The sequence below is a fragment of the Ambystoma mexicanum genome, chromosome 7q (genome assembly GCF_040938575.1).
Source record: "Ambystoma mexicanum isolate Mex_15411 chromosome 7q, UKY_AmexF1_1, whole genome shotgun sequence".
In the NCBI taxonomy this organism is placed as follows: Eukaryota; Metazoa; Chordata; class Amphibia; order Caudata; family Ambystomatidae; genus Ambystoma; species Ambystoma mexicanum.
In genome coordinates, this window is record NC_090941.1 from 838,852,622 (window position 1) to 838,996,800 (window position 144,179).

Consider the following 144,179-nt stretch of genomic DNA (forward strand, 5'->3'; position numbering starts at 1 on the left):
TGACCCAGGTATCAAAGGAGCACACCCATTAAAAGGGAGTATCCTCACAACAGGTTGCTTTCTTTATGAAGGTCTTTTCATCCTAGTGAGAAAAAAGAGGGTGGGCTTAGAGTAGACAGGAGGGCTGTGTACAGTGGAGAATGATTACCACCATCTTCTTTTTATCTCCCCCTCTCTCTCTCCCCCTCCTGTCCCCTCCTCTTCTTCTAGAGCAAAGCATTTTGGGTTTGATGTCAGAAGGGCATAGTCAACTGATTTCACAAACAGTGATTGGACCACTAAGGCAGGCTAGCGTTAGTGTAAACACCTGCAGATATTTACCTTTAAAAGAAGGGGTTTCCCACCACTTCTTTGATTCTCTCTTGAACATAAACCAGAGGAAGAATTAATTTGACCTCTTTTGGGAGAGTTGATCTTTCCAAAGTCCTCTGCCAGTGAGGTGAAGATTGAGCATCCAATGCTGCGGGTGATTGCTGTGTTCGAACTATACCAAAAGGAACCATTAGGGATGACATGCTGCTGCGACAAGACCTGCCTCTCTTCCAGCCACGACAGTACCCATGACCTCACCGCATTGTAGGACTCCTGAAGATTTTGACCAGTATCCCTAGTGCTTGGGAGAATAAAAAACAAGGTCCAAATTCTCTCCTTGAGACCATAGACTCACAGCAACCAGAGGAACAAAACAGCCAGGAAACCTGCGTTCATAACGAGGAGCCAATTAGAGCTGTGATTCGAGACCGTTCTATGCCCTAAAACCCACATGACCCTTCAAGCTGCTGTTGGCACTCTACGTCAATGAAACACTGTCCTTCATGTTTGAATCTGTTCATCGCCACACCGCGTTAGTCAAGTGTGTTGTTGCCTCTGCATGAACTACACGCTCATAATTGCATCTGCTGCCTTTGAACCGCCGATCAAACCACAAGCATCTTCGCTGCCAATTGCCAACGCCATGGACCCGACCCTGATGGCTCATCGAGTCCTGACCATAGTACGCTGCATAGAGTCGCTCAAACAGCACTGTGTATCCAGGTGCTAGCATCTTTGCAGTGAAATCAACCATTAAACTGACCCTGATGGCCCTTACCATCCACAGCTCCTCAAGTGCTTGATCAAACTGATCCAGCAGAAATGCGCATCCAGTCCCCAGCATCTTCACAGTAGAACAACTGTTGAACCTACGCTGGTGGCACTTCTGATACGCTCTTCTCAAGTATTGTATTTGAAATGCAGAGAGCCCCTGATCAAACCCAGCTGAACAACGCTCCTTGTTATAGGACAACGCGACTGCTGCTCCCGAACCTCTGAACTGCATCCTCAAACCAGTTCACCATTGCACTGCACCAGCTGAGCGTGTCACAGCCTGGCTTGGCTAGAACATGACGTTCCTTGTTGCACCCACTGTCTTAAAACCTCCTTGTTCAACTGTGAGCATCTTCACTGCAAATCTTCATAAGCAGATGACGCCGACTGCCGGACTGGAACAAAACCGCTGCCTCAGTTGAACACAGTTTTAACTGCTGGAACAGCACACAAAACCAGGTTTGATGCTATCAAACCAACACGAAACCTTAGAAAGTACAAGTGACTCTTATTTGCACCCTTGGTTCAGTTTGGGCCCTAGAGAATGGTTAGGTCACTAAATCCTTATACAAGTTGATTGTGGTTTTCACTTACCTTACGCCCCTGATTCATTAGTTGAAGTAGAAGTAGTAGTTTATGTAGCGCCTTTTCGCATTATTATAGTTGCAATGCGCTGGTGGTGGAAACGCCCTCAGGAGCCGAAGTGCAGAGTGTTGAAGTTCATGGAGTAGGATTAGAATGCGTGTGGAAGTTGGACAAATAAGGCTTAGCAAGGCTGGCCATGCTCCGCTAGATAGCAACCCATGAGATCAGGCATGTGGATGGGTGCTGAGAGGAGTCAGGAGATGGTGTATGTGCTAGAGGCTCACTATGGGCCTCATTACACGGTAGGAGGTAACCATGCCGCTATTAGCGGCATGGCTACTCCCTTACCGCATACCGGGTCCGGGTAGGCGGTATGGGGACTTTGCGGGTCATTCCGACCCTGGAGGACCCGGTAAGTCCCCATGCCAAATACCATTCCCCATTCCCAGTTGAGCCCCCATAGGGCTCAATGGGAATGGGGAAGGAGCTAATAACGGTACCGCAACTTGCGGTACCGTTATTAGCTCTGAAGTCCCTAGCAGGTCCCGTCCTTAACACCTAGTCAGACCAGGCGTTAAGGACGGGATCCGCTGTGGGACCTCGTAGTAGGGCACTAAAGGATTACCGGCACTGGTGACCTTACCGGTACCGGTAATCCCTTAGCGCCTACCATGTAATGAGGCCCTATGTGTCCAGCATGCCTGAATTTGTCATAGGTCTTCGCTGCATACTGATGTCTGGTGTTGAGGTATAGTCTGGTATAAGTAGGCGTGACAACTATGTGACCAGCGAGACCAAATTTGTCGTAGTCTTTGCTATATTCTGATGTGTAAGGTTGGCCATGCCTGCGTCCAGTGTCCACCAGAGTGGTGCATTATACGTACCTAGCAGTTCAGGTGGAGAATTGTTGTATGTGCCCCCAGTCAGGTAGTAGCTTCCTCTGTCGATTTCTCCAGCTGTGACAAAACGGTTAGCGACAGTCTACGGCTCAGAAATTGCACTGGAGGAGCACGGCCTATACTAACAGGCTCTTCCAGTTGGCGCATATGGCGAATCTTCCAGATATAGCATGCATACTAAACCTTCACAATTCTTACCTTTGTCATGGATGCCCAGCCTTATAATTCATCCAGGCGCAATACCCACCCCTCCCTCAAGTCCTTGCAGTGCTATTCCGGACTAGTTCTCGATTGTCTTCCCGGAGTAGTGCACAAAAAACCCTCACTTGGCCTTCTAGTGCGAGACGTGGCCATGACACACAAACGTCTTCACATAATGGTTGTTGTGTGAACTAGGTCATGCATGGCGTTTGGTATTGTGTGAGGTTGGGGTGCCAGATTGCTGCATTGTGCTATGTTTGCTTATTCTCTGTTCTTTCATCAGGTGTGGGTTTTGTGTAGTGTTTGTCTATTTTGTTGATGTGTGTTTTATTAAAATATATCTATTTTGCATATAACCTTGATTGGACATTCACTTTATATTGGACTGTTATTGTTTGCTGTTTGAGTCGCTACTGAAACACATTCACACCCCTCTTGAGAGTACAGCCTTCCCTTTACCAGAAAAGGAGAAGGAGGTATATCTCTTAACTAAACGATAGCTGCTGCTATTTGTGGAGGCCCAGGCTAGAGCTTGGCTGACCCACTATCAAGAAAATAGGCCATTCCAGTTGCTGGCAGCAATCAGGACACAGTAGGGGGTTCCATCCAAGTAGAAGACAAGAACTAAGAGTGTTTACTTGTCTATTAACACTTTGTTGTACATATTCACAAAAAAAAGATAAGTACAAAATATTTCTGATTTATTCATTACTTGCGAGATTAAAAGTCTGTTTCATTTAAGAAAGGGAAGTAGGTTTGTATGGTTAACTAGTCATCAATTCAATTCTTTATTGTGTGACTTAGCTTCAACAATTGAAAGTTTACACACATACAGCAAAAGAGTAAAAACACAATCAATGTATACATATGTAAAACAGAATAAAAGATGTAAAAAATGTACATATACAAATTCTTAACAATTTAATTACCTTAAAATAAGTTAATTGAATCAATCACTAAGCTTTTTTACTAAATTCATCAGAGTTATAACCAATTGATCCGTGGACTCTAAAAGAAAATTCCACCACAACATTTCCCATGTAAACAGTGGTCGGTTTTAAAGTATAGAGTAAGAGAAACATCCTACTGTGTGTGCTTATCTAGAATAGATATAACTAGCATAGTGCTTATATAAATTTCAATTTGATTTATTTTTTTTTATTTTCTTTATTGGCATTTGTCATAACATTTGGGCCTCCCACCACCGCCCTATCCATTTGCGCCCATATCTTGTCTTTGCAATCTGCAAACCATTTACGCACCACTCTTAGTTGGGCTGCTTCGTAATATCGGAGCAGGTTTGGGAGCCCAGAACCCCCTTTTTGTCTTGGGGTGATGAACAAATCCATAGCTACTCTTGGGCACTGTTTGTGTTTTTTTATTAAATCCAGGAAATTGGCTTTATATAGAGCAGAGACTCTGGGCATCATTACAGGTCTTGCGGTAACCCTGCCGGTGATACCAGCGGGTTGCCACCAGACCCGAAAACAATTACCGGAGCCTGACCACCCGGTAACACCAGGGTATTAGAAACCCGGCGGCCAGGAAGTCAGGCACCGGTTATTCTGTTAATCCCCATTTCCAAAGAATCCCATAGGACACTATGGGAGTGGGGACCACGGAAGCACTGGCACCATTATTAACGGTGCCAGTGCTTCCGTGACCTTCTGCCTACCGTGGATGCTGTGCCTGGCATGGTCAGATCTGCCGGGCACAGCAACTCTGACAGGCAGACCCATAGTGTGCCAGTCCAGTAAAAACAGTGCTGGTAGGCTTACAGCACTGTTGTTACCGGACCGGCACCCTTGTAATGAGTCCCTTTGTCTCTCAATTGTTTCCCAAGATATGTTAAGCTTCCCCCCGCTGGGCGAAAAGGGGAGCACCTCTGTATCTGTGTGGTCAGCTCCTTAGTAAGTTCTACTTCCATCATTTCCAATTTCCCCATATTTATTTTCAAGCCTGATAGCCCCTCTTATTCTTTTAGTATTTCTACTAAGACTGGGATGGACGTCACAGGTTCCACTAGTGTTAGCAGCATATCATCTGTGTAAGCCACAGTTTTATGCCTCCCCCCCCAAGGGGACCCCCTTAACGTCCTTGTTCTGACTGAATGCTGCCAGCAGGGGATCTAAATAAATTGCATATAGATGCTGCGACAAAGGGCACCCCTGCCTGGTCCCTCGTTATATGCTAACCGCTTCTGAGATGTGAACATTCACTGCTAGCCTCATGGAGGGGTTTCTATAAATTGCCCCCACCATTTTGATATATTTTGGCCCCAATACCATTAATTCCATCGTTTGGAACAGATACGGCCACTCTAATCTGTCAAACGCTTTTTCAGCATCCAAAGAAATCAGAGTGGCCGGTATCTGTTTTATTTCCAATTTTTCAAACAGATGAATCACCCTTCTGGGGTTATCTCATGTTTGCCTTGTGGTTATGAAGCCCGATTGATGCTGCCTTATGATCCTTGGGAGTATCCCCTTTACTCTTTCCACTAGGATCCCATTATATATGTTGACATCTATATTCACAATTTTAATTTTTTTATGAATGTTCGAATATTCTAATTGAATATTCTAGTTCGCCTTCGCCAACACGTGTTTCGACCCTAGGTCATTTTCAAGGCGTGGCACAGCTATATATGTAAGGTCAGTCTTTTCTGTGGTGAATCAAATGGCACGGTTGCAATTGATAATCCCTATGTTCATTCTGTCTCAGTGACAATGCGGTAAAATCTGTTCTTTGCTGTAGTTTTTCTATCAATGTATTATCAGCATCACAATAACTTGTTATTCACCCTCTCCGGAGTGTAGTCCTGGAAGGGCTGGCAGCGTTCCGCATGGCCTTAAAGTATGGTTCAAGCATTTCATTCCGCTGATTACCAAGTGCTGGGCATGCAATAATTATGTGCTTTACAGTTTCTTTACATTTTATACATTGGTGACACACCCGTTGTTCCTTTGGTAGTCTTTTCCTTGCACTTAAGATATCATTGGTTAGCAACAAGTTTAATTTTACATGTGACCAAAACTCCTTTAATTGTTTAGACGGATATCTTCCCATACATGTCTGTATGTGACTATATGGTTTGATGTCCAAGGAGAAATGGTCCAAAATGTATCAAAGCTCGAGGCTGTTTGCAATCCAAGCATTTTCAAATAATTTCTTCTTAACCCGTATGATCTATGCTCTAAATCCTTCAGCAATATACCATTTTCCTCCATAGTAGATTACACACCTTTCATCCAAGCCTTCAAAGAAGCGCAGTCGCCACGTTTAAAAAGAACATTACGCTGCCCAAGAAAAGAAAAGACTGGAGGAAACAAGATAATAACATTCTCCGCCAAGTAACAGTTATGTCCAGTGGAACAAGTCCCAAAATATGTCATAGGGCTGCAATAGGTGAAGCCATGGGATGTGCCAACACTTGCTTCCAGAAGAATGACTCAAGCCTAAACCAGGACAGACCCTCTTCTCGCACCTCAGCACCATAAGTCAATTTTGGTACCAGAATGTGGTTATACATTTTCACAACAGGTAGAAGGGAAAAGCCCCCATATTTCCTATCCAATACCCGTAATTGGGTCACTGCTGCAATTGCTTCAAGCTTAAGAGCCTGATTTGCCAGTACCAAGGACATGTTTGCTTTTATCAGAACACCAAGGTATCTAAATTCAGTAACGTCCTCCATTCTGGTTCTATTTATATACCACACAAAATTAGGCCTACCTGAAAGAATCCTACGTCGGTTCATAACGAGGATCTTTGACTTGGGCACATTAATGTCCAAGCCCAAGTCCCTGAAGTAATCAGCCACAGTATTTAATGACCTTTAAGGCCTATTGCAGTGCAATCAATAAGGACGAGATCGTCCGCTTATAGAAGGTAATACAGCTTCAGGGAGCCCAGTCTAGGAAGATTAACCACAATATGAACTAGAGCTGCCCCTATGTCGACGATATAAAGATTAAATAAAAATGGGGCACACATCCCTATCGTAAGCCCTGCTCGACAAGGATCCAGCCCGAGAACGATCCCCCTTGAACCAACCTGACTTTGAGTCTAATGTCGGAATGTAGGTGTTCCAGAATATTAACCAAGAGTTCTGGACAGCCCCACTCCCTCATCATCTACCACAGCCTAGAGCGATCTACACAGTCAAAAGCCTATCAAATGACCAAGAAAGCCAAGTACAGGCTATGTTTGGTTTGCACTGCCTCGTTTGACAAAAGCTTTATCAACAAGCAATTCAAAGAAGTGCCTGTGACCTTGCGGAAGCCTGACTGGTTTAGGTCATATCTGCCAGATTCCTCAGCCCAACGTTCAAGGGCCTGCAAAACAAAGTGTGAGAAGATTGTGTAGGAGGCATCAAGAAGGGAGATAGGTCTCCCTTCTTGAAGATCACAACAACTATCGCCTCCTTCCATTTCTGGGGAAACTGACGAGTAGACCGGGATTTTCTGAAATAGCATCAGTAAAATTGAGTAAAGTCATGAAAGCTTTTGTTCAAAATGTCATTTTTGAATATGTTAATTAGTGATGATATATATGGGCATTATTAGGGATGATCCAAATCCTATATTAATGAAGATGGGGTTTTAGAGAGCCTAATTGCAGATCAGGTTGATTTGGCCTTCTGTCTCCCTGCTGCCACCAGTTGTTTCCTATATAGGGTCTCTGGCCTCCTCAGCAGCTGGCGGAGCGTCCCCTGATTCTGTCAGCCCTGGCGAATACCCAGGCCGCAAACACTCTTTTTAACGATGTCTGGCCTTGGTCCAGAGCAGCGAAGGTGCTAACAAATCTGGGCATGTCTTTGACTAAAGCTTCTTCAAACAAAAGCCCTTTAGCTGCTGCAGCAGCCTCAGATGATGCTAACTCCCTGAGTTTCAGGTCGATCTTTACTAAAATGGATTGTCTGCACTCCGCTGTTATCGCACAGTTGGTGTTACCTATTAGACAAACCGCTCTTTGTGCCCAACCAGCCAGAATATGCACATCAATAGGCGTGCCCTCTTTGGCCTCTTCCACCATTTGTAAGATCTTTGCAAATGGACCTACGGAATCGAGGAGCGTGTCCTGGCACGCTATCCATGAGCGGTCAATGCCCTTTTTCGGATCCTTGGTGTACTTCGCCATGAATGTAAACACACAGGGGTTCACCTCCAGAGTGTCTGCTATTTTATCTGGCAGAGAAGGTCTGGGGCATTCTGCCTTCAATTTGTTCTTCGCCTTCTTATTTAGAGGCATGCGTAATCACTTGCTCAAGTACCTTGCGACTTTTGCTGGGGACTCCTACAACAAGTATCTCGGTTAGAGTAGCAGGTTTGAATCAAAGGGGTCGTCCGGGGAAATATCTCTGCATTTTTAATGCTCTTATTGCGCCTTTTGAGCGGTTCTCCTTCCCGAGGAGTGGCCCAGCTCACAGAAAGGCGAGAACTCTCAGTGCTGCTGGAATCCCATTCAGTGCCATCTTGGTCTTCCTCTGGGCTAGAGGGTATGTCACCTTGTCCCAATGTTCGGATGGGAGCGAATCAATGCCACCCCCTAGGCTCTTTCGGGTGAGGCAAGCCCCATTGGAAGAACTATAGTAGACCAGGGGATCTTTCTAATGGTACCCACAAGATCATAATTTGTACGCAATTTAGACGTTTAGACATAGTGCGTGTATATAAGCAGACACCATTTTGCAGATATTAAGTAGCCATAGTCGAAGCATAGGCCCTGCACGGCCACGCAAGTATTAAGTGTGTTAGACACAGGCCGTGAGACTGAAGGGGAAATCTGAATAGGCCCAAGTGCGGACGATAGAGGTCCACGCTGCTAACCTTTACAGAAACTCTTCTTTGTTCTAAAATGGTTACCAATATGTGTGTTCTACAAAGAATGTGCCCTGCAAGGCCACAAGGCAGCACTGGGCACCTTGGTGTGCGTGTTATCACACACAGGCCAAAGCAGGCCTCTGTACCCGACCCAGCCAACCACGAGTTATAGCCCCTACAACTGCCCTAGTCCCAAGACCACTGAATTTCGAGATACCAGGTGACCCCAGACCACAAACCAATCTACCATAAAAGATCTAAGAGCATGGTCGTCCCACCTTTATTTCATAGTAACATGATTTGTAAGGCGAGGTACAGGGAGGGATAAATTATAGATCAAAAGCGTGGGTGGAAGCCTTGAAAGGATGAGTGAAGGATGTGTGGGTTAGTGTGACCTCATGACTCCCCCTGTGCAAGTCTTTGAGCATGCCAGGTGCATTGTATAATGATAGAGTAGCACTGTTCGCAAATGTAAATAATTGCTTATTTGGCCTCTGTTTCCTGGAGACGATGAGCCCAGCGGATCCTACCTGAGGGAAGACGGACGGACTGGGATGCAACCAATGGCCTGGCATACTCTATCGAGTAGGCCGACAATGTACAGGGTCGCACCAACCAGATACGTGGGTTTCCACTGTATACAAATGACGTAATCTATGATGCTGTGTCCCCTTTTAAGCTTCTGCTTGCACCCTTTTTGGCCAAAACGTTCCATGGCAGCAGAGTTCTTTGCTGACACACCTATTTTTGTAGAAATAAAACTTGTTATGCTTGCAAGAGTTTCATGGGCCACCAGGAAACCACCGAAACACGCTGGCAACAACACATGTCCTACCTTCTCATGTTCCCACAGGTGTCCTGACGAAAACGGTACCTCACATGTGTTGGTGCACTTACCTGGACACAAAGAGAAAAAGCTAAACCACTGGCACCCCAACCTCACACAATACCAAAATGTAGGGGAAAAAACAAAATATTCAGACATTTGCCACAGGAAACCACTGAAACATGCCGGCAACAGCATATATCCTACCTTTGCACGTTCGCACGTTCCCACTGGTGTCCCTACGAAAACAGTACCTCACATGTGTGTGCGCTTACCTGGGTGGAAAAGAAAAAGGGTATACTGTCCCCAAGCCCAGCAGCGGTCCCAAGGAGCCCCGGCATGGTCGGCATCCCTCACTGAAGGGTAAAGCTGTAGCTGAGCCCAGCCACAGGTCCAGGATGGCTGGGGGTGCTGCCCCTGGCCGTGGGTGCCTGTCTCCCATGTAGGTTGACTGTGCCCAGGCCCAGCAACGGTCCCAGGGAGCCCTGGCAAGGTCCATATCCCTCCCCGGAGGGAATAGCTGTAGGACATTGGAGCCAGAGCTGCAGGACACTCTGGGGTGATGTTCCTGGCCATGTGTGCCTATCTACCATGTTTGTCAATCATCCCCAAGTACAGCGGCAGTCCTTGGGAGTGCCGGCAGGGTCCCATATCCCTATCCTGAGGGAACCCCTGTAACGCAGCCCAGCCAGAGGTCCAGGACCGTCGGGGGTGATGTCCCCGGCCTTGGGTGCCTGTCTCCCATTTGGGTGGACGGCCCCCAAGCTCAATGGCTGTCCTGGGGAGCCCTAACAGGGTCACTGTCCCTTCACGGTGGGAAAATCTGTAACAGGCCAGGGCCAAGGACAGGGACGCCGCAAGGGCTCCACAAAATGGATGTAAGGCGAATGCATTCTATTTGTTTTGTATTAAACATTTTGGTACTTTTATAATGCAAACAATGTATGCAGTATGGAAATATGTTTTAATAGAAGTCATTGTAATCTTATTAACATTCAAAATTATCAATTTAAACATAATGCACACATCTGTGCAATTACCATAATTTCTTTACCATACTTAGGAGTATTTTTCCACTTATTTGAGTTTTTGAAGGAATTATTTTTCAAAATGTATGTAAAAATATATATGAATGTACTGCTAATATTAGTTTCACAGCCATAACTTCATAACTACAATTTAATGTTGAAATCTGATTTATTGGGACTTATTTACAAAAGTGTTCTTCAATGGTAAAATCCCACTAAGAAATGCTTTACCTATATCAGGCTTTATATAAACACCAATATATAAAGATAGCTAGACAACGATCTTTATTTCTTAGTATGTGAACAATTTGTAGCTACTTTGTTGTTGATATTTGGCTCTGTTTTCAGCACCACATGATAGAAACATTTCATTATGTTTGGTGTTGGAAAGAATTATATGCTGGAAGACCACTAAAATGAAACATATGGTGGGTGAAATACCAAATATACAACGTGCAATGGATACGATAGCATGAAGGTATCCCGTTAGTACAAATAGTTAAATGTTGATAGTACTAATTAAACTGCATACATCATGTTCCTTAATTAGTTAAGTAAATTACTGTCACCATGTGTTTCTCTCCTTGACACCACCACCACCTGGGATGTGTCATTTAAGATCCTGTCTTATATACCATACTGGTGAGATTATGGCCCTTAAATAGGTAGCATATCGTGCAGTAGATGGGATGCAGAGTAACTCTCACACCAAATAATCAAACAAACTCAGGAAGAAGGCAAAGTCGATTGACTGTTTTATTATCAATTGTCTAAAACAGGGAGTTACAACAGACATCAATGGACGCCGCAAAGCATTATCTTTCTGTGTTCAAACTCGAAGCATTTCATAAAAAACACTTGTTTATAGCAAAAACTCGCCATACATGATGTCATACTACGTGCCAAACAAGAAAAACCTATGTGGGATCCAAGTATACTTTCTGTAGGAGATCGGATTGTGATTAGGTCTCTACAGTCACGTGGACAACTCATGCCCACCCCTAGTGCAAGTCATCTTCATCAGTTATTAAATACACGGTATATTATTGGCTCCCAAACTATACAGCCTTTCATTATATAGCCTTCTACAATTGGTTGGCACGCTCGTGCCCATCTGGAACATTCGGCTCACTAGCAGCACGTAAGCTAGTACCCCAGGTGTCAGTGGGTGGACTTGACCGTGTCTCCCTACCCAATTAGCCCAACATCTCTCATCACCCATGCCTTCTGCCATTCAGATTGCCTTTGAATTTGGCCTTGTAAAGTATCCTTGCTCCTGGGAATATATGGGAGTGTGAGCACACGCTATCTTAAGTCCAGAGCCACATGCCCACTTCTATTTCTATCCATAGCCCACGTGTCAAGAAACCGCAAAACGGCCCATTTTACAGCATTTAATGTCTTAAATGAAGAAACTTGGCACTCATGATGTTCTTTTCTTTGCACCTCATTCAGCTTCCCACAATAATGCTTTAAGAATAGATAACCAGTTCTTGGCTGCTCCAGCCTTTGACACCGGGGCAGACAGCCTGTCTCAATCCTTCCATGATTCCAGCAACTTTCTAAGCTGTGACACAGTTTTCAGCCATCTTCTCCATGGACTTTGAGCTTACTAAAATTGGGACACTGATGTCAAGAATCTATACAATGGCGACACCGCCTGCAGTCTATTCACTACGTATAGCTACCTTCTATGATGACTTAGTCTACTTACGTTGCTGCATCTGTACAGTTATTAAACAGCTTGCATTTTCTGCAGTGCTTTTCACACGTGAAATCTTCATTCCACATATGAAAGTTTACTCGATTCTTTACTTTGTCATCAGATTCTATAAGGTCCATACATCCTCTTCTTCAGCCACTCTTCTCAGTGCGTCACACTCATCTCTTGTGAGGTTACCAACTTCTCTTTCTCTCATTTTCATATTCCTTCGGGAATCTCCTTCAAGAGATTGTCATCTCTTAGGGGATACACCAGATAGGGTTTTCTTAGTGGATACCTTTTCTCGAAGACTTTGCGCGTAATGTACGCAGTCACTGGTGTCAAACATAGCACGTTTTTTGGCTTCCAGCATACAGACACTAAGGGGTCGGGACTTCCTGCAGGGACACTCGGTTGCTCCTCTACACTCCCACCATCTGGTTGATTCATCGACCACACCGTCATTATTCTCCACATCTTGATTTCTTCTCTGGAACAAATGCTTCTTCGGGGTCCATATCTTCACTAATCCCGTCAGGGATCCTGCTGATTTTACAGGTTCATCCACATTCCAGATCATGTAGCTGCACTGTCCATTCGGATTACAATAGACCCATCATCCTACATACTTCTTGTGGTTCTTTGGATACAGGAACTTTGTTCCCTCAGGTGCTACAATGCTGGCTTCTATATATTTTCTGATACCTTCATCTGTCCAAACCCTGATTCGACATAGATCATGTTCTTCATTCCTGCTGCCTTCTTTGCTGTCTTCTTACACTGTGTGATTGTTATCTTTATCACACAGAATCCAAACATTATCATCACCAATACAGCTCCAAGGAACTCGAAGATATTCGCCATCCAATGTGGAATCCATGAGAAGATAGATGCAAACAAACTGCCGTCTGCAATATCCTCTAATTCATTTTCTATTTTGTTATGCAGGTTCATCAGCAACGTTATGGCCTCTATCAAGGTCCCATTCTCATCATCATGAGAAGGTATGAATGTGCAACATGATGGCCCAATTTTGGCACAAACTCCTGCTTCCATTGCTATGATCATATCAAGGACGTAGCTGTTCGGGAGGGTCATCAGTCTTATGGCCCTCAACACTTCCCTGATAGCATTGAATGCCTCTATGGTGGTATTGATCATCTGTAGGAGCTCCCAGTGAGTGATTTGCAACCTCTTTGCATTGGCCATGGTCTGGATTCCAGGCATAAAGATAGTTGTGAATATTGCTGAAGTCTGGCTGAACAACGTGTGCTCATATGGAATAGCATTAAAGGCCTCTATCGATTTAGCTGAGAAGTAATTCTACCTCTTTGTTCCATTGAGAAATGTGAGCAATCTTCTCCTTCTCAACTGGGCATCTGCTTTTGGAAACTCTCCAATGTTCAGGCCAATCTGAGGAATTACTAATGCTGGAACATGGATAAGCACTAAGGAACATATCCCTCCCCAGTCCTGGGGCAGCTTCATGTAGGCTCTGAGCCCACAAGCCCAATATCGATCCATTAAGACGGCTGCCCCTGCTCCCATTTTAGTAACGATAACTATAGTCTTGCAGCCTATGTTATTTCCCGCACAAGTCCTTCCTTCTCTTCTAAAGCATAACGTTGAATTGGCCAATGGGATCACAAACATTGACTCTGATTCATCTTCGACCCACAATAGTAGTTTGGCATATTTGGCCCACGACTTCAAACATTCATCTTTCACTTTTTGTATTTCTCGTACATATTCATCCTTCAGTAAGTGAGCTGTACAGGACATCAGCCCTTCTCCCCATCCCTTCTTGGATTTCACTCGTCCATAGATTAGCAGCTGAGATTGTTCCCAGCATCCAGGCATCCAAGCTATTTCCACCTTATCTGGACAGTTTAGTCTTTCCATTTCCTTAGTGACTACCTCTTCCTGTCCTGTCGCCGGATACGTAAGCATTCTGCTTTTCCATGCAGGTTCCTTTTCCATCTGTGTAGTCTTGATATAATCATCCTGAAATGGAAACAACCATTTCACTCCCCATCGCAGAGCGGCCCAACTTCCTTGAAACTGTCCTCTGTTCGTACATGCTGCAAGATGAACGAGACATCTAGCATTGTGTTCTGGAACTTCTCTAGAAATTAAATTTTGTGCGACATTCATGGCATAGGGTATGAGAGCGCAGACGTAACAACTCTCCTTCTTCCTGACCAAATACAGATTTCTCTAAACACTCAAATAGTTCGATCACACTGATGGTTTTTGTCTCTCCAATATACTGTTGGTTATTTACACAGTTTATTCACTGAGCACGACAGTCATCCTCATTTAGCAATTGGGTTTGCCTGCCCTTCCTTTTCTTGTTACAAAAAGCCCACAGTGGTCCTCCTCCGATGAGCAGCCCGAGCCAGCTCGACGTTCATCACATGATGTTGTCCATGGACGTAGACAATCATCACAGCCAGTGCCGGGCCCCATGCTGCAGGCCATATGGGATTGCTCGAGGGAATGGAGCAGAGGCGGGCCGAGATGCACGGAGTAGCGCAGGAACAACTGGGCCATTCCCAGGCAATGCGGGATGTCATACAGGGGGCAGCAAGACGGGTGTCCTGATCTGTTGATCGACTGTGCAGGAGCACGGTCCACAGCAATGCCAGCCACAGTCTTCTGAGTCAGGGTGTGAGGGAGTTGGCAGAACAGTTATCAGCCTCCCATAAAACCATGGCCTAGGGCATAAACCTCACCATGGAACATTTCTGGGGAAGTATGCAGGGTAGTTAGGTGTCCACTATCCCTAATGAGGGGTCGCTGGAAAGCACCCCACCCAGGCGCACACAGCACCGTATGTCACATGCTTACAAGCCTGCGGACAAAGGAGACAAGGGGAATCGCTAGTGGGTGATTGTGTTGGGGCTGAGGGTGTGGGGTGGGTGATTGTGTTGGGGCTGGGGATATAGGGTGGGTTATTGTGTTGGGTCTCAGGGTGTGGGTGATTGTGTTGGGGGTTACGGTTGGTTGTTAGGTAAATAAATCACAGTTAAGTCATGATTTATCGTACAGTGTTTGTTCCATGGTGCTGGCACATATGAATGCAGTGCATGTGCATTGACATATGGGGTGCATTTCTGACTATTCTGCAGCTATTGGCCTTGAGTCCCAGGGGGACCTTTGTTCCTTCCCTCACTTATGATATGATGAGTCATTTATAGCGCACCTGTACACAAGTGTTTCTAGGTGAGACACAACAAGGTAGGGAAGACAGAGGGAGGACACAACAAACAATCTTACTAGGCCTTGTTTCATTCAGATTGTGCAAGTGCAGCGGGAGAGGGGGATGAGAAGTGCCAGGAGGAAGGTAGTGCAATCAGGGCAGCATAGCTCTAAATAAGTGCAGCCAGGGTAGCACGGCTCTGGGTAAGTGCAGGGAGGCAGAGGACTTTAGGGTTACATATACAGCCCCAAGTGTGTGGTAGGACCAGAGGCAGTGCAGGGGCTACTGGTCATGGAGGCGCCTAGTGCCCATTAAGATTCTGAGGGTAGCCAGGCAACTAGTCATCGCAGCATACAGGTCGGTCAGCAGGGGAGGGAGAGAGAGAAATCAGAAGCGAAAAAGGAGGGTCTTGAACTGCTTCCGGAACCTCAGGTGGTCCGGCTCAAGTTTGAGAGGGACGGGGAGGCCATTCCAGAGGGAGACACCTGCAGAAGATAGCGAACTACCACCCACTCTCTGCCTGGAGAAGTGTCCTCAGAGAGTTAGAGGTGGCTGAGCGAAGGGCTCCAGAAGGAAGGTGTTTAGGAAGAGAGTTGGATGTAGTGCGGGCCCTGACCCAGAACGCCTTGTGAACGATGCAGAGGGTCTTGAACTTGATCCTTGCAGCCACCGGGAGCCAGTGGAGAGATTTCAGGGCTGGAGAGATACGATCCCTGGGCTTAAAGCCAAGGACAAGTCTCACAGTCTGTTCTGGATTTGTTGCAGAGGGGCAGAGAGTAGAGGAAGGCAGATTGAGAAAGAGGCTGTTGCAGTAGTCCACCCTAGAGTGAACCATGGCTCTGGAGAGAGTGAGCTTCTGGGGAAAGTGAGAAAAGGAAGAATACCTCTGGGGAGGTGCAGATTATAGTGGGACTTCTTAGCGAGGTCCGTGGTGTGCGGAGAGAAGGCAAGAGTGGATTTGAAGATGACACCAAGGTTTTCTGCCTCATAGGAAGGCGCAGGAAGAGGGCCCAAGGAGGGCGGCCAGAGTGAAAGAGGGAAAGCGGGAGCAGGGGTCCCAATGAAAAGGATCTCAGTCTTACTTGCATTAAGGCAGAGATTGTTGGAGGCGCTCCACACCTGAATCATGGATAGACAGTCAGGAATGAGTGAGAGAGGAGAGGAGGCTGAGAGGAGCCTGAAGGAGAGCTGAGTGTCCTCCATATAACACTGAAAGTTATAGAAGGTGGAGATAAGGTGGGACAAAGGGGCCAAGTAGACGTTGAAAAGCCAGGGTGAGAGGTTAGGGCCCTGGGGAACAACGCATGTGGAGAGAGAGGTGGTGGAGAGAAATTACCCAAGTTGGACCTGGGAGGGTCAGTCCAGGAGGAAGGAGGTCAACCAAGCCAGGGCCTGATCTGTGATGTCCAGGTTCTCAAGGAGACGAATGATCAGGATGGCATGATTGTCTGCGTCGAAGGCAGAGGAAAGATCAAGGAGGATGATGTGAGCAGATCTTCACAGATGTTTTTCCAGGAGTTTTCCCAGGAAAGGAGTCATAGAGATCGGGCGTAGTTTGCCGGACAGGAAGGACCGGCAGAAGGTTTTTTCAGGTGGTGTGCACAAGGGAGTGCTTTATGGGGAGGGGAAAGTTCCAGTGGCAAAAGAGTGATTGTAAAAATCGGCTAAGGCTGGAGCGAAGGTGACGATGTGGTCCTTGATGGTTCTGGAGGAGCAGGGGTGCACCTGCTTGGACAATATTTTCATTGATCAGACTTGTCTAGAAACATTGTCAGGTGTGATCAAAGAGAAAGAGGTAAAAGAAGGAGGAGAGAGAGAGGCGGCCAGAGGGGGCCTGAGAGAGGTAGAGGGAGACAAAGAGGTAAGAGAGGACAAAATGTCCTGGATTTTTATGGTGAAGTGAGAAGCCAGAGTCGTGCAGGGGGCCTGGGAGGGAACAGGAGAGGTGGAGACTGCAGTAAGATTGGCCAGCTCCTTGCAGATTTTGAAGAGTTCCGCTGTGTTCTTAGAGGCAGCAGAGCCGCAGGCTTGGATGTGGGCTCTCTTCTTGGACAAGACTGAGAGTCTATATTGGCTTTGGAGCAGGCAGCAGGCCAGTTTGTCAGAGGATGCGCTCAATGCCCTCCACTTCCTCTAAGCCACCCTACACTTGTGTTTCATAGTGGCGAGTCATACCAAGAGTTGCACTTGGAGGTAGGCTTCAGGCGGCTTCTCATGACAAGGGTAAGGACATCCAGAGCGTTAGAGATAGAAATATGGAGGTTAGAAAGGGCTGTGTCAAGAGTGTGAGTCAGCAGCAGGAGTAGGAGCGAAGGTAGTGGAAAAGGCCTCCACCGACACACCCTACATGAGCTGGATGACCGAGAAGGTAGGTGCAGTGCTTGGGTCGGCTTCACCTGGGGGACAGAGAGCTTCAGGTGGGAGGAGAGCAGAAAGTGGTCAGTCCAAGAGAGAGAGAGGAGTGGTGAGAGGATTAGAGGGGGTTGTATAAGGAAATTAGGACATCCAAGATGTGCCTGGTAAGAGTGTATTGGGCCAGAGGGTAGAATAGTAAGAGAGAGAGTGTTGCAGAGAATGCAGAAGGGATTGATGATATTAGGGGAAGATTGAACATCCTCTACTGGCATTCTAGAAAAGGGCCAAGAGAAGAGGAAATCCAGTAAGATGCCACGTTGGTGCACCTTACTAGACCCTTCAACCAGTTGACAAGGATAGCATGGTCGACCAATTCGAAGGCTGCAGAAGGATCTTATAGCATCAACAATGCCGGGTGTCCTCTTTCAGCTATGCACGTCAAGGTGGTTTTGAGGTCCAATAGGGCCGTTTCTGTCCTGTGCCGTGCTCTAAATCCGTATTGATGTGTGGCTAGGATGTTATTTTTTTTCAAGAAAAGCCTGAAACTGAAGATAGGCCACTTTATCCATGATCGTGAGAAGGAATGGGACATTGGTTTTCGGGCGATAGTTCTTGGCCAGAGAGGGATCAAGGGAGCTTTTCTTCAAGGGAGCAGTAACCCAAACCTCTTTAAGGGAAGATGGAACCACACCCTCACTAAAAGATAAATTCACTGTTCTGGGGATCCACAGAATCACTAAATCAAGGGATTCTTCAAGAATACTAGCATGGCAGATGTCACCCCTACATAATGTAGGTTTTAAGTTGGTGACTATATTAAGAATCTCTGCTTCTGAACATTGTCTGAAATTAAACTCAGGCATCAAGAAGCAGTAGGTACGGCCCCTTCTTCCAAAAAGGCGTTTGAGGCAAGTAGCTGTCATATACAAAAGGCTCAATCTACATGAAACACCTTATCGCTGTCCGGATCTAAATGACCAAAATCATCATTAATGATATCAGAAAACCAGGTTTCTCTAATACAGAAACTGTATGTGCTGTTTGAACGAATCCCATTGAAAATGTGCCAATCATAAAAAATAGTGTAACTAATATTAAGCAGTTAAGATTTTACTGGATTATTTAATCTAGATCTGTACCATTGGCATGTATTTTCATGCTGGCGCAAATGATGGAGATCCCTATGGAGTCCGTTGGCTTTATGCACCTGGCTGACTGCATTGAGTTCTATTGTATACTCAGGCAGCATGTACAATTACAATTAAACGCCGCCTGTTGAGCAGTGTTTAATTGTAACTTTGAAAGCTGCTTACCATGCATGCATGGCAGGCAGCATTCATAAGTAAAATTAAACGCTGTCTGACAGGCAAGCATGTTGGGCAGTATGTAATGGTAGTTGTCAATGCTGCTTACCATGCCTGAAAAAAATTCACTGCATATTTACACTCTGCTGTGCAAATGACGAATATTTGGTGGCCAGGGATCTGACTATGCCCGAGTGCAAACAAGCCGAGCCGGAGCACAGGGCATGAGTGGGCTGGTAATGGAGAAATGTGTCCTGAAGAGAACTAGTACAGAGACCACAAAAGGCCTGATGCACTAGTCAAAGAGATTTTAATTCAATTCACTTAGCCACCGGCAGCAGGTGAAGGGAGCGAAGAACCAGTGTTATTTGATTCTCATAAGGGATATTCATGGCTACCCTAGCCGCCAGGTTCTGGAATAGCTGAAGCCGATGGATTAGGATCTTAGGCTGGGCAAGATAGAGTGCATTACAATAATCAATGCGACTTAATACCAGGGCAGCTACCACCGGTGACCAAACCTTCGGGGGGAGCAGAGGAAGGACCTTCCTAAGAATCCTCAGATGGTAATGTCCAGCTTTGCAGGCAGCTGTCACCTGGACACTCATAGAAAGTGTGGCAGAGAAAACAACACCCAGGTACCTGCCAATTGCCGCCGGTGCCAGAAAGGCACCCAGTGCTGGGGGCCAGAAGGCTGGGGTCCACAGTGAAGGAAAGGTGGGGGCACCAACCATAAGAACCTCTGGCTTGTCGCTTGTTTAAGCTTTAGCCAATTCTGATTCATCCAATTTCTGACAGCCGCCGGGCAGAGGCTAAGACGTGAGGACACTTCAGCCTGGCCGAGATCTAAATGCACCAGGATCTGGGTGTCGTCAGCCTAGGCATAGCATCGGAAGCCGAAGGAACGGATGAAAATCAGAAGGGGCTGCATATAAATGTTGAACAACATTGACGACAAGGTGGGGCCCTTGGGGACACCACAGACGATGTGAAACAAGGCAGAGAGGAAGGGGGAAGAGAGAGCGTCTGACTAGGCTCCACCAGAAAGGAAGTGAGATATTAGGGTAGGGTGGTCAACAGTGTCGAAGGCCACAGAGAGATCCAATAAAATCAGTGCTCCCATCCCGCCACTGTCAACCAGCCTGACCAGATCGTCCTGAACCGACACCAGCACACTCTCAGTCCCCCACCCAGGACAGAAGCCGGGCTGGAAAGGGTCAAGAACAAAAAGAGGATAGAAGAGTAGAGATCCAAAGCCTGCAACCATTTCATAAGAAAGGGAAGAGTGAAATGGGGCGAAAGTTAGCCGGAAGAGCAGGATCGAGGGAGGGCTTTTTCAACAAGGGGATAACATCTGCAAGTTTCAATTCAGCAGGTATGTGGCCTGTCTGGCAAGACACATTAACAGCTTGCGTAATCCAGGAGATAAGGGCCAGGGTAATATCCTTAATAATGGATAAGGGAATAGGATCAGAGGGAGCTGCAGATTTTAGCTGAGCAATGGCCTTGGCGACCACATCAGTGGTAAACACTGAGAAGGAAGACCACACCTGTGCGGGTTCCGTAGTAGCAGACTCCTGTGCAGGGCACAAAGAGTCGACAAAGCTGATCTTTAAATTAATAGTTTAAATTTTTGTGATAAAAAAGACTCAATAGTGAATCACAGAGCTCTTGAGTTGGTACTACTGATGCAGAGCACTCAGCAGCCAAAGATAGTGACTTCACAACAGAGAATAGCTCCCTAGAGTGATTGAGAGCCCGATCAACTTTTTGAGTGAAGAAACAACGTTTCGCCTCCTTAATCAAGGAATAATAAAGGTTTGCACAGTTCTTATAGGCAAGCCTTTCCTCAGTCCCATAAGAGCAACATCAGCCTTGTTTGGCCTGACGAAGCTGAAGACGGGCAGCCCTAAGGTCGTCATAAAACCAAGGTTCTGACTGTCAATTAAGCTGGGTGGTAGTAATGGAAGGAGCAACAAGGTTGGCAGCTGTCAAGAAGGATTTGGTAAGGAACTCAAGATCAACATGAGAAGCCTGTAGACAGTGTTCAGCCACTTTGGCCGTCAAAGAGGCAAGGTTCGCTCGGGGCCAATTCTGGCAAGGAATTTTAGGAAGACAGGACCTAAGACGAAGACAAGGAAGCTTAAGTGAGAAGGATACTAGGAACTGAGCAGACCAAAGCACAGACTCAACCAAAAGGTGCAGTACGCTAACTATGCTGACGACACCCAGGTGGTCCTGAAACTGTCACGTATTCACACACACGATACAGTGACCATTAATCTGGTCTATGGTGCCATCCAGGTCTGGATGGCAACTAATGCTCTAGTCTTGAACAAAGACAAAACGGAGCTTGTGATCATCGCCACAGGGACCAGCTAAAAAAACGTCCTGCTGACTACAAAATCTTTAGCATTGCTGGATTCATCATTCCAGTGGCCAATAGCGTCAAGACCCCAGGGGTCATATTTGACTCTGAATTATCCATGAAGCCCCAACTAGCCTGCCTACGAGCGTCCTGTGGATACATAAATCAACTCCTAGGTCACATTCGTCCTTACCTGTCATCTGAGAACATGGCCCTCCTTGCCTCAGCACTTGTCAATTCACGCCTGGACTATGGCAACAGTTTGCTTCTGGTTACCTCCCAGGCAAACCTAGCAGCACTCCAGGTGACCCAACATGGGGCAATCCGCGCCATCAAACATCTTCAGATGTGATCATATCACCCAAGCAAGGAGGGAGCTCCATTGGCTCGCTGTGAAACATCGGGTCATCCACAAGGCCTTGACACTGAGCTATAAATGCCTAGATCTCCAAGCCCTGGCATATCTCTGCAAGCGTATCAAGACATACCAACTCAACTCAGCGTATCAAGACATACCAACTTCGATTTGCGGATAAGGCCAGCTTTCAGAAACCCAAATTTAAATTAAAAGGGTTTGGTGGCACTTCCTTTGATGTTCAGGCCCCCCGAGACCTGGAAAGCACTCCCTTCTGACCTGAGAAAGATTGCTTCTTTGAATGATTTCAAGAAAGAAATTAAGACGCACCTCTTCAATATGGCTTAAGGTATCCCCCGCTTGTGTTCTCCAATTCCAGTCTTTCTGTATGACTTTTCTGTGTGTGCCCTGAGACCTATGGGTGAGTGGTGCGTTATAAAAATTAAAATAAATACAATAAATAAATAAGGTATAAAGGAAAAGAGTCTTTTGTAAATACTAGATCAAGTGTGTTGCCCAAGGTGTGCGTAGGCCCATTGACCAGCTGCTGAAAGCCTAGATCTGCAAGACTGTCAAAGATTAGAGCGGATGCCGGCACCGGAGGGTAGCAGAATTTGAGATTGAAATCACCAAGTATAATCAGAGAGGAGAAGCGAGAATGTAGGTCAGCGACCAAATCTAGAAAAGGTGTGAGAAAGGACGTATGTAGGCCTTATGGCCTATAGACAAGCAGGAAGTGCACAGAGCAGGAAGCAGAGATATGAACTCTCACCAATAGCGCCTCCATAGACACTTGGCTGTTGAGTGGCAGAATCGTAGCTTCGAATGATGCCTTATAGATGGCAGCTTTGCCCCCGCCACGATGCAAGAAGGTCCTGTCCAAGCGCAAGATTTTGTAATCGGAGGGAAGGGCTTGGATACATACCGACGCCGATGAGTCATTAATCCAGGTTTCTCTTAGAAAAAGCAGGTCGGGGGAACTCGGGAGATCGATAGAAGAGGTCCACACACCTCGCTAGGCTTGGGTGTGCTTGGTTGATCTTCGATCCAGCCTGCAGGGAAAATAGTCGACACATGTGCTATACTTTGTAAGGCAGAGCAGGATACAACTAGCCCCTTCTCGCCGTCCGGCCTGTCCTTGGCGCGGACCGGCACAGTCGGGCTTAACTTAGATGCAACTTCGGTGCGATGAGCCCTTTCTCGCTGCGCTCAACTGTTGCGCTGTCGAGGAAGCCGTTGTTAATATATAAACATGTTATGAATGTAGCCTGCCCCCTCAATCTGCGTGTAAGCAGAGAAGAAGAACTAGGCTCCTGCAGTGAGTAGCAGTGAGAGAGCAATAGAGGACCCACGGAGTCCGAGCCCTCGCCCTTGAGTCCCTCAGAGGCCAGGCACCCTCCTCCTCTGAAAACCGGCGTGCAAGGAAAGAAAAGTACTACACATTTTAAAACATATGCGCTGAAGGCAGCGTGAGTGTAAAGTATGAGGGCCCTGTTAAACGTCAGAACGGCAACCCGTTCTAAAAGGAAATAAAATATGCACAAGTATAAAAATAAAGCACGTATCAGAGGAGAAACTCCTTACCCGACACATCCGATGAGAACTGAGAGGCAAGCGCCCATCCCCTCAATCTGTGTGTAAGCAGAGATGAAGGACTATGCTCCTGCAGTGAGTGGCATTGAGAGAGCAAAAGAGGACTTGTCCCACTGAGTCCGAGCACGTATCAGAGGAGAAACTCCTTACCCGACACAACCATCAAGATGATCTGCGGCACCAGGCCACTCCCCTACCAAAACTGTCATTGCCACCCTAGTCCTCAGTAAACTTGACTACTGCACTAGCCTACTCCTGGGACCCCCGCTCTACTTTTCCACTTCCCTCAACTTTGCCACATGCCCCCTCCACCTACCTAGAGATTTTCCCAACTCGTTGTGCCCTCACCATGCCGGTTGAATCTTTATGCAAAAATGACTTCCTCTTCAAATGTCTACTCCTTGTCTTTAAATATATTAATGGCATAGCATCCTATTTACCGGATAATTGCATCACCTTTACTCATACTCAGGCTTTCTGATCACTAACCCACAACAAACAATCTCTCTGTCCCACAACCTCCTTGCACAATCCCTGTGTTACTTCTGGCTTCTGCAACTTTTCTCTGCTGACCCCTAAACCAATGAATGATGCAACCCTTGTCATCAAAGCCCTTCAATTGGTGAAAGTATCTAAGACCAGGCTCAAGCACCAACTGCTAGTGAGTTAGGGGGATTTTATCCATCCCCACATCATGTCATTCCCCTTGAACTCTCTGCCAGCACTAACCTGTTGCGAAACAACTGTAATTACATAAATATGAATTCACTTAACCACTGGCCCTAGGCCACATGTAGACTACGCCTCTACGTCTTAACGACCTACCCTCACATTACCCAGCTCGTTTCCACCCAAACTATGTAAAGGCTCCTCAAAAAGAACTGCCTCCTGTGTGTGTTTTTGTACGTCTGGTAGAATTGCCAACACAATAACCCAATAAAGTTAAATAAATACAGAACCATACAAAATAACATTGGGCTACTGCAACCAGCAGAAATGTCAGTAGGCAATCAGCTAAACTAGTCTTGGGCCATACAACAGTGCAAGCAGGTTTTTCTTGTTCTCCCGCTCACAGCAGTAGTTAATGTGAGACATTCAGGTATGATCCACCCAAGCCAAACGGTTCCTATTTTCAGAACTACTCTCATTGCCTCAATAACTTAACATGACATCACCAGCCCTCTATGAGCTCCCCTGGCTGATGCGCGATTCAAAGCCTCAATTCTAGACAGCTACAAGGGCCTGGGACCCGAACACTTGTGAAATCAGCATGTTGTACAAAGATATGTCGCTAATGCCATGTGTTGGTCTTGGTTAGCTGGCCCTTTTCTGCAAAGCTTGAATAGGCATTCTAAGTGTTACAAATGCCATATCATATCATATCATATATCAAGCGGTGACTGGCCAGTTCTTTCAAGTGTGGTTCCTAAGATCAATGCAAGACTTTATTTTTAGGTTTACGGTTCTCTGAATAATGCGTTTACTTTTTTGTGTTTAACACAGTAGTTGAATACATGCCTATCTTTTCTATCCTTGTAGAAGTTCTGTGATACTTCCTTTGGTGCGAGAATGGAGCTAATCAAAACTCCATAATAACAAAGGGATGACTCTGCAAGGATACAAGATCGTGGCTAACAATACCAGACATGGATTTTAACGTTTGGAATGTTTCGCCTTGAAAGCGGGGCCACTATCTACTGCACTGCACTGCTAATCCAGGTTTAATGTAAGAGCTGTGGCGCTGCATTACAGCTTCTACTCTAATGAAATGTTCTCGCAAGCCAAGCGCTTAGTACATAGAATCCTCCTAACATACTTATCCCGGATCTGTCGAAATGAAATAAAAGGTTCTGCAAATTCAGTATGGCATGGAAAGAAAGAAAGTGCATCAAGCTTTAAAATAAAGACAACCCACATCCGATCACTCTCGTTTATTATGTTTTTATTATTAATCTTAAATGAATAAATGACACGCACACACTGCTGCTTTTGACATCCCCGCCACCCCCGTTCTAAAGCTAGCTGCCTGCCGCAGAAATACAGGATTGCTCCGGCATCCCCACAGGCAGGAACACTTTCACATGAGGAAAGATGGCATTGGAACAAATCCACATTTATTTACATTACATGAAAGGAAATGAAGACAGACGTTTCAGTGCACCTTTCTGTAAAGCCACAGCTTTAGTATTTTGAGACAATGCTGTTTCTTTGTCTCCCAACTTCCCTTTTCTGTTTGATGTCCCTGCATCACAGATCCTACCCAGATCCCGCCAATGCAAAGGACATGTTAACTTATTTTTCCCTCCAAAAGACAAAATGGTGGAACACTAAGAAGCCTGCGTTGGGACTGGGTGTAAGGTACTGTGTCTCCTGGTTTATTTTGCTCTTTTGGTTAACAACCCCACATTAAATAAAACGCTCAGTTCAGTCTCAGTGCATGTTTTCAAACCGTTTACAAAATAACACTGTGTAAAACAACACGTACTTAATTATATTATATTTACATCCAGATTATATACTTGGTTCTCTATTTTGGATTAGAGTATATTTTTTAATGAAGTTATTTTTATTTTGTTTAACTCTGGCTGCTTACCTTTTTTCAAACGGAACATTTGGATGATGAAAAACACGTTTGTGTTAATTTTCAATGAACGAAACGTGTATTTTGTGAACACATCCATTCTTCACACTCATTTCTTTTGGTTGAGGTATTGCCCTTCACCTGGCCTTTTTAAAAAATTCAATGATAAGACGATAGTTACACATTTTAAAGCTCACTCTGCACCAAGTTCTTAAAGTAGCGAGATGTACTGGCAGACGTACTGTAGAAGGAATGTTCTGAAGGGGCCAGCACTAGTCCCACCAATCCTCACCATTATGTTTTCTCTTAAACAGAAGGCCCACTAGAGCTGAGTGTGTTTCCTATTTCTCTAAGAACTGGCTTGGAGAACATCGTGACCAGCTTCACCAGTAGATATGTTATTTAAATGTGCATGTTACCTTACCAAGCAAGGTAAAAAGGCCCCATGGAAGTCATGATTTCTCCACCCCTCCCTAAACACAAAACAGAAGGCCCCTTCTAGATACGTGAAATTATACCCCAATTTGTAGGCACAAAGTACCATTCAATTAAGCAGCCCAAGTGGAAGGGGTTTCTTGCAGCTTCAAATACCTCTCTTTTTCATCTGATAAACACTGTATAAGCAATAAAAGAATTCCAGTAACCAAAATCCCACGTTTGTATTCCATTTCTCCTATGCCTTTTTCTTACCTATCAGTGGTAGCTGTCTAGAATTATATTATCGCCAATAGAAGGCAGAATAGGACTTGCAATGAGACAGGGATAGAAATTGCCAGGAGCTTGGAGCTATTTAGCTCCTGATTATAGCCAAGGAGGGTCTGGTTAGCTGGATCCAAGAGCTCCCAGAAGATAATTGTGACAGACCAGGCAAGTGGTGCCATACAAACATAGCTATGTAATATTAACTGTGTAGGTTTGGGAATGTGTAGTAAAGAGAATAAAGGACACATCTAAGAGACATTTCAAGCATATTGGATAATATATAATGGACAAAAAAGTTATTTACATCTCACACACTATTCCCTAGCTCCTGGTTCCCTAAACATAGCTCCTGCCTAAAGAGTGATGCCTGATACGCAGGAGCTGTTTTTTGCTCCTGTTCAGCAAATCCTAATTTTGACCCCTGTGAGAATGGGTATGGTTTGAGGCAGCCTTCACCTAAGCAAACTGGCTACCTCTTGGGGAGTCAGGTGGCATAATAATGCCGCTAATGTTGGATCTATAAAGATTCGGATAGCTGGAAGCAGGTCAGTCCCACTTGTGATATCAGGATAGGTCCGACAGCCAGGGTTCCAGATGACAATCCATATCTAGGGATCCATCCTGATAAGGAGAGGAAACCCAGGACCAAAGGCAGCTTGCAGTGCACACAATCATTGTTCATGATTACATCACAGCTAACATAGACATAGATAGGAAACAACTGACATAGCATGAGTGCCCAGAGGATCACGCTCTACCCTATGATAGTTACCAGCAACCACAGGGCAACACCGGAGCCAAAAGCCAAGGCTTCTGTGAAGATTTACAGGAAGAGACTGCCCCAACAAATCTCCTGATTAACCACACAAATGGTGGACAGCTTTCCAGGTGTAATGAAATCTAAAGCTTACACTAATGTCAGTTAAAAACTCAATTTGACAGACTGAAACCATTGGCACCAATAATCACAGCTAAAAAGTAATATGACAGGCTGTTGATGGGTCAAATTTGCTGCGTGTTCGAGTAATCAGACACCAACATGCTGGTGGCCATATGGGCACCCACCTGGTATTCCCTTGCCTTATTTGTATGAATTCACTACTCGGGTCTGGGGCCTCTAAGTAAACTGGATAAGGAAAAGGATTTCAGTATTCAAAGTAAAATCGCCTTGCTTAGCCCTTTCACTACACGCAAAGCCATACTGCCTCACTGCTATTTTTTAGGCTGGGACAGTTCCCATTGCGCACCTCCAACTGGTTAGATTGATATATTTTTATGTGTACATTTAGATAATCAATTTTACTTAAGTTGTTTAAATGTCCCTGTTCTGCTATAATATAGCTCTCCTTTCAATGTTAGGGTCTACACGCTTTTTATTTGAAGCATTCACTGTCCTCTCACCAACACGTTTAAAGAAATGACTTACTAATGGAATCCCCATTTTGTCTTTATAAACAAAGAAACACAGTAGAATGCCTTGGGTGTTCGGTCTGCGCAAACGTTTCAAAATGTCTACAAATGTAAACATTTATTAGATTCCTGCTTCAAAGATAAAGCCATGCTCTTGAGAGCCAACACGTGTTTCGAGCTATTTGCGCTTTTCATTAAGGCTTTATTATAATCCTTGTATGCATGAACATCTTATAGCACTAAAGTTAGTATTAGAATCCTCCAGTTATTCATTGTTCCAATATACATTATTGTAGAAAGTGAACGTCTAATTCAGAATTTATTGAACACTTTGTTCTTTCTCCACTGTAGTTTATTCTCCATAATGGTATTTATTATTAATGGGTATCCCCTCCAGATTACTAGGATGAAGATCCCATATTAAGATGCTCCGGACTGCATGTTCGATTTCTACACAAATATATATTGGAACAATGAATAACTAGAGGAGGTTTCTAATATTAACTTTAGTGGAATAAGGTCATGCATACAAGGATGATTTGCAGATGTATAATGAAACCATGGTGTAGAGCACATAGACGAAACACGTGTCGTCACAAGAGCATGGCTTTCATAAGCTTTGGACGGGGATTCTAATAAATGTATGGCAAGGTTTACATTTGTGCAATTCTTGAAATGTTTGGCACAGACCCAACACCCAAGGTACTGTTTTTCTTTGTTTAGATGATGAGACAAACAGAGAAGTGGCTCAATCTTGCGTCGTTGGCAACACCTTAGATTTCAATTTGCCCAGCACAGGAGGCTCTGCACTTTCTTCTCTGGCATATATCTTCCTTACCAAAAGTTCAGAATTCAAACTGAATAATGTAATCTGAGGACAAGGGCTGAATCATAAGCAAGCTGGCCTTTTGTCTTTTGTCGGCAAGTGACAACCAGTTACACAATATGATTGGCTAAAAAGAAGACTCCATCTTCTAAATTTGCAATGCTACCTGATATCGATCTCTCCTTCTGTCCTTTGGGACTTGGAAGGATACTTCACTGATGCCCTATGGGTGTGAGAGATGTGGATTCAATGTAAGGCCCTGTACTGTGTATCTTTGCTATTTTAAAATGGAAAAGAATTACAAGTGGTTTTGAATGTTTTTGTTTTACATTCCAAACACTGCTGTCCGGATAAAAGCGTAACATAATGCCTCTGTAAAATGAAGGAGGAATCACAAGATTACAATATCCCCTAGGATTGTGTGTTGTCACATGAGTGGCATCATGACTGCAGACACCGTACAAACCTTTCAACACCACTCAACCTCCACATGGACGTTACCACCATCTGGTCGAACACGGAGACGGTGCAGTGGAACGAGCTATCTATGCACCCTGATCCTCTCCTTATCAGATGTTGGCTTCATCAGAAGCTGCCAGCATCGACAACTCATGGGGAGTGTGGTAATAGCTGATGGATCGATGCTCCGGGTAGATATACAGGCATTTTGCAATATCTTGTTGTGTGTCACTTTCTACCTCAGCAAATTGCAGGTATTTATACCCAGAAAGAACGTGAATCCCGCTGCAACATTCAGACTTTACAAAGTGCACAAAATGTCCTTGTTTCACCCTTGACCTAACCAAATAATAAGACCCAACTATACTGGTTGGGTCTTATTATTTGGTAAGGTCAAGGGCGAAACAAGGACATTTTGTGCAATTTGCAAAGTCTGAATGTTGCTATTGCTTTCAATGCTCCAGCAAACTCGGTATCTGTGGTCAGACATCTATGTTCAGCCTGCACGGCCGACTGAGCCCTTCATCCCTACCAGGTGATACACTAATTACCCTTAAATTGCCACCTATTTTTACAGCACTTACAAAGAGACAGACTCCAGCATGAAGCACTAGAAAACAACGGCAATATTATTGTCATTATATTATAGACCAAGTCCTTTTCAGATGCATGACTTTGTCAGCATCATGAAATGGACAAAACTGGTGTACCGGAAGCAGCTGAGAAAAGGGGTACCCAAGCTACCTTTTCTATTCCCTAGGATGCCATCAGGCACTTTGATAAGGCAGACTTGTTTGCTACCTTATTGCTCCATGGTAAGTAAATCTCATCATCAGGAACTCTGTACGCTAATGCAGAAATGAAGTCAGTGCATGCAAAAATCTGCAGCGCCGCATACGTGGTGCGACAATGAGCAATACATTACAGAGCCTGTTGGCAAGGGTTGACCGTTAACAAGATGTAGAAAGGAATGAACACTGATTTAGGACCAGGTTACTGCGGATTTACACAACACAAAAGTGTTAAGGATGGCCGCTTGAGGAATTCATGATGACTGGAGACAATAATTGTAAAGTGTTTCCTCCCAAAACCATGTTCACCAGTTGTGTAAGTCTATCACTCATCGGACCCCCCACTGAAGCCAGGAAGCCTCTGGAGGAACCTATTGCATGCAAAGGATGTGACGGAATAAGAGCTGCCAGTGAGGCTGAAGATGCTATCGATCAGCAAACCGAGAGACCCAAAGACTCCAACGGCGATCTCTTTCCCCACGGTTGGGATAGCGCAGAGAGTTAAGTAGGGGAAGTTGCCAAGGTCAAGAAGAAACCGGAGCGGTACCCGCAGAATCATGCCCACAACAGTCAAAACATTGTTGATGGTTCTCACGCAGCCCATGAGGATGTTCCCAATCACACGGATGATGTCGATGGGAATAGTCCCCAACACCCCACTGATGGCCAGAAGGTAGGAGACGGCCCCATCCCAAAGGCAGCAGATGCCTCCTGCTATGATGTTAAAGATCTGTTCGATAAAAAACCACACAATGTAAAACACAGTTTTCACAATCCCATACACAACTCGGGCAAGGAATCTGATGAAGCGGAAGAAAGGCCCTGTAGCTTCCTCTGCCTCTTCAGCCCTTCTTTGATTTATCGTCTCCAATACTTTGCTTTGCTGGGCATTTTCGGTGCCTTCTCCACAGGGGTTTGTAAAAATATTGACCTCTTCAGGAAGATGTTTTTTTAACTCTTCCATGCTTAGACTTTCAAGTTTTACATCGTTGTTCTTTTGAATAAATCCCATGGACCATGCCTCGGCAGTGTTGCAGCAGGCAGCCAACCAAAGGGATTCGGGTACTGCTATCTTGTTGTTGACCGTTTCATCACTTGGCACGGCCCCCGTAACAAAATAAAGATCCTCGCCATTTTCACATTGTTGTACCAAGGCTTCTTTGACAATGTGCCCAACCTCCAGGGACCAACTCTTGCGGAAGCTCTGAGGAACGGGCACAGCGTTGGTAAGTGTATATGTTGCTCGCTGGTAGTCGCCTTCATTGAGGAAACCAGGATTCAGTGTGAACGGTTGGTAGTTAGGATCTGTGTAATCTTCGTTCAGGCTCTGGTGCAACCCAAGCTCGCCAATGCTTTCTTTGGCCTCCGCTTCTTCCATCATTTCCTCAGCTGCATTTTCAGGGTCATCCAACTGCAAATGAAGAAAAAAGAAATCAGGAAAACAACCTCTAGCAGCACAATCCCTTATCCATTATTTGTTGGTACAGTGCGCTACCCCAGCAACAAGGCACTTGGTCTCTAGATGAGGCCATCGGTTGGTTTCCTAACCACTTCCAAAGGTTTCACTATTAAGACCCACTGCAGTCACAGTCAAGGAAGTGAGATGGAGCTTCATTCAGAAGACCCCTCATACACCCTGTACTCTAGTAGGGCTTCAATCAAACTGTCGCTTTCCACAAATTCTCCTACGTTCCACTCTGACACACTATACATTCCATAGTGACATCATTTCCACAGACATAGGTCCACAAAAAATAACGACATACACTACAGCCCCATCTCACATATAAAAATGTTGTAGCTAAAATTACTAACTTTGCAATATTGTATGAACATTTATAAAAAACACTAGGTCCGAATCATACTATGCAAAAGAAGGGATGCGGTAGATTTGCATCAAGGTTGCGTCTATTCATAAAGGACATCACAATTATGTTACGTTAAATAGCTTTTGTACTGTGCCCGTCACCGCCATAGTGGTCTTGCAGTACTCAGGCTTGTTTGAATAGTGGTGCATTGTGTCCCCACGAGGGGTGACCCAGACTGTGGTCTGTGGTGGAAAGGAAATAGGAAAAGATTGAGTGGATAAGAGAAGTGGGAATAGGTAGAAACAAACAAATAACACATGGAAAAGTACACAGAAGTTGAAAGGGAGGGTGTATGCTTGTGGCAGTGGTGTGACGTGTGTATTCCCTGGTAGTTAACTTTTAGGCCTGGGCTTGATCAGTGCATAAATCTGTATCTGCTAGTCTCCAAGTAGGTCTCCTTGCTGGAGCCCCTGTCTTCTTGGCCTTTATGGATCTTAGTTCGGCGTTGACCACGTGGACAGGGGACTTTTGTGAAGAACTCTGTGGGATATGGGAATTCCTGGTGCCTTCCTGTGTATATTAGAGACCCTACACTTTGACTCCACGGTCCATGTCAGGTGTGGTAACACAGGCAAAGTGAGTGGCTATATCAATGTGGAGCAAGGGGTTCGGCAGGGGTGCGTACGTGCACCCATCCTCTCCAACTTGTATGTTAATGAACTTGCGTCCTACCGATGTTTATGGTAGCGAACTTTGGGGCGTGGGCGATGTGGCGGGACTTCAAGTAGAGGAGAATTCTTTTATTTCTTGTCTCTTGGAAGAACCGCCGACACCAGCTTCTTTTAATACTCATCTCGAAACAGGTCTCACTTACATCGACGACACTCTAAAGCTGAAACCAGTTCTTTTTTTGGCTTTCCCTGTGGAAGAGTAAGGAAGAAAACGTAACTGAAGTTTTGATTAACCATCTGCTGTCTCTAAGTAACTCCCATAAATTCGACTGCTTATTTTATATTAAAAAAAACTATCGACTCTACAGGATTGAAACCTGGTTTCTCCAACCCAGCATGCATTGCTGATATGTTTATGAAGGAACTCAAACAGAAACTCCTGAATTAGTGGAATGGTGCGAGGGAGGATACGAATCTTGCAAAATCAACTGAAAGACAGTATCTTCGACTCTCAACATCAACAGGTAGGGCTGTGTATTTTGATTGTGTTAATAACTTTTAACACAGCCCTCTCCTGTCACAAACTAGATTAAACACATTGCAGCTAAAAGCCATATGCTGCCACTGAAAGTATGCAAATGATAATCATTGTCTCTATGGCCAGGCAGAATCTTTAGACCATTTTGTTTTGTTCTGTCCATTGTACAATGACCTGCAGAGACTTTACCTTTTCTCGTTACTTAGAAGTTTTGGTTTTAATCATATTTTTACTGTGCCCTCCAGATGGTATTAGTGCTTTTAAACTTGCAAGCTATCTGCAACATGCTTGGAGCAGAAGAACCCGATTGTACTCTTTATGATGCTATAGTATTGATTGTTTTTTGGATGATATATTTTATAATTTTGTTCTTATTACGATGTATCTGACCCAGATTTTAATGTATGCTATTTTTGTTTCACGCGTTATGGATTACTTCTGTTAATCCGAAAAAAACAAAATTATTACCACTGGTAGTGGATCAAAATGAATGTTGATCAGAAAGAAAGGTTGTATACCTCACACATGACGTCGAGCATTTTTCTGTGAGAGCAGTTTCTAGCAGAGTAATTTCTTGGTAATGGAATTAGTCAGTTCCTAGTTCTATGATGGACTAGAGATGTGCTCAAGTGTGCCCTTGAATTGTGGAGGCTTCGTCACAAAATTGTTTTTAGATGCCCCACCCAGCAAACCATGAAGGATAATCTGTGGGGTCCAAGCCACTTGACAGAAATGCCAGAACCAAGAGCTGGCCATGTCAATGTGAATGCAAGGGACACAAAAGGAGGAGGGGGAGAGGAAGAAAGGGTATTTTCAATCCTCCATGTGATTTTCATGCTTCCCAACTTGATGAGGGATAAGGGAGTAGTTTCTTACCTGTAACTCCATTTCTCCAGCATTGGTATCTTTCATGGATTCACATGCTTAGAATATTCCCCGTCGTCAGACTGGGAACCCTCGGTACACATATATATAGTCATTTCCAATAGGAAAAACTTCTGCCCTATCCCCGTCTGCGTCCTCTACGGGGCCGCCCACGTACGCCCCGTTGGACGTGATGGTATATAAGCCCCGCCCCCGCGGGTCCCTTCAGATTTCGACCCCTCCAAGATAACGGGGGGAAAACTTGCTTACATACCAATCTTCCACATTGCAGTCCGGGGAGGCCGGAGGGCGCATGTGAATCCATGAAAGATACCAATGCTGGAGAAATGGAGTTACAGGTAAGAAACTACTCCCTTCTCCAGCATTGGATCTTTCATGGATTCACATGCTTAGAATAGATTGTAAAGCAGTAACATCAAGAAGGAGGTGAGAGTGCAATGTAACTTACATTCGTAGAGACACCCCCAAACACTACCGTTTACACCATGTATGTAAGCAACAACTTATTATACTGATACGAAACGGATTTCCGCCATACAATGCTATGTCATATGACTCAGTATGCACCCCTTGCGCACATATCTACCCAACCACTTATGTTTAGGTCAATAAACTATGCACATTCATGTATACACTCTGAAAAACCAGCTGAGGCCAAATAATAATAGGCAGCATTCTTCTTGAAACTTTGGCTTACCTCATTGAAAAAGGTGGCGAAGCACTGCCCTTCCCATTTGTACCTCATCCGCGTGCTGCTTTTCCAGGCAGTAGTGGCGCGTAAACGTGTGCGGAACAGACCATGCCGCCGCCTGGCAGATGTCCGTCAGCGGAATTCCTGCCCATAGAGCCACGGAGGAAGATGTCGATCTCGTGGAATGGGCTCTGGGACGATGTAGTAGAGGTCTCCCGGCCTTGGAATGACACAGGGTAATCGCCGAGGAGACCCAGCGAGCCAGACCTTGTTTGGAGATAGCCTTACCCCTAGCCGAGGGGCCGTAGGCGACGAATAGCTGTCTGGTGGCTCTGATATCTTGCGTTTTTTGCACGTAAAATTTTAGCGCCCTTTTGACGTCCAGAGTGTGAAGAGCCTTCTCCGCCGTCGACGAAGGAGATGCAAAGAAAGTAGGGAGTACCAGGGTCGAGTGCTTATGATAGACCGACGGTACTTTTGGGATGAATGAAGGGTTAGTTGATAAAATAACTTTGTCCTTAAAGAACCTCAGATATGGAGGGTCTATGACCAGTGCCTGTAGTTCCGACATTCTTCTAGCTGAAGTGATGGCAACTAGGAACGCGAGTTTCCAAGATAGAAATTGTAGAGATGAAGAGGACATTGGCTCAAAGGGAGGCTTCATTAAGGCAGCTAGAACCGTGTTCAGACTCCACGACGGTGGGAACCGTTTTTCCGGAGGGAAGGTTCTAAACAGACCCTTCATGAAATGCTTCACTAGCCTGTCACTGAATAGTGGAGGGGACTGTCTTCTTCTGGTAAATCTCGAAACAGCCGCCAGGTGTACTTTGATTGACGATGATGACAGTCCGCTCTCCGCAAGATGAAGAAGATACGGGAGGATTTGCTCCGGAGTTACTTCCAAAGGTTGTATATTTTGTTGTGTTTGACACCATATACAGAACCTTTTCCATTTGCTTACATATGATTTGTTAGTGGACGGGGCTCTGGCCGCCTGCAGAATCCTTCGGCAATCAGTCGAGACTTTTAGGTTCCCGAACTCCGAGAAGTCAGGAGCCATGCAGTTAAGTTCAGGCTGTCCGGATTGTGGTGCCACACGGTCCCCTCGTCCCTGGACAGGAGGTTCGGTACTTTCCTGAATGGTATCGGCTGATCCAGCGACAGATGAAGGAGGTCTGAGAACCATGGTTGCCTCGGCCAGCGCGGGGCCACTAGGATGACCCGGCAATTGTACCTGTGGATCCCCTGGATCGTCCTCCGTATGAGGGGAAATGGAGGGAAGGCGTAGAGGAACTTGCCTGTCCACGGAAACGAGAACGCTTCCCCCAGGGAGCCTGTTTGGGGCCATCTGCTCGCGAACTGAGCACATTTTCGGTTTCTTTCCGTGGCGAAGAGATCGATCGACGGGGTCCCCCATCTTTCGAAGATTTCCCCGAGTTGAGTGGAGTCCAGCTCCCACTCGTGTATTTGTGACATAGTCCTGCTCAGGGAATCCGCCTGTAAGTTCTTCGCTCCCGGTAGGTGGTATGCCACTAGGGAGATGTGGTGTTTTAAAGCCCAATGCCAGATCTTTTGAGCTTCCTTCGAGAGGGTCCTGGATCTGGTGCCACCCTGTTTTATCAGGTAGAACATAGCTGTCGTATTGTCCATGAGCACTCTTACTTTTGACCCCTTGATGTGTGGGAGGAAAGATTTCAGGGCCCATCTCACCGCCCTTAGCTCCAGGACGTTGATATGTAGGCGAGATTCGGTCGACGACCACCTGCCTTGGGTTTGGTGACGTGACATGTGTGCTCCCCAGCCCGACAGAGAGGCGTCTGTAATGATGGTGTTCTGAAATTCCGGCTCCTGCAGGGGGACCCCTCTGTCCAGGTTGCGCGCCACTTTCCACCATCGGATGGCTTTGATAACTCGTTCGTCGTCGACTATTATCTTGTCCGACCAGCGGCCTGTGGCCTGCTTCCATCTGTCTGATAGGAACTCCTGTAGAGGTCTCATGAACAACCGGCAGTTCGCGACTAGGTGGATGCACGATGCCATGGAGCCGAGGAGAGCCGCATATTTTCTTACTGACAACCTTCTCTGTAAACGAAGTTGGCTTGTCAGGTGTTTGATCTTCAACAACCTTTCCAGGGATGGTTTCACTAGTCCCGTGTGGGTGTCGAATTGAGCACCTAGGAACTTCAAGCTCTTCGAGGGCTTTAGTGAAGACTTTTCGTAGTTCACTGCAAATCCCAGACGCTGTAGCAGTCGCAAGGTGGTCAATAGGCTGTCGTTGGTCGACGCTGGGGAGGATCCCCTCACGAGCCAGTCGTCGAGGTACGGGTAAACGTGATGCCCTTCCTTCCGCAGCCAGGCTGCTACGGGTGCTAGGCACTTTGTAAAGGTTCTTGGGGAGGACTTCAGGCCGAAAGGGAGCACAGTAAATTGGTAGTGTGTTTGGCCGACTAGGAACCTCAGGAACCTCCTGTGGTGAGTGCGCACCGGAATGTGAAAATACGCATCTTGGAGGTCCAGAGACGCCAGGAAATCGTTCTTTTGGACCGATCTGATTACCTCCTGTAGAGTAAGCATCTTGAACTTTTGACTCAGCAGGGTTTTGTTGAGGTCCCGTAGGTCGAGGATGGGGCGCCACTTCCCGTTTGGTTTCTTTACTACAAAGCAGCGTGAGTAAACCCCTAAGCCTCTCTGTGAAGCAGGGACTAACTCGATGGCGCCTTTTTTTAGCATGAGCGCAACCTCTCGACGCAAGACGCTTAGGTGTGGTTGAGACAGGCGTATCGGTGGACGTCTTGGAGGTCTGGATTTGAATCTTAGGGAATGTCCCAGTCTCACCGTGTCCAGAACCCACCGATCTGTCGTAATTGACTCCCATTCCTCGACGCAACTTGACACTCTCCCTCCTAGAACGTCATTGTTGATCTTTTTGTTTTCCCGTCGACGACGAGTAAGTGGGACGTCTCTTAGAGGCCTGGAAATTTCTGCGTCGGGTCGAGGACTGTGAGGCGCGTCTATAGCCTTGGGACGGATATGAAGACCTCCCGAATGCTCTATCCCTGGATCCCGCAAATCGTGCGTTTCCCGTAGCTCCTCTAAAGGGGCGAAAGGAACGAAAGGGCTTACCGCTTTGGAGAGAGCCCAGCGAGCGCGCCGTCTCAGAGTCCTCCTTCATTCCTTTCAAGGCCTCATCCACCTTTTCGCCAAACAGGTGGTCACCTTCGAAAGGCATGTCGACGACCTTATATTGCACCTCGGGTCTAAAGTTGGTGCACTTGAGCCAGGCCTGGCGTCGTAGAACCACTCCGTTGTTAATTTGTTTGAACCCCGAGTCTGCCAGGTCCACCGCTATATTGATAGCATGGTTCGAGGCTTCTTCTCCTTCACGAACCAGGGACATAGCTGATTTTCTGTGTTCTTCTGGGAGGTGGTCCAAAATGGGTGCCAGTCTGTGCCACATCTCCCTGTCATACCTGGCCATGATTGCCAGGGAGTTCGCTGCTTTCACTGTTGACGCTCCCACTGACAGGATCTTCTTACCGAAAGCGTCTTGGCGTCTAGCTTCGGAGTCCGGCGGGGTAGAGCACTTATGCTGGGCCTTTGCCTTTCTCGTCGCCGCCGCCGATACCACCGAGTCAGGCGTGGGTTGCGCAGAGAGGCATTTTGGCGTCGAATCTGGAACTTTAAATTTTTTCTCTACGCGGCCTTTGACCGCAGGTTCCGAGAATGGATGCCGCATGGTTTGGACGCCCTCTTTCCATACGTGGTCCAGTATCGGTATCGAAAAAACGGAACGCCTATTCTTGCCCATGTGGTCAAAGAGGAAGCAGTCCTTCTTTTCTTCTTGTTGGGTCAAACCGAACTCCTTGCAGGCCTTTTCCATCATGGAATGGAAGGCCCCTATGTCATCCGGTGGAGATGGGTGAATGGGACTTTTCGGAGGATCCACCTCCACATCCGAAACCCATGACGGGTCTCTCGACGGCGAGAGGGAGACATCAGAAGCTGACCCCTGTTCAGAGAGGGAGTCCGAGAGCTCACCTTCTTCCTGGACTGTTGGAGCAGTTGGGCCCACGACCGATCTAGTCGGGCGGTGTGAAGGTCCGGGCTCGTCGACGAGGGGAGTCGTCGGAACAGGTGGGAGCCTTTCGTCCAGGGACTTCAAGAGCGAGTGTAAGGAGGAAAGTACCTCCATGGAGAGAGTAGCCTGGGCGTTTGGAGGCTGGGTGAAAACTTGAGAGCAGGTTGCACCAGAAGGAAATCTGGGCCGTAGCCCCAGGTCTTCCGGGCTCACTATTCTGAAGCCGTCGTCTTCTTTGGAGGCGATCGAAACTGCCTGTTCTTGTAGCAGTGTGTCGGGTAGCCCCATGTCGAACGCTTCTGGCCTCCAGGCCTGGAACTCCGTCGACGAGGGAATCGTCGTCGACGATGAGCCCGTTTGAAAGGCGGGGGACTGTGACGGAGTGGGCACTTGGATCGTCGCCGTCGTCGTCGTCGACGGAGGGCCTGCAGGTGGCTTAGGCGGTCCCGCCTTCGCGGAGCTCTCCCTGCGTTTATCCGCCTCTCTACTCGTAGCTGATCTTTTCTGATCGCTCGAGGAGGATTTTGGCCTGTCCTTATCTTTCTTCGACGAAGAAGAAGAGGAAGATGATTTCTTCGTCGATTCTTTCGATGAGGCCTTAGAGGAATGACTTCGAGGCACGTCCTTCTCCGTAGGTCGTGATTTTTTGGCCGGAGGTTCCGACGGATGTGAGCGTCGGGAGGCTTCTGATGTTTTCGCTGAGGCGATACTGCGCACCGATCCTACCTCCGACTGAGGGTACGCTCCAGCGCCGTCGTTCAGCCACGAGACCAGTCGCCGATTCCGGTCCTTCAGGGTTTTTTGGGAAAACCCCTTGCAGATATCACATTGGTCCGCCGAGTGGTGGGGGTGAAGGCAGTAGATGCAGTCAAGATGGCCATCCCCTTCATAAACCTTCTTTAGACCGCACGTGGCACACGGGCGGAAAAGAGGCTTACCCGACATTATTGCCAGACCAACTAACAAAACTCGTAGGAGTTAGAAGCGGACCAAACAGACAAACTCGCAGGAGTTAGAAACAATCGATAAGTATTTGAAGAAAATACACGAGGAGATCCCACTATCTTTGGAGACGGTTGAAATCTGAAGGGACCCGCGGGGGCGGGGCTTATATACCATCACGTCCAACGGGGCGTACGTGGGCGGCCCCGTAGAGGACGCAGACGGGGATAGGGCAGAAGTTTTTCCTATTGGAAATGACTATATATATGTGTACCGAGGGTTCCCAGTCTGACGACGGGGAATATTCTAAGCATGTGAATCCATGAAAGATCCAATGCTGGAGAAGATAATAATACATTGACTGACTGGTCAATGTTAGGCAATGTGAAAAAGTGTGGTACCTTACTATGGAGTAGGCTTTCAAGTTATAGTATCTAAATTGGGAAAATATACAAGGATCTCCCTATCCAGGCCATGTTGAATAGACCGCGTAAAAGAAAGACACGTGGATGTGTCACAAATAGGCTAGATAGTGAGAGAAGTGCAAGAAACATGTCCCTCTATATGCAGTGAAAGTCTTGCAGCCTTGTCTGTGAAATCATGATGCGAGTATATCTTTGGCTGAGAGGGTGATTACGTTTGTAAGCCTTCTATATTCTCCATGGTGTCACTGTGAGCCTCTGTGTATTGAAACCATGTACAAAGAAAACACAGGTGCAAATTACCTACTTACTCCTTAGGCTCCAAATGGCCAAGGATGGTAAGGTTACATAGACAGAAAAGGTGGGGGAACTATGGGCAATATTGAAGGAGGGTGGATCTTGAACTGTGGCTCCTCTGGGAGCAGAGTCCGGGACTGAGCTTCATATGAGTTCTCAAGACCAGCTGGGAACTTCATAGAGTTGAGTATAGTGGGATGGGTAAAGTGGCATGGGAGACAAGAATCCTCTTGGGCTAAAACTAGACTCTTCTGGAGTTAATCTGTATAATCCAGCCTTGTTTACCCTTCTCAACCTGGGTGCAGTTACCTTGTCCTGCTGAAAAAGAGGACACCATGGGTATCTTAGGTAGAGTGTAGAGTCTACTTACCAGTTTATATTTTCAGGTCTGCTTTAGGCGCTGAGGCCTTTGCCATGAACTGAGTTCTGGTCAGGGCTCAAGGTGACGAACCACGCAGGTGGACGGCATTCGCCCACTTTTTGAGAGAGCGGAAACAATCCACCCTGTGTGTTTAAGAAATTATAAAGAAATAACAGGCTACAGTCATGTTTCGAACCCTGGACTGGGAATTGAACCCTGGCCTTGCACCTCTGAAGCGGCACACATAGCTTTAAGCCCATGTCAATCACTAGTTCTAAAACTGCAAAATGTCTCTGTGAGGAATTCGACCAGGATTCAGAACGGTGGGTGTATGCTTGACTGGGTTTCTGCAATTTTAAATGAAATTGAATGATGGTAGATCAACCTTCAGAAAATGTGTGGGACTAATCCGCACACATTTTCTTATGCTCACTGCAAAACATACACAAAGACCCGTGTACTCTGGGTGAACACAGCCTACAGGCGCAGTCCCCCATGCCATATTTAGTTGACATATGACAGCCAGGATTACACCATGCCATCTCAGAAGGGGGAAGCAAAACCTTCCCCCTGCCATGGCTAGCCTAATTAACTAACAAAGGCTCCATGCATCTACCCTGTCCTCTTGTTTACCTCTTTTGCTGGTGGCAGTGGTTTTGTCTGGTCTGGAAAACTTTAGTGTGCCTATTTAGATGACATTTGTGTTCAGCCACACCTAGGAGGATCAATTATCCCAGCTGAAACAAGTGCTTCAGGCGCTGCAGAATGCAGGTCTGACTATCAAGGATACGAAGTGCCAGATAGCGAGGGTACAGTGATTTACCCAGGCCACCTGGTCGGTGGAGGTAAGAAACAACCTCTTGAAGCGAAGGTACAGGCTGAGAAGGATTGGGACATTCCCAGCACACAGATGAGAGCCTTTCTAGGTCTAAACGGGTACTACAAGTCATTCATCAAGGGGTATGGGACAATTGCCATGCCCCTGAATGATGTAACTTCTAAGAAAATGCTGAAGAAGGTAACTTGCACCACTGCCTGTCAAACTTCCTTTCAGGATTTAAAGGATGGATTGTGCAGGGCCCCAGTTATGGAAGTGCCACACTATGGTCAGGAGTTCATTATCAAGACAGACGCCTGTGATTCTGAGATTGGAGCAGTGTTAGAGCAGCTGAACTCTCAGGGGGTAGAGCAACCTGTCGCCTAGATTAGCAGGCGATTGACAAAAAGGGAAAGAACTGGGTCATCATTGAAAAAGAGGCACGTGGGCCATGAAGAAGCGGACACCCTACATCTTTGGGTCCCACTTTATGATCCACACAGACCATTGGCCTCTTCGATGGTTAATGTCCATGCAAGGGGACAACCCTAAGGTTTTCTTTGGGCCATATCCCTACAGGGATTAGATATGGACATCCAGCACAATTAAGGATCCCAGCATGGAAATGCAGAGGGCCTCAGGCGGTACTTTTGCCTTGATGATGAACCAGACCCTCAATAGGGTGGTGGTGCACATGTTGAAGCTGGGGGGCATGTGAGGAATTCGGCCATCCGCATGGTGGGTGTGTGCTCACCTGGGTTTTAATTAAATTGAATGATGGTAGATCAACCTCTGGAAAATGTGTGGGGCTAAACTGCACACATATTCCAATGCTCACAGCACGAAATAGACCTAGACCCGTCTACTCTGGGTGGACACAGCCTACAGGCGCAGCCCCCCCTGTCATATTTAGTTGGGATATAACGGGCAAGATGACATCAGGTCATCTCAGAAGGGGGAGGGGAAAAACCTTCCCCCTGCCATGGCCAGCCTAATTAACTAACAAAGGTTCCATGGATCCACCATGTCCTTTTCTTTTGTTTACCCCTGTTGCTGGTGGCAGCTTTGCATACTAATCAGAGTTTAATTCAAACAGGCCCACATGGGGCCTGACTGCAGAGGCTAAAAAAGGAGAAAGGAAACCCCCCAACACCCTTTCATATGCACTGTGTCAATCTGATGCAGCTCCCACCTTCAGTATTGACTGACAGGGAAATGTCATGTCCGGGACTGCGTTTACATCCCGGAGGGAACCCCATTCAGAAGGTAGAAGTATGTGGATTGATGGAGATAGAAAGTCTGTTCTCGCCGCAGCTTCAAGGGAGGCCTGCCGCTTTAATCTGGAACCACAAGGAGCTCCATTAACTGGAGAGACCCTTTGATCCACAACAGACAGGAAGATGGGTGGGACTTCGTACTACATGTGTTCAACCCTTTACCTTTTCTGTTGCAAAGCACTCTGGGTATGACCTCATGCATACAGGAGATTGTTGGTGGGGGCCCAGGATTGCTTCATTCAGGTAGGTTTAGCCTACACTAATCAGTGAAGGAAGGCCAGAACCTCCAAGAGGGAAGCAAGATCCCTCCCCTAAACATCTCCCAGGGAACAGAGGGAGATACTGAATCCAGAGGACCCTCCAGCAGCTCCAGAAACGGTACACAGCCAGAACACAGCGTGCCCTGCTAGGCTCTGCAGCAAGCTTCCTAGGTGGGAAGTGCCAGAGAGTCTCCGAACCAAACCAAGGACAAGGCTGCTGCCGGCAACACTCTCCTCGGCTTTTGGCCGTCCGCCTTAAAGGACGACACACAAGCCCAGTGAAGATGCTAGGAGAAGTGCATCGACAAGCATCTACCGACGTCCGCCTTAAAAGATGTTTTCAAACCCCTCGAGCTACAACCGACTGCACCGCTGACTGTTGTTATGCCCCAGTCACTAAAGTCATCCGAGATGCCTTGACCAGTGCTTCAGAACCACCAAACAGCACTGAGATAACGATTCCTGACCCCAAGCCGCTTTGTAGGCTAGCCTGCCGTCATCTGTCCAGCCTTGTTCACCGAACTGCCTGCTGCCTGATACCCGCAACTGTCCCCCGTCTTGAACTCTGTCGCAGAAGCTGCAAAGCGACCCTGAAACCGACTCGACCCTTTTGAGCACCAAGAACATCTACAGCACAAGATACATTGTGGTTCTGTCCCTCTGGTCTTTCTCCTAGTATCACCCATTGCTCCCTTTGCATTGAAACCAAATATCCTTAAACTATTGTGATTAATTACTATACCGACTTCCCTCCTGTCAGTATCCAGAGTGCATCCCTTTTCCTTCTTTGAAACTGTCTGTCTTCTGCATTCCTTTACAGGGTGGGTTGTATTTCGTAGTGTTGCTAGAACTGCCTGTTGTGATAATAATAAAGTAGATATTTGTATACAACCTTGACTGGACAGTCCCTTTTATCATTGGGTGATAATTGTATTTTCGGTGTATTGCAACTAACCAGCGATCCACGACCTTGCGGAGACAAGAATTTTGTTCCGTCCACGTTACCAAAATTGCACTAGGAGGTTTATAATTTGCTCGTGTTTCCAATCTGTTCGGATCCCTTCTGGTGTACTAGAGGTGTGGGGCTGATTGATGGTTTAGAAACTGAAATTCATCCCTGGACCGCTGGTGCCCCGGAAGATGATTCGTCACAGTCTCATATTACCATGTTCTTATATGGACGTGTTTGGGTACTGGTTCTCAGATTTAAAAGGTGCATGCATTTTGTAATTAAGCAGCAAAGTAATCTGAAAATCTGTTCCCTTGGCAAAGGCTTTTTTTGTCGTGTGTGGTTGTTTTCAATCGTGAAAGACCAGCCTGAATGAAATGTGCCTATTTCACGTTGAAGTCCCGTGATGTCACTTCCCAATGCTCCCCAGAGTCCCCCCACAATTTTTTTCAGGATTTGAGCCCTGGTGCTGGTTGTGGGTTTTATATATTTGGGTGTTTTGAGGAGTGCTACCTGTCACCTTCTATCTACTTCAAAGTGCTTGCTGGCCTTGTACAGAAAAAACATTACATTAATATGAAACAACAGAACAAAACATGAATCATAACAAAATATAGCCCGACATAATACAGAAGAACCAGATAGCATAACAAAATGGACATGATGTCAACATTGCAGTTCAGCGGGACAGTCGAGGATCCAGCCTATGGAATGCAGAGGGTTGGTGATGCCTTGTGCAAGGTCTAACGCGTGAAGAGAGTTAGTTAGGGAAAGTGCATTTGAGTCAGCTTGGTCCTTGTATCCCAGGTTAAGGTCGCCAAGGAGAATAGTCTTGGATTTGGGTTTGGAGCTAGAGAGAAGGTGTAAGGTGTCCTCTTCAAAGGTGCAAATAGGCCATGAGAAAGGTAGACCACATGTGTAGTTACTGTGGCTGTGTGTGACAGGTTGACTTTAGTCGTTAAGAGTTCTCCAGTAGAGAAGGAAGGCTATCTAATTTCTGAGTGCTATTGAGGTTTTTGCTATGAGGGCAACACCACCACCTCTTACGTCAATTCTGTCTTGGCGATAGATGGTGTAGTTAGGAGGCATAGCTGGGGATAAGGTTGCGTCAGCGGCAGCATGAAGCCAGGTTTCCATGATCGCTAGTAGGTCATGGTTGTTAGTTATAATGAGATCAGTGCTATCCAAGAGGTGGGCAATGAGTGACCTGGCGTTTACTAACGCATATTTCAGTGAGCGGGCTGTGGGATTGGTGATAGGTTTGCATGCGTTGGCCTGAAAGAGAGAGGCGGAAGCCATGGTTTGATATGCGTTGGCCTGAAAGAGAGAAGTTGAAGCGCTGGTTTGGCAGTTCTGAGTCCCGGCGGTTGTGGGGTAAGATGAGCGAGGCACAGGAGGGTGCAGTTATAAAGGCTTATTTGGTAGCTGCTGGAGTATTGTGAGATGTGTTGCATGAGGGCCCCTACTTAGGGTGTTGAAGGTGTTGGAATCAGACAGGTTAGTGGAATTATTGGTAATAGGGTTAGGTGGCAAGAGGGTAGTATTGTGATGCTCGTCTGAAGGAGGCACTCTTGTGAGCTACAGAGTTAACCAATAATCACAGGGCATGGAGATGGAACATGGGCATTTGGTTTCAGTCATACCATTTGTCAATCAGGTGAGCCAGTAGTTAACGATAGGTTCGAGGCCGCAGGGGTGAGAGTCAGGTTGATGGCAGAAATCGTCCCTGTGATCAGCGTGGTGTTGTCCCAAAGGTCAGGTGGTGAGGAGGGGAGAATGGCACTTAAGGGCTTGCTAGCAGTCCTATTTTGATTCATCATGCGGTGAGTGGAGCATTGGTGCAGGTGGGAAGTGCAAGCCACGAGGCGCATTCGTCTAGCATGACCTAGGCAAGGTCGCAATGTGGTACTCAGAGGAGGTGAGGGCGAGAGGTGAGGAGCAAGAGCACGATAGGGAGCAGGTGCGCCTAGGCAAGTCATAGTAATCCGCTGGTAGGATGCGGGAAGGGCAGTTAGGTCGGTAGACGTCAGATGGGGGATTCCCCTTTTAATAATGTAATAATCAATGATACTAAGCTGTCACCTTTCATTCGTAATATTCTGGAATCAGTGAGTGTGGCGGTGAAAGTTTTGTGAACTTTATTTGCAAGAAGCCCATTACCTTCTGCAAATTATTACACCATTTAGGCATTATTAGTGGGATGGTCTTTGGGTTTTGTAATGACCCATACAGTCCTACAGATAAGCGGCATACCATCCAGTGTCACGCCTTCAAAATAGGCAAATACTCCTAATGTAAAATAATTGAGAGTATAAGTACTCCCAACAGAAAATAGGAATAAACAAACAATAGGAAACAATGAACACACACGATGGTGCTCTCTCCTCCATCCACACTCCTGAACAGATATATTCAGATCATTGGTGCCAGCAGAATGCTGTTACAAGAAAGAGATCTAACATTATGATTTCCTGGTCTGAGTATGGAGTTTCAAGTACAAATGCATCTTTTAATTCCCATGAACTGGTAGGTGCTAAGATGTTTGGATTACAAAAGGATAGCTTTTTTAGATTTAATAAATATCTTTACTCGCTTGAGAATTACCCTCACTGGGAAAGGAAATTACTCTTTACTCCTTAAAATGTCATTTCACTTTCAACTTCGAAAACTAGGAAGTATAACACTCCCACTTCAAAATATTATCTGGAGCCCTGGATCCATCCATTTTTTCAGATGTGTTTGAATGCAATATCGTACAATGCATTCAATCCATGTCTGATTGTCTAATTGATTTGCCATTATTACCATAGCACATGGATCATTTATCTGATGTTTTTCTCAATTGTCACACATGTTGAATGAAGCATGTTCTGAGTGTAAATATGTATTACTCGGAGCAGGTTTTCCACTTCAGATGCGAATGTATCACAAAGACCTCCACATATTGAGAATCTTCACCAGACTAGATGCAGTATTTTTTCGACCTGGAAGACTTTGTAATGAAGGGTATTCATGGGCATACATATAATAAGGTGATTTCCATATGCAGAAGGTATCTGAAGTTAGATGATGGGGTCTATGAATATTTGCTGACTTTTTTTACCGACCTACTCTTTTTTCGACTTGTTTTACCACAAATGCTGGGGGATACCGAGGCACACCTCTGTACGCTCTCACCCACTCCTTCAATATACCTTACCCAAATTTACCTTAACATTTGGCAAAAAGCAATTTGGCAGAAGTCTAGGTCAGCAAAAGTGGGTAATACCATACGATATCACTAAATATGTTGGTCCCAGAGCACATTGTTGGTTTCAATTTGGGACCAATGAAGGGTTGGAGCTTGAGAACAAGTTTTGGCATTCTCATCCTTCTTTGATCCAATTAACTAAGAAGAATTGATTATTTTCAGAAGTGTTGCATTATGTTATGATAAAACTCCTGCCAGCTAAGTGATGTGCTGTGATGTGGTGAGTTGGAGGAACACCCCATCCTTTTCTTTTTTTAAGAGGGGGGCCAAGCCGCATGGGGCTGGGTTGGTCCTGCCAAGACATGATGTGCCTCCAAGAGTGTTGATGAGCATGAGTCCCTCCGTGCAATCTACCCTCAGACATGGTAGTCCCATATCCCCTTTTGAGGAAATCACTACCTCGTAAGAGGCCAGAAGACTGCAAGTGCAACATGCCCTGGGAGGGTTTTACTCGAACTAAGGAGCAGTAGTGAATTATAACTATCTAGTAAATTACACCTAGGAAGAGGAATGAAAACCCTGACAGTCAAGTAACTTTCATTGGGGAGCAAAAGCAAAACTCTGTCAACCGATTTATACCACAGAGAAGAGGTGAACCGTGAGCATTCCGTGAACACGTAAAAGAGACAAATCACAAACACAAGGAGAAGGCTTACTAGATTCCCCTCCGGTGCAGAGACAGAGCTTGGCCATATAGTGGTCAGGGAGGAATGTGGGCAGCTGTGAGATACTGCAGGGACGCTAAACAAGGCCTGGTTAGTTTCAAGATTGTTCGGACTGCCCCACCCATACTTAAAGACCTGGAGCAGTTCTTAGGCCAAATCCTAACCAATTAAATCTGGGCCAATACCGATACGTGAAATGGTCCACTGAAAGAAGTACTTGAACTACCAGGGATGTAGGAGAAACAAAGATGAGTGAGCTGCCCCCTAAAACAATGATCATACACAATAGATATATGAGATCAACTTCAACTTTAGAGTTGTAATTGCAGTTGGAGTATTTTAACTGTTGAGATCATGTTTATACTATGGGCATATATGAATGAATGGGTATAATAGGTAAGAATGTAGAGAATTAATTGTTTGTAAGTTTATTGGGTGATTTATTGCGTATGTGTAAGCAATTTTAGAATAGGATTTGCATGTCTTGATCCTATATTAGACCCTGAAGAAGTTCTGCAAGTCGGCTGTGTTGGAAGGTAACATGTAGGGGTGGCTTTTAATGATGATCAGACCATTTGTACGCATTGGCAAAGTCCATTTTCTGTTTAATTAATGGTGTTGGGATCAATTTGTGGCACAGTTACCGAAAATTGTTTGTTCTTATTAGTCACATTGCTCCATTTGCATATGTATTTTCTTTTTGTATGTAACACATGAGTTTATTTTTTGAATATTTATTGAGCTGTGAAGAATAAATGACAATGTTTTGACAATCGACTTGTATGGGCATCATTTAGTGAGCTTTGTGTAGGAAAGCCACTCGGAGAAGTAACCAATCGTAGGCTGACTTACAGAGACCCCCCCAGCTCATGCCTATAAAATAAGCTGAAGACAGCCACAGAATGGCGAGGGCTGGGCAGAAGATATGTGCTATTCATCGCTAGCTGAACACATGTAGAGACATATACAGAGGAAAGGTGATTTGCCTGGTGTCCAGAGGCCCACAGTACAGCAGAGGCTCTGGTAGATACATATCAGAAACCAAAACAACAAAATGAGTGGACCCTAGAGGCTAGTTCCATCCTAACGAGACTAGCGGTCCACTAGAGGCTAATTTCTTCCTAAAGAGACTAGTGGTCCACTAAAGGCTAGTTCCTTCCCAAAGAGACTAGTGGTACACTAGAGGCTAGTTCCTTCCTTAAGGGACTAGTGATCCATTAGAGACTAGTTCCTTCCTAAAGGATTGGAACAAACAGGAGGGCCTCTAGACCGGGTACTTCCTGAAGGAGCCCAAGAAGAAAAACCGCTGGAAGGAAGGTGAGAATATCATCTGCCTGAAAAAGACATTAAATGAGGTGGGGGAGAAATACCCATGACTGTCAAGAGTGTTGTGCTGAGAAACTAATTTAACACAGATTATGTCCGATATAATCGGGTATGGAGAATACTCTGGTTTAATAATAAACTGATCTGAGTCCGAGGTATTCACATCAACTAGTTAAATGGTTATGCCCGCAGACATGCATACATTGAAATGGGCGCCCAAATCTATTAAATATGGTATCTAGTAACAATGCCTCTTTACTCGTCGACAGCCTGGGAACCTATTCCAAAAACACTATATCCCATATTCGACAGATGGACCAAACTACCGGATCTCTAGCTGTACTATCTTGTTTCCCAAACCAGTTTTATAACCTACTGGACAAGCGGACCCAATATATTTCCACATGTCAAAATAGAACAGAAAGCAGCAGGAAAGATTAGGCTAGAATCTGCGATAACACGCATAGATTTTAAGGATAGTTGCCATTTTTATCCACTACAGACAACCCTTACGGTAAGGAAGTGGATAATAAAACGGCAAAAGTTAATGGATATCTACCATGGTCGCGCTCCCATTTGGCACCTACTGGACATGTCTCCGACAAGGGATAAGGTGACAGAGGGGCTTTGAAGGAATGCAGGATTCGATGTACTAGGTGACTTATTTATTAACGGTCTATTTACCACGCTTCCAGATTAGCAACATAAATTGGGAAACAATCTACTAGTCACATTTCAATATCTGTGAATGCGATCGTTTTTTAAGTCGATTGAAATGTCATCTTGAGTCTGAACTCCAAGAATGCGTCCGTTTTCTTTTCTATTCTCATATACGCCAACATTTCGTGTCATCTTCTACTCTATGGTTCAAATTAATGATATTTCACCTCAATCTGATGCTCGTGTTAATTGAGCCTTGGTCGTGTGGGCTGAGCTTGATGACGAAATGTGGCATAACATATGTATGCTTACCAAGTATGTATCTTTTCATTCAAAATGCAAAGCAATTCAATAAACGATTCTATGCAGACTACTTTATAAACAAATTCAATGAAGTCACAGATGTTTAATGTAATAAGTGTGATACTGTTGGAGCTGACTATCCACATATGATGTGGCAATGTCCCTTGCTGTCGAACGTTTGGGCCACTATCTGTACAGAATTCTCTAAAATACTTGGAATTGCTACTCCTGTAAACCCATTGTGGTGCCTGTTTAGTTGCTATGACAAAATGTCTAAAACGAAAACGTTTTTACTATTTTGCTATCCTGGAAACATCGGAAACCTCCTGCTCTGAAATATGCACCAATAAAATATTTGGGTAAAATGACAACAGGTAGAATGCACGAGTGAGAATGGATCTTTGCACGAGATATCTAGCCGTTTCTTGGAAAATACAAGGTAAAAACCAAGAGGAAGAAAGAGGGAACCTTAAGGGTTACCTCCTCTTTATATTGTTCAAAAAGATTTTAAGTGTGTTGAGGAGATTTATTAGTACTCGTTATGGATACGTGATGGACTTGAGATGTGCTCAATCGTTCCAGATAGTTTTGTTGGTTATTGATACTGAATGAAAATATCAAGATTCTCCCCTGATAACAATTCTTGTTGAAAGAAATGCCTCAGATAACAAGAGTTGGCTATGAATAGAGGGGATGCAGCTGAAAACTATGGGAAAGGTAGACAACAAGGGATTCCTAGCCTGGGCCAAAAATCATACGTCTGAGAAAGAAAATCTCTATTCTTAAGTAGAATGCTACTTTAGGGTTTTGGTCCTTAGTTTGATTGAATTATCCTTCAGAGATGGTGTTGGTTGTCATATAGTCGTTACATTTTGTGCATAAATCAGTAAGCAAGAATACAGTGTGTGCAACTTAGGGTTGAGCTGTGAACTTATTAGATGAAGGTGAGTAAGATGCCTATACATATGGTTGGTTTGAGATGGAGAGTCATACATTGAGGTATGACATGAGTCGAGAGTACAGCCAAATTATGATAGGCAAATATAATATCGGTAGAGCTCAATCATAATAAGAATTGCAGAGTACACGCATGACAACATGAAGTTAAATATATAGAGCGAGTTGTAAGAGTTGATCGCAGTCGTTGCAGTCACTGATCTGTTTTTTCTTTCCATTGGAGGAGGTGGAGACTTGCTACAGTCATGGCATCTCAGCTGTGGTACTCCATGCCTGACTCCTTAAGGTCAACCCCTTCCTTTCATACATTCAGGAAAGATGCTAAGTTGTGGCTGTTCTCTCTTGATCACTAAGCCCGCCTCACACACTAGTATGATTTCAGAACCTGAATAGCACCTGATAGACCAGCCCACTTAAAGATCGTAAAGGCACTCTTTCCATGATAACTCCGCTTCTCAGGCCTCTGCTATGTATACTCAGTCTGATGTAAATATCCTGTACGTTTTTATGTGTTCACTTATAACCTGCGATGTTAATCATTGTCATTGCCTATGACCTTTGATGTAAACCTATTACCCGTGATGTTAACCATTGCCACGGCCTATGACATTTTTTGACCCATTATGTTACTATCACCTACTGGGCAACTGGTCGCCTGGAATGTATATAATCTTGACCTGCTTTAAATGACTGTAACCTGCTGTGAACAACTGTAACCTGTAACTTGTTATGCAACCAGATACCTTAGGGTTCGGAGCGCCATATAAATGAATAAACAAACAAACAAATAAACTAACAAAACCCCTGTGCATAACGGAGTTGTGAGAGTTGACCGCAGTCGCTGCAGTCACTGATCTGTTTTTTCTTTCCATTGGAGCTGGCGGAGACTTGCTACAAAATCCCTGAGCTTAACAGAGTTGTGAGTGTTGACCACAGTCGCCGCAGCCTGCGCTGGTGAGCTGGACTGCTCTGGTGGTTTTGGAAGAGGTTTGCAAAGCCGATACCACATCTCCACCACCTGTGGCTGTTGAATACGCTGAAAACTGGAAGGCGCGAACAGTACGTCCAAACCCCCTCCTCCTCCTCCCACCAGATAACTTAACGCGGGAGTACGTGTGGTAGTGTGGTTTACCGTACACAGAGAACCACAGCTTGCTCCAGCCTGCTTTGAACTGTACCACGACTGCTCCATTTCACCTGCTTGAATTGCATATTGAACACTTAATTTTGAGGGCGTAGAATCCATTCATTGTACTACGTGCGGAGACTTGAGACTGGACTATATCAGTGGCATGAACTATACATGGTGAATTGTGTGTCATGAGTCCATACCGTACAACATGGAGCTTGTCTACATTGAATATTGCTCTTTGGAAGCATTTAACCCAATGAAATAGCAGGCGTGTCTTCACACTCAGCTATTTAAGTTGGATGGATTTTTCTTCTTGTTGCTGCTGATTTTTAATAGAACATTGCTTGACATAAATAGTGGCATTTTTGTCTCCATAATATGCATTTCTAATTTTAGATTTATAACTTTGTTTTTGGAGTTCTTTTTGTGTGAAATTCTTTGTACTTTTCCAGAATTGATTGCTCTTCTGGATTTTATTCCGAAATACTAATTCAGTACACTTTCCCTGCCTTTACTGTTGATTAAAATGTATATAAGATGCCGGGAAAAATGAGTCTAAGATCCAACAACTATAACCTGAGGAAAACCATATCCAAAAACACAGGTGGGTCTTGGTGTCTGTAACAGAGCAAAGGGAAACAATGCAAGCTCTTCAAAAACCCAGGCAACAAGCTCCCCCAGTGGCAAACATAATAAAGAGTGCGTGAATGGCATTATCTACTCTTATTAGTTACCTGAGCCGGCTATTCACCGTCCTTCCCCAACAATACTGGCAACTGATAACGGACCTACAGATAGTGTGATATCAACTAGTGAAAACAATGTTTCTCGTTTAGATCTTTCATTTATAGCAAAGGACAATAACAACTTGTTGCTTGCCCTCTGTTATTCGCTACGCGACTCACTTGCCCCCGAAGTCCAAATACAACACCACTGTTTGGTACAGGAGACACCTCAAGGATACATCAGCCACCCATCTAGCGCTAATAGTATTGTTGGGCTTGTACCCCAGAGAATGGACCCAGACCATATCTTAGATGAAGATAATCACCATAGACTGTTGGCCTCACCTAATATGTGTTCTACCGACGATGGGGTAGCAATCACTTCATCTGCTACCGACCATTTAGGACAACACAGTGAGACCGAATCTCAACTGTCGGTATTACAGTTTGAAATGAAGGTGGTACTGAAGATGTGTGGGAGGATACTAGAGGAGGTATTGGTTCTAGCCAGGCATAGCATGTCAAACGATGATGAAGATAAAGATCTAGATGCACTGATTGCTGCTGCAGTACCTTACACCTCTGATCATTTTAATTTACATAATGAGATTGTAATAGCTGAGGGGGCTAGTGTTGTTGAAGGTGACCCTACTACATCTCAGGGGTAGGCGGTGGCCCAGCTTCTTAGTGACACCTCGACTATTTACTTAACTCATAAGCAACACAGGAAAAAGAGAAGACAAACTCATTAAGATACTTAAAATAATAGGAAGTGTGATCCCATCCAAATCAGGGAAGGCCTAAGGGCGGAGCATTCGTTAGACACACATATTAAGAAAGCAATAAATCAAAAAGGAAATGTAAGAAGGGGATTAGACCGAAAGGCACTTTAACTAGTTGTGTACTGAATGACAGATACCAAAGTGCTGTGAACAATCTGTCTGAGCAGAATACGAGTATGATGTCCACCGTGCCCCTTGCTCATACGCAAAATCATTCAGTGAGGCAAACACAAAATAATAACCCCACTAATTGTAGTTGTACCTGTTGATAGGATAAAAAAGGATGATGAGAATATCATCTCCGATATAACTTTGGAGACAGCCTTTGCAGACCTACTCTGTACAATTACGATAAAGAAAAATAAACTCATGGTAAGTCTAGATCTAATCATCATATTAATAGAGCTGTTTTTTTTCTTGGCTTTAATGCGTAAAATCCTCCCATTAAGAATTTTAGAGACTAAAGACTTTGATTTCATCAGGCCAATTAAAGACCCTACATTTCAATTTAGCAAAATGTATTGCAGTACGATTGAAACAGTGCAGATGATCAGATAATATAAGGATTGATATGCAGATCCTGGGAACGATCTGGACGTTGCGGAGGAGGTCTTGTTAACTGACTCCAGTCAGCGTCCTGATCTGCGAGGGATCAAAGATAAAAATAAGTACCATAGGAAATAAAGGCGATTGCGTTATTAACAATGCTACACTTCAAGCAAACATCCAGGGCATCTTAAATTGGCTTGTCCAGAACAACGACAATGGTCAAATAGTCGGAAATTGAGATCTGGTAATCACAATTTGGAATACACAGGGATTTACGCATTTATTGGAATCTGGATGATCATTAAAACTCTGGAAGTAGAGGGATATCTTCATGCTACAGGAGGTCTGGTTATTATCTGAATTGTTGATTGATGGCTATGAAATCTTACAAATTATGGAGGCCTCATTATTGGAGTCAGAAATCATTTAAAAGCAGCAAGCCTAGACATTGATGGTGATAATCCCTAGGTGTTGGTGGTTAGAGTGGGTAATAACAGCACTGACAGAGCTATAATCATTATCAATGTATATGATCCTCAGTTTCGGCTAAAAAAGATGATATTTACGACTTGCTATCAGGTATGAGAGGGAATATTAAAAACGTAGACGAACAAGCGCATGTGTATGTGGGGGGGCCCTTTAAAGTGGGATGTAGTTGTCTTAATGAAATCAACTAAACTGATTTTGTTAAAAGTAGGTCTGTGATTGGCACTGAAGTAAAAGACTAATTTAAAGGAAAACTATGGGTTGATACTATGATAGCATGGGACTGTTTCCTCTTGAATAGGGGATTAGTGGGTGATATTCCAGGGAAATGTACCTGGAGGTCTGGGACTAAAACTGCAACGTTAGATTACTTCTTCTGTAATTCGCTGGCTCTTAATTATGTTAAGAAGCTAGAAATTACTGATTTGTTAATGTTACATTAGTACCGCGCATTATCACCACCGGAGTGGTCCCTTGGCGCTCTGGTGGCTCTGAAGGGTCCCTTGGCCCCTTCTCTTTCAGAGCCACCTTGGTGCTCTGGTGGCTCTGAAAGAGGAGGGGAGGTCGAGTTAGTGGGAGGAAGCAGGAAAAGTGCAAGAGAGCAGTGATGTGCTGTTGGCGGCCTCAGCCCGGTGGGTCCGTTGGCTGGGCCTGGGGTGTTTGCGGCCCTTAGTCGTCGTGTACTGTTGTCCAAGGCTATGTGTGTTTTTTGTTTTGTTGTTGTAATGTAGTGAAGTTTGTGCGGTTTGTTGTGCTGTAGGTTTTGGTTGTGTTTGGTTTGGAGTTTGAGAGGTGTATGCAGAAAGGGAAGTTGTTAGTAGGGTTGGTTAGTTTGCGTCTCTATCCTGAATTGAAGTGTTCGGCTTTTTTTAAATTTTATTTTTTTTAGTCTCCCCTGTTGCGGCTCTGTCCAGATCTGGGTCTGACTGGCATACAGGTTCCTTACTCCTCTAGCCCCCGCCTCTAACATGCTCTCTCATAGCTCCCCTTATTTTCCATTCATACTCATGCGGCCATTACACCTGCCAATGACAACCTCTCGGGTAGCGGGGTGATTGCCAATATCTCGATAATTCCACACCCGTGTGGTACCTGGCGGTGATTAAGTAAGGGCGTGCGAGAGTGTTGATATGACCTTTAATGATCATGCCATACTTACCCTTACTATTCTGGTAAACAATGGTCCAAGGTATGAAGGGCTGGTTGGGGATTTGGAAAGGAATGATGCTGGTAGTAGGATACGATGGATAGAACGAAGTATCAACAAGGCAGTGGCTTACTTCGTCTCAGAGGCCAGAAAGCTGCTATCTATGACGTTTTCTCTATCGGCTAATGGGATTGAGGAAATGATTAAGGACTGCGCCTCAACACTGGCGGTACAAAAAGGCCATTACACCTTGCTGACCACTAGTAATAAGAAATACTGGTTTGATAAAGCCCTTGGTGAAACGAATAAGTCCTTAAGGCGAGAACATAGAGAGATCTAGAAATATGTCATCTCTTAGCACCCTTGTGCCACCGTCTCTGTGGGTCAAAACCTTTGTGACGAATCCACCGGATTTGCCCCTTCTCCCCAAGGGAGAGCCACCTTCTTTGGGACTAGGGGGGACTAGGGAGGTGAGCCTGCTACACTTGGCAGGGCAAGTGGGATCCCACTGGGGTGACTCCCTATTAGAGGACAAGGAATCCCCAAACAGGGTTTTTACTCACCGTCCATCAAGTATAGAATCACATTTGTTTGTTGCCTATATGAGGATTGAAAAGGGCAATGATGTGCATGGCCCTTTTGAAATGGCTGGTGTGGTTTCTGACCCTTTAAGAATCCCACGGTTAAGTGAAATGGAGAATGAACAGGCCGCCTAATTTCAGCTTAGCCTGAATCGTAAAGAGGCTGGACAAGCAACAAAGGAGATAAACTCCGACAGAGGGAGGAAGTCCTGCTGAGTCAATCACAGGTAAAATAACTCCTGAACAGCCAATTGCAGGTAAAGGAAATCCTGTGGAGCCAGCTACAGGTAAAGGACATCCTGTGGAGTCAGCCGACAGAGGAGACATCCTGCTGGAAGGCAGAGATCTGAGGCAGCCCGACACAGGAGGCGTGCTATGCTGCTGATCCGCGAAGCCCGTGGAATGCTTCTCTCTCTGGCGCGGTGCAGAGCAGGAGACACTCAGCAACATGGAGAGAAGAGGTCCGGACCACGCCACATGTGGGAAACCTGCACCCAGTGTTCCAGACGCCTATGAACCATCAAAGACTGACAGAGACGCTGACCCATTGCAGAAAACTGAGCAGGAGTTCAGACCGCAGTGCCGTGCCAGCAAATGAGACCGCCCCTCCTAAGGAATGCCACTAAAGCAAACCAGGTACATGGTTGTTACAAGGAACAGGGAGGAGGGCGAGGAGATCTGTCCAAAGTCCAAGAGGGGCTGAGAGACAAAAACAAGAGACCCCAAGAAGGGGTGGGAGGCAAGATACCCCAAGCCGGGGTGGGATAGAGGAAACCCCAAGGTGGGGTGAGAAACCAGAATCCCCAGGGTGGGGTAATAGTAACAGGATCCCAAAGCAGGGTAGAAGAAACAGAACCCCAAGGCGAGGCAAGGTGTTAAGGCGGAATGTGAGAAGTGATTCCCCAAGAAGGGGAGAAAGAAACAATATCCCCAGGGAAGGTGAGAGAATCAGTAGCTTAAAACAGAGAGCGAAGCAGAGTAACCACAGCTAACTATACGTTTCCAACACTGTTCTTTCAGAAGAAAGGGAAGACTAAAGAGACACTTTGAGCTGTATAATTCTGGCACGTGGCCTATGGGAATATATAGCGATACTCAGATGGGCACCCGGAGCCAACCTCCACCAGGAAAAGAGGTGGACATTTTTTTAACTGTATAATCAGGCACATGGCTTGGGAAAAGTCAGAGAGACATTTGGGGTGGGTGTCAGAAGCCAGCCACTACATCCAAGGTGAGTGAAAATCCCATATAGACCTGTCTGGTTGCATTTATGTTAGTCTTTTGTATTAGTGGTAAGGTCCAGAACTTAAGGTAGATTAGGTTTGCATGGAAGACATCCTGACGAGCACCCTTTTGCCATTTTCCTTTGAGATAGGGAAATGAACACCCTAGAGGTTAGGCACAGGACAGGCCTATTTCCTTTGGTGCAATAAGCTTCATGCTCCAAACATTACCTCTTGTCTGTCTCCTGAGTTTGACTTACCACGCCACAAATTCTGGCATCCGGTTCTCTTACTTCATTAAGAGTTATCAACACATCTTGCTACTTTCCCTGAGGTTTGCACCATATTTTCCATTATCAACAACCCTATCACTAAAGTTATGAACCACATTTCCTGAAAGAAGTTTTGTTTTGTGGCAGGTTATGAGCACATCTGTGCTACTGTCACTGAGGTTTAGAACCACGTATCCAAAATGTTCAGTTTTATTGGTTATTTGGCTGCTCACGTTCCCTGATTATCTACCTCTTGCCGGCATCAATGCTGTGATATTGGAGCATTTGACCCTTAACTTTCAGAATAAAACCTTTCTTAGTGCTTGTTTGTCAGTGCCACTGAGCTGAGACTAGGAGTGTTTAAACAGGCGACTGCCCACATAGAGCTCTCCTTTGTGCTTTTTATTAGCTCCACTGTGCTGTGGTCAGAAATCAACGGAGACAACTTGCATTGTGAAATTCCTCAGGATCCTCTATCTCTTTTCACCGCTGCTGCACTGTGTTCTTGGGAGTCTTTGAACCACAACTCCCAAAAGCCAATGCATTTTCTTTCTTCTTAGTTCTCCTTCTCTTGTCTACCCGTCTGTGTTATGGAGTGTTAGAAGCGCTGCTCCCAACATAATGTCGCCTAGGAAATGGCCGCCAAGTGGCAACATGTCCCTAAAATTCACCATCCAGACAATCCAACACTTTCCCCAAATATTCTAGTGTTGGAAGTAATAATATATAATGATACCCCTCCTATAATATTTGGGGAAATAATTTTAGGGGTCAGCAGAAATAAGTCGCCCACCTGGTGACTTTTCCACTGCGAAATTATCACATGGAATCGTAATTCTTATGATTTCTTGCTCATTGGTCCACCCAGCGGCACTACTTTCTTGGAGAGTTCGAAACAGAATCTGTTTCTCTTTACAGCGCCAATGTGCTCTGCTTTTGGAGAGATAGGACCACTACCCCCAACATGCAATTTGTCTGGGTACTTTTCACTAGCCGGCAAGGCTGCGCTGTGCCCTTGGAGTGTTACAATCAGAGCCATTGTACAATTCTTCCTGGTTCTCTGCTGTCAGCACCACTGCACTATGCTGTTGACCCTTAGAGACCCAAGTCCCAACCTGACATTTCGGCTGGCTCTCTTTTACTTGGCAATGCCGCCGCTCGTTTGCCACTCAGTGTCAATGCCACCATTCTCATCCTTCAAGCATCTTGGCTCCCTCTCTGTGTTTTCCCCATCTTCTACCCGCTTGTTTTCCACATCCTCACCCCCCCCATCAGTACCCTTCTGTCAACTAGCCATTGTACTTTGGTTATCTTGCGCCCTAGATACCGGCCACCCCTGTGCTCTGAGAACGTCTTCCACTATCTGTTGCCTGATGCTGGCTGTTCTTCCTCTCGCTACTTGTCAGTGGCTCGAATCACAAGCAACTTCTTGGAAAACGTCATTAAGATATTCTCTTACACAAAGGCAGTTCGTCGGTCGGCAGTCTTGTTGGTATGCTTTCCATCAGCACTGCAGGAACGTGCTGTTCGCTCAGACTATCGGCTCTACATGGACTTATCTGTGATTCAGCTTCCCACTGTTCACAAGGCCAGGTACTTCCGACCTCTTTCTGCTGCATGACATCTCTTCTCCTGCCCTCTTCTATTTCAGTTCCGCTGAGCGCCACAGGAAGGACCACGTGCCCATAGACATTGAAAAAAATCCTTCTTTCCTCTAGATCGTTCTGATGAAAACCGGGCTCCTTCAACAAAAGGGATGAAGTTGTCAACTCAATTTTATGAAACTTTTTGGAAGAACCTGTTGTTAATACTATAGCTCTCTTCGTGCACATGGCAAGAACTTGGAAATTCCTCCGGTTTGTTTAAATATTTCTTAGGCTTTGTTGATAGGTCAAGTTACCTTCTTTCCTTCACCGCCGACCTCTGAACTGTGATGGGAAAATCTATTTTAGGAATTGTTTGTTGATGTAAAAAGAATGTTAGGTGTTAAGTTTCTTTTTTTTAACCATCTGACATTTAATTTTTAAAAAAAGAATAAAAAAGAAAAGTCTTAACCAGGTCTTCCTTCAGCCACTCGATTTATAAGCACAATGCGTGTCCTTCACTGAAGTACTGTTAAAAACAAGCATTGGCCAAGCCAACCATTTTGACTTGTGTATCACCCATTTGCGAAGCACTGCTATTAGACCAGCATTATCTCCTTGTCCCTTTTTCACATCCCAGTTCTTGCCAAATGAGGCACTCACTCAAGCCTACGGATAGGGGGTATATTGGCAACTTTTGCTACATAAAAATAGGCAAATACTCCCCAAAAAATACAAATAATCCCAACAAAGATAGAAAATAGACACATTGGAGCCTGTCACTGGGATCCTGGATATGCTTGGACCATCAACACATATAGTGCCAGAGGAAGACACTGGTATTATTACTGAGTCAAGGTGGGAAAACTGTATCTTTTACTATGCATGAATAACTGGGTGCAAAGAAGCGTTCAACACAAAAACATTACGGCTTTACAGTAAAAAATAAATGTGACTTGCTTGTTAAATACTCCAACTGGCCATTACTTTTTTACTTCCTAAAAAAATCATTTTACTCCCAACTTCTACCACTGCAAAATCGTACATGGACCATTGCACACATGTCGCAGTTCATTTCTTCCAATAGGAATCCCCCTAGCCTTGGATGCCAGATCTGAAGACCCTCAATGGTTTCATCTGAGACCTCCCTCTATAGGTGGAGACTCTAAAGGGGATCATTGCTCTTATTTTAAAGAGAGACTGTCCCATGTCTATCAAACTTATGGGTGCATACTTCCATATTCCCATTCTGGAGGGTCACAAGAGGTTTCTCAAGTTTGCTGTGATGGGAAATCACTTTATTTCCCAGGATCTACTTGCTGGGCCTTTCTTCATGTTTCAGGATATTCAAGAAAGCTGAAGTCCCCATGGTAGGCATGATCCATGCCCAGGTCATCTGTCCCCACCCCTAACAGGACGACTGACTGACCATGCCCCTTTATCAGCTCTGCCTATAGGAACATGACTACTGTATGCTCCCTCCTGGAGACATTCTATTGGTACTGAACCTTTGGAAGTCCCTTTTGGTTCTCACCCAGGAAATGAAGGTCATCAGGGGACTCTTTCAACACCAAGAAAGGGAGAGTATTCCTGCCTCCTCTCAGGGCTGCCAAGGTTCAGAACAGACCCTTGAATCTGCAATGTAAGGCAGTGTCAGCTCATCAGTGGTTGATGTTATAGGGGGACATGGTGGCATCAGACTTTGTGCACCCTATGTGGCCACACGTTCTCTATATGCTGCCCCACTGGGATCCTACTTCAATGGTCTACTCCAAGACGATCAGTGTGTCCCCCTGCATCAGGGAGAGCATGACGTTGTGGCTCGTGGATGGTCACCTTCTCTGGGGTTTCTCCCTGGCTCCCCCAACACCTGATCCTGATGACGGATAACTGTCAGCTGAGGGTGGTGAGTCACTCTGGGTTCTTCCCCCATGTAAGGGAAATGGACCAGGTAATGGGGGAATAGAGGGCTCTGCTCGCTCTGGCTTCTCAGCTCAATGGTGAGGGCAGTTTTGGTCCACACAACCAGGTAGCTAAGGCTAATGTGAATCAGCAGGGAATCCCTGTGGCTAGTGGCTCGCAAAATCATGTGCTGGGCAGAGGCCAACCACCACAGGCATCCTATATCCCAAGGGTGGAGATTTCCAGGGCATACTCCTTGGTGGAGTATTCTTCATTTGCAGGATGAGCTGCAACAAGTTTGGGGTTCAAGTTGTGGAGTGGTTTGCCTCTATGAGAAAATAAGAATCACAAACTTCCTCGTAATCATGGCTCTATGTAGACGGAACCAAGCCAGTATCTAAGAGTTAATAATACGTTTTTCTCTTATGGACGAAAGCAGCACAGTTTTATGATTGTAAACAAGGAACCATATTTTATTCATTTATGTATCAAAGTTCCTGTTTTTTCCAATAACATTTCCTTTCTTATCTTAAAAAACATATAACATGAGACTAATGACAAAATCACATTTGACACAATTACTTTTCACACATTTGTTCTGGGTTAGTAGAACACGTGGCATCTATAATATGCCATAGAGTACCAGCTGCTCTAGTATCCCTAATTACAGAAGTTCATGTTCTTGATCGGACTTCTTTCACAGAGTAACATGTAAGGGGAGTCAAAAAACAGAGAAACAATCGCATGTACAGTTCTTAACACAAGGTAAAGAAAGACCTAGTTTATTCTTGTCTAAGGCCTCTATACTGATGTCGTCGCATTTTTGTTAAAGGCTCAAGTCCTTGTTTTTTGGTATTTTTTCCTAGCTTCCCTGCTCTACCCCCTTTATTATCTCTGAGAGGTGCTCACTTCCTGTCACCTCTAATAGGTTTTTTGGTTTGTAATGGATGTATATACAGATATAATATCGATGTGGTGCGTTTCGGCCCATTCGGTGGAGATAGACCACATCCAAACTTGGTCTTCTCGTTGTTTATACCGGGCCTTCGTCAGGACAGAGAGGAGTAATCTTGAAAGGTCTTAAGTCTTCTAACCCCAGGTAAATTTGTAATCTTGTTCAGTAGACAAAGCAAGGACAGGGTGCAGTGTAGAGGCGTCACACAAGTCACGCTGCAAAACCAGTACCTTTCCCTTAGTGTCTTTTTGTGTAGAAATTCACATGGTTTAATTCAGGGGTCTTTCGTGCATTGTCGCCCAACTCCTATTGCTTCTTCTCTCGGAACACCATGTGGTCCTTGCTTGCTTGTATCACTGTGTGGTGGTTCACATGATGGAGTCACGGGGCACTCCGGTTCATCATATTATTATTTTGGAAACAACTGCTGTTTCTCTTTAATGCCTCCGGGTCCTGTCTATGTACAGGACTGCCACAGGTCTGTTTCCTGCAGTGGCGATCGACCGTGAACCGGTTGTGGTCTCACGTCTATTTCCTACAAAGACGGTGAAACGCGGAACGGCTCCTATTAGAGACGACAGGAAGTGAGCACCTCTCAGAGACAATAAAGGGGGTAGAGCATAGAAGCTCGGAAATAAACAAGGGCTAGAGCCTTTAAGAAACATGCAACTACATCGGTATAGAGGCCTTCCACAAGAATAAACTAGGTCTTTCTTTACCTTGTGTTAAGAACTGTACATGCGATTGTTTCTCTCTTTTTTGACTCCCCTTACATGTTACTCTGTGCAAGAAGTCCGATCAAGAACATGAACTTCTGTAATTAGGGATACTCGAGCAGCTGGTACTCTATGGCATATTATAGATGCCACGTGTTCTACTAACCCAGAACAAATGTGTGAAAAGTAATTGTGTCAAATTTGATTTTGTCATTAGTCTCATGTTATATGTTTTTTAAGATAAGAAATTAAATGTTTTTGGAAAAAACAGGAACTTTGATACATAAATGAATAAAATATGGTTCCTTGCTTACAATCATAAAACTGTGTTGCTTTGGTCCATAAGAGGAACACGTATTGTTAACTCTTAGATACTTCTTGGTTCCGACTACATAGAGCCATGATCACGCAGGAGTAGGAGGACGTTTGTGATTCTTATTTTCTCACAGTATATGTAACCTTGTACATCAAAGACCCCTAGAAAAAAACCATTATTGGGTATGACCTTTTACATACGTGGTTTGCCTCTAGCCAAAACGTTCCCCTTCCGAAGTACATGCCAAGTGTCTGGGATCCACTGGCAGTGTCATACCCTTGGCCTTGGTGCCTTCTTTTTACCCTTCCTCTCTCTGCTTACATTCAAAGGTTCTTCATCCGAGCAGAGGGAAGTGATTTGGTTGATTTTGGTTGCTCCACAATGGCTGAGAAAACCCTGGTTCTCCCTACTTCACTGTGCCTTGTGGTCCTCTGCCCTTTTGGTTATTACCCAATGGCTGAGAAAACCCAGGTTCCCACTCCTTCACCGTGCCTTGTGGTCCTCTGCCCTTTTGGTTATTCCCCAATGGCTGAGAAAACCCTGGTTCTCCCTACTTCACCGTGCCTTGTGGTCCTCTGCCCTTTTGGTTATTCCCCAATGGCTGAGAAAACCCAGGTTCTCCCTACTTCACCTTGCCTTGTGGTCCTCTGCCCTTTTGGTTATTCCCCAATGGCTGAGAAAACCCAGGTTCCCACTCCTTCACTGTGCCTTGTGGTCCTCTGCCCTTTTGGTTATTCCCCAATGGCTGAGAAAACCCAGGTTCCCACTCCTTCACTGTGCCTTGTGGTCCTCTGCCCTTTTGGTTATTCCCCAATGGCTGAGAAAACCCAGGTTCCCACTCCTTCACTGTGCCTTGTGGTCCTCTGCCCTTTTGGTTATTACCCAATGGCTGAGAAAACCCAGGTTCCCACTCCTTCACAGTGCCTTGTGGTCTTCTGCCCTTTTGGTTATTCCCCAATGGCTGAGAAAACCCAGGTTCCCACTCCTTCACTGTGCCTTGTGGTCTTCTGCCCTTTTGGTTATTCCCCAATGGCTGAGAAAACCCAGGTTCCCACTCCTTCACCTTGCCTTGTGGTCTTCTGCCCTTTTGGTTATTCCCCAATGGCTGAGAAAACCCAGGTTCCCACTCCTTCACAGTGCCTTGTGGTCCTCTGCCCTTTTGGTTATTACCCAATGGCTGAGAAAACCCAGGTTCCCACTCCTTCACTGTGCCTTGTGGTCCTCTGCCCTTTTGGTTATTCCCCAATGGCTGAGAAAACCCAGGTTCCCACTCCTTCACTGTGCCTTGTGGTCTTCTGCCCTTTTGGTTATTCCCCAATGGCTGAGAAAACCCAGGTTCCCACTCCTTCACAGTGCCTTGTGGTCCTCTGCCCTTCATCTAGATCGGTCCCTGCTGAGGTGGCCTCCTCTTCAAGGTCCCACCCTATGCCACCTTCACCTAATATCATTGTTGCTGAATGGTGAGGGCTGGAGAGGGACGGTATTTCCCTTGGCCTTGCCCTGGCAGTTCACGGGTTGCAGACAACAATGCACCTGAAAGGCTTATTCTATGCACTGGCGTTCCTTTTCCAAATGGTGTCTCAACCTTGATTCCCTTACCTGTACCCTCGTGTGAGTGTTATTTCTCCAAGAAGGGTCCGGGCCAAGTTTGGCTCATCTACTCTGAGGTATCAGCAGGCAGCAGCAAGACCATTTAGGGTCTTCTGGCTGGGTTCTCATCACCTCTACTGAGGACGTAACTTCACATTTCCTTTGCGGTATAGAGATCTCTCAGCCAAGAGTACCGTTTCTCTCCCCCATGTGAAACCTGGCTCCATGTCATTTCCACCAAGTAAATTACTTTGTGGTAATTTACTTTGTGGAAAATGCTCCGACAGTTTACATAGAAATGTCTTTTATTATGGGAGTGGCCCTCTCCCCCAGCAAGCCTCCCTCCCCCTTCATTCCAACCCCTACCCCAACCTCGGCCCACTCTTCCTTTTACCCCCTTAACCCACAAATACATACATTTCGATGTAAACTGTCAAAGTAATTTCCACAAAGTAAATTACCATGAAGTAATTTATTTTGTGGAAACAATGCGAGACCGTCAAACCTACCCCTGGAGCCTCTGCCTGCCTACTATCTTACAAGGGCCTCCTCTGGGGCACAGGGGTTTTGCTCGTAGGTTGTGGGAACGAATGGACCTTAGTTTCTTCTGAACCCTAGTAATGGTTTGTGCCAGGGGATCTGGTGCTTTGGCCTCCTTTTCTCTTAAGACCCATGGTCATTCCAGATCTTTACCTTCATGAGGATCAAGTCCTCCCTACGGGCTGTGAATTTTCTGGGAATTAGGGTGCAGCCACACCGTGTTGATAAAGTTGTGGAACTTCTCGGGAGGATAGCTCAGGGGAAGCGTGCTCGCCTTGGAAGCAAGACGACAAGGAGCACCACAGGTTCAATCCCCAGGTCCGCGCTTAGAAACATCTGGGTATTAAGCGTGTGACAAATAACCTATCATATGGTACCATATCATACCTGGGCAGGACTTCTGGCTCTAGATGATGGAAGAAACTGTTGTACACCTTCTGCCCAGGCTGGGCTTTTCGATGGCCGACACTGGAAACCCAGAGCCAGTGGATTCAGACAGTCATGAACATGGCTTAGGAGGCTTTGTGTCTGCCTCCCCCTTGCTCTGTTCAAAGCACATCTACTTGCGCTATGTCTGCTCGTGGGAGGACTTCCAATGGTGTCCCTAAGGGGGTATTTGCAGGGCCGCCACAGGGGTGTCCTCTGAGACACTTTGTTCTCACTATAAGCTGTATGTTGGCCTGCCAAAGCAGTGCTTCTTCGGCTGTGCTTCGGGTATGCCTTGCATCAACAACTGGTGCACATTTTACATTTGTTTTATTTCCAAGGAATCTGGGTATTTGGCGTTTGCTTATGGTGCAACGTCCCGCTTATATGTAGCAGGGGGTATCCTCGTGTGGTAAGAACTGGGACAGGGGAGGGTGACGAGCGGGTAATGCAAAGATGACTTAGCAGTAATGTTACTCTGGCAATAAAGGCAAGAGGGTGAATGGCTGGGAGGTGCCTTTACACCCTCCCCTCATCATGAAAGGGACAGGGGTCACGTTAGGCCAGTGGGATTGCTATTAAAAGAAGAGAAGGCAGTTGCAAGTCTTGGTAGGCATGGATGCCTCATTCGGCGAGGACTGGGGTGATGAACAGACGGACTCAGGACTATTTAATTAATGATGCCAACTTGGTATTTGTAAAATGCTTTCGCCAAAACGCTGTACAATCTCAGCATTTCAAGTCGCCCGGTTTTGCTGATGGATTGGAGGTTCTTTCTGAGACTGTGCGTGGTCTGCAGCAGCGAAGGCGTTCCTCGGGCCTTGTGGAGGAGTGCAGCGTCAGTGCACTCATCCTGCCTTGCCCAGATATCTGGCCTCGCTGTCCTTGACAACAGGATGTGGGAGGCGTGCAGTAAACCTGCGGACGCTTCTAGAAAACGGAGAGAAAATCAATGGACTGGACGGCGTACGATATGCTGTCATCGTTTTCCTAAAGTATGCTTTTAAAATGAACACGTGTTCGCTGCATCCTGAAAATGATGACACCTTCTGATTGGCATGATTCTGACCTGTGGGTATGTACATCGTTTTTGTTGAAAACAGTAAATGACTAAAAAGATGTGTTAATAAAATAGAACTTAAAATGGGCGAGATAAAATGACTTGAAAGGAAAACCGAGTGTGAGTGAGAGGTTTAATGTAAAAGAAAGACTAAGCTGCTGCCTGGCTACGGTGGGACTACAAGGACGGCGTCAGGGCCTTTCCATTGTTTTCATTTAAAATGGGCCCAGCCAGTCCTGACACATCTTCAGCCATCGCTGGATAAGGTACACGAGATTACACTGAGAGAGGACAATTGGGATCTTGCCTGATAGGGTGACCAGAGGTCCTGGGTTTTGCCGGGACTGTCCTGGTATTTGGTGCTCTGTCCCCCTTTCTCAAGATTATGTTCCCACTGGAAACTGTAGTAGTCCCTTTTTTTGTACTAGGTCTTCATAGCTGGCAGTCAAGAATGCACAATCTCGCAGAGAAGAAATGATGCATTTTGTAATTTAAGATAGTGTTAGTTTGTGATACATTCATTGTAATATTTGTTTCTTTGAACAGTAACACTTAAAACCCCTTCGTCTCCAAACGCTACTGAAATGTAGTGCCTTGACAGCCACTTTCAAGAGTCAGCCCTTCTTTTATGTCAGTTGTCCTGTCCCGGTTTTTACTTTTTAAATCTGGCCACCCACCTGATGACCTGGGAAATGGTTTGCAATTCTGCTGATGCACCCAGCCCCGCCTGCAGCACTAGGTGTCCTGATCATTAACTGGACACTCCCAATAAAGGCTATGTGCTGAGAAGCCGAGATGGAAGTGTAGTATACATCATTGGTACCCCGTACCACTAGTTCTTTCAATTTTTACAGAACGTACCTTTAGTTCAAAGGCTCAAGAAGGACGCTTTGCCTTTCTCCTGAGCCAAATAGAGAATCGTCTCAGGACATTCAAGCACTGCCAGTCTCACAAGTCCCAGCTAGGCGCGCGCGCGCGCACACACGCACACACATACTGTGGCTCCGCGGGTCGTTGAGGTGCTCAGGTTGCAAACCCATTTCTTTTATCAGTGAAAGAGCCTTTCATATACACCATGGAACATTTCCATTCAAAGATGTGTTTATATCCATGATGTATAATTTCTTGATATGCAAATGAAATGTGCTTTAAGTCACTAATGAAATGTTTGTGACAAAGAATCTGCATACCTATCTATCATTGTTTATAATACAACTTGTATCACATGTCTTAAATCACTGAAAGTCCAGTGGGCTTAAATAGTTTTTTCAGGTTGGCATTATCTTGCTTTCTGGGACTTCCAGTTTACTATTCAGGATGGGAAAATGAAAGCCACAGTGATATTCTTTTGGCTTAACATGTTGCAATAAGAATGTACATGTTGTCGTGTGGCTTTATTAAGCAATTTGTCTTTTTGCAAGTAAACTCTACAAGACATTATTACTGTAGACCTTGAAATCCACCTATTTGAGACAAAGTTCGTGATCCCGGTCATCCTCCACCCCCACTCGACACCCGTACCCCGCCCCCACCCCCATCTGTCTGCCCATCATACTGCCTCCTTTTTGGATGCCGCCAGAATACCACTAGTTCCTTTTTCACTTCACTGCTGAGACGAGCGATCTGCAAACTGCGTGGCACTGGGATTCTGTTGCTCTATATAGAAACGGCATTGATGATCTCCCCGCAATGCACCGATTAGCTAATGAGGCTTGGGTGAGACCGGTTTCTGGCTCCTGAGACATTTGTTGGGTGACGCCCATTCTTAACCACGAGCACTGCTTGAAATGTGCTTCGTCCGCCGACAAGGGCCGTAATTAGGGGAACCGGTTTGGGTTGGGCCCCTTGCAGTCTCCTCCCTGAGACTGGAGGAGAGACTGGCAGTCCACCCATCGGCGTCACGCCGTGCTCTGCTGACAGCAGCGCTTCCTTGCTCAGTAGAGGCCTTCGGGGCGCTGGCCGAGTCAGCAGAAGGGCAGAAGGGCAGAAAGCAGAAAGAATTGTTCAGTATAACTGTATTGATTTGTCTCTACATGAATGGATCGAGAGAGGCTTTCAACTAATTAGGTATCCCTTTCAGAGGAGCGACAGGATGAATGGACAACACCAGCCCTCAGGGAGCCCCGAGTGCTCTTGGGGTGACAAGAGCATCTGTCAAATCATGCGAGAGTAGTACGCACTGCGTGCTCTAAATAATGCACGTTCCCGCGCTGCGCCCAGTTCTACTTGGCAGGTTTACAGCACGTGCATCGTGCTACACCTGTGCATTCCCGAGCCTTTAATAGTAGGTAAGGGTGCTCCTACCCGCTATAGGCCCACATCAAATGCAGACCCATGTCACGTGACATCGATCAGGGCAGTCCAAGAGCGGCCCATCACCCACTCTCTATCGCGGACAGATATTGACATCATATTCTCCCTTTCAGGATTGTGGGTGAACTTAAGCTCGCCACCCAAATGCCCGCCACTCCCGTGTAGCCCATCTGCACAGCAGTGCTCTGCCAGCTGCTGATCTCCCTAAGTGCTGGGCTGTGCGGCTCCTCAATGAGTCCCCGTTTAAATCAGGAGGAACGCGTGCGCCCTCAGCCCTTAAAGAAGCCCGCAATGCTTTACAAACACATAACTGCATGTCTCTGTTGGAGATGGTGGCAGGTGTTCTATTTTATCATATACTGCGGTAGGCTTATCGTAGTGCCTTGGCAAGAAATGCACGAATTGCCGGCTGGTGGTAATAGGTTATTGATCAGAGACTGATATGGGCAATGGCCCCCTGGGAGTGGTGGAGAGTGTGGGGGAGGTTAGCAGGATAGGTGCACACTATGAGATAATAGAGGCTTTTAGAGGGGGCGTGGCTGCATGTCATCCTTCTGAGGGCGGCTGAGCAGATGTATTTATTAACAATCCCGATGATGGGTTGTGTATTTATTTGGCAGCGTGATGCTATGCTATGGTTTTTTTATGCACAGGACACATATGCATATGCTGATCATGGGAAAGAGATGGGGCTGGTTATAATCTATGGCAAAGCTATACTTAAAGCCTGCATAATATGTCATCACCAGCAGGGCGGCGCTAAAACTTCCCTACAAACAGAAAATGTGACCCTGTTGTTCAGAAAGGAGTTGGCAAACTATCACTTCACTTCAGGCATCCGTGCAAGGTTACTTTGCTTTGTCAGTTTTATACTTTTGAGATGTATTTTAGTTCACGTTAATTATTAGGGTGAAAAGTTCTTTTGGTCAAGGTAGAATACACTGCTGATGAATTGTCTCCAGTAGAGCAAAGGGTCTTCGGTTTCCCTTTGAAGACTAAGTTGCAGGTCTGTGGGCGGCGAAGGCGGGTCGGACTTTGCTACTTGGCAGTAATCCCCTCTCCTCAGAACACCTACATTTAATAGTAGGCACTACAGGCAGAAATTAACGCAACAGATACATAGATGCAGGATCAGACTTCAGTGACCGAAAATCAGGTCAAGAGCATTCTGGTGACACTCAAAAAACCCAAATAAATAAATAACAGTGCAAGGGGTAAGGAGTTTAATGTCGGGACAGGATGGTCCCCTGCACAACCAATCGTCTGTGGTCAGGGTTTGGCCTGCGGCCTGGTGCAGGGTTTTGTCGGGGAACCAAACTCCAAGGTTCCCTGGGGGTTGTAGAAGTTCAGCGAAGGTTGACCAAACCCTGTTAGTTGCAGGCGCTGGCAGGGAGTTGGTGCTCCAGTACTGTTGGTAGTTATTCACAGATCAGTCTTGAGTTGTATTTGTGCATTGGTATTTATTAGTTCAGGTGCAAAATAACACTTGCGGCACATTGTGCCTGGGTGATAAAACAAAACACAGCCGACGCGCGTTTCAACCAAAGTCTTTCTCAAGGCTGTGTGGGGTGAGGGTTGGTGAGTGATAAGTGAAGTGGGAGAGTGAGCGATGCAGTGACATATTGTATATTGAGAGTAATGGTGGAGAGGTTCATATATAATTTCAACACAGTTGGCCACAGTAATGAAAAAAGCAAAACAGGAGTTTATCTGACTTTCCTAACTTGTAAATACCGATGTAATGTTATCAATATGCCTTACTACTCTGCACCAACCACTATCACCCACTATTCACCACGCATCCTATTTCGCATACCATGCCGTTCAACTCCTGTTTTGCTTTTTTCATTACTGTGGCCAACTGTGTTGAAATGATATATGGACCCTCGTGTATAGGCAGCACCTCAGCCCTAATCTGTGAACGGGTTGCCAGTTAGCCAGTTAGAGGACTGACGTTTTAACTGCTCAAATAAGTCTAAAGGAGAAACAGGTGGATGCCAAAAGAAGGAACTCAACATCTGAGAATGTACGGCAGAGAATTATTCCAAATGTGGCATTACACTGCAATCTAACAATCTATTCTAGGAGAAACTGAAGCCAGGAGAATATGAAATTCTGATACTGATACGGACAGCATCTACTTAAGAGAATGGATTATATTGGTATGTGTGAACTTTCGCTACACGTGGACGATGCCTCCTGACTCTAGTGTCCATAAATGAGGCAGAAAACATTGTACGATGCCTAATGAGTAAGACACAATTGTGCTGGAGATCAGCAGACACAACCTAGGTGTCTATGATGTACAACGCAGGCCTGCTCCTGTCCATGGGTTCTGCTTATATGATAAACCACCACTCATTGACAGAAGCAGGCCTGCATTGCACAATTTAGACACAGAGGTTGTTGCTGCTGATCTCCGTTAAGTCCATATTTTGTGGGACTAGGCCATTTTAAGCATGGTCTGGTAAAACTTCCAAGGACCAATTTGGTGAGGCCCCCACCCGCAGAACCTTCATCCAACTCATGTTTAACATTGGAGTGTCCTTATTCAGATCAACTCCCGAACATCCTCTAGCAGATAGGATGCAGAACGAGGGCACGAAGAGGGTTTTCCCAAGGATTCCTGTGTATTGCTTAAGCCAACACAGGGCCTTAATAACTGCAAGGACTGATCACAATACATGGCCCAATAACAATCTGACCCGTAGCATGGAAATCAGAGCGGACCCCACTTCTACCTAAGTGAGGTGTCCTCTCTAGAATGACATCAGGATGTCATTGGAAATGCCTTCCTCCTTTCTGGCAAGCTCCAGCAGAGATGCCTTGAAATGGCCTGCAACCCCAGCAGCAGTGCAACCTCCTTGTGCAGAGACAGGGGAAAAATGCGAAATAGTAGCAGTGTAACAGCATACTTTACCAACGGGTGAGAGTCTGTACCTCTTTAGGGTCAAGGTTTGTTGATAACAACCAAGTGTTTTCTGAGAGTTGATAATAGAGGGCTATGGCCAACAAATATAATGTCTTATTGGTCGGTTGAAGGATGCTGCTTGTGTTTTAGGGGCTTCATTCTTCATTGGTCAAGGATTCTTGGACTGATTGCTTCGGAAGCAGCAAAACATTTCTTTATTTCCTAAAAGAAAAGGGATGCTGCTAGATACAAATGAGGTCCAGATCCCATACTCGACTTCTTAAACTGGGAGGAGTGAACTGGAATTTGATGCAGTTTCTATTAAATGTAAGAACTTTCCAACCCAGCGCACAAGGTCGATTACAAATTTGCAAGAATAATCATAACCTGGGTTATATAATGAGGGGAAGCTTGCTTGAAGAGTACATGTTAAGAACAGTTCTAGACAGGACTGTCCGTTACTGTTATTTTACAACTTTTTGATAAAAATCACAGTAACCAGGTGGATACTGTTAGTTGTCTCCCAGATAAAGCTCCACAAGTTCGACTGTATGTGGATGACATACCAATATTTCTTTAAGCTGAACATGATCATGTTCTAGTGAGCTAATGCGAAAAAGAATGACCTCCCAGAATAAATGTAACGGTCTGGATATTAAGTTCCTGAAAGGTTATTTTGATGTTAGGATAACAATGATAATAGGGATATATTCAAGAACAATTCTGGACCTTTGATGTTAAGGATTCAGGAACAGGTTGTAGTGTGAAAATATCATCTGCTCACAATAGTGGGCTGATTAGCCTGGCTAAAATAGTCATCTGCCCACAATCCTTACCTCTGTTTCAGAATATACCTTCTTGCCACTGTGGGTTTTCTTTCAGCGGATAATTCAGAGTATATTGCATATTGACTAGAGAGGGAAAGGGTCTCAGATCGGTAGACGTGAAGCGATTTATACACTGGAAGAGGGAGGATGGACTATGGACCTAAAAACTATAATTTTGCTGACACGCTGCTTTTCCAGAGGAGGCTTATAATGGCTGCTCCTGCTGATCATTTTAATAAAATTTGATCTCACCATTTCAAATGAAATTCTGAATTAATACAAACGATTATTTTATATTGAAGCAGATTTGTTGCAGAGTGAAAATTCCACCCTTCCTGAAAACACTTATTTCAGATGACCTGAAATGCTTTTGGAGGAAACAAGAATTAAGCTGAGTGGCACAGATTATGGAGGGAGGTGGGATCCTTTTCATCACTTGAAACCTAACTTAACTTCTCATAAAAGTTTCCCCCTCCTCAAGATATGTAATTATAGTATAAAAAAATCGAGTATATGCATTGTGCTAATGTGATTGTGATTTACCCAAGATTAATTTGAAAAACAAGCATGTTCAAATGTTATCAAATATTTAATGCAAGTGGTAACGTAGTCAGTTTACCTGATAATGAAGAAATACTTTGGAAATTGAGTTTTTGGATATTAACCTGTGTGGGGTGTAATCAAAGGTCCAAAACTAACAGAACTGAATGGCTGACGGGGAAACTGACCTGCCAGCATTCAGAAGCCTGCACATTGAAGAATTGGGCCTATTTAGGCAGACTATGCAGGTGTCTTTCTGCAAGGGAAATCCAGAGAAGGCTAAAACACAAATGTAATCCGAGTGCAGATTGCAAAAGCACATCACATTGCGGGCTGAGAAATAAACGGAGCAATATTTTCACTGAAACCCTCATCGATCAAAAGGGGGTGCATTGTGACAATCCAGACCCACTTTTCAGCAGAAAAACAAACGGCAAGCAATTAAAAGTGTATTTTGTTAATGACTGAAAGAGACAGCCCTGCACTTTCAGCGCAAAAGCAAATTGAACTCTGATCAGTAAAGCACACCGGATATCAAAGAATAAAGGCGGATGTTAGAAATTGTAATATGTGAGTTCATTTTAGCCAAGGACAAATGGTGGGCCTCTGGCAAACTTCACAAAGACTCCCCCCACTGAAAGCCTGGTTTGTGCATCCCAACTGTTTACACATGCAATCAAATGTGGCCTACCTGAAAGGTTTTCAAAGGCTGGGCCCTGGGAAGGACAATTGGCCCTGGCTGGTACATGACCGGAATGTAGGGGCAGAGGTGTGAAAACAGGGGCTACAATCAAGGGAAACCGAAGCTTTGAATGAAATACAATAAATAGAAGCCTTTCAGATTGGAATGATGGTCCCCTTCAGATAAGAGGACAGGCCTTGTGACATCACAGGGCCAGCCTAGCTCATTATCTCCAGTGGGAGATCTCTGAGTAGCAAATGCATCCCCCATGTATGATCTGCAACCACCAACTTCAAACAAAAAACTTCAAACAACAAAGAGACTAATAAAAACTCTAGTCACTGGCTGGCCAAGAGAGACAAATGGCTTGAGGGAAGCAGAGCTCCTATGAGCATTAAGATAAAGATTTACAAATAACTTAAAAGGACTATTATAACTTAGATCTTTTTCCAGCAACCACACTGCACTGATTTATGTGTCATTTTATATATAATTTCAAGGCAATTTTGTTGAAATATAAATCATCCACCTGCGACTTAGGGAACTGTAATGACAAGCTAAAATGGGTACAAGGAAATGAGGAATTGGGATTTTGTAAAAATAGTTTTTCAATTAAATCAAATAAATAAAAATAAAAAATGGGTTTCTGGCTGATTTGAAAATGTCCCGAATTTAAGAGCTGGTGAACTGGTGGAGGGGAAAGTTAGGTATTTGGAAAGGATATTTCATGTTCATAATTATTACGCTTTTTGTGTTAACGGCAGAAAATTGCCACATGGCCGTGCAACATGATGCAGAAATGGCTGTTGTTTTATTAAATTCCCCATGAGTAGCTGAAGCCGAATATATGTATATTATGGCAGTTACTAGTACAATTATGAAGTTCTACTACAAAACTACATTTTGCCCAAAAGCGGACATAGAAACAAAAGGGGATTTCAAAGGGAAGTTGCCACACGACTGTTCCAGACTCTTAAACCCATCCTTAGAGAGGGGCTGGATTTGGGAGGAGAGAGAAAGATTTCCCTGCAAGAGTTCTCACACCCAGGATTGGACAATTACGTCCAATCTTGGGTGCATAAACTCTTGCAGGGAACACCAAGACTGTAAACTTGATGGCGTTATCATTGATATATAAAGTTGGTGCACTATGAGGAAAGGAAGAGCTCCTAAAATTACCATTGCGAAAGGAACTGCTAAAACTTACTATCTGACAGCCACAAAGAAACACCAAAAGAACATTTTGCAGAGATTGCCTCTGGGTGAAGCTCGCTGTTGCTGGGAAGGCCTAAAAGCTGACTGGGTTCTATGGTGGAGTGCTGGGAGCCCTGCTTGAGAGTGGAGTGACCAGACCCCTGCCATATCTTTCCAGAGGGTCCTGAAATGGAGCCGAATTTCCTGAACATTAAACAGAGGTTTTCAAAGTAGACTTGAGCCCTTTGTAACCAAAGGGTAGGGGAATCTGCTGGCCTTAAATCCTTTCCCTTTATAGTGAGTGGGGAGGGCAGGGGACAAACTGTGTAGATCATTAGCTATTCACCTAAAAATATTAATTTAATTCCCCTTGCCAGAAAACCACAGGGTGATTTTTGTTAAAATTTGAAATTAACAAAGCTCATTCCTAGTGTGCGCTGAAAACTTTAGACTGTAATATAATTGGGTAATCCTATTTTCCCTGTTAACCCCGGCTTCTTTTACGAAGGGGACTGCCTTTGTTCCTAAACCAAAACCAAAACATAATCCTCCGCATGTTAACATCCAGCTTCCCCAACACAGGCCTTTAAGTGGAGGGGGGGATATGAAATCGAAAACTCTCAAATCATCCCAATTCGTACTGTCCAGCTTCGCCAACACAGGCCTTTAAGTGGAGGGGGTCTGAAATCCAAAATTCTTCAATCATCCCAATTTTTCTGTCTGACTTCCCCTACAAAGACCAAAGTCGGGGGGAGGGTCTGAAAAGGCCACTGCTAAATCACCCTGTGTTTATTTTGGGCAAAGATGAGGGTGAAAAAGTAATTGCTATATGCATTTGTCCAAATCTGTAAACCAAACTGCTAGCCTTTAAAGCACGCAGGAAAATCGTAATTGCACAGCACAACATCTGTAAATTGATGGTGTTCACTGACGAGCACTAATTATTTCTTGAAGTGAAATCCATAGAAAGAAAAGCATTGTAATTTGTGTTTTTCCCAACCCATTGGTGTGATGTATTTTTGTAACGAGAAGTTAATTGTGAGCCACAAAGAAGGTGGCGTGTGGAGTTTAGTGACATTTCTATAACCTATAATTTAAATAAATACAAATATATTTCCTGTACACCGGCCTGGTTCCTGGCTCATTGGTAGCTCAGTGGGAGGGATCCATGGGGCATGATATGAGGCTGAGATAAGGCTGAATAAAAGACTGACATTAACCGTTTATTATGTGACACTTAGGTTGGGGAGGGAAGGAACTCCCTCTGTTGAGTGTGGCCTCTCAATAAACTGTTACAAATTGGGGACTCGTGGCCAGGATTTGGCTGGCTATTTCTGACTCATGACAAGTGCATTGTGACAGACCATTCATTTTGATGTAAGTGCATTAAGGTGGAGGGAACGTCATCTTTGTTTTGCTAAAGTGCCATGAGGCTTTGAACCTGAAGTTCCAGGGAGGTGTACAAGTGATAAATTAAGATTGAGTAAGAATTGATTCGAATTTGGCATTGTGGGTTGAAATTAAGCAGGAACAGGGTGAATTTCTCCTCTGCACAAAGGAAATTTTACAAAAATTGCAAAAAGTCCATTCAAAAAAATGAATACAATTGAATTAGACGATGCCAGGAGACACCTCCTTACCAAGTTATTTGTTGGTGGTGAGTGGACAGAGGTGGATAAAGGGAGCTGACAAGCTAAAATGATGCAAGGTGTCACATCAGAAGGAATTTACATTTAGTGTTAAATTGGGATATGGCACAAAGCATTAAAGGCATTTTATAGGAAACGAAATGCCCAAGAAGAACTGAGTCAAATGGCTCAGCTTACAGCTTATCCATACATCCAATTGCAGTTAATGGAAGAGCGAGTGCAGAAGAGTGAGGTCTGTGCACGGAGTCAGACTGAGATTCTAAATGAGGCGCAGAAAGAACTTAAACAGTAGAAGATCAAGCACGGTAGAAGCATATTTTTGAGTTAAAACAAGAAAGCCTCCTGGAACAACTAAAAATGAGGTATAAACCCAGCAGCAAGAGAGTGCAGAACATGAAACACAGTTTTCTGCAGTGCAAGATGCCCATAAAGAGAGTGTGGAAAATGTGAGCACACTGCAACATGATCAGACTATTTATAATAGGGGCTGTTAGATTACATTATGGTCTTTCAATTACAAATAAAGGAGTGGAAACATGAAAACAGTCAGTTAATTATAAAAGGGGTTGATTCCCAAAATGACTTCAATCAGATATATCAGCAGATACATACTTTAAAACAACAGAAAATTCAACTGAAGGAAAAAGACCTCTTGAGCCAGGAGAAAAGTGTCCTTGCACAGGAGGTACACCAGTTGAAAATGGATTTAGAAAAGAGTCAGTAAGGTTCTCAGGAACTGACTCGAGATAGGAAAGAAAATGTAGAATTCATGGAGCGAGTGAGGCAAACAGAAACTGACCTGTTACAGGCAGCGCAGTGTAGAAACACGCAAAAGAAAGAGATTGGTATTTTGAAAGCAAACCACTTTGAATATGCACGCACAATGCAGGCCTTACAAAATGAAAACGAGTTAAGTCAGAATGAAATCAGGGAATTAAAAGATTGATTAATGTCCCAGAGTAAAGTGCTCGAGGCCAACCAGGCCCTGGTCTCAAAGTTAAAAAGCCAGCTCTCTGAAAACCCTCAGGAAATAAGGACAGAGAGAAGCAGGTGTGAGAGTTTGGCAAATGAAATTGAAAAACACAAACAGGCACTGAGGTACCCATGCCAATCAGGATATGGTAAAGGACCCTCTGATCCAAAGGTGATGCCTCCCCAAAAGGAACCTCATGCCAGTTAACCACAACTTCATATGAGCCGACAGTGACTGACCTCATGCTTTCCACCTACCAATCCCAAGGAAACATGAGACACCTAGACTTACCCAGGCCTAACCAAAATGATCCAGAAGGCCAGTCTGTATCTGAGATTGAGGAGTACTCACCTATAACACATGGAAGGGAAAGTGGCCCGACCAGTGTGTCATGAGAAGTAAGGAATAATCCAGTTAGTACTTCAGACCATGAGAACTCCCTTGATGAGAAAATGAGGGGGGTGGACTTTAAAAAACTGAGATTGCAGAGAGACCACCTAGTTCGCTTTGCTGGAGAAGAACATTTAAAGCATCAGCCTGGCAGGGGTATTCTAAAAACCTCTGTACATTCAGGGAAAGGGGGGGGGACATTCCCCAGTCTCCCTGGAAGCAGGGATGATGAAACTGGGTTCTATCCTGGGCCTAAAAGTAACTACAGGGAGAGTGACCCTGAGAGTTCACTTTTGCCCAGGCGAGAGGAGTGCAGAACCTGTGGTTCTGGGAGATATTCCCAGTCTCATAAAGATATGGAGTGCCTAGATGACAGGGAAGGGAGTACCAGTAGCAGTTCCGAGTCAGAAGGTGAAGTGCAGAAGAAGATAAAGACAGGGAAACAAGAGCAAGGGTTTTGTGAAAGACCAAATAAGAAACATTAAGGCCATAAAGAGTTTCCCGAGCCCATACTACAAGGATGCCAAGAATTCGGTATGGGAGCACCTGGAACCTTTTGAGCAGATGATGGCATCATTCCAGATCAGAAATTATGTGAATTGTATAGCATTTGCTAAATGGACATTCTCACCTGAGTATTCCAGTTTCCCTGCATGACTGGAGCACCAGGATCATTATAAATGGTCCACCTATAAGGCAGCCATTTAAAAACAATTCTCCTCACACAGAAACCCACAGGAGGACGTTAAGGCTCCATATAATAAGGCACCTGGGGAGTTTGTGCAGGAGCTAAAGCGTGCATTTGCTCAGCCTTCCTGTTGGGAGAACAGAATAGCAGGGAGTTCATAACTACACATTTCCATGTGCTCCCCAAATATATCCTGACTCAGTTGGTGCGTGATTCTCACGAGTATGGGACTCTGGATTGGGTGATTGAACAGGCCACCAGGATCTATGAGGTCAAGAAGCCCACTGAAAGTAACCCCTCCCAAAACCCCCAAACCATCTAACACCCCATGCTGCTGCAAAGGTGGCAAAGGTATAAAACGACCCCTCCATTGGATCTGGAAAAGGGGGGTATAAAAATACTCCTTGAGCCAGCGAGCAGAATGAAAGGCAGAAGAGACCCTCAGACCCAGCCCAATCAAAGGGTAGTCAGACAGGGTCTCAGACCAATGACCCCTCTCACCCTGCCACCTATATAGGCCCTAGGTAGCAGGGTACCAAACCAATCCTGGGGCATGCACATACTCCCCGGCCCAAGGGGAGGGAACCAGTCAGGTAAGTACTGCCCCGGAATCATCTCTTCAAACATCCCTCAGGAGAGAAGTATCACTCCACCTCCCAGTCTGAACTTTTTTCCCAGATATCCCTCGAACTAGAACTTCCAAAGTAATCCTCCTCTCTCTCTCCCTGGTTCCAGGATGATAGATCCCTGAGCCCAGGAGAATGGAGATACAGGATGGAAAATTGTGGGGGGGAATTTCCAGTACCAGAGCTACTCTGGGAGAAGTTACAGTTACCCTTTTCAGGAGCAGCAGAGGTATGACTTGAGACCTCCCTACCATGTAGAAAAGGTCTTGCAGATGGAGCGACAGGTCCAGCAACTGACTGACGACCTGGGGCACACGTGGTAGGCTCAGTCCAACCCTCAACTTAACCCTACTTCCCCGAATTCTCCAACACCCAAGTCTGATGCCCCAGGGGGGAATGATGGGAGGAAATGTCCGACAAACCACAGGTTCCTGAGGAGGAGGCCCGGCTGGAGGGGAAATGCCAATCCCCAGAGGAAGCTTCTTTCTCACCCAGACAGAACCCATAAAAACCTCTCCGCCTGAAAATGACTCTTCTACCCCTGGAAAGCAAGAACCCAAAGAGCAAAGGGTAAGTACTCCGGATCATCCCTTCTGAAAGAGAAGAATCCCTGGAGGATTCAGGTAAGCAGACCTTCTCTTTTAAAAATGGAGGAATCCCTCCCAAAGAAAAATGGGTCCCAAAAGACCCTGAATGGGACAGGGTAAGTATGGATGCCAACCCAGAACAAGAAACTCTTCAACCCCAAAAATGCAAGCCATACAGAATTGAAACTGAGGGGGTGTCCTTTCTCCAAAGAGGTTCTAAAAACTGTCGCCAGGTAAAGGTGGACAGCCAAGGAGATGGGGAAACAGAGGATTCTCCAATGACTTCCATTGAAAGTTGCAATCTTTTCTTTATAGATTCCCAAACTCCGACATAGAAAATTGCCCAAGATCACACAGTGTCGGAGTTCAATATTAAGAAAATGACCACTGGCCTGTCAAATAACTCACACTTTCTTTGCACCTTGGAGGAGAAAGAGAGCCGTTTTTATGCACCAGTCAAGGTACAGGGTCAGTGTGAATTATCAGCTCTGGTGGACACTGGATCCCAAACCACCCTCCTGTCTAAAAAGGGATTTGACCAACTAAACCCAGGAAGAGGGGAGGGCCACCAAATTCCCCTCACACCACTTCGCGGACAACTCTAAAATTTTGATGGGAATTATATTTCCGTCAAAGGGACTGCCGATCTGGAAATAAAAATTGGACATCAGCTGAAACATCCTGTGGTAGTCGTGACTCCAGAGGGCACACCTTGTTTATTGGGGAACGATCTTCTGAGGACGTTATCACCTCTGATCGACTGTGTAAACAAGATCCTCTGAACCCAGACTAACCGGCCTATAAAATGCAAAATGAGTACCAATTATGTAAGCATGAATGGTACCAGTCATTTAATTGATCAACGTTCTGAGAATGAAGAATTCCATTTCAAGATAAAGCAAGTCCCAGACATCACTGTCATCTCTGTAAGATAACAGACTGGTGATGGGAACCTGACTCCCTTCTTGAAAATCAACCTTCATCACAGCTTTAAGTGGCAAACCACACTGGAAGGGAACACCCTCAAAGTTTACACCAGTCCAAAATCTGAAGACATCTTGAGTCCCATGAAACCATACAAGCAAGAACCTGCTCAAAGTCTGATGGAAATTCAGAAAAAGAGCAGTTGTTTTTCCCCATTCAGTTAAATGAGGTGGAGGAGCTGGTGCTCGCCAGAGTATACTTGAATAATGCAAGGAGCCTCATCAGCAAAGGATTATTTAGGAAACTCCCAAAAGATCAGACCATTCCCACATTTAAATTAATTGACAAATGGGAAGGACTGAATACCCCAAATTCCAAACATCTCCTACTAAGCAGGTGTATGCTAAACATGTCCATTGGTATCAAAAGCATAGAGCATAATTGTTGGGTCGCAAGAGATTTCCCTTCCGCCTTTTATTTTGGCAGTGAGATTCTCATATAATAAATCCTGGACCCGACTGGGGGGTAACCACATGGGCTTTGACAACATAGAAAAAGCAATTCGGTCAGCTCAATTGCAGCCTTATGTTCTTGATGTTCAAGTGCGAGAAGAGGTCCCAGGACAGGTGCGACAATTCAACATTCCCCTCAAAATTAAGCGAGGACATTACCTCAAACATCAGGACACCTATATAAATCTAAATTCCCATCTCCACCAGCAAGGTTTGTATTTAAATCTGACACCTCTAGTAGACCTAGAACACAACACCATTCGAATATTGGTGGATAACAGCGAAGTATCACTTTAGGCACAGACACCTTTATTGGAATGGCGGTTGATGCCCAACATTATTCTATTGATTTAGGTCATGAAATCATGGGACCAATCCCAAACAACTGTTCTGACATCAACAACAGTATTCCTCCAGAAAAGATTTTTTACTAGGGTACTAGGCATGGGGGGAATTTCATGGTGTTCTCTTCCTGCCCCTACGGGCTGGAAGAAGTGACCTGTGACATTAGGAGGGAGGAGGTAGTGTTCAGAGTGAAAGACCACGACCTCCAATCCCTAGAACCTACTGTCCAGGTCAACACCATCAAAAAAGCTCTCCCCACCCAAATGGAGAATACTATTAAAATTTCCAAGACTGAGGTCTTTCCAGGTTTCAAGCAGATGGTCGAGGAAAGGATCAATCTTGCTGATGCCTGTGAGACGGAGGACCAAAGACAAAAGCTGAAACAGATCTTCCTGGAACTCCAAGATATCTTTTCAGTGGACTCATAACACTGTGTACGCACATCCATCCATTCAACCACCATACCCACGGGCCCCGAGATGGCTTCAGTATTTGTCAAACAATACCGGTTACCTCTCATGTCCGTGGAGTCACTCAGAGAAATTATTAAGAACTTACAATCCTGTGGGATAATTTGTATGATTCACAGTACCTTTAACAATCCGGTACTCGGGATCCACAAACCATACATCAATGGGGACAATGTGCAGACCTGAGGGAGTTCAACAAACGGGTACTCATGTCAAGATGGCCACTTCCACTGACCTGACTAATGGCTACTGAACAGTACCCGTGAGTAGGGAAGACCAGTAGAAGCTTGCCTTTAAGTTCGGGGGACAGCAATGCATGTGGACCTGAACCCCCTTTGGATACATCAACTCCAGCAATGAGCTCAACATCTTTTTACATAAGGCCGTGCCTGACTTGGGCAAAAGGAGAAACCTGGCCTATGTAGATGATGTTCTGATCAAGAGCTCAACTGTGGAGGAACATATAGCAGAAATCTGCTATGTTCTAACCCAGTTGCAGAAAGCCGGAGCAAAACTGTCCTTTCAAAAGGCACAGTGGTGTAAGACCTGAGTGAACTTCTTAGGGCACGAGATCACCCCTGAGGGTTTTAATCGCCAGGCGAAGAAGGTGGAAGCCTTATTGAAATTAAAAGACCCTACGACTCTGTGTGAATTAAGAAACCTTCTTGGACTCTTCTTGCAGACAGGGTTCTCATATACTTATGGGGGACAGAAGTGTTGTATCAAAAGCATGACACGGTCAACTAAGTCAACAAAGTCATCTTATAGGCGAGCAAGACTTTGTCCTCTGTGGAGGAAAAATTCAATGACTGAGAGAAGGAACTCCTGGCAATGGTATGGGCAGTGAAAAATTACTGCCCATTCATCCAGGGGAAGGACATCATTGTCGAGACTCCTCACCAACCCTTGCAATATCTCCAAAGTGACATAATCCGGGTTGGGAACGTTAGTAATTCCAGAATTATTTCCTGCATTCTGTCCATGCAAGGCTTTCCTGTGGAGGTCACACATGGCCAAAAAAAGAAGAGTCCTCTAGAGCAAAGGTTGGTGGACTTAAATGATTAAGTTATTCGAGGACGAAAGTTTAATGGCCAACGACAACATGGAGGCGTACTTAACTTCCTCACACAAGGTCTATGAAAAAGACGTGTGTCGGGATACCCACAGTTTATGTGGATGGGTGTTCCTACCATGCTGACAACAAGGGGGAAAAATAACTGGTGGCTGGAATTGGGAATGCCTGGGTGAATGATACCCGGAGCCCTTTGCTGGTTATAAAATAGAACCCAAAGTAGTCAGGTTGCAGAGTTGACGGCTGTTCAACAAGTCATCCTCACTACAGTGCACCACCAATTCAGTGAACTGGTCATAATCACGGACTCTGATTATGTCAGGAATGGGTTTGTGGAGCACCCGATTAACTGGAAGAATCTAGCATGCTTTGTGCCAACAATTAACCCCTAAAGCATGCCCAACTGATCCAGTCAATTGACGATCTGATGACCTCCAATGAGAAGACCATCTATTGGAAGAAGATAAGAGGTCATTCCAAAATAGAGGGGCCAGATAAGACTGGGAATGATCTGGCTGACCAGCTGGATAAAACCAGATTTCTGCATGGGGATTTCATAGAAACGGAATCCCTGCTGGGGGAATTCCAAATTGCTGCTGTTAGCAGGTCACAAACACGTGTGAAAAGTGAACTCTCGACTGCCCAGTGGTGTAAAGATACCCCAGATGCAGATTGGATTACTGCAGAGAAAGAAGACCCAATCATTGGGAAATGCTATCGACACATTGAAGACTCTGTGAGTTTTCCTCTAACAGAGACGAATTGTACCACCAAAGAGGATCTCTGGGTGTTGATGAAGTTTTCCAAGATGTTCCAGATCCAAGACAGTTTGTTGGCAAGGAGAGCTTTATCTGACTGTGGCCAGTGGGTGGTACTTACCTCATTCCGAAGCCTGACGTTGAACCACGCCCATGATGCGGTCACAGCTGGTCATAGGGGGTTTCACGCATTAGAAATCTTGAGGAAGGTTGCCTACTGGCCACAGATGGACCAGGACCTCAACACTTACCTAAAGGAGTGTCTTGTGTGTGCTCAATTTCAACCAAATTCACTCACACACAGAGCTCCCCTACAAAAAAGGGGAATGACACTGCCTTGGTCAGATTTGCAAGTCAATTTCATCGGGCCAGAGATTCGCTCCTCTAGAGAAAACAAGTACATGTTGACTGAGATGTGCTTGTTCACAAAGTTAGTAGAATGTCTTCCAGACCCGAATTGTAAGGCAGAGACAGCTGCGGCCTCCCACAAATGATTGAGACGGACCGATGAAGTAATTTCACCAGCGAGGTGATGGCGAAGATGCAGGAGATTCTAGGGTAAAAAGAAAACTCCACATTGCCTACCGCCTGGCCTCAAGTGGGTGGGGGGGGGGGTTGAGAGATACAACAAGACAATTGTGAGTATCTTACAGAAGTTTGTGGCAGACCTTAGACCCCGTTGGGACATCTGATTACTGCTTGTCCTGATGGCTATTACGTCTACACCATCTTCTGCAACAAAGATGTCTCCATTTGAGCTCATGACCTGACGAAAGATGGTGTTACCTCAGCATCGGCTCTATACAACTCAGGAGCATACACTAATAAATGCGTCCACTACTCAGGAGTACGTTGAAAATGTAAGGAAGCACCTACAGCACAATTCTGATTATACTCAGTGCAATTTTGAAAGGTCGACTGAAGGAATGAAGATCAATATGATCTAAAGACCACCAAGAAAGAATATGAAGTAGGTGACTTGGTTGACCTATACAATTTTCAAAGGAATAAGGCCAAGGAGCAGAGATTGCTTCCATCTAGGTGTGGTCCCTTTGGAATTGTAGATTAAATATCACCTGTTGCCTACAAGATCCTCCCAAAAGGAGAACAGACAGAAAAAAAATGGGTCCACATCAATCAGTTGAAAAGCTGTCATCCAAGACATGCTTTACGACTGATTGAGGAGCCAAATGAAAGTCAAGCTGAGGAACCATACGAGGAGAAAAAAACCTGGATGAGAATTATAACAGGTGAGTATTTTCATTAAAATTCTTTGGGGGGGAAGGTGCAAAATTGATTTTCTCAAATATTGTGTATAGTTTTATGTAATGTTTACCTCGTTCGAATGGAAGTCTTGAAATTGATGTCTATTTCTATGTAAATATTTTCTCTTGAATGCAATGCCCATCTTCCGGGGAAATGTGGTGTGTAAAGAGTACTCAACCTCTTTTTCGTTCTATTGTTAGATAACGTACTTCCTTAACTTCCAGTCTGGAGGCAAGAAGGGAGCCCGGAGAGAACCCTGGGGCCCTGGAAAGAAAGAATAAAGGGCATACCGTGCTACACCCCCCAACCTAAAGATCGAAGGGGGGGCTGGAGTGCCCACTCCCTAATGAAGGAAATTGAGACCGACGGGCTTCAACAAAAAACAAAAATATAAGAAAAAGAAAAGGTGACTTCGGATGAAACCCCACTCTGCCCTGCTCTTCCCCACCAAAGAATCCTGAAAGAACAGGCAGGGCATGTGGGGTGTAATCAAAGGCCCCAAACCAACATAACTGAAGGGCCCACTGGGAAACTGGCCTGCCAGCATTCAGAAACCAGCATGCCTATTTAGGCAGGCTATCCAGGTGTCTTTCTGCAAGGGAAATCCAGAGAAGCCTAAAACAAAAATGTAATCCGAGTGCAGATTGCAAAAGCACATCACATTGTGGCCTGAGAAATAAAGCAATTCTTTCACTAAAACTGTCACCCATCAAAAGGGGGTGCACTGTGACAATTCAGTCCCACTTTTCAGCAGAAAAACGAACAGCGAGTAATTAAAAGTGTATTTTGTTAATGACTGAAAGAAGCAGTCCTGCAAGCAAAGTGAACTCTGATCAGTAAAACATACTGAATGTCAAAGAATAAAGGCCGATGTTAGAAATTGCAATATGTGAGTTTGTTTCCGTGTCTACAATGTAGTAACTGTAGCTATGTGCAAAAAGGATCAACTATCAACCATCCACATACAGGAAGAAAAATCATGCTGAAATCATTTGCAACTTGTGACACCACTAACATTATTTACAGTATTAAGTGTCCCTGTGGATAGTTTTATGTGGGACAGTCTGAAAGAAAAGCGAAACTCCGATGGAACGAGCATCGTTCGTGTATACGGAACAAAAATCTAAACTCTGCGGTCGCAAGACACTGGATCAAAGAGAGACATAACTTGACACAGATTCGATTCATGGTGCTGGAGGTTGTCTGGAGTAATGATCCTCATGAAAACATACAAAACAAATTAGACAGAAGGGAATGTTATTGGATTGAAACGCTGGAGTGTCTCACCCCGAGAGGAATGAATGAAGAGATAAACTGGGCATGTTTCTTATAAACATGCTAGTGTTTATGTAAAAGGATGGGGAGGGGAACACCAACATGGACATATCTATTGTGGCTAAATGACAGTTGTGGATACATAAAAAGAAAAGCGGTGCAAGGATGAGACCTAGGCATTTTAGGTCCGACAACCAGATCCAGAAAGATGGTTGCTACACACAATGCAATATACATGCCTGATAGAACATGCACAAGCTATCATCATTATTGTAAACTACACGTACAGAGTAACGTACATAACATTTTTGGGCGCAAGCATTACGGATAGTGCAGAATATCAGTCATCATTTAACTTCACCTGTTTACGTGATTTTGTATGTACAAATTAATATTCAGCTTATGCTTAGTGTAACATACTCTTAACGAACATGTAGACAGAAGTTAGACTATAACTTAGTACGTCTGAAGCTTACGTAATGACATCGGTTAATAAGTAATCGCATGGGAAACATAAGCATATATGCAGCGGTATAATTGAATGTAATTACCCCCAACATCCCGTATCCCCGCCTCCATGGGGACACGGGACCCAAGGCGTCACCACGCAGGCCATCAGCCAGGCACGAGCGTACGCTCAATGGGGCAGTTACATTGATTTTTGTTTAATAGCATCACCGAGTCACTATAAGTCTCCATTGAAACCTGCACGCAGCAATCGTTATTTGAAATACCTGACAGCAGTGCAGTATGCGCCGGCACTTTTTCTGTATATTTATCGTCCGACTTCCTGGTTTCCATGGAAACACGGGACGCGTGATGACATAGCACTGAATAGTGGTCAGGTGACCACGCACAACGTACGTGGTTACCTCAGCAACCACTTAGAAGCCATTTTTCACCTTTTTTGCTTGGAACGCAGCTCCCCGTGGACCAGCGTATATGCAACACAGGCAGAGCGCGAGTGAAGCGTTAGACAGAAGCTCATCCAGACTTTTAAACAAAACTACGGGTGAGTCTGTGCCCCACATTAAAGAAGAATTAGGTATAACGTTTGTATACTTATAGAACAATGATTACAGTATACATCATTGTTAGTATTACTTTTCTTTAAATTTAGAATACAGATGGCTGGAGTGCTGTACGTAAGAAGTTGTTCTTTAAAGAAGGGTGCTAGACACCACAGGAAAATGATTGAGGTAATTTTGAAAACATGATAGTCATGTATGGGATTTATTTTGGATTTAGAAATGAATGTGCGCAAACATGTACCTACTTTTACCTAACAAGGGCTGTATGTTGTTGTTTTCTCCCCCCCCCACCATCTAATCTTCCATCTTTAACGAATTACCTTTACTGGGTATGTATGTTTTTCAATTATTCATTTTATGCATTTGTTGATTTGTGTACTCAACTATGGTGAACTATGTTAATATTGGTTATTTACTCTCAAACTATTGATTGGAATTATAATCTTGTTTTGATTTGGAATTTTCACATGATGTGGATTGTAACATTTTCATTTATTCTCGTATTATAATTATGTAAGAATTTACAATAAGTGGTATGGTTAACGCCCTGAAGAAGGAGATACGCTCCGAAATGCATTGGCATTAAAACAACCGTACACAAAATGAAACAAGTCTGCTTCTTATTTAGCATAGAACCCAGCTGTTGATGCTCCTCAGATTCAGGATTATACTCTTGAAATTCTTCTAAGTGGCTCTAAATACGATTTTAGATATCCATGAGCGATGAACTCTAAGCTTATTAAACATTAAAACAAACACAATCTGAACAGTGAGCTCCAGAAGAGCTCCAACGGAGAGCGCCGGACTTAGCTGGATGTGTTCATCCAACTTTTTCTCATAATATGTGAGTTCCTTTCACCCAAGGACAAATGGTGGGCCTCTGGGCAAACTTCACAAAAGACTCCCCCCACTGAAAGCCTGGTTTGTGCATCTCAACTGTTCGCATCTGCAATAAAATGTGGCCTGCCTGAAAGGTGTTGAAAGGACAATTGGCCCTGACTGGTGCATGACCAGAATGTAAGGGGGAGGTGTGAAAACAGGGGCTACAATCAAGGGAAACAGAAACTTTGAAAGAAATACAAGAAATAGAAGCCTTTCAGATTGGAATGATGGTCCTCATCAGGTATGAGGACAGACCTTGTGACATCACAGGGCCGGCCCGGCTCATTATCTGTAGCGGGAGATCTTTGTGAAGCAAATGCATCCCCCCATTTATGATCTGCAGCCACCAACTTCAAACAACAAAGAGACTAATAGGAAATCTGGTCATTGGCTGGCCGAGAGAGGCAAATGGCTTGGGGGAAGCAGAGCTCCTATTTGCATTACAATTCATTTAAAAGGACTATTATAACTTAGGCCTTTTTCCCAGCAACCACAAGTCGTACTGCATTGATTTATGTGTCATTTTATAGATAATTTCCAGGCAATTTTGCTGAAATAATAATCATCCATCTGCAACTTAGCCAACTGTAATGACCAGCTAAAATGCGTTTCTGGCTGATCTAAAAATGTCCCGAATTTAAGCATTGGCGAACTGGTGGAGGGTAAAATTAGGTATTTGGAGAGTAAATTACATGTTCATAATTTTAACGCTTTTTGTGTAAATGGCGGACAATTGCCACATGGCCGTGCAACATGATGCAGAAATGCCTGTTGTTTTATTAACTTTCACATGAGTAGCTGAAGCAGAATATATGTATATCATGGCAGTTACTAGCGAAATTATGACGTTCTGCTACAAAACAAAATTTTACCCAAAAGCGAACATCGAAACAAAAAGAAAATTTGAAAGGGAAGTTGCCATATGTCTCTATCAGACTCTTAAACCAATCCTTAGAGAAAGGTTGGATTTGGGAGGAGAAAGAAGGGTAACTGTCCAATCCTGGGTGCGAGAACTCTTGCAGGGAATTCCCCAAGAGTGTAAACTTGATGGTGTCATCAATGCTATATAAAGTAGATGCACTATGAGTAAATGGAGAGTTCCTAAAATTGCCAGCGCGAAAGTAGCTGCCTAAAATTGAACATCTGACAGCCACAAGCAAACACCAAAAGGACATTTTGCAGAGATTGCCTCTGGGTAGAGCTCTCTATTGCCGAGAAGGACTAAAGGCTGACTGGGTCCTATGGTGGAGTGCTGGGGGCCATCCTTGAGAGTGGAGTGACCAGACCCCTGCCCTATCTTTCCAGATTGTTCTGAAATGCAGCTGGCTTTCCTGAACTTTAAACAGAGGTTTTCAATATAAGCAGACTTGAGCACTTTGTAACTAAAAGGGTGGGGGAAATCTGCTGGCCTGAAATTCTTTCCCTTTATAGTGGGCGGGGGGGCAAAACTGTGTTGATCCTTAGCCTATTTAACTAAAAATATTCATTTAATTAATTCCCCTTGGTGGAACGCCAGAGAGATTTTTATTAAAATTTCAAATTGACAAAGCTTATTCCCAGTGTGCACTGAAAACTCTAGACTGTAATGTAATTGGGTAATCCTATGTTGCCTTTTAACCCCGACTTCTTTTAGGGACAGGGGTGCCTTTGTTCCAAAACCAAAAAGACAGGCCTTTAAGTGGAAGGGGGTCTGAAATCCAAAATTCTCTAATCATCCCAATGTTTACTGTCCAGCTTCCCCAACACAGGCCTTTGAATGGAGGGGGGGGGGGATTGAAATACAGAATTGTCAATCGTTCCAATTTTTCTGTCTGACTTCCCCCACAAAGACCAAAGTGGGGGGGGGGTCTAAAAAAACGACTGCTAAATCACCCTGTGTTTATTTTGAGCAAAGATGTAGGTGAAATAGTAATTGCCAAATGCATTTGTCCAAATCTGTAAACCAAACTGCTAGCCTTTTAAGAGTGCAGGAAAATCGAAATTGCACAGCACTACATCTGTAAATTGATTGTGTCCACTGATCGGTGCTAATTATTTCTTGAAGTGAAATCCATAGAAAGAAAAGTATGGTAATTTGTGTTTTCCCAACCAATTGGTGTGATATATTAGTGTAATAAGAAGTTAATTGTGAGCCACAAAGAAGGTGGCATGTGCAGTGTGATTTCTATTTCCTATAATTTAAATAAATACAAATATATTCCCTGTACACCGGCTTGGTTCTTGGCTCATTGGTAGCCCAGGGAGAGTGATCCAGGGGCATGATATGAGGCTGAGAGAGGGCTGAATAAAATAACTAACATTAACCATTTATTTTGTGACACCTAGCTTGAGTAGGGAAGGAACTCTCTGAGTTTGGGGTGGCCTCTCAATAAACCGTTTACACCTGGCATCTATGTACAAGGGTTTCACTGGAAAAGAAGGTACCAAGAAGGGCACCAGACTGCATCGAGTGCCAATCAATGCCAAATTCAATATTTTCCCATCTTGCAATTAGATGTAACTGATAGGAGATGTGACACATTTCCTCTCAAATCGGAAGAACCTGCAAAATAAAACTTTTATGGCAAATTGGTAACGTGTGATTTGACTTTATTCTCCTAAATTAGGTAATTATTGACAGGAAGTACTTGCTGTACACAGCGAAATGAGGGATCTGTCCCCCAAACTCTAGAATTGCTACATTAGATGATTCAAGCCATCTTGGTCCAGACTACAATATTCTACATGTAATAAAATATAGTGGATTATTAATTGATTGTAAGACTGTTAACTGCTTATCATTGGATCTCTGAGCTGCCCCCTACAGAGAAAAAATTACAAACTGGCTGAAAAGATTATGGCCAGGAAAAGTGTATTTTAACCAAATGACTGTCAGAAGACATTTTAATAATATGGGAGAAGCTATATAATATATTCTGAGCTGATTAAATAATAGATGAAATAAGGGTTTACAAATATTTCTTACTCCTTTGTACGTATGAATACAATTTAATAAGACTTTTCTTAATTCTGTGAAGTTACTCAAATAATTTAAAAAGGAGTGGCATCCTACATTACAAAACCATATTAGGAGGGAGTATGTAACCTATGCCTTCACAACCAGGAGACATCTTTACTAGTTCCATATAAGTGGCTCCAGCAAAGAATGGGCATATTGAATAAAAGGTCAAGTCTAATGCCTCAACAGCACGCACGTTTTAAATAGTTCATGACCTCATCTCAAATTAGTGGTTTAATGTGTTTGAAAATGAGACCTGTCTATCTGGCCTTTCTGTCTCAGAGGTGCCAGAGGCCAGCTCAAATCCCAGCTCACCAATGTGGACGTGAGGAATAAAGTGGATAACAAAAATTCAACTAACCCAAACTACTAGATCTTAAATAACAATAAGACAAATAACAATAAAACATCAAGATCCAAGCGAGAAACCGACAACTAATAACCTCTAATGTAAACTAAAGACAAACAGAATAAAATGAGTAATCTGGATCAAAGCAGTGAAATAAAAAAAGATTTAAAAAAAATAAAATAAAGAATAAATTGTGTGAATACAGTAATGCGCTTGAAATGAATGTAATGATTGCAATGGACGAAAAGGAACAAAATGAATGGAATGAATAAAGTGAAGAGGGTGGAAAGATAAGTATACGAGACTGATGAGTACATAGACAGATGGCACGGAATGTTTAAGTGCATGGTATAAATGGAAAGTACACAATAGACAATTTGACTACATAAGATGGGTGTAGTGCACAGGACTGATGGAGAGCAAGGAATGGATCGAGTGCGTACGACAAGTGATATGAGCTGAACCGATAATGCAAGACAGTTGAACGAAGGAGTGGAGCGGATGAAGTCGGTGGAGTGGATGAAGCGCGTAGAGCGGATGAGTGCGTAGAGCAGATGACTGCGTAGAGCGGATGACTGTGTAGAGCGGATGAGTGTGTAGAGCGGATGAGTGCATAGAACGGATGAGTGCGTAGAGCGGATGAGTGCATAGAGCGGAAGAGTACGTAGAGCTGATGAATGCGTAGAGCGGATGAGTGCGTAGAGCGGATGAGTGCGTAGAGTGGTTGAGTGCGTAGAGCGGATGAGTGCGTAGACCGGATGAGTGCGTAATAGCGGATGAATTAGATGAATGCACAGAGCGGATGGGAGCACAGAGCGGATCAGTGCGTAGAGCGGATCAGTGCGTAGAGCGAGCGAGTGTGTAGAGCAGGGGAGTGCGTAGACCGGGCGAGTGTGTAGACTGGGCGAGTGCGTAGAGCGGACGAGTGCGTGGAGCAGACGAATGCGTGGAGAGGATGAATGCGTGGAGCGGATGAATGCATGGAGCCATTGAGTGTGTGGAGCGGATGAGTGTGTGGCGGGATGTGGGCGTGGAGCGGATGAATGCATAGAGCGGATGAGTGCATAGAACGGATGAGTTCCTAGAGCGGATGAGAGCGCATAATGAATGAGGGCATGGAGCGGATGAGAGCATAGAACAGATAGGAGTGTGGTGCGGATGTAGGCTGTGGTGCAGATGTAGGTCGTGTGAGTGGATAATAGAGTGGAGCGGATATAGGGTGCTTGGAAGGGATTGGTGTGCATGGAACGGATTGGTATGCATGGAAAGGATTGAAGTGCATGGAACGGATTGGAGTACATGGAACGGATTGGAGTGCATGGAACGGATTGGAGTGCATGGGACGGTCTTGAGTGTATAAGAAATGCACGACTTACATGGAACGGTCTGGAATGCATGGCATGTTTGAAAGAGCATGGAAAAGAACGGCTCTGAGTACTTGAAACGGTCTTAATGCATGGAACAGTCGGAGTACATGGAACGGATGAGTACATAGAACTATTGGAGTGGGCCCGATCTCCAACACCTAAGGTAAACCACCATATCACATCTCCACGCTTACTCTCTTCTTACACCACCACTCAACTAGAACACAGCGATACTATGACACCATTTGGTATAGCTGTTCTCATACCATCATCTGCCTCATACTCCCCATCACTCTAACTAAACACTGCTGGATACGCACCCCCCAGCCTATACATTCTCCTCAGGCCAAACGCAGCCAGGATCGGTCTGGATAAAACCTGCTAGAGCGAATACATACTCTTGATCTCTCAACCACCACACCTACCGCTAAAAAGCAGCTATCACACGAATGCCACACCAGCTGCACACATACCCGGTGCTCACACGCACCTTTGACTCTCTCTATTCTCTCTACTGACTTGAACTTCGGTTCCCGAGGGCATTCAACCTACCTGCTCCTTGAGACCATACCAATGGTACATAAGGCGCTATATAAATGCAAATTAACATAACATAACATAACATGGCCCTAGCTTGGTGGTTATAGGGAGACAAACTAGTGCCTTCCCAATGTGGGTAATAGTGTTCAGTTGAAGTGGCATCTTGGGTAGCCAATGAAGAAGCAGCACTAAGACTGAAGTTGGGTGGTAACTAAGGAAGGTTGTGTTGATGGAACCCTTTTGAAAACTCTGCAAGGCAGTGGAGAACCTGTGGGAATTAGCTCAGGGTCACAGGAGCTTCCTCTTAGGGATCCATCTTGCAATTGGGCAGGTTAGCTGAGCAGAAATGCGCCCAGATCCAGGTGGTGGAATCGTCCTTAAGAGCAGAGTTCTTCTGGCCTTTCACCAATCCACAAACAGTAAAATTGTTCATTGAGAAAGTGTATACTCCCACACACAAATTGTGCAAGGAATGATCTGAAACTTGATGAGTAACAATGATGAGAATCTCTCTTATACCCATTCCAAGTCTGGCGCTCAGACCTAACCCAACCATCCATGGGACATGTTAACATTCTGCCACTGTAAAAATGCATGATATATTCCACGGAAGAGGTCTGGTACTTTGCCCAGTTCTTCCATGTCTGAGCCAGGCAGTTTGGTTCCCGCAGAGTAAGAACACTGACATCCATCAGCAAAGATGACAGAACAAGGTGGGCAGAAGGAACCCTATATTGTGGAAGGGAGGGTCTTTAGAGCTTTGATCTTCACCTCTAGGTGCTCCTTGGACTGGTTGCACATACTCCTAGCTACTGGACTCGAAAGACATGTTTCTGAAAGCTAATAAATCTCTTATTTGTTTAAACAGCCCATGCCTTGGTCTCCTGCAGAAGGGATGTGACCAAGCAGTTTGGACTGGACTAACCCTTTAGGGTTGGGACCAAGCCTGATTTACATATGGTCTTTTCCCTTTTTGTAATCGCTTGCCAGGCAATGAACGATGGTCTGGAGGGTTGCCCAGAGCAATGCCAGAGGTTAAAGGAATGGTTCGGTCAGAAAATATTATTGGCCAAAAAGATGGCCAATAATAAAACAAATATCTAAAATATATATATTTTTAAGTCCCTATGGAAAGTTTCGAGCAAATGAAGCTCAAGCTTTAAAATTGCAAGCACTAGGGGGCATCCATTGTGTGAAATGGATGCCGCCTGTGCTTGTGTTTGTGGCACTAATGAAGCAAATGCCAGCCAGCTGTAGTAAACAAAAGCTACCACTGGGTGGCTTTTGCTTCATTGTTGCCGGACTCGGAGGACGGGGACCAGAGACTACAGGCAGGAAAGCTGCAGCTGCATCTCGGTAAGTGCTCCAAGCTGAAGCTACCGCAAACATAAATACAACGTTGTTGTGTTTCAAAAACGCTGCAGTTTTTCTTTCTAAGTTTCTCGCGCTCCTCCAAGCCGGAGGAGCCTGAGAAACTTAGAAAGAAAAACTGCAGCCTTTTTTAAACACAACGCGTTGTGTTTCTGCCTGCCGTGGCTATCACTTTGGGTCTCCGGTGCTCCCCCCGGGGGAGCACCGGAGAACCAAAGTGATAGCCACGGCAGACAGAAAAACAACGCAGTTGTGTTTCCATGCCGCTGTGTTTCTGCCTACAGCGGCTTTCACTTTGGAGCTCTCGGGCTCCCTGTGGGGAGCCCGAGAGCTCCAAAGTGAAAGCCGCTGCAGGCAGAAACACAACGCAGGTGTTTAGAAATGCTGCAGTGTTTCTGCTTACAGCAGCTTTCACTTTGGGCTCTCGGGCTCCCCGGGGGTAGCCCGTTAGCCCCAAAGTGAACGCTGCTGCTGGCAGAAACACAACGCAGGTGTTTAGAAATGCTGCAGTGTTTCTGCTTACAGCAGCTTTCACTTTGGGGCTCTCGGGCTCCCCGGGGGTAGCCCGATAGCCCCAAAGTGAAAGCCGCTGCAGGCAGAAACACAACGCAGGTGTTTAGAAATGCCGCAGTGTTTCTGCTTACAGCAGCTTTCACTTTGGGGCTCTCGGGCTCCCCGCGGGTAGCCCGAGAGCTCCAAAGTGAAAGCTGCTGTATTCAGAAACACTGCGGCATTTCTAAACACCTGGGTTGTGTTTCTGCCTGCAGCGGCTTTCACTTTGGAGCTGTTGGGCCCGAGAGCTCCAAAGTGAAAGCTGCTGTAGGTAGAAACACAATAGGGTTGTGTTTCCATGCCACAGTGTTTAGAAATACAATGTTTTTGGATTTGTAAATGCTACAGTATTTACAAATCCAAAACTGTTGTTATTCTGAATGCGGCAGCTTTCGCTGGGAGTCTCCTGGACTCCCTCAGGGTTGGGGGAGCCCAGGAAACTACATGAAAGCTGCCGCTGTCAGAATAACAACGTTGTTGTATTTGTGATTGCTGTGGTTTTCCAACCACAGCAATCACAAATACAACAACGTTATATTTTTAATTGGTGCGCCTCGGCTTTTTGCCTTCATTTTACGTTTTCTGTGCTTCTCTGGGTTTGAGGAGCACAGAAAACGTAAAATGAAAGTGAAGGCAGCCTCCTCGGCTCTGCTCGGGCTGCAGTAAGCAAAAGCTCCCAGTAGGGGGCTTTTGCTGCTTGTTTAGTGCCGCAAAGGCAGAGCCGAGGAAGCTGCCTGAAATCACAAAATGGATGCCGCCTAGTGCTTCCAATTTTAAGGTTTGAGCTTCATTTGCTCGAAACTTTCCATAGGGACTTAAAAATATATATATTTTAGATATTTGTTTCATTATTGGCCCTCTTTTTGGCCAATAATATTTTCTGACCGAACCATTCCTTTAAGATTCATTCAAAACCTTCCAGCCATCACACCTTTTCTTTTGCTGTAGTTGCCCCGAGTGGGACGGGTATGCTCAGACGTGGGTCCTGTGCCTGCTGGGCCTAGAAACCCAAGCTACTCCTCACTGATGAGGCCCAACAAGGCTGCAACACGTTTGGGGACGCTTGTGGTCTCGTGCAGAAGGGATGTGACCAAGATGTTCGGGCTGGACTACCCCTTTAGGGGTGAGACTGAGCCTGATTTGCATATGGTCTTTCCCCCTTTGTAATGCTTGGCAGTCATAGAATGATGGTCTGGAGGGTTGCCCAGAGCAATGCCAGAGGTTAAGATTAATTCTAAACCTTGCAGCCATCACACCTCTTCTTTTAGTGAATGAACCACTGCCTGCTGTGGTGTGGCACTGCCTTTCACTATATTCACAAAGGTCCCAGTGAAGCCTTTGGACGTGAACTTTGCATCACTGAACACCATTTTGTTTCTAGGCTTTGTGTTATCCAGTTGAATCAGTGAACAGCAACATATTAGCCAACGAGTTATAAATTAACTTCGGTACTTTGCAGGCATCAGTAAGCTTTAGGACCCAGTATTTCGTGCAAATAAGAGTGTCTTCATAATGGGCTGCAGAAGATGCTCATTGGTGCAGATAAAGGATATAATATTGAGCGCCTGGGCAATACTCCTTTAATGTAGAATGCTTGAAACCTGGAAAGGTTCTTAACTTGGAGATGCAGGAGGTGCTTCTCTCTCTGGGTCCAACAAGCAGTTCTACGTTGAGTGCCTTGCCTTAAGTTCCACTGGATGCCCCTCAGTTCACAAGGAGTGGATTGCAGTTGTTTCTTATTTTAAGTGTGTCTCACATTAGGCTGGGTAGCTATTGCTTGGTGTAGGAAAACAGCCCTCCACAAAGCTCTGGTGGACACTTCTTTGCAACTGCCCAGCATTGTGCTTTGCTCTTTACCATTTTGTGTGCTTAGAACATCCTATTCTGAACCCTGGTAGCTGTGCCATAGATCAGGGCCAATCACACTGAGCTCCGGAGTGGCCCTCATTTCTTAGGCTCTAATAGAGTGCATCGCAGCAAGCTGTAGAAAAGCCTGCTCTATAGTGCACGCCGAGTGCCCCCCTTTAAGGCACAGAATGGACTCATAACAAACCAGGAATAGGCCAGACTGCTGTATGTGCTGCCGCACGAACAAGGCTCAACTTCCTCAATGACACCCTTGGCCAAAGGGAAGGCAGAGCACAGTTTGATAAATGTTGAGGCAGAGATCAACCTATTCCTTTAATTATGTGTGGTTTTTCTTGAGCTGGAAACAGGCAAGCTCAGGAGTTGGACCACTGTACACGAGCTGTGTTTATAACATCACCACATTGATAGATTGCTTAGGCATGCACATACAACATATGTGTTCATGAATCCTGGCACAGCCCCCCATAAGAATATATGTTCCTCCACAACCCAGCGTGACGTTGAAGATACAGTATTATGCTGATGATGGGAAATAAAAGGAAATGGAAGCCATTGTGTATCCGTAGTACCCTACCGCATCCTAGGATAAGCTCATGACATCCCCCTTTTCAGTGTCTATTGAACCACATTTACCAAATGCGTGGTTTGTGCGCATGCGTTCAGTTTTAGCACAATAGAACTTTTCGCGCCTTGAAACACTTGTGTATAGGCGCGTTATAAATGCCATATCATATCATATCAATAAGTGCACGTGAGTTACCAATTCCGTCCAAGATTCTGAGGACTCCTAACACATAACCTGAGGACTCCCAACTCATAAACTGAAGCAGAAAATCTGAAGATGGCCTCCAGGGGTGGAGCTAAGGGAGCCATTTCTATTGGCTGTGGGCAACAGGACCCAAAATGACTAGGATAGAGCACTAACGTAACTGAAGTTTCAGTTTTAAAAATAAACTGCTCTAGGTTACCAGGATTCCCAGCCTGACGATTGGGAATATTCATACAGCATGTGAATCTTTGAAAGATACTAATGCTGGAGAACAGGAGCTACTGGTGACATATTCCTTCTTTGATGTTGTATCCTGCTTTAACTCTATCAATTTTAGACTGAGTTTGTTTTGCCCTGTCTGGGTGTTAAAATATCTAACAATTCTCGAGGTTCGTCCCTTTGCATGACCGACTTTGGCTGCTTTCCTGGACAATTTAATTTGACAGTGCAATACCCCAGGGCCTCCTCCCTTGCCAGATCCCTCAATCTATGAAGCCTTGACGCTCCCATAGAACATCCTACTCAGTTCTCTTTTTCATGGCTTCAGTAGCCCACCCTTACCTCGCTGCGTAAGTGGCAGGGGTGACATGGTACATCCTTTACTTTGTTCTGCAATCTCTCTCAAGAGGGTGGTCAGCAGCAGTCTGTGCAGATGCTAAAAAGCTGCCAGCAGTAAGCTTTAATCTTCTGCCCTACAATGGTAGTACACATGTAATTGCTGATGAGCCCTGTGGAATTAGACGAGGCATGGTTTCACTGGAGAAGTTATGGAGCGGGGGAGCTTGGATACTCCCGTACGATGGCTCAGCTTGCATGGATTCCAGATTGTTGGGATAAGAGTGGGTGCATTTTCATGCTGCGTCAGCATTGTTGCTAGACGACCAACGTTACAAGGAAGCACATAAAGATTTGTTTTAAATAAAGCTGGAGTGAATTTAAGAGCATATATGCCAGTGTCCAGACCCCAAGAATCTTTTCGGAGATGGTGGCGCCAGTGACGGGGATGTCACAACAGGAGGGGATACAAGACCACGTGTACCTCGATGACTGGTTCATCGACACAAGAGCCAAAGAAAAGAGCAAAGAAGAAACAACATTGAGGTGCCAACTCCAGAGGCAGTTCGGGCTTTTGATAAATCTACCAAAGACTGTTTTAAACCCTTGTCAGCATCTGACCTTGATTGGGGCTTATGTCATTGAAGGGAAAAGGTGCAGTGTTTTTTCCAAAGGCAAGAACAAAGGCTGTGAGGAATCCTGGGAATCTTCCACAGGAATCAGCATCAGCAAGAACATTTCCACGGGTACATGGTTGCATCTGTGCTCCAGGTACCCTGAGAAAGGCATCACATGAAGCCGCCTGTAAGTCATATCTTACCAAACTGGTTTCCACTTTCATTGGACTGCAGTCTCCTGCTTCCAGTTACAGCAGCATTTTAGCAGACACTGGAATGTTGGCTGTGATGCAACCAGGGCTGCTAGTGCTTCTAACTCCACCTCTGTAGGAAGTGGTGGCAAAGGACGCACGCGGGATCGGTTGGGCAGCAACATGGGGGGACAAAGTGATCCAAGCATTTTAGACAAGTCCAGGTATTCATCTGTCCTCAAATTGGAAGGAGCTCCAAGCAACTCTGTTAGCACTAAGATCTTTCCTCAAGGGTCAGGGCTGATACAAACCGAAAAAAACAGTAGCTATGTCATATGTGAACATAGGGTGGGACATGTGTGGGGTCCCTGTCCCTACGAGATCTATCCAATATGCTAGTGGATTAGGCGGAACAGCTCTTGGTGGCGATTTCTGCAGTACACATACAGGGAATCCTCAATGTCAATGTGGACAGGGTGAGGCAGCATGTCAGCAGATCTGTAATCGCTTTGGAACCAGCAAATTGGACTTCTTCATGACAGAGATGGGCTATCATTTTTAGCGTATTACTAATGTTGGGTTAAGAAGAAATTGAGCAACATACGCTATTGTGACATTGAATTGAAGTGATATTAGAATTGATGTTTGTTTTTATGTATTTCTATATATGTAAACACATTACCGTGTTGTGTTGCAAGTTTTATGAATGTATTTTAGTATATTTTGTATGATCATTAATGTGTATACATTGTAATAATCATGTTTTGGAATACATTTGACAATGAATAGGTGGTGAGATAGGTGTCTGTTTTTTGTTTAAGACTCTCCTGGTGTCCTTTCTTTGAAGAGTGATAATGTGATACACAGTGATATACCTTCCTTTGGTTGTGTAGAACATAGTTTTGCCTACTAAGTAGGAAGGCTGTTTTTTCACAGTGGGTTTGACCGTTGTGAGATAGATGTGGACAGTTACTGCAACCACTGGGCCTGGGGGGCGGATGCCCTTACAATAGCCACGTCTACCATATGCATTTCCCTCAGTTCCTCATGTTCTGGTGAAATTTCTGAACAGGCATATCTGATTTTGGTAGTGCCATATTGGCCACAGAAGACCTGGTTTATGATACTGGTGTGTGTATATATAGCCGCCTCAATGAGCTTGAGCTTATTGTTGTGTTTAGTTCCAGCGCCCCCTAGCATGCCTGTCCTTACACGTTCTGTTTTTGTTTGAGTCGAATCTGTCGCCATGGCTGTTGAATAGGAAGTACTTAAGAAACTGGGGTTATCTGTCATGGCAGCTGTAGCAGCCCAGAATTCCAGGGGTGTCTCCATGAAAAAATCATATTCTCGTCATTGGGCTTCCTTTGAAAAGCAGCGATTCTTGAAGGGGCGTTGGGCTGTAAAGTGTGACCCTCCTGTAATTATAGAGTTTCTGCTGATGATCGGCCTGGCGGCTTGGGAGCTTGCTCTGCTATTAACGGCTTTGCAGGGTCCCCCCATGTGAGCTTTTGGATCAATGTCCCGTTAATCCTTTGTTTTACAAGATGCTGTTTTTGGTGGCCATTGCTTCCCTCACCGATTGGGTAACGGGGAGCACTGGTTTGCCATTCTCCCTCTTTTTTGGTTAGAACAGATGCCTGGGCAGGTGTTGCCTTGCTAAGATTTGCTCATTTCATTTAGGTCTTCCAGTGCAGTACCCAGATCCCTCCACTGAGCAGGAAAAGGAGGTACGTTTGTTTGATGTGAAGTGAGCTACGTTGTGTTACTTAGAAGGAACCAAGGCAGTGGGAAAGTGTGATCACTTGGTTATGGCTTCTGGAGGTGGTTGCAAGGGTCTTCGGCCCCATCCAACACGTTGCATTCTGGAGCTTGCAGCTTAGTTTCGTGTATAAGTGTGGCTTTTCACGTTCCAGCATACAAAGTACTGTTGGCAGCGATAGGACTGCCTCACAAGACAGTCATATGACATGAGGCTACTTGGCAGCTATGCCTTTGTCGGTTGGTCGGGAAAGGGAAAAAAAGCGCCTGGCAGTGACCCCTCGGCATGTTGGCTTATATCTTTTTATGGACCTGGCTGCTGGGTCAAAAGGATGCACTTGGCTCCGTTGCCTGCGTATACAAGTGAGACATGCTGGGAGGGGTGTAGTCAGCCCGTGTCTCATAGCTCTGCGGCCCAGACAATGTTTATCATCGCAAGAGCGGGGGCAACACGCGTGGGGAAATTCAACCCCTTTCTCGTGCACCACTGCAGCAGCAATGCAGCAACGCACTGCACAACAACAGCGAGCGCAGCCCGTGCCCATCGCAGAAGAACAATCAGCACATTGTCGGGAACGCGGAGACTGCGCGCGGCCTGCCAGCGCCTCTCTTGCTGCAGTGCCTTCCCGGCGAGCCCCACCCTGTGCAGCCTGGGGGCGGCTTCCACCCTCTGCCTTTCACAGACGTGAGGGGGAGGCGCGCTCCCTTTTAAAATTCCTGCTCTAACAAGAAGTGTTTTTCGCCAGTGGCACGTCACGTGGCCCACGGAATAGCTGGCGGCGCTGGAAGGGAGGTGGCAGCGCAGTTGCGGGAAGCAGCATATCCCGCACCACGGTGCTGCGGGGCGGGTGTCGTGTTCAGATCAAGCCGGTCTCGGGGCTGCCAAGGGCGGGTTGTACACCCCCACACATACTGGCAGTAAAAAATGCAACCCACAGCAACATCGGCATTTTAGGCCCGATTGAACATGACAGGTAAAACAGAACCGGCCAAATTAGACCAACCCTTTATAGAAATCATTTGTTATCCGATGAATACATTTAAAATGGGGAAGGCTTGCGGCTTCGGGACACCCCATTATCGGCCCTGCACATAAACCCGCCAATGTACCTCAGCTACATCTGGCACAGGGCGCTGGCAGACCTGACATTATTGGCTCTCTTTTTGTCGACCTCAGAAGAACGACACGGGTTTGTCCCATGTGAGTCCGTGGCCTGCAGGGGAATACACGTCTGCACTGCAGCAGGTGCACTTACCCCCTGAGCTACTTTCAGGGTGTACTTGGAATTTGCACGACGACTGGGAGCAGACACGCTTAACCATTCACCGGGTGTCTAAGGAAATAAACTCGGATGTTTTCTTCACATGTCACGATGGTGTTTTAGATCAGATGGCTTTTATACACGGTTGTTTTGAATGTTTCCGTTCCTCAGTGACCAGGGTGGGAGTACGCAACAGAAATGTCGCATACCAGTGAAGTGTACAAAAAGGCAGGCCCCACATCAGTACCTCTGAACATCAACAGGACACCCGGCGTGCATGGCGTGGTGCAGGGCGCGGGGCCTACGCGAGTGGTGGGGGGCGCGGGACCCACGCGAGTGGCCCTTGGAGCAGCTTTCACCACCCAGACATCGCCACTGTGTCTCTCAGAGCACGATCTAGATGCGCTGCTTCTGTGAGTGGACGTGCTTCCCGCTAGAGCCCCTTTGGTCCCCCGCTCCCAGCCACGCTCCCCGAGCTTCCCAGCAGGGGCGTGACAAGGAGACTTACCTGCGCTTCAAGGAGCCAGCCTTCACCCTGACTTGGCGCTGCCTCGCGGTACCTGAAGGCCGAGTACACGGGTATCTTGTTCTCGGTACTGTACAGCGTAGCAAAGCGGGGCTCCCCGTTGTATTTTTGGCAGATTTTGACCCGGGAAGGCCCCCCGAATCCTTCCGGCGGGCTCTGGTCCTTGAAAAAGACGTTGCACTCGGCGAAGCCGTCCTCGTCGTCGCCGACTACCCTGGCCAGCAGCGGGTGGGGGCAGGCGAGGGCGCAGAGCACCAGGAGCAGGGCTGCAGCCTCCATCCCTTCCCGGCGCCGCGCAAGCCTCCCCTCTCTCTCTCTCTCCGAGATGCGCCGGGCGAGATACCTGCGCAGCAGCGGACAGCCAGGCACTCACTGCTGCGAGCCCAGCCGAAGAGGGATGTGCGAGCAGCCCACTGGGGGAAGTGAAATGCGACACCACAGCCCTGCCCTGCTGGGCAAGCCGGCTCTCTGCACGAGGAGAGCTGCTGCCTCCGAGGGGACCTCTCTGCTGTCCTGCGACCATCGCAGGGTCACAGACACCGGCCCAAATGGATGGGAGGGGTCAGGTGGCGCAGGGGGTGGGTGTGGAGGTCGGGGGCCTCCATGCTGTTCTCAAGAATCCCTTTCTGTAATCAATGTCGGAGAATGCAGGCTCAGATGGGGGCCCCGGGACCTCACTGCTACTTACTATAATCTCAGGGGCCACAGCCAGAAGGCTCTAATTCTGAAGGGTGTGGTGGAGGGGCGTGAGTTGGTGAAGGGGTGTGCCCTCTGCTGTCCTTCTGCAACCCGTGTCAGAGAGTGCAGGATGAGCACGATCCCGGGGGGACATCACTGCTATCCTGGTACAATCTCAGGGGCCAAGGACAGAAGGATGATCTACTGGGGTTATGGCAAGGTGAGGAAATGGGGGCCTTTCTGCAGCAATGGTGTCCCTGACTGTTTGCTACGAGGTGCCCGATACAACCTCAGGGTCACAGACAGAAGGCTGTGACGGATTGAAGAGAGGATGGAGAGGCTGGGGGGGCCTTGCCGCCCTTCTGCAACCGGTGTCATAATTTCTGCTCAGCACCTGCAATCTCGGGGTCACAGATTGCATAACCTGGACACTTGGCCGCTTTCTGGACCATAACACATAGTTTATATGCCTCCCATACCTGCACCTGCTTTATAACGATATACCAAATTGTCAGAGTCAGTTGTTTCTTTGTGGCATAAAAGGCGGCAGGTTTATCACATTTCCACAGCAATCAGCTAATTCAAATCTACAACATGATTGTCATAACTGCAAAACATGAGCTAAACAAGTTGAAGAAAAAATCCTCCACACTCGAAGAACTGCGCCAGAGCGTATATTTGTGGAAACTGAAATTTATTAATTATAATGCGCTTTTGGATAACACGTGTTTCGACACACCAGTGTCTTTTTCAAATCAGGGCTGGTGATAAAAACTATATTCCAAATCAAAAGTCTTCAATTCAGTAGAACAGAAAGTCATGGGTTAAATCCCCCTCCGGCTTGTACTCAATCTCCTTTCGTCTGGGTCGGTCGGCAAAGCCAATGAGCTAGACAAGAGCCCAAATCTCCTCTTTTTTCTGGGGCTCTGTGGCAGAGGGCTAGTGTAAGTGACAAAAAAGGTTACCACAGGGACAGCTACCCTTCCTAACACGCTCAGGCGTAAGATATCCGCACCATACAAACCTGCCACACTGCCATATTCAATTTAGACAGGGGTACACACAAAATTAATTAAAAAAGAAGTACATATTTTAATGTTTACAAATACAAATTCATTCACAAATTGAAACACCTAAAACACATGGAAATAAATCACTCTACGTCAAGAACAAAAAGTACTGCCTCAAAAGTATTTCTCAATTTCTAAAGATCAACCTGAGGTTAGTACTTAAAAGTGAGCAATGAAATGCCTGACATTGATTATCTTTCTCAAAAATATGTTTTCTTTTAACCAGTGTGTTTAAATAATTTTTGAAGCACATGTGTCAACACTTAGATGTGTTTCTGCATCCTGTTAATGCAAAACACGTGTGTGAACAAATCTGGTTGACGTGTTTTATTGACCTGTCTCCAGGACACTTCTTATTCATACAGCATGTTTGTATTCAACAGTTAGGCAGAATTATATGCAGTACCCTTTGGGAACACCACACACAATTAAGACTACAAGTGACTGTACCATTTCACCTTTGGTACAAGCCTGTACTACACAGTTAAAGTGGTAGCAGTAGTGGAGCAGGCAGACTTATCTCAAGAGTAAGTGAGCAGTATCAAATATTTACACAAAGGTCAGCAATTACTATGATTCAGGCAAACACTGACTCAAGGTTTTCAAGTAAAAGAATATACATTTATTTCACTCTTCAGTTATACATTACACCATTATAAGCAGTTTAAAAATCACACTCTTAATAGACCACACCACTTTCCTTAAATCCCAGACAGTCAAGCTCACAAAATGAAGTGGGGGCAAAATGGCACTCCAGCAATTTAAAAGGGAGGGAAAGACAAAGTTAATAGAAATTGAACCACACCAACAGGTAAGTACTCAGGGCAATAGAACAAGATGAACTACAGTGATAAAATCAGGTAGAAAAGGCTTAGGGTCAAAGTCAACAGGACAAAAGTCTTTTGCTCAGGATCACACGGTTCAGGGTAGTTCGCGGTAAAGTTTGCGCCACAGATATCGGATGAGATTGGGTGGTAGAAACATTAGTTCAAAAAGAAAAGAAGGACACGCCCTTGGATTGGAGAAAGATTTCACACACTTTCCCTGCGGCTGAACGAAACGAGCAACCGGGTTTGCACAGTACCTTAAGACGGAGAGGAAGCTGTAGCTGAGGTGGACATTCCTGGTAGTTCCTGCAGGCTCACGGTTCCTGAAGCGACTGTCGGACTGATAAAAAGTAGGAAGACTGGCCTGCACTACCCAGGGAAGAAACCAGCAGCTCCTTAAAACCCAAGCAGGGTCTGACCTTCCTGGCTATCCGGCCCACTGTAGCTCTTTACAGCGAATTCGACCAGAGGCGGGATCCTGGTTTTCAGTTTGGGCGAACTGGTTGGTCCCACCAGCTCAAGGGAAGAAGTTTCCTGGAGGATCTTCTCTGTCGGCGGATTCTGACGATTCGGACCTGCAGCAGGGCTTCACCAGGCGGTTCAGTCGTTGAAGGGGTCCTCTTCTGTCAGCTCCTCATTGGTTCTTGCGTTCCAGTGGCTCTCTGCCTTTCCAGTCCCAGAGACCTGCTTTTTATGCAGTTTTCCCCCATTCCTACAGCCTGGCTGTCAATCACACAGCAGGGTGGTTGGCCTGGCAAGGCCAGTCCCCTTAGCCAATCAGACAGGAGTGCGACTTGGGTTACCAAGGGAACCTATGGTAGGGGTCCGAAGACCTCTCCCTCACATCCTGCCTACCCAGACTTTCAGGCGCCTTAAGGAGGGTTTCTGTGCAGAAGCCCGCAAAAAGACAGCGAACAAAGGAATCGACCCCGGTTTGGCGAGCAGAAAAGAACACGAGAAAGACTTTAACAAAAAAAAAAATGGCGACTAAAACCAGCCAGAGCCAAAATAAAATGTATTTGGTCAAGCGGGTTTATGTTTGAGGCTAATATAATAGCCTAAAACAATACCATGGTTATATAAAATAACCGCAGTAGAAAAGTTAAGGTAGTTACCACTGCCACCAGCCAAGTCTTAATGTAAAGGGAGCGAAACAGTGCTCCAAGAGACACGAACAAAAAAGGATAGGCATTAACCCTTTCAAATACTCCATGTAAGATGGGGTGTACTGGGTCTGTAGTTTAAAGAGACAACATAAAGTTAATGTCAACTTTACATGTTTCTGGGAGACAGTAGTCAGTCCCAGAAAAATGGAGTCAGAGGGAAGTCTAAAAGACAGCCCTGTGTTACTGCACTGAAGGTGCTGTGTAACACACACAAACATGGTGCTCATGGAGTAGGTGAGGCTCCAGAGCCCAAGATCACACACATGGTAAAACACACACAGCAAAACACATGTAAGAGTGGGAAAAAGGCTTTCACTCTTACCAGGTGAAAACAATAAATCCTAGAAATCCAGCAAAGCTGCTGAGGCACTCATTAGGTAAGGAAAATTAGCCATTTATGAGAATTCTCCATAACACTCGCCCACCCCCCACCAGACTAAGGGACAGGAGGATTTAATCCACTCCTGGATGAATCTGTACCTCTAGTCGGTTATAAACATCCTAGAGAGACCATCAGCGTTTTTGTGGTGACATCCTGCTCTGTGCTCAATAGAAAAATCAAACCATTGCAGGCAGATTGACCATCTTGGAAGTTTTGGGTTCTCCCCTTTCATTTGCATTAACCATCTCAAGGGTTGGTGGTCTGTCTGAATCACAAAGGTAAATCCATACAAGTCTGGTCTAAACCTTTTCAGAGACCACACAATGGCAAAACATTCACACTCTATGGTTGCCCACATTGTTTCTGGTTCCTTCAGTTTCCTGCTGATGAAGCAAACGGGGTGCTCCCTACCTTTCTCATCCAGTTGACTAAGGACTGCACCTATGCCTATATTGGAGGCATCTGTCTGCACAATGACGGGTGGTGATAATGAGGAACTCTTAGGACTGGAGCTTGACAAAGGGCTTTCTTCAGGCTTTCAAAGGCTTGAGTGCACTCCTCATTCCAACTAACCCTTTTAGGGAATTTTGGAGAGATAATCACATTCAAGGGTGAAGCTATGGACCCATAGTTCTCTATGAAATTCCTGTAGTACCCAGTAAGACCTAGGAAAGCTCTCACTTGGGTTTGAGTAGTAGGGGTGGCCCAGATTTGCACAGCTTGTATTTTGCTGGGCAATGGCCTTATCTCACCTCCTCCTACCTCATGACCAAGGTAGACCACTTTACTCTGACCAATTTGCCATTTGCTTGCCTTTATGGTCAGACGGGCCTGCTCAAAAGCCTGCAAAACATATCTCAGGTGATCAATATGTTATTTCCACGTAGGGCTGAACACTGCAATGCCATCCAAGTATGCCATGCAGAAGTCCTCCATCCCATTCATAACTTGATTAACCATCCTTTGAAATGTAGCAGGTGCATTCTTTAGTCCAAAAGGCATAACCTTAAACTGGTAGAGGCCTGCTGGGGTAGAAAATGCAGTTTTCTCCTTGGCATGGTCTGTCAGTGCTATTTGCCAATAGCCTGAGGTTAGATCAAATGTACTGATGTACCAAGTCTATCCACCAGTTCATCTGTCCTTGGCAAAGGATGGGCATCAGTCTTAGTCACTGCATTTAGAGCTCTATTGTCCACACAGGATCTCAACTCTTTGGATCCTGCCTTTGGTACTAGAACAACTGGACTAGACCATGGACTTGTAGATGGCTCTATACCCCAGAGATTAAGCATCTTGTTAACCTCTCCTTTAATGTGGGATCTCACATGTTCTGAAATTCTGTAACCTCTGCTTTTCACAGGTAAACATTCACCAATGAGAATATCATGCTGGCTCCAAGGGGTCAAGCCTGGTGTTAGTGAAAACCGGGAGGCAAACTGATTCAACAGAGCTTTGCACTCCTCCTGTTGTTCAGAAGTCAGTTGAGAAGAGAGATTAACTCCTTCTATTTTTCATCTAAAGGTTGGCCTCTGAGGAGGTCAGGTAGAGGTTCACTCTCCTCTTCCTCTTGAACTGAAGCTAGAAGCAAAGCTCCTACTTCTGGTCTCGAGACATAAGCATTTAAACAGTTGGTATGAAAGACTCTGGGAGCCTCCTTAGGTTTGTCTAAGTCCACAAAATAGTTCACCTCTCCAAGTTTGCCCACAACCTTGAAGGGTCCTATCCATTTGTCCTGCAAGGCCCTCTGCCTTGTTGGCACCATAACTAATACAAGCTGGTCTTGAGTAAACTCAACCATGCTGGCCGTCTGGTCATGCCAATGTTTGACCAGAGCCTGACCTGCTTTCAATTTATTACTTGCTTCTGCCATCATGTGTGACATTCTCCTCCAGAGACCTATCACATAGTCAGTCACTCTGACTGGCTTGGGGGAAGGGGCACTCTCCAACCCCTCCTTGATCAGAGCCAATGGACCTCTGACTGGATGGCCATAGAGAAGTTCAAAGGGTCTGTAACCAACTCCCCCATGAGGGACTTCTCTATATGCAAAGAGAAAGCCTGGCAGTAGAAGGCCCCACTTTTTCTTAGGGGGTTCGTCCAAAGCACCTATCATGCTCTTCATAGTACGATACGATTAAACCTCTCTACCAGTCCATTTGTCTGTGGGTGGTAGGCTGTAGAGAACTTGTAAGTGACACCACAGTTTTTCCACATGGCTTGCATGTAGTGGGACATATACTTGGATCCCCTGTCGGATATCACTTCCTTAGGAAATCCTTCTCTGGTAAAAAAAATACCAAGTAGAGCCTTAGCCACAGCCTGAGCCGTAACAGTTCTCATAGGTATGGCTTCTGGTTATCTTGTAGCATGGTCTACTACAACCAGGATAAACCTGTTCCCTGAAGATGTGGGAGGGTCAAGGGGACCGACAATGTCAATGCCCACCCTATCAAAAGGAACTCCAACCACTGGGAGAGTGTCATGATTCCTACCCCCGGGCATCCGGACCAGGTCCATCTGTCCCAGGAGCAGGCATCCAGATACTTAGGAAAGACCTAGCAGCCCCAGCTAGGGGCTATTGGGGTACAGTCCTGGCACCTATAGAAGGGGTCAGTTCTGGCGCCATAGGCGCCAGGCTCATTTGCTTTCACTTACCTCATGCAGACCAGGCTGCTCAGCATTCAAGCCAATGTGAAGTCTGAAGGGGGACTACTTTATGCCAGGGACTATTTTCTTACTCGGGTGTGGTCTTGGGAACTTCTTACCTGGGACTACTTTGAAGGCTAAACCACGCCTGAAGAGCAGCTCACGCTTCGCATTATTCTGCATCCTGCAGCGTAACGCTCACCGTGCCTGCAAGCCAGCATCCAGTCTTCTGCCACGCCCGCCTCGAGTCTGGAGCTCCTAGAGAAAAGGGAGAAAGAAGGAAAAAAGGTTAGAACAAGAACAATACTTATTTCCTCAACTGATTCTGGATCCATCACGCCTTCGAATAGGAAGAAAGACATTATTTGATGCGCGTCGCATCGCCTGCTGCAGCGCCGCGCTATACTCGCCAGCCTTCGCAGCACCTCCACGATCCACCTCTGTTTTCATCATTTCTTCGCCAAACTCCGGCACCTAAGAGGAATAAAGAACTGCAAGGTGAGCCGAGAGAATAATACGGCAATATAAGTCACCACAATAGACTTACCTGATTTTACCGCCGGAGGCATTCTTCATCTCCACGGGCCGGCGCAGTCTCCTTTCATCTTTGCCGAATTCCGGCATCTAAGGGGAACAAAAGAACAGCCAGGTGAACCGAAAGAACAAACCAAGGGAATCTCCTTCACCATAATAGACTTACCTGATTTTACAGCTGGAGGCATTATTCCTCAAAACACCATAATTCTCATTCAGCACATGTAATAAGGGAGAAAGCAACAGATTACATACAGGTGTCATTTACCGGACAGTGTTGGATACTACAGACTCTTACCTGAACTTTACCAGCCGCACAAGGCAATCTTCTCTAGGGTCAAGCTGCAAGCTACAAGGAATCGGACAAGAGTGAAAGTCAGACATTTTGAACTCTTACGAACTATATACTTACGGCTCCTCGCCAGGAACCTCAGAGTCAATATTGTTCTGGAACTCTCCAATTCCTTCGGACCAGTGAAGTAACTGGTTATCCACGCGCCCCTGCATTCTACGCAGGATGGAGAGCTCATCCTTTAAAAACCTAAGGTGAGAATATAAAAAGAGACATCAGAGGTGATTAGAGGGGAGAACAGTGGGGGGGGGGGGGTTATCACTCAAATCCACGGGTGGCTAATTCCCTTTCTCCACTTTCAGGAGAATACTTCTTCGGGAATAGCAGACGAGATTAGGTGGGCCAGTCCAGTCTGTCATCTCTGCACTACGCGTCACGTGGGTGGAAACCGCAGCTGTACAGTTCCGATCGACGCCCCTGTGGGAGCCAGGTGAGCGTAACAAGAGGCACCAGGGGTGCCACATTCTTGGCTCCACTCTTGCCAGATGTTTGGCAAGTGTGACAGCTCCTACAGAATTTGTCAACTTCTGCACCCATCTTAGGCCAGTAGAAGTAGAGAGAGAGCCTTTCCTTGGTCTTCTTGAAACTCAAGTGACCAGCCAAAGGTATCTCATGGGCCAACTGTATGAACTGGAGTCTGTTGGCAAGGTGCACTACAATTCTTTTGCAGTCCCCAGGGATAGACTCAGTTGGTCGACCGTAGAAGAGGTCATCTTCCCAGCTTAACCTGTGCTTTCCAACTTCTTGCCCATTAAGTTGGTTAGCAGCCTGTTGTCGAAGACCTTCGAGAGTATGACACTCTCTCTGTCCTTTGCTAAAGTCTGCCCTGTCGGGTCCACCTTCTGCCAGTAAAGACCACAGCTCAGGATGTTCAACAGGGTCAAGATCTCCAACTAAGGGTGTCTTCTTCCAGATCTGATTCTTCAGATACTGGCTCAACCACACAAGGTTGCACCTCACACTGTGCCCCAGAGAGTGGAGTAGTCACAGGTGTGACTTTGGACAATTTTGGGGATGTCCTTGTTGGTAGCACAGGGGTGCGGTCTGACTTTTTCCTGGAGGTCTTGGGTTTCCCCTTTACCTCTGTGTTCTTAGAAATGGCAGTGAGAAACTCATGTGGAGTGGGAGTGATAGTTTCCTCTATCAGCCCCTCTGGAGAGCCTCTCAAGGTTCTCTCCCTTGCAGACCTAGTGAGCTCCTGTTTCCTTTTACTGGGAGGCCTGGGGATGCTTGGCACAACTCCATGAGTTTCCAGGTCATTACCCAACAGGACTCTCCCACACTAACAGGTATTTTGACAGTCATATCATTACACTGGATGAGAGCTGGTAACTGGGGGAGCATTTGCACAGGGCCTCCAGCTAGCTTGGTGAGGTGTTTGGGTGCTTTAGCAACATCCTCCACCTTGAAAAATGATTCATCCACCACATTTATGCTGGCTCCAGTGTCTCTGATGGCAGGGGTTTCCTAACCATTCACAAGAACACTATCTTTATAATACTCTTTAGTATTATCTGGGATGGAATTATAGACATCTAAGTTCTGTTGTTCCCACAAGCCCAGGGACACTAAAGAAACACTAGCTGAGACTCTCATGGGTTCATTAGCCAGTAAGTGAAAGTTTCCACTTGCCATAGGTACATCTTCCTCTGGGGAGAAGGCGAAGGAGACAGTGGGGAACCCTGAAGGTTTACCCTTAAATCTTGGATCCCCTTTCACATGGTCAGTTGACCCACAAACATAACATTTCCCAAATGTATTGATGAATGGGGGTTTGTTCTGACCTCCACCTGGTTTGGGTCCAGATGGCGCACTAGCCTGATTTGGTTTCCCTTGGGGTTTACACTTATGTTGCTGTTTGTGGCCCTCTTTTGGATTGTAGTTATTAGAATTCTCTTTGTTGTCTATCTTTGGCTGTTTCTCCAACACTCTTTTTTGTGAGTAGCCCCAGAATCCTTGTGAGTAGCCCTGTTGGCAGCCCACAAGTCAGCAGCCTTAGCTAGCTTCTTTGGATCTATCTCCCTAGAATCAGCCAAGTGCTGTCTGAGCTCAGGAGAGCAGACATCAAAAATAGACTGCAAAATAACAAGATTTCTGATTCCTTCATACGTGTGCACTCTGTAACCCTTAATCCAACCATCTAAGTTTTTCAAACACTCACATACCCAGGTAGCCCAAGGGGTACCATCATGCTTTTTGAGGGTCCTAAACCACTTAAGGTACTGGGAAGGGGTCTTCCCAAATCTAGCAATTAAAGATAGCTTCACACACTCATAATCCATCCTATCCACTTCTCCCAACTCCATCACAACATCAGATGCAACAGTGGGTAGCCTAGAGAAGAGCCAGGGAAGCAATTGATTCCCTGTAAGACCTTGAATACCATGGTTATACTCAAACATTGCCAACCAATCCAAAATATCAAGCTTAACCTCATACATACCCACAATTCCTTTAGACATACGGGGTCTCTTAGGACTGGAAGACCTAGAAGACTCTCTTGAACATTTTTTGTTCATTTGACAGCTTTGAATGATGTTGGTAACCCAATAGCCCAGAATCAGAACCATATAAGGCCGCAGGTTCTGCTTGTAGATTAAATGCTGGCGAAAAGGCACCGCCCCGGAGTTGACAAAGAAGCGCAATATTGCGTTAGAGGCGCTATCAAGCCTCAGATCAGCCTTGTCAATTAGCCTCGTCCACCGGCATTTATCTTGAAAATCAATACCAAGATAACTAAATGTGTCAATGGGCATCCCCTACATTTCTACAGACAATCTTAAGCTTTTGGCCCTTTTAGTTAAGACGAAAACCATACTCTTCATCGTCCCTGTATTGATTTTGAAGCCCAAATCTTTTCAACTCTCATAAAAGGCATTCAGTTGGGTCTTTATGCCAATAGGGGATCAATGATAAAATTACAGCATCATCCGTTTAAAGAATAATGGGGACTTTTTCTTGGGCCAAGGTTACAGCATCCGTTTGGACTGCAGAAAGTTTAGTGATAATTTTATCCATCGGGATGCAAAAGAGGGTTGGGGCCAATACACACCTCTGCTTGACCCCCCATTGATATTTATTGGATCTGTGACGTCCCTCTCCAGTTTTCAATGGACGACTGCCTTATTTTCTCTATGTAAACAGCAAATGGCCTTTAAAAGTGCCAATGGAATGTTTGCCTCCAACATTGAGTCCCACAGTTTAACTCGGCGGATCCCGCAAAGGATGCGTGTGGGAAGATAATATGGGTTCTGCAGCGCAGATTAGTACAAAGGTGCAGTCAGCATTTTACACACTCCGATTACTGAGACACATTTTGCCATTTATTGCAAATGAGGATAGAGCAGTGTTTTTAGGGGCACTTGTAAACGCGCGACTGGACGCACTGTTGTCAGGAATACCAGCATTCCAGCTGTGCAGATTGCAGGTGGCCCAAAATGCTGCAGTTAGGTTAGCGTGTAAGGTATCAAAAAATGCACCGATCACTAATTTGAGAAAATCTTTACACTGGCTAGCGCTGAAAGAGCGAATAGAGTTTAAAACTCTCTGCCTGGTTTTTAAATGTGTAAATAAATTGGAACCAGGCTATCTATCTGACAAAATTAAGAGCTATACTCCTAGCCGGCAGTTACGGTCAGGGGAAAAGAATTTACTCCAAGTTCCGCAGTCAAAATATGTGAGCAAAGGAAACCGTAGATTTGGGGTCTATGGACCCATACTATGGAATAAGTTCCCGGGACATATCAGAGAGGCCAAGACACTTATGATATTCCGTAAGCCCCTAAAAACCCATTTGTTTTGCTGAGACTTCCCACAGGAAATAGTGACAGGGGCAATTTACCTACTATACTGGAGAAAGACATTCCAATTGTTCGCATCTGCGCCTATATACGATTCAGTTTGTCCGGTGCATGATACAAATGACTCAAAAACTCAAAAACTTTAAGGGCCTTATTACAAGTTTGAAGGCAGCCATGCCCTTAATAAGGGCATGACTGCATCCAAACTCGGGTCCGGGTCCGTGGTCCCTGAATGGGGAAATACCGGGCACTTCCGACTTTGGAGGGCCTGGTATTTCCCTATTCAGGGAACCTGGACCCGGACCTTCCCCATTCCCATTCGAGCCCCCATAGGGCTCAACGGGAATGGGGAGGGAGCTAACAACAAGCCCGTTAATGACGGGCCCGTTGTTAGCTCCCTGGCCTCCTCGCGGGACCCGCAAAGGACGTGTGGTAAAACCAGACGTCCAGAGTGGGTCCCGTGAGGGAACCTCGTAATAGGGCAGAATGAGTTTAACGGCGCCGGCACCTTTACCGGCGCTGTTAAACCCATTCCGCCCACCTTGTAATGAGGCCCTAAGTCTATAAGGACAGCATAAACAGTGACCTTCCTAAGGATTACATACCTTTGGAGGATAATGAACAGACAGAAGCACTGGTCCATTGTACTCAAGCCTTTCTGCAATCCGGCTTAGTGATGTTTAATAATGTAACCCATTCACAACCCAGGTTAGCTGGTGTTCGAAAACAGCTTTTGCACAGATTTCTGCACCAGAATCTAGGAGGGAAATTAAACAAAAAGTTGTGAAGGGTTTTCTCTATTGCCTTTTTTGAAAATTGGAACTATTATTGCCATAGTCCATGACAGAGATGCCCTAAATTGAGAGGATATTGGAGGCCAAATGTCCAATTCTGCCTTATGTAAATCAACCAGTATATTATCAGGACCAGAAGCCATTCCACTTTGTTGCTTAACTACTACAATTTACCATTTCTACCTCCTTATGATTAAATGCCAATATACTGGTGTCGTTCTTGAGCATGTTATATACATGTTCATCTGATGGTGAAACCAACAGCCTCTTTACGAGTCTGCCGGTAACCCGCTGGTGCTATAGACGGGTTACCGGCAGACTCGGCTTACCGGGCCAGAGTTACTTCAGCTTTACCGTTACTGTTACCGCCACCCGATATCACAGTGTTATCGGCGCTAAGTTTATTTTGTTGTTAATTTATAACGCGCTTAATACCAGTGAGGGGTTTCTAAGTGCGGGATCGGGATTCGAGCCTGTGTTGCGCCGTGTTGTTCTGCTTCCAAGACAAACACCTACAGGAAAACTGTAGCACCGTTCTTAACGGTGCCCGTGCTTCAGTGATTTCTCTGCCAGTAGGGACCTGAACTCCCAGCAGGTCGGGCATGCCGATAGTTCACTGCCCCGACTGGCAGACTCAGAGTGAGCCGGTCTGGTAACAATGCTGGAGCCAGTCGTACCGGCATACTTTCCAGCATTGTTACGGGACCGGCTCACTCGTAATGAGGCGCCAAGTCACGGTAAAGTTTTTTATATTGGTCTACCCAGACTGCTTCTGGGATGTTACCATGCACAATGTTTCTATCACCAGTGGTTCCTCCGTTCATTTCCTTCCAAAATTGTACACTATCATTTTCAATTGCAGTCTGTAAGAGGTTTTCCCAGTTATTTAACGCAAATTCCTTTTTTCCCTAGCAATTAATAATTTGTACTCCTTCCGTGGTGTCGTAATGTCTGTTGTAGTTGTGTGTCTAATTGCTTTTAATCGCGTCACTTGCTCCCTTTTTTTACTCGCTCACTCAGTATCATACCAACGTAGATGGCGGATAGTTTGACAGGCAACTGCCTTTCTTGGTTTTGTAGTATGCAGAGTCATACATCCAGTCATCTCCTCATAGTGAGGACTACATTATTCAGTGAAGGATAGGTATGTGCAAAATACTCTATGAGTTCCCAATAGCTCTGAATAGAGATTGGCTAATACAACACTCCCTTCCAAGTCTGCCCATTTTATAGTGCAACATGCATTACCTGATATTTCAACAGGCACTTTGCCTGGGATATTGCAAACCTGCTCTGCATCTTTTTGAGCACCTTTCCTAGCAAGCAAAATAACCAGCGGACAAGGATCCCTCTCACACCGATAATTGACTGCAAAAGTATAAATAAGATGCCAGTCATTAATGCATGTTAAAATATAGTCAATGCGTAACTTTCATTATCAATGGTAACACAATTAATGTAGCCAATGATGTGAAAGCATTAGGTATTTACATTGACTCTTCACTATCTCTCACGAGACAAACCAACGTCTTAGCATCGGCCACACCATACACATGTAAGCTTATTACAGCTTGCTGTCCCTACCTCTCTACAACCAACTGCATATCAGTAGCAAGAGCCTTAGTGTTATCTAAGTTAGACTACTGTAATGCGCTTTATTTAGGAACATCCCAACAGAATATAAACAAAATGCAAGTCATGCAGAAATAACGCAGTTAGAGCAGCTTGCAAAATCCCAAAGAAATGCCATTTTACTACAGTTAGACAGAACCTAAAATGGCTAAATATAAAGCAAAGAATTGAACTCAAATCATTATCACTAACACATAAGTGTTTATACAATCAGGCACCTATATACCTTTGTGACACGCTTTCATGCCATACACCTTTACGACCTAGTAGAACAGCACAAACGCATTGTGTAGCCATATCTCGCTTTACTTATCATGGACGGGTGGAGTCAGCTTCCCAGTCCTTGCTGCCAAAAAATGGAATCCATTCATTCATCCATCACCATTAGAGCTGAGCCTTTGTTCATGATATTCAGGAACAAGGTCAACGTTTGGCTCTTGGATCAGGAACATAATTGAGCATTCATATGCCCCTCAGCTGTAAGATCTTTACTGCATATACGCTCTGTAATTGTATATTTACTGCTACCGTTTATGTACTTTCTTTGTATATTACCTTGAATTGTCCTTATTTATACATATCTCTCTGTAAATTGCAAACCATATAAAATGTAAGTGAAGCGCTCATTTGCCTCAGGGTCTTGATGCGCTATACAAATAAATAAATACAAATACAATACAGTGTTTTCCCATGAGCGACAAAGGTTGCTGTAGCTGGTTGGTCATTGGCAAACCTCCTATTACGTGCCCTCAATCCCAATGTGAAGAACATTATTGCTATTGTTATTGAGTTATTATACACTCTTTTTGGAGACAGGTGTAGATAATTCAGGGATTGCACAGACCCAATCTTCTTCCTCTGCCAATCCCTAGAATATGTTTAATGGTTTAAATTGGTAATTGAAATATCCAATCAAGAGAATCTGTGGCTGGGGACTACTACTGTCCCTAGCCCATTCCAATCTCCTTTTAATTATTTCCATTATTTCCATTACTCACTAGCTATTTTTTGAGGTTTGACGATTATATACATGTAAGGGCACGAAGAGTGACTCTGTGGACTTTCCTGTATGCAATTCATGTACACTGGGAACCTGAGTAGTATTATTTCATGCTACAGTTGACACTAGCATCTATCCAGGTTAAGAGTCCGCCAATCGGTCTATCCCGGGGTCCTTTTATTGCCGGGATGAGATAGATAGCGTAACCCTGTAAATGAACATTATTTACTGCCCAAGTTTCCTGTAGGCAGATAATATGGAAACCCCTCACATAATCATTTAGTTCGCTGTCTACCAGATGTTTGGCAACTCCTTCTATATTCCATGATACTACTTTCAATTGAGGAGGAACTACTAAGTCTGCGGTTGTGAGCAGTGCCTGGTATGGACACCAATCCCATATGCTCCTCTATAGCTGGGGATACTGAATCTTGGGATATAATTAGTCAATCCATTTCTTCCAAGTCTGAGATGTTATTAACTTTTATAGCCGGAATATACTTATTTGCCGTAGAGACCATCCTGCATGTGAGGTTGATGATGATAAGGGTCTTGGCCCTGGTGAGAAATATCTTACATCTATATTGGAACCCCGGTTGGGGATTGTTCTATAGCCAACAGGCTTACTATTGGACAGAAATATTGTCATTGGTCTACCTCTAGAATATGTAGGAACCAATGCTGCTTTCACTTGTGTGTAAGATGAACATCAGATGCTATCTATATCTTCCCTACACAGATATATTACTAAGCCATAAATCCCCAATATAAGCAATAAAGTAGTGGAATAGAGTCCTGATATCCTTCTCTTCTTCTAGCCTTTCTAAAATGTTAAAGCAACCAACAACCAATAGAAATGAGCTTAGGGCTCTTTAGGAACGTGCATGCAATGGATGGGTTCACAGAATAACTCTGAGTCCAAACAACTGAACCAACTCAGGAAGATGGCAAAGTACTGTTTCATTAACAATTATCTAAAACAGGAAGTTACAACGAACACCAATGGACGGACGCTCGATTTCCCTCAACTTTTTCACACAACATAGACTTTATACTAAAAATACATCAGAGGTGACGTCATACAATGTGGCAAATAATGAAAAACTTACTGGGGATCGGGATAGGCTTAAGAGGAACATCTAAGTACACATTGTATAGGAACTAGGATTGGGATTGGCTTCCCACTGTCAGGTGGGCATTATATGCCTACCTCTAAAACATGTAATCTTCAAAAATATTAGGTATACGTTTTCTGATTGGCTTCTCAAACTATAAGGTCCTTCATTATATGGACCTATATAATTGGTTGGCAGGCTTGTGCCATGTCTGGAACATTTGGTTCACCTAGCAGCACTTAAGCCCAGACCCAATCTTGGGAGGATGGCTCAAGGACAACGTGCTCGCCTTGGAAGCAAGACGACATGTTGCAGCACAGGTTCGATCCCCAGGTCTGCGCTTAGAAAGCTCTGGGTATTAAGCACGTTATAAATAACCTATCATATCATATCATCATTAGGAGATGAGCCTGACTCTACACCCAATTAGCCCAACATCTCTCATCGCACATGCTTTCTGCCATGAAGATTGTCTTTGGACTTGTCTCTCGGAATACATGGGAGTACAGGCACTCACTATCGTTCTAGGACTCCAAGTTCGATTTTATTTTCATCCTTGGCTCATGTGACAGGAGACCACAATTTGGTCCATTTTACAGCTTTTAAATGTCTTAAATAAATACAACTTGGCACTCTTGGTGTTCTTTCTTTGCACCTTAACAAGGGATGATTCATCCTTTGTACTTTCGCTCCTATCCAGAATGGATAGCTGACCTTGGCTGTTTCAGTCTTGACTTCAGGCCAGACAACCTCGCCATGCAGCTCCACGATTTTCAGCTTATTCTTGCTGCAACACAATTCTCCCTTTCTTTTTGGGTCCTGGCTTACTAAAATTCATGATCCCTATGTCCAGCTTCTATACAAGGGAGGCTTTGCCTGTATTCTATTAACTATATTTACCCAGTTTCTATGATGACTTAGTCTACCTTGCGTTTCAGCGTCTCTACAGTTATTAAATAGTTCATTCTCTGGAAAACATTGTGCACGTGTCATCTTCTTTTTCATATCTAAGAGTTCACTCGATTCTTTGCTTCATCATTAGTTTCTATAAATCCATACATCCTCTTTGGTCAGTACCCTGAGACATCATTCATACTCTCTTATGACGTCACAGGCTTCCTTGTTTGCTCTTTTTCATATTCCTTCAGGGAGTTCCTCCCTCAGATTGTTGTCTCTTTGGGGATACATTCGATAGGGTTGTCTCAATGGGTATCTTTCGGATATACGCTGCAGTATTGGCACAACTGCTGGTGTCAAACATGGCACAATCTCAGGCTTCCAACATATAGGAGGTAGGGGGACAGGATTTTCCAGCAGAGGCATGCAGCTGCTCCTCTACATTCCCCCCTCTGGTCGATACCTCGACCACCTCCTCAATTTTTTACACATCCTTGTATTTTCTTTTGAAGAAGTGTTACTTTGGAGTCCATATCTTCATCCCCCCCCCTCAGGGTGCCGGCGATTTTGGCAAGTCTTATAATTACATTGTCCATTCGGGGTACACTAAATCCATAGTCCCAACATACTTATTATGATTCTTTGGATACTGGAACTTTGTTCCTTCAGGTGCTACGATGCTGGCCTCTATACATTTTCTGACAGCTGGGTCAGTCACCTCCTTGGTGTTATGTTCAGGTTCAATATCAATCATGATCTTCATTCCTACCACCTTCTTTGCCGTTGTCTTGCATTGGACAATTGTTATCCTTATTACAAATAACCAAAACATCACCAGCACTAATATTACTCCAAGAATCTTCAATATATTCACCAACCACTGTGGGATCCATGAGAACAGGGAAGTAAACCAACTGTCATCTTCAATGGCATCTGTCTCATCTTCCATTTTGGTATGCAGGTCTGTCAACAACGTTATGGCCTCGATCAAGGTCCCATTTTGTTCATCATGAGAAGGTATGAATGTGCAACATGATGGCCCAATTCATGCGCAAACTCCTCCTTCCTTCGCTGTGATCATATCAACGACATATCTGTTCTGGAGAGTCATCAGTTGTATGGCCCTCAGTTCTTCCTTGATATTGTTGAATCCCTTTATGGTAGCATTGATTGTATGCAGAAGCTCCCATCTGGTGATCTGTAGCTACTTGGCCTTTGCTACTGTTTGGATCCAGGCATGAATATAGTCGTAAATATTGTGGCAGTCTTGTTGAACAACTTCTGTTCCTCAGGAATGGAGTCATATGCTTTTATTCATTTGGCTAAGAAATAATTCTCTCTTCTTGTCCGACGGAGAAGTTCAAGTGATCATCTTTTTCTCAAATGGGCATCCACCTTTGGAAATTCACCAATGTTCAGGTCGCTTTGAGGAATCACTAATGCTGGAACATGGATGAGCACCAAGGAACATAATCCGCCCCAATCCTTGGGCAACTTTATGTAAACTCTAGATCCACAAGCCCAATACCGCTCCATAAGGATGGCTGTCCCTGCTCCCATCCTAGGAACGTCAATTGTGGTTTTGTATTCTTTGTTATATTCCACGTGATTCTTTCTGTGTCTTCTGAAGCACATTGTTGCATTAACCAATGGGATTACAACTACTGGGCCTAATTCGTCTTCTACCTATGTCAGTAGTGTGGAGCATTTGGCTCATGACTTTAAACACCAGCCATTCACTTTCTGCACCTCTTTTATGTAATCTGTTTTCAGCAGGTGAGCTGCACACGACATCCTTCCTTCTTCCCATCCCTTCTTGGAATTCATTTGTACACAGATCAATAATTGTGTTTGTTCCCAAAATCCAGGTGATCTGGCTATTTCTGTTATCTCAGGGCAATTAATTCTCTTCATCTTTTCAATGATCACCTCATCCTGCCCTGCAGCAGGATACATAAGCATCTTTCTCTTTCATCCATGCTCCTTTTCCATTTGTAGCATTTTGATATAGTCATCCTGGTATTGAAACAACCATTTTGATCTCCATTGCAAGGTCGCCCAGCTTCCTTGAAATTGTCCTTGAGCTGTTCATGTTGCAAGATGACTGAGGCACTTTGCATTGTGCACTGGAACCTCTCTGGCAATGAAAGTGCGTACTGTGTTCATGGCATAGGAGATGAGAGAGCAGACCTAGCAACCCTCCTTAGATGCTTTCTCCCCCACTTTTCCCATGTGTTGGTACCACATGTTATTGCCCAGATGAGCTGTGTTATATAGATAGGTATTTTTCCCTTCACTATCTTCCTCTGCATTTCTTTTGTATCTCCTGAAATCTGTATAGTAATCATAGAGTAAATCAAAATTAGTTTTCACAGTAGGGAGAAGCATAGGGACTTCTCCTTCAGCGGAAGTATTGACATGATAGAGACTGTGAAAGATGAGGAGCAGAAAGACAAAGAGAACATTAATGCAAGCGTATATTAATCATAATAACATAGGCATCCATCTCTCGCACCACCCTACTGTTTGTTGTACTTGTTCATTTTCTAGAACCGTGCCACTCTCTTCATTAATCATTTCTAATACAATCATCAAGTTTCCTTATGTTTGTAACTGTAAAATCTGTTCAATTATAGCAAAAAGAAGTCTTCTTATCACTGCGCTGTTTTTAGGATCCTGCAAGAAAGTGTGAATATTAATGTCTCTTCTAACAAGAGCAGGGTAAGACTGAAGTATGAACACAGCAAGCACAAGCAGATGAACGCCACTATAGGCAGGTACCATATGTTTGATCACTTAAATATTCTCCACAAAATGAATCTGGATACTGATCTCGTTTCCAATTTCTGATCTAGAACTGACGTTTAGGCATATCTCTGATGCCTTCTTTTCTGCTTCAATATGTATTTCTAAAAGTTAATTTAGAAATTCCTGGAATTCTCTGCAAGTCTTTTCACTCTCTGCTAAAATATCTATAAGGAGTGTCCATTGAATTCCAGTCCAAATAAAATACTTATTAATCACTCGTTGTTTTATCGTCCTTCTTCTTGGTCATCAATCGGGTCTGCACACACTGAAATTCTTCTTCTTGTCTTGCTTCTGGAACAGCAGTGGTGGGAGGGAAGGTCTCACCTTTATAAATCTTCACGTCACCCAGTTGTAGCCAAGCTCTTCCTCCTTGTATCTTGGCAGCTGAAGGACACACTTCTTCAATGATAAAAGGGCCTTGAAAACATCTCTCATGCCACTTTCTGGTAAAATTTGTAACTAGCACTAGGTCCCCAACAAGTAAACTTAGGTGGTGGTAATAGTTTACTTGGATTGGTTGCCGAATTATCTTCTTCTGTCTTCTTAGACTCACCCCCCCGTGCTTGACTTGATCTGAAATGAAAGAAATACTAGAGGTCATACATGTCAAATATTCATGCATATGATCACCTAAAGGTTTTTCTATGCTCTAGGCATCACTCTATATCTAGGCATCATTACTTCTAGATGGAGGTGTAAGGGGTGTTCTCATTCAACGCCCTGTAACTAGCTCGTGCAGAGTGAGGTGGTGGTCTGATCCTGGCTGATTCCGAAGGGCATATAAGGCTAAGGTTAGGCAATGGAGCAATCTCTTTTTCAAAGTCAATTTGATCTTGGCAATCCTTTCCTTGAGGAGGCCTTTGAGTCTCTCACATATTCTGTTCACTTGTGGGTGATAAGCAGAAGAAAACTTGTGCTTTATATTCAGTAGAAGCCCTATATGTTCAAATAGTTAATTGACAAAATGTGGCCCATTATCAGATCTTAGCACCTCACACACACCCCACCTCAAGTATACCTTGCGCACTAAAAACATTGCTGCGCAAGTGGCATCAGGGTGTGTACATGGACCTGCCTCGATCCACCTATACAAGGAACACACCACCACTAATAGATACCTATATCCATTACATATCTGCAGCATATTGACATAGTCAATATGTAAATGCTGAAATTGACCCTTCGGTCGAGGTATTACCCCTTTAATTATTCTCAGTGTATGCCCAGCAGTAAACCTTGGAACACGTTGGACTATTTATGGTGAACTTCATCGTGTGTCAAACAAATTAGGACTGAACCAGTCTTCTGGAATCGTAGCAGCAAGACTTTCTCTAGTTAGAAGCACGGGGTAATGCAGCTGTTCGAGCGCAACATTTAATAAAGTTAGTGGCATCACTGGCTTTCCAGTGCTGTCCTGTCACCATAATGCTTCCGTGGGGGATAAAGAACACCCCCTTCGTTTCCATAATTCTTGCTCTAGCATTGTTATAACAAAATGTTCTTTAATACACTTAGTGTCGAAACTCAAAATTTCTGGGGAATATGCAACCCTTTTGGCTTCTTCGTCTGTGGCTTTGTTCCTGCAAGAGATAAAATCTGTCAGCTTATGCGTTGGGCATTTAATGACCGTTATGGCCACTGGGAGTTTTAGTGCTGAACCTATCCAATAAGGATACATGCTGCACTGGAGAACATCTGCGAAGGGGTTGCCGCTCCTTTTCCAACATGCTAACCTTGAGTGTACGGTTGACGTCACATAGGTGGAGTCACTAAACACTGTCACTTCCTGCCCTTCATGTTTCTCAAGCGTGACAATAAGTGCCACTAATTCTGGTGTTTGCACTGAAAAATGAGACGGTAGCCTTGCACTAGCCACTACTTCAAATTCTCCATTTAACCTGTGTTTTATCACTGCTGCGCCTGAATGCCTTTCCCCACTAGTCTGATCAATTTTTGAAGAACCATCAATAAAGAGAATCTCCCCTCCGGCTAAGGCATTCTCTTTCACATGGAGTATATTCTCATAAAATTCAACATAACTAGCACAGTCATGTACATGATCGCCTTCTTCTACTGGCTCAGCTATGAATGGGGCAGGGTTCACTATTTTAAATCTTACGATTTTAATCACTCGGTTAGAAATCATTACCTCATAGGCTGAAGCTCTTTGGGATGTCAATGTGCCCTTGGGTTTCTCTAAAAAGGCAAATAGAGCATGCTCCACGAAGAGGGTCATAGAGCAGCCCAGGTCAATACTGGTAGACTTCTCAATCGCGAACACGGCAGTTGCCAAAGATTGTTCACAAGGGAAGTGTCCTCTCATAACCGGATCTAAAATCCTACTGTAATATGCCAAATGTTTGTACCCCAATGTGGTCCTCTGTGTAAGTACGGCTGTCATGACTGTCCCATTTCTGTGCGAAAACAAATTAAATTCCTCAGCATAATTGGGTATTCCTAAAACAGGGGCTGTGTAAATTGCTTTTTTTAACTCTTCAAATTCTTCCTCCATTTCTTTAGTCCATACTTGTTTTGTTTTACCAACTTGCGCTTTCTTTAATGCTGGCTGAAGTGGCCTTGTATATCTGCTATAATCAAACACCCAGGCTCTAACATAGTTGCATAAACCCAAAGACTGCTGCATATCTCTCACTGAGTTTGGTTTTGAGGTTTTCATAATTGCCTCAGCTCTCTCAGGGGTCACTTTCTTTCCTTCATGCAAAATAAACTGACCTTGGCAGTATTGTAACTTTTCCTTGTCTACTTTATATCCCTTGTCTGCTAGAATATTCATCAACTAAACAGAATCCTGTCTGCACTCATCTTCTGTAATGCTGCAAATCAAGATGTAATCTACGTACTGTAATACTACACTTTTGAGATCAATATTACCTAGATCCATCTGTAGGACTCTGTTAAAGATCGATGGGGCCTCACAGTACCCTTGAGGCAGCCTAGTGTGTTTCAGTCTTTTTTGGCAAAACGTAAATGAATTCAAGTCTTGTGAGTCCTTGTGCATTGGGATTGAGAAAAATGCATTTTTCAAATCGATCACCGAAAAATATCAGACTTCCACTGGGATACTGCACAATATTGTCACTGGATTAGGAACTAAAGGAAACGCTGCATGTACAATCTGGTTAATCCATCTCATATCCTGGATAAATCTCCACGAACCCCCCTTTGGATTTCTTAATCAGATACACTACAGTATTACACAAGGATTCTGATGGCACCAGAATCCCCTGATTCATCAGCGCTGACATAGTCTGAAATATACCCTCATCAGTTTCTCAAGACATGGGGTATTGTTTTGTTCAAGGTAAAATCATCCTGTCTTAGGCTTTATTTTAACCTCTCCTATTCCCTTCAATAACGCTACGTCGTAAGGGCCTGTGGTCCAAAGGACACTCGGCACCTTTTCCAAATCTTCCTGAAAAAATGCTGGCCTTTGCCGCATTATCGCCATTCGCTATGGGACTTCCCTTTTCTCCACCCTTATCCAGTATGTAATGCTCATGAAGAACACCACTTTATCACCCCTTCGGTCTTCCCCGAGCATATCATCATCAGTCATGTCTGTCAATCTATACCCTTCCTCAAGAGCTATCACTATTCTCCATGGTCTACCCTCATCGTCTACTCCTTCGAGCATTGCTATTTCACTTCGTACTATGGGCCTCATTACAACCCTGGCTTTGGACCATGGTGCTGTTAGCTGTTAGCACCATGGTCCATGCCGGATTCCGCCATGGTGGATGGCGGAATTACCGCCCCATTACAAGGTTGGCGGGGCGGTAATTCCCCATTCACCATGGCCCCTTCCCCATTCCCATTTTTGGACCATAGGGCACAATGGGAATGGGGAAGGCGCTAATTACGGCACTGTAAATTACGGTGCCGTAATTAGCACCAAGGTCGCTTAGCGCCTTGGACTTTAACGCCTGCAAAAAGCAGGCGTTAAAGTGTGAATCTGCCGTTAAGGGTTTAACGGCACCGCAGCCTTTTACGGCGCCGTTAACCCCTTAACGCCAGGGTTGTAATGAGGCCCTGAGTCTGCTTACTACTCTATAGGAATAGTCTGTCCACCTTCCTCAGCCATAGGTATTCATGATCTATAGAGAAATTCATCAGGTATTCTCACAATCTTTCCCACCAGGCCAGGTAGCCATGTCAACAAAATGCTTTCAAAATGCCAATATAAACTCTCCCACGTTTAAATAGTGTATTCCTGGAGTGGAGCACACTTCCTTGATCAGTAAATGAAATTGTCATGTTAAGTTTTGTCATTAAATCTCTTCCCAAAACATTAACTGGTGTCTGTCGTGAATATAGCAAGGGAACGGACATGTCACATTCTCCTATGGAAATTGGTTATTTATCAGTAAAAGGAACTCAATTCGTAGCTCCAGTGAACCTTTGAGCATTCATGGCAATACCTGACAATGGCTATTTTCCCTATCTTATCCGCGAACGAGTTGCTCCAGTGTCTACAAGAAAAGAAAAGGATTTGCCTCCTATCGTCACATCAACCCTTGGTTCCTCTTGGGGTCTGGTGTCACAGATAGTACTGAACACATCACCTCACCATGTGAGCAGTCCTACTGTGGATACAAAAACAAGGTTATGGCAGATAAAGTCACAGGTCCACAGCGCTTGCATAACAATTAAAGGGATCAACCAAGGCTGCAGGTGTCTAGGTGGTGTGGGTATACTGCCAGTATAAATCCACGAGGTAAGTTATGAAGAACAAAAGAGGTCCCAGTCTCTCTGCGCCATGGAATTGGAATTTATTAAAGGTGAAAAAAACGCCTGACACGTGTTTCAAGATGCGTACAGCTCTTCTTCAGAGGCTACAGTTATACAAAAATGACAAGCAAATTATAAATAAATTACAATGTATGCAGTTGGTGCAATGTATCAAAAACGAACAAAGGTACAAGGGAAGGGAAAGGAACCAGGGCAAGGTGCAACCACAATTTACACATGTGCAATACATGTAAAAAACCAAATAATAAATGAGATTAAGTTACCGCAAGTCAATTTCATTCGTAGCAGCACGTGTGCATTGGGAACAATTGCAAAGGAAAATGAAAGCACAATTTTAGAAACAGAGGTTGACCATAGCAGCGCAATCATGTACCAAACGAATCAATGAGATAAGTCTTAAAATGAAGGACTAATATGTGCCACATAATTGTGAAGTAAACGATTTACCTTGAATTACAGCAATTAGTCGTCAAAATTAAACGTAAGACAATGCCAGGATGAATTCTGAAAAGACCCCAATATGTAATTAATATAATCAACCAAAATTAGGACAAAAACATTTATAACCAAGATACCAGGATCATTAAAGATTAAAACATACCTCAAACTGCCTCGCTATTGTGGAAGGCTAAAATTCAACAACAACAAAAGAAGAAAAACTGAGTCTCAATTAATGTTGCATAAAGGCCAGCAAAAACCCTTTTAAACCACTAATTGGCTCCTGATCAACAAGGAATTAAATACATCAGCCGTAATTGTACAGTGATATACAAGAATTGCAAAGATAATTGTACCCGGAAACAACCAATTAGGTCCTTGACAATCCATAATTAGCGGGAGAGTATTAGCACATCTTACCGCAGCGATCGTAGGTTTGTGTCTGCTCAGAATTCCATCGCGTGATTCGCGAAATAGTAGTAGGACTACATATACTTGAGTCTAAAGGCAGTGAAATGTATAGTCATGCAACTAAGGTGTAGCAAGTTGGGAAAACGAGCCACCATGTTGGAAGAACGGAAAGAGCCTAACAGGGAACCTTACTGCATTAAAAGGATGTCCGTAGGCCCAGTGCAAGTAATACATTACAGAACTAAATAATTAACCAAGAGGAAAGAACTAAAAAACCCTAATATATTAGTAACCACATCAATTAATTAATAATGATTCATTGAAAAGAGGACTGATAAATAAAACCACGTACAATTATGAATGAAATTGAATAATAATGAGAAAAAAGTTTGTAAGCCACGTGGTAGCGGCTAAAATGACAGGACGTGAGTGCGCTGCTACAGGTGAGCATTAGGCATTATGGCAGTACATATACAAAAAAGTTCAACGAAGGGGACGCAGCCCCATGGACAAGAGGTAATGATAACAATTTTCACAAAGGATAGATAGAGGCACTTGTCAATCTCAGTCAATAAGGAGCATCCTGAATTATAAAAAGGTAGCAAACTCATGGTCCGAATTGAGTCCAGAAGTGACAGTCCGATATTTGCAAATTAATTTCGCCTCCAATTGACGTAATTTTAATGTGAGGTTGCCACCGCGTGGGGGCAATGAAACTTTACACAGCCCCACAAAGCGAATATCATTCTTGCAGTCCATTTGGTGTGATTGTTGCCAATGGTGTGCAAGGGGATATTTAGCTTCCTAGCTACCAATTGTAGCTAGATGTTCACGGATCCTAATTTTAAGTGGGCGAATAGTGCTCCCTATATATTTAAGGCCAAAGGTACAGATAATGCAATACACAACAAACTTAGAATTACAATTAATAAAGGACTTGATTTCATGATCACCACGTGTACCGAATGTGACTGATGATGTTTCAAATGTAAATTGACACATATTGCAACCACCACATTTGTGAAAACCTTGGACTCTGGCGGAGTGAAGCCAAGTCTGAGGTGTGGGTAGCGGACTCAGAAATGCGGACTCAGAAATGAAGGGCATAATTTGTTTTTAAGAGATTTGCCTTTACTATAAGTCACACTTGCATTAGTGTCCAACCAATTTGCGATATCTTTGTCGAGATGTAACAAGTGCCAATGTTTCTTCAGAATATTATGAATTTTGTGACTGTCAGAATTATATCTGGTAATTAGCCTGATATTTTGAGAGGATGATGATTTGGTATGAATTATTGGCACAAGTAAATCGGCTCTCTTAAACTGTCGTACTGTAGCTGATGCCCGTTCAACACACATCTTATTGTAACCTCTATTCAAAAACCGAGATTTTATGAGGGCACTTTCTTGATCATAATCCACTGATTGGGAACAATTTCTCTTAGCACATATAAATTCACCTTTGGGAATATTGGCTATGATATGTTTTTTGTGGCAGGATTCTGCATGTAGAATAGCATTCACAGAGGTAGACTTACGAAAGTTTTTTTTGATAAGACCGTCAGGGGTTAAATCAATAGAAAGATCCAAGAAGTCAATATGAGTTTGGCTGTATGTTGAAGTAAATTGTAATCCCCATTCATTGGTGTTTAAACAAGAAACAAATTCTACAAGTAGTTCCTGTGTGCCAGTCCACACTCAGATCACATCATCAATATATCGTTTCCACAAATATATAAATGGTAAGTACGAAGGATTAGAAAACACACATTTTTGTTCGAAATAATGCATGAAGGCGTTAGCCAGAGCAGGTGTGAAGCTCGCACCCATAGCGACTCCAATCAATTGCTTAAAATACATGTTATTGAAGACGAAAACATTGTTTTGTAAAGTAAATAACAGTAGTTCTTTAACCATTTCAATATGTTTAAAGTAAGAAGCAGAAAATTCCCGAAATAAGAAGTCAACACTTTGTAATGCTTTGGAATGAGCTATTGAAGTATACAAAGCTTTGACATCTAGGGTAACTAACCAACAGTCTTGATCAAATTTGAGATGGTCTAACATTTCCAATATATGCATAGTATCTCTAATATATGTGGGGATCTGCAATACCTCTGGTAGTAAAAATTCATTGACGTAAATAGAGATTGGCTCAAGTATCCCACCACCTCCACTTACTATCGGTCTCCCTTCTGGTATGTCTAGAAATTCCTTATGCACTTTCGAAAGGAAGTACACAGTGGGCATGATCGGCCCAACCACCGTAAGAACATTTTTTTCTACATCTGTTAATAGGCCTAATTTATGCCATTTCAAAATAAGTGAATTTGCTGTTGCATGAATAGAATGTAAAGGATTATTCGGGATAATCAAATAGCAACCTGCTGAGTTTAGATGATACATACCCATTGCAATGTAGTCACTCCTATTCATGATGACCACATTGCCACCTTTTTCTGCCTCTTTAATAATCAAAGGCTGTCGATACAACCTTATCCCGTCCCTGTGAAAGGATTTTCTCCTACTGCAGTAACGCATCCTATTCTGGGTGTCAGTACTTGTCCCGTGTTCGCATATAGCTGCGTCTACATTGGGGCTCGTTGCGACTGATCTTGTGGCGGATTCATTTGTACTTGTCCCTGCTGTGGTACCTGTTGTACTCGCAGCACTTGTGTCTGATAAGATGTGTGATCCTGCGCAAAGCCTTCTCTGGTCTGTGTGCTATATGGTGGAGGGTAAGCTGTCCCCCCTCTAGAGAACTGTCCATTCCCTTGGCTCCAAAATACGCACGCAATATGTCCTGTCATTCCACAATTCCAAACTACTGGAGGAATTCTCCTACTAGTCCCTCCTCGGTTATATCCTCCCTGCGCATTCTGGTTTTCATTCTGTGCACCTTGAAATCCACCTTGATTATTTTGAAATTCGCCTCCACTTCCTCTACAACCCATACCTCTGCCTTGTGGTGTAAACCCATATCCACTTTGGCAGATTTTTCGCCTGCGATGTACCCATTGCTTCCTGCATTCCCAATCCTTCTCTGCTTATCAATACCGCCCCTTCTATTGCAAATTGTGAAAAAATAATCGCAACTAATTTGGCTTCCTCTATTTTTCTATTCTCATCTTTCTTCTTGTTTTTCTCTTGTAATAACCGACAATGGTGCACTATTGTGAATTGTATCTCAGCCCATGGCTTCGCTTCCATCCCTACTTGTTTCTTCATCTGCCTCTGTACTGGCTCAGGCAATCCCTGACATAAAATGTGGTAAAATAATGCCACTGTCTTTTCTCACGGCTCGTGAGTTTCAAGTTGCCATTTCACCTGAATACCCTGAATGTAAGCAATAGGGTCTTCATCTTCCTTCATATTACGTGTCATAATTGTACCCATATCTGATGTGTCAAGATACTGTACCCTGAGTGCCCTCCAAACATCTGGTCTACAATTATTAAACGGCTCCCCATCATGCGCTGTGTTTTGTGCAGTCACACTTGAATATCCCACTCACCTCCATATGTCATCAGCCCCCTCTCCAAGAATGACTGCCAGGAGACCGTTTATGTCCCCCATGGCCAACATATTTCCTCCTGTCATTTTTTCGAATTCATATATCCATTTCCCAGCCCTGAAGTCAAACTAGGGAGCTTGCATTTTAAGTTAGCCTTGTCCATCTGTGGCTATGGAATATATTGCGGTCTTGCTCCCCCCTCTTTCTAACAAGTGAAACTGCGTAAACCCCGTTCCATAGTCGGATCCCACTATTAGTCTATTCATGGCAGGGATAATTGTCCCTGTCTATCTCCTATTAGGTAATGACCTTAACCTGCTTACATATGGTAGAGACTCTCCCTTCTCACTATGTAATCATCCTCTGGAACGCTCAGGATATGCTATGGGATATGGGGTTCTATATTTAGGTTGTTCCAAATCTGACCATCTCACTTCCTTATCCATTTGCAGACTTCCTTCAGGGGCGCACACGCTTCCTCCTTCTGCCCCAAGACCAGACTCTTTCTTTATCTGGCATGTCTAGTCCCCAACTAGTGAGACTATCATCCCCTTCACCTTTAGTCAAGTTAAGTCTGCTCAAAGACAATGCTCGACGTTCATTAACAAACAGGTTTCTCTCCTCACTTCGTGATTGAGGTACCGGGGTTTGATCACCATTCCTTCGATTTCCATACTCGCTACTTTGCCTTAACTGTTGATAGACCTTATTGACCCTTTCTCCAATGCTTTCCGCATTAAATCTTTCTTTTTCTAACGCTACTCTAGATACTGCTGGTGTTACTTCCTTTATCGGAAGAATCTCTTCCACCCAGTCCCATTGTATTTCTGGGCTGGGCCTCATTTCTTCTTTATGAATGAGACTGGCACTGAGACCTTGCTGTCTCCTTTTCCGTTCTATTTCTTAATCTATCTCCCTTTGCTTTCTTGCATCCCTGCTAATTCTTTCTTCCTATTGTCTTCGTTCTTCTCTTCTCCTTACTCCTTCCCTTCTTTCCTCTTCTTCCCTTAATCTCTATAACCTTTTGTCCCTTAATCTTTGTGCTTCCTTCTCCTCTTTCTTTCCTTTCTATCCCTTTCTTCTATCGCTCTCTGTGTATTGTCCCTACTTTCTTTGTTCTTCTGCCTGTTCTTCTATTTTTTCATGCTACTCCTGATATATCTGCTCTCGTCACTCCTTGCTTTTCCTTTTCTGCTCATCCTCTTTCACTCCCTTCTCTCATTCTTTATTCTTTCTTTCATGTCCGTCCTTATCTTCTCTTTGCCTAACTTCCTTGATACCTTTTCCATCTATTTTGAGTAATATCTGTCCTCGCATCCATTTGTTTTGTACGAACGCTATCTCGTCAGCCTTATCCTTTACTCCTTTGCATCTCTTAATATCCCAGTCTATTTCTGTCAACAAATTTGACTGCTCACTCTTTTCTTGTTTGTCTTGTATGATCTTATAAATCTCTTCCTTTCTCTTATTCTCCTCTGGACTGTCGCCACTACTGTAAGCGGAAGGGGTTCATATATCGGAGTATCATACCCCGTTGCTGCTCTCAACTCCTTTAAAGGATACACCCCTATTTCTTCCGTAGTAACACACTTTGCTTCAGGTGAGCTAAGGGGAACTGAGGACTCAACGCCTTCCTCTGTATGCTGATTAAGCATCCACTCCTCAGGTGGCAGGTCTTCTCTTTCCTCTCGATGCATCTTCCAGAGCTCTAAAATCACTAATCTTTTGCTATAATTTCTTCCCTGTGAACGCAGCGTGCAAGTATGTGATCCTGTGTTGCAATACCGCTTTTGACAATGATCCCCTTGTGGCCACGGCATGAACATTTTATCTTCTGTGCCTTTTAACCATTCTGCACTATGCTGTTTGAACTTGGGAATATGCTTTGGCAGTGTATTACATAGGTGCATGAGAGGAGTATCCCCCATAATGCAAGTGTCACTTGACTGCCGACTTACCAGATTGTTAAATAAACCTTATACTTTGGCTTAAATCACCACTTTTCAACATTTTTAAAACAACAAATAAGAGCACGCACCATGAATCGCTGCTCAAGCTTCTAATTTCAATATTCTGTCAATTCTCTTGGTTGGAATATCTGTTCTCTCGATTGGTGCCAATCACTTTTCTATGCTCAATCACTGTTGCTCCTCAACATTTTCAATTTCTTAACAATCTCTATTGCTCTTTGATAATTCTACTCAACAAACAACATTCAGACTAGTCAACATTACACATTACAAACACTGTGATCAGTGTTTTCTATCGCCTTTACTTAATACCCTATGCAGGGTTTGAGACATCATTACGTAATCCTGATTATGCATTTTATATTTCACTTTGCTCCCGTTGGAGTTTGAGAGGTCTCCTTTTAACTCCCTTGAGTCAGGGCTTCTAGGCGCTACCTCTTCTCTTCATAATATTTCCCGTTACTCAAAGATTATCACAATCCCGCCCCCTTTATTTGCCATCCCCCTCAGTCTACTCACCATTCATTAATCAACTCGAGGCCTTCAGTATCGACTCCTCCTCAAATCCGACCACTTCACATTCTGTCCACAGAGCGCCTGTGGAAACCAGGCAGGGATTTCATCAAAGGGGGACCTGCCCACTGTCTTGGTTCTTTTTGCAAGTTTATTTCTATCTGTCGCTCTCCACAGTAAACCCTGCGATCTTCCAACTAAGGGCAGAGATGGCCAGATCATCCAAAATACTGGAGACAAACTAGTTTGTATCTTTTTGAACCATCTGCACTGCTACCACGTGAGTTTAGGGTCCTTTAGGAACGTGCATGCCATAGATGGGTTCACAAAATAACTGAGGCCAAATAACCGAACCAACTCAGTACTGTTTTATTAACAATTATCTAAAACCGGGAGTTGCAACGAACATCTACAGACGTACGCTCGATTTCTATCAATGACTTTTTCAAACAACATAGATTTTATACTAAAAATACATCAGAGGTGACGCCATACTACGTGGCAAATAATGAAAAACCTACTGGGGAATCGGGATAGACTTAAGAGGAACATCTAAGTACACATTGTACAGGAACTAGGATTGTGATTGGTTTCCAACCTCTAAAACATGTAATCTTCAAAAATATTAGGTATACGGTTTCTGATTGGCTTCTCAAACTATAAGGTCCTTCGTTATATGAACCTCTCCACTTGGTTGGCACGCGTGTGCCATGTCTGGAACATTTGGTTCATTTTGCAGCACGTAAGCCCAGACCCGAGTGCAATGAGGTGGGCCTGACTCTAGCTCCCCACCCAATTAGCCCAACATCTCTCATCGCCTATGCCTTCTGCCATGAAGATGGTCTTTGAACTTGGCCTTGCAAAGTATCCTTCTCTCTGGGAATACATGGGATTGCAGGCACTCACTATCGTTGTTCTAGGACTCCAAGTTCGACTCTATGTTCATCTTTGGTTCACATGACAGGAGACCGTGATTTGGTCCATTTTACAGCTTTTAAATGTCCTAAATGAATAAAACTTGGCACTCACTGTGTTATTTCTTTGCATCTTAACAAGGGATGATTCATCCTTTGTGTGATGCCGGAAATGCATCTGAGGGACAGGGCCTCTGAATCCTTGTCCTTTCTCTGTTTTTACCGTGTGTTCTGTCATGTTTTCTGCCCAGGAGTCCATGAGGGACTCCTGGCAGTGCAGCTCTCTTTTGATTTGGTGAACAGACCCATGGGATACCCTTATGGCACCCATGGGTAGGGGTACAACCCTGTGCCCCTAGTGTATGTTTTTGGGCACCTGTGGGTGGCCCACAGAGCAGGGTATGGGCTGGTGGCAGCTCCATGCTGAATTTGACAGGTGCTCTGGGTGTCCTCCATTTTGGGATACCCAGGCCCTGCCATTGGAATCAGTTGATTCCTGATAGGAAACAAGATGGCCCCTGTGGCCTCTTGCTTTCTATTGCCTGTTATCTTGTTTTTCCCAAAGTCCTGGGAAGCCCTGACTCTGTCCCTTCCCCCTGACTGGCTGTTGGGTGGAAGTTCCATATATGGTGTTGTTGTGAAGGCCCAGCTAGACTGACTGGAGCCTTCCCAGTGACTGTATGTTGTGGGTACCTCCTGTGGGTGGGACCTGGGTGAATGGAGTGTGTGACCAATATACACTCCTTGTTGTGGTTGTCTGGTTTCTGGCATGAGAGACAAAGACTGAGACAGCCCTGCCCGAAACTGGCCTGAATGCAGTGTGTAGTGTTGAATGGCTGGGTACTTGTCCCAATCCACATTCCTTGTTGTGAGTGTCTGAAAGGGAGGAGTGTGGCCTGAATGCACTGTGTGCCTGATTGGCTGACTGACTGCATGAATGCCCTTCTGTGTGATTGGCTGCTGTGTGTGTGCCAGCAGTGTGGATGAGAGACAGAATAGTATATCTGGGGACCTCTCACCACTGGAAATTGTTCAGAAGCATTCAGAAGCTGAGTCTCCACTCAAGAGTAACTGGATTTGCTGATCCTCGACGTCCAGCTGGAAGAAGAAGACTTGCTGTGGCATTTGCTTCGACGGAACTGAAGGTTGTCGAAATTGTCGAGGGCTGACCCGAGAGAGGACCTGGCTAGGCGCCCTCTTCCCGTGCTCCGAGGGACCATCGAGCACCGCTGAATCTTCGCCGAAGCGCCCTGGAAGTCAGACCCTCGAAAGGCTGCCGACCCGAGACGGGACCGCCGAGGAGATCGAAGTGAAGCACCCGGACATCGACGCCGTCGAAGTCCATTGCCGTCGACCAGGGTTCGCAGGTCTGTGTAACCGCTGGAGGCCCGTCGAAGTTGTGTGCCCAGCCGTGGGAACCACTTGACGCCGTGCCGCCGACGATCGGAGCCGTCCGCTCCATTGCCTAAGAACATTCAATCGAAGGACTCTCTCGACCGCATCGTCGACCGCTTATCCTGCCGGAGAAAGTCGAGGACGACCAACGCGCCGAGGAGAAACCTGCCGGTGGGTTTCCCGCCACCCGACGACCCCAAAGACTCGGACGACTCGACGCCCTTGCTGGGCTCCCGTCTCTACAATCTTTGCGGTCCAGAACTATTGTCATCGAGGTGCCCCGCACACCTCCGCCTTGCAGGACGCCGACGCCCCGACGCCGACGAGCACCGCTCGGACGGAGCTGCCGCCTCTTCGACAACGTTCGGCCTCGTTTGTCGACGGACGTTCGACGCCCCGTGCCTCCCGCCTGAAAAGGAAGGCATTCAAGAAGGGCCGTCGATTCCCCGTCGCCGAACAGCGAGTCCCTCGACGCTTGTCGACGCCTTTTCGAGGAACTCGACTCCACCAGGTACATTGGGGGGGTAAAAACATTATAGGAGAGAAATAGACTATTGAACAATATCTGGACTGGGCTGGTGTTATATCTCTTTATTTTGCAGGTTGCCCAGGTGGGGGGATCTCCACACAGAACTGTGTCCAGTAGCAAGGGCCAGTATTCTGCCTATTGTTTCAACCCTCTGTTATCTCTCCTCTCTCTATTGCTGGTTTCCTTCTTATTGATCTGTGTGCCATTTCTACAGTATTGTGAATGCACTTTAATGAGGTCTAATATTAGTGGTACCACTTTAGAATTGTAGATATTTACCATTGCTGATTTTCCTGAGCACAAAGTGCGTTATTGTGATAAGTGTACATAACCCTTGAATATTAATTATATAAAGACTGTGTTTTCAGTAATACAGTGTGTGGACATTCCTTTGTGGGGGCTTGGGGATACACTGTACTTAAGAACCAGCCTGCATCACCTCCTGAGAAGCTAGGCCTTGATTGCTCGCCCATCGCTACCGTATTAGAGAATCTTGGCTGGGGTCCTCTGTGCCTCCCCTCTACCATATAGAGAGCAGAAGTACAGACCCCCCCACCGGTCTTCTTTACAAAGCTGGTGGCAGCGGTGGGATGCTTATGGTTTTAAGACTCAGTGTATAACCGTGCCACTTACAAAATATCCGCACTTTGTTAGATTAAGGTTCGGGTGTGTTCCAAATAACTGCATTACAAGCAATGGAGTCCATTGCAAATGGTAAATTGACTCGGATGAGCTTAGAGGCTCTCCAGAGTGCTTGTGAAGCCAGGGAGTTGGACTTTGTGGATAAGTCTAGGGCTGAGCTGATAGCTGCCCTGGTGGACTACCAGACTGATGGTGAAACCCTTGATGAAGGGGGGGATGCAACCAGTGAGGACTCTGCCCCTGGGGTTGTCGCTGAATCTGTTTCTGGGAATGCCACCATTCCTGCTGCCTCTGTTCCAAACCCCAGCAATTCCATGGAACTTGAGTTATTAAGGATGAAATTGGCCTTTGAATATCGCAAGTTGGAAATAGAAGCTGAGCTTAAGAAAGAGGAGCTGGCACAGCAAGTGGAACTCAAGAATAGGGATCTTGCGCTCAAAGACAAGGACACTGAATGTCAGAGAATCCAGCTAGAGAGAGCTAGAGTGGAGACTTCAGCTAGACCAATTGAGAGTGGCAGGTCCCCAGCCACCAAGTTTATGAAAGATTTGGTTGGTGTGTTTGTGGAGGGTTCAGATATCCTCCAATGGATTGAAGCGTTTGAAATGGCTTGTGCAATTCATGATGTAGATAAAAGAGATTGGGCTAAGTGTTTGTTAAGCAGAGTGCCTCAAACTGGATATGACTGTATTCTGAAGCTGAGTGTGGAGGAAAGGGGTCAGTATGAGTGTATGAAGTCTGCTTTGATTGCCAAGTTTGGCAAGACACCTACCCAATACCTTAAAAGGTTCAGGGATTTTAAGAAAAGAGAGAATGTGTCTTGGGTTGACTGGGTGAGTACTGCGCACATGAACATGATGGGGTGGATTGACGGTTACAAGGTGAAAACTTTTGTTGAGTTGTCCCACCTCTTGTTTTTTGAGCATTTTTCTGAAGCCTGTTCACCAGAGCTGCGTCAGTATGTGGCTGACCAGAACATTTTGGACCCCTTTAAGCTGGCTAGGTTGGCTGACAAGTGGGTCTCCCACCGGGTGTCCCCTAAGGACTCCAGTGGGAAGGACAAGGACAAAGAAAAGGGGACCTCTCAGAAAGCTGAGGAGTCCCAAAAGCAATCACAGTCGGGTAAACCAAAACCTTCCTCTCCTAAGACCCAAAAATCTGGTGGGGATAAGTCCTCTGTGGGTGGGAATAAGAGTAGTGGTCCACCTGCTGCAAAGCAGGTTCCCAGTGGTTCCAGTACCGTACCCCGCACTCCTGGCACTTGTTGGGATTGTGGGGCTCTGGATCACAAAAGGGGTGACCCCAAGTGTAAAGGTAAGGCACTTGGAGTACAGGCTGTCAGCCTGACCTACCCTTACCCCGTGTCTGAGGTGGAGGCCACTGTCCTCCCCTCCTCTACAGGAATCACATTTGGTGCTCCGGTAGAGATTTCCTTAGTGTCCCTTGGGGCCTGGGACCAGTACGCAGAAGTACTGGCAACTATCCCGCAGAACACCCGTAGGTTTTTGAGAAGTGTCCTCTTGAATGGCCAGCCTTCTACTGGTTTGAGAGACACTGGGGCAAGCATGACAGTGGTGGACAGGACCCTGCTCAAGCCAGAGGACTATGTAGGTGCTCCTCTGAGAACCACCAGGTTAGCTGGTGGGCCTCCCAAATTATCGCCTGTAGCCCTAGTCACACTCATGATTGGAGACAAGACAGCAAAGCTTCCTGTCCTGGTTCAGGACAATGTCCCTGCTAACATTCTGTTAGGAAATGATCTAGTAGAGTTGGGGTTGATCTCGGATGGTCTTCCCATGACTGCTGCTGCAGTCACTAGGTCACAGGTGACACCGGGTCTGGCTGTGAGTCAGGTATCCGAGCCAAAGGCGAGGCCTAAGGCAAGAAGAAGGAAGACCAAGAAGGCCACCTCTGTGGAGGGAACACCTTCTCTTCCTGCTGTTCCGACAGCACCCAATGGGATCCATGCTCCGGACGGGCTGGGTCCAGCGGAAAACCCAAACTCAACTCCTGTGGGAGAAGAGACAGAAGACTCTCCTGTGGGAGAGGTTCTCAACCCGGAGGATCATCCCGACCTTCAATGCTTGTTAGCTGAAGGGGGACCCTCCCGGGCAGACTTCTGTAAGGGACAGAGAGAGTGCCACTCTCTCGAGGGCCTGAGGAAACAGGCCCTGTCCCAGGCACAAGGTGAAGTGCCTAGGACATTCAAGATTTATTGGGAGGGTGAGCTCCTTGTTAGTGAGCCCACTAAGCCCGAACCTGGTGCCCGCAAGAGGTTGGTGGTACCCCAGGTTTACAGGCCCTTCCTACTGCAGTTGGCGCATGAGGTGCCCTTGGCTGGTCATCTTGGGACCAAGAAGACTAAGCAGAGGCTCTCTGCCCATTTCTACTGGCCACGGATGGGAGTAGAGGTGGAGTCCCACTGCAGGACCTGCCCAACTTGTCAGTTGTCTGGCAAGACTGGAGGCAGGGTCATTGCCCCACTGCAGCCATTACCAGTGGTTGGCACACCATTTGAGAGGGTGGGCATCGACATCGTCGGTCCCCTTGACCCTCCCACTTCAGGTGGACATCGGTTCATCCTGGTCTTGGTAGATCATGCCACCAGGTACCCTGAGGCAATACCCCTTCGGACTGTTACTGCCAAGGTGGTTGCCAGGGCTCTCCTGGGCATTTTCACCCGTGTTGGATTCCCCAAGGAGGTTGTCTCTGACCGAGGATCCAACTTCATGTCTAGTTACATGAAAACCATGTGGAAAGAGTGCGGGGTAACCTACAAGTTCTCCACCTCTTACCACCCCCAGACCAATGGTCTGGTTGAGAGATTTAACAAAACTCTCAAGGGCATGCTAGGTGCTTTGGAAGAGCCCCTAAGGAGGAAATGGGATCTCCTCCTGCCATGCCTGCTGTTTGCTTACAGAGAGGTACCTCAAGAGGGTGTTGGTTTCAGCCCCTTTGAGTTACTCTTTGGACATCCCGTGAGGGGGCCCCTCGCCTTGATCCGAGAAGGCTTGGAAGCCACCCCTCCAGGTCCCGCCAAGCAAGTGGGGGACTATGTGTTAGGCCTCAGGCGGAGGATGACACAAATGATGGGTCAGGCAACAGCAAATCTCAAGGCCAGCCAGGAATTGAATAAGTACTGGCATGACCTGAAAGCTTCGCAAGTGGATTGGACTCCGGGACAGGAAATCCTTGTGATGGAGCCTACCAAGCCTAGAGCTTTGGCAGACAAGTGGACTGGACCCTTCAGGATCATCTCCAAGATGGGCGAAGTCAATTATCTGGTGGACATGGGAGCCTCTGGGGTAGCCCCCCAGGTATTCCATGTCAACAGGCTCAAGCCTTTCCACAGGCGAGCAGAGGTCTCATGTCTCTTGCTAGCTTCAGGGCAAGAAGAGGATGAGAGTGAGCCCCTTCCTGATTTGCTGCATAGCAACCCTCAGGATGGCTCAGTGGAGGGAGTACAACTCTCTCCCGATTTGACAACAGAGCAGCAGAGGGCCTGCCGGGCTTTGCTCCAGCAGTATGCCCCTCTGTTTTCACTGACACCGGGCCTTACACCGTGGTGTAAGCACGAAATTGACACTGGTGACAGTGTGCCTGTCAAAAGCAGGAGCTATCGTATGTCAGATACCGTCAAAAACCACATCCAGGCTGAGGTCGCCAAGATGTTGGATCTGGGTGTTATTGAACCCTCCACCAGTCCCTGGTCCAGTCCAGTGGTCCTTGTCCCCAAGGCAAGTTCCCCGGCGGGTACCAAGGATTGGAGGTTCTGTGTGGACTACCGAGGAGTCAATGCCGTCACCAAAACTGACGCGCACCCATTGCCCAGGGCTGATGAGCTCGTGGACACTATAGGTGCTGCCAAATTTGTGAGCACCTTTGACCTTACCTCAGGCTATTGGCAAATAGCTCTGACGGACCATGCCAAGGAAAAGACGGCATTCTCCACACCTGAGGGACTCTACCAGTTTAGGGTCATGCCCTTTGGGTTGAAGAATGCCCCTGCCACCTTCCAGAGATTGGTCAACCATGCGCTCAGTGGGCTGGAAGCCTTTTGTGTGGCTTACTTAGACGACATTGCCGTCTACAGTTCCACCTGGGAAGAGCATTTGACACATCTGGATAAGGTGTTGCAGGCCTTGAAAAGGGCTAACCTCACTATCAAGGCCACCAAGTGCCAGATAGCTCAGGGGAAAGTTACCTATCTTGGTCATGAGGTAGGAGGGGGTCAAATCCAACCTCTCTCCAGTAAAGTACAGGACGTACAGAACTGGGAGACGCCCACTACTCAAACCCAGGTGAGAGCCTTTTTGGGCCTCACTGGGTACTATCGCAATTTCATGGCAGACTATGGAACCATAGCTGCACCCCTGACAGCTCTAACTTCACCCAAACAGCCTAGGAAGGTTAATTGGACTGAAGACTGTCAGAGGGCCTTTGATGGCTTGAAAGAAAGTCTGTGTAGGGCACCTGTGTTGAGTGCGCCTGACTACAGCCGACCCTTTATCGTCCAGACGGATGCCTGCGACACCGGAATTGGAGCTGTCTTGTCCCAGTTAGATGACAAAGGGAGAGAACATCCTATCATATTCATCAGTAGACAACTCAAGGGTAGAGAACTTAGGTGGGCTACTGTTGAAAAGGAATGTTTTAGTATAGTTTGGAGCCTTAGGCGTTTTAGGCCCTACCTTACGGGGTCCACCTTCAAGGTCCAAACAGATCATAAGCCCCTGAAGTGGCTTATGCAGATGAAGGGTGAGAATCCGAAATTGCTCAGGTGGTCGATTAGCCTACAAGGGCTAGACTTCACCATAGAGCACAGACCAGGGAAGAGTCACGATAATGCAGATGGCCTTTCCAGAAGGTATGTTGACCGTCTGGATGAGGGTGTCTATCCCGTGGGAGATTAGGCACCCTCCACCTCAGTCTGGGGGGGGCGACTGTGATGCCGGAAATGCATCTGAGGGACAGGGCCTCTGAATCCTTGTCCTTTCTCTGTTTTTACCGTGTGTTCTGTCATGTTTTCTGCCCAGGAGTCCATGAGGGACTCCTGGCAGTGCAGCTCTCTTTTGATTTGGTGAACAGACCCATGGGATACCCTTATGGCACCCATGGGTAGGGGTACAACCCTGTGCCCCTAGTGTATGTTTTTGGGCACCTGTGGGTGGCCCACAGAGCAGGGTATGGGCTGGTGGCAGCTCCATGCTGAATTTGACAGGTGCTCTGGGTGTCCTCCATTTTGGGATACCCAGGCCCTGCCATTGGAATCAGTTGATTCCTGATAGGAAACAAGATGGCCCCTGTGGCCTCTTGCTTTCTATTGCCTGTTATCTTGTTTTTCCCAAAGTCCTGGGAAGCCCTGACTCTGTCCCTTCCCCCTGACTGGCTGTTGGGTGGAAGTTCCATATATGGTGTTGTTGTGAAGGCCCAGCTAGACTGACTGGAGCCTTCCCAGTGACTGTATGTTGTGGGTACCTCCTGTGGGTGGGACCTGGGTG

The 144,179-nt window shown here is 45.2% G+C and overlaps 1 protein-coding gene across 1 annotated transcript; it reads right to left on the reverse strand.

Annotated features, from left to right (window-relative positions):
• Nucleotides 1-25,254: 25,254 nt before the first annotated feature.
• Nucleotides 25,255-104,430, reverse strand: ENDOD1 (endonuclease domain containing 1). Its single transcript, XM_069639228.1, has 2 exons — nt 103,862-104,430; nt 25,255-31,509 (listed from the first exon to the last, which is right to left on the reverse strand). The coding sequence occupies exons 1-2, from the start codon at nt 104,156-104,158 to the stop codon at nt 30,424-30,426; spliced, it is 1,383 nt and encodes a 460-aa protein (XP_069495329.1). The 5' UTR covers nt 104,159-104,430; the 3' UTR covers nt 25,255-30,423.
• Nucleotides 104,431-144,179: the final 39,749 nt, after the last annotated feature.

Coding starts and splice junctions, on each gene's coding strand:
- ENDOD1 (XM_069639228.1), bottom strand. CDS start 104,158: ATGGAGGCTGCAGCCCTGCTCCTGGTGCTCTGCGCCCTCGCCTGCCCC. Junction 31,510..103,861: donor GCTGGCTCCTTGAAGCGCAG/GTAAGTCTCCTT, acceptor CTTCATTTGCAG/TTGGATGACCCTGAAAATGC.